The 114766-nt window shown below is 49.0% G+C and overlaps 2 protein-coding genes and 1 long non-coding RNA gene across 3 annotated transcripts in view; 1 reads left to right on the top strand and 2 right to left on the bottom strand.

The window, feature by feature from the left end:
- The window catches only part of LOC141147305 (glycerol-3-phosphate dehydrogenase 1-like protein), a gene marked incomplete in the record, with an annotated part of 54073 nt that extends 39268 nt beyond the window's left edge, over positions 1 to 14805 (top strand). Inside the window, 4 exon segments of the mRNA XM_073634513.1 lie at positions 4864 to 4976; positions 8411 to 8644; positions 8745 to 8851; positions 10308 to 14805. Coding sequence (XP_073490614.1) covers positions 4864 to 4976; positions 8411 to 8644; positions 8745 to 8851; positions 10308 to 10404 — 551 coding nt within the window.
- Positions 14806 to 18829: 4024 nt separating this feature from the next.
- On the bottom strand, positions 18830 to 22308 carry LOC141147304 (uncharacterized). The gene is made up of 2 exons (XR_012245044.1): positions 19384 to 22308; positions 18830 to 19288 (listed from the first exon to the last, which is right to left on the bottom strand). It is a non-coding gene; the product is annotated as an uncharacterized lncRNA (long non-coding RNA).
- Positions 22309 to 25959: 3651 nt separating this feature from the next.
- On the bottom strand, positions 25960 to 113028 carry LMLN (leishmanolysin like peptidase). The gene is made up of 17 exons (XM_073634512.1): positions 112851 to 113028; positions 88290 to 88387; positions 65472 to 65502; positions 54688 to 54770; positions 50727 to 50844; positions 47045 to 47223; positions 46142 to 46247; positions 45146 to 45240; positions 44953 to 45070; positions 36413 to 36520; positions 36245 to 36321; positions 34920 to 35030; positions 34702 to 34834; positions 30818 to 30977; positions 28439 to 28569; positions 28071 to 28281; positions 25960 to 27513 (listed from the first exon to the last, which is right to left on the bottom strand). Exons 1-17 carry the CDS (start codon positions 112968 to 112970, stop codon positions 27413 to 27415), a joined length of 1980 nt encoding a protein of 659 aa, XP_073490613.1. The 5' UTR covers positions 112971 to 113028; the 3' UTR covers positions 25960 to 27412.
- Between the last annotated feature and the right edge of the window lie 1738 nt (positions 113029 to 114766).

Below are 114766 nucleotides of genomic sequence, written 5' to 3'. Positions count from 1 at the left end.
ATGGCCAGGTATGTACCCCATGGCCATCCACATGTGCCCAATGTGCCTAATCTGTGCCAATCAGTGCCTACAAATGGGCACTGATTGGCACCAACATGTTTCAGGTCTGCCCAGCAATGCCACCAATCAGTTTATTCAGTGTCACCAATCAGTGTCATCAGTGCCACCTGTCAGTGCCCATCGGTGCCACCTGTCATTGCCCATCAGTGCCACCTATCAGTGCCACCCATAAGTACCCATCAGTGCCACCCATAAGTACCAATCAATGCCACCTACGAGTGCCCATCAGTGCCGCCTATGAGTGCCCATCGGTGCCACCTATGAGTGCCCATCGGTGCCGCATACCAGTGCCACCTATCAGTGCCACCTATCAGTGCCCATCAGTGCTGCCTATCAGTGCCCATCATCAGTGCCCATCATCAGTGCCCGTCAGTGCCATCTCATCAGTGCCACCTCATCGGTGCCCGTCAGTTCAGCCATATCAGTGCCTGTCACTGAAGAAGAAAACGTACTTATTTACAAAAAATTTTAACAGAAACAAAAAAGAACTTGTTTTTTTTCAAAATTTTCGGTCTTTTTTTATTTGTTGCGCAAAAAATAAAAACTGCAGAGGTGATCAAATACCACCAAAAGAAAACTCTATTTGTGGGAACAAAATGATAAAAAAATGAATTGGGTACAGTGATGGATGGCCGCGCAATTGTCATTCAAATTGCAACAGCGCTGAAAGCTGAAAATTGGCCTGGGCGGGAAGGTGTCCAAGTGCCCGGTATTGAAGTGGTTAAAGTCTATTGAACCAAAAAAAGAAAAAAAAAAGAAACGTTCGGCATTTAAAAAAGTCCATTTCCAAAAATGCATTGATGTGAACGTGTTTCATAGGAACCCATGTTACAAAAATTTCCTGCATTGGTGTGAATGAAGCCTAAATGTCCTGCTGGGCCTTGTGTTTGACATATAAATTGTGCCATAGAGGGAAATGAAGTGAATGTCACACAGAACAATCGATTATACAATCTGATTGATGTTTATGGCTCGACCTGCCACAGCTAAAGTGAAGGGGTGAGACGGAAGGAATAATGGGGGGGCTCCACCATGAACCGCCCCCTGCTGGGCGCACGGGGGACCCCTCGGGATTTGGTGCTTTTGGAATTTATCGCCTGAATATGATTTGTGGCGATTACATTTTTCCCGGGATGGTTGGAGCTCCGGCGCTGCAATAATGAGATTCATAGGAAAGAACGCGGCATGATATCAGATTGATGATGTATATTTGTGTTTATTACACGCTGCCTGCTGGGAGAACTTTCCATTTCTGCCATCAGGGGGCCCCCGGGGGCCCGATTACAGCTCTGGGTAGGACACGTTCCCTCCAAGGAGCACATTCACAATGAGTCTGTCTGTACGAACGTTCGCTGTAAAATCACTTCATTCCCCAGCTTGTTCCATGATACAGATTGCAGATCACTGACCTCTCCGCTACTTCAATCGGGCACACGGGATGCCAGAATAAAATGGCGCCAGCAGGCTGCATTCAGCTGTTATGCCTAGGCAGGTGGTCTTCTGTACAAGCTCCGCCCCTTGTGTCATGTGATCATTTCAGTAAAAAATAATTCTGGATTGTCTTTTTGGTCGTTTTATAGTTATTATGGCAACTTTGTAACTCTACAGACCGGCCAACAATGTAAAGAGAGACGGTTTCATGTCTGTGAGCAAGTGGAGGCTATTTTTTGGGGGGGGGCAGCAAACAGTCGATCGGCGAACAAACCCCTCCCCCCTTCTCCTGTCCGTCTGTCCGCCCCGCACTTACCCCCTCCAGGTCACGGGACCCACTTCCTGATTGGTTGGGAGGAGAATCAGGAGGGCAATAGTAAATATTATTGTGGGTGCGCCCCGAACCTCAGGCTCCAATCATGTACTTCTAGAAAAAAAAAAACACCCCATTGGAATCCATGCGTCTGGCACCCTGCATGGAGATTAGAGGCGGGGCGCATGGATTAGGGGGGGGGCGGTGCCCCTAATGGAGTGCCCACCGCTGTCTCTAAGGCCCCTTTCACAGGGGAGCCTCCCCATAATGGAATCCGCTTGCTGATCGATTGATCGCTCCATTGATCCCCACTGAGCAGACACAATCCCGCTCTCCTCTATGGGGAAATCGCATGGAAACGGACCGCCTGTCCCATTCCATCCGCTGGACAGATGGAAAATTGGACCACCATCCATCTGTTTTTGGCGGACAGGATTGGATGGGATGGTGAGCGGTGTCAGCAGACATCCCCCCCTCCATAGAGGAGACTAGAGGGTCCACCTGAAAAACTGACAACCTCTGTAAAAGGGGCCTTAACCCCTTCAGTACCGGGCACTCCCCCCCCTTCCTGCCCAGGACAATGTTCAGCGCTCTCACACTTTGAATGACAATGGCGCGGTCATGTAACACTGTACACATAGGACATTTTTATCATTTTTTCACACAAATAGGGATTTCTTTTGGTGGTATTTAATCACCTCTGGGGGGGGGGGGGGGTTATTTTTTACAAAAAAAAAAAAAAGAAAAGAGACAGAAAATTTTGAAAAAAAAAAAAGGTTTTCTTAGTTTCTGTCAGTAAATTTTGTAAATAAGTAATTTTTCTCCTTCACTAATGGGCACTGCTAGGTGGCACTGATAGGTGGTACGGATAGGCAGCACTGATGGGTACTGGTTGGTGTCACTAATGGTCACTGATTGGTGTCACTGATGGGCGCTGATTGGTGTCACTAATGGTCACTGATTGGTGTCACTGATGGGCGCTGATTGGTGTCACTAATGGGCACTGATTGGTGTCACTGATGGGCACTGATTGGTGTCACTAATGGGCACTGATTGGTGTCACTAATGGGCACTGATTGATGTCACTGATGAGCACTGATTGGTGTCACTGATGGGCACTGATTGGGGTCACTAATGGGCACTGATTGGTGTCACTGATGGGTACTGGTTGGTGTCACTAATGGTCACTGGTTGGTGTCACTAATGGTCACTGGTTGGTGTCACTAATGGGCACTGATTGGTGTCACTGATGGGCGCTGATTGATGTCACTGATGAGCACTGATTGGTGTCACTGATGGGCGCTGATTGGTGTCACTAATGGGCACTGATTGGGGTCACTAATGGGCACTGATTGGTGTCACTGATGGGCGCTGATTGGTGTCACTAATGGGCACTGATTGGTGTCACTGATGGGCGCTGATTGGTGTCACTGATGGGCACTGATTGGTGTCACCAATGGGCACTGATTGATGTCACTGATGAGCACTGATTGGTGTCACTTATGGGTACTGATTGGTGTCACTAATGGGCACTGATTGGTGTCACTGATGGGCGCTGATTGGTGTCACTGATGGGCACTGATTGGTGTCACTAATGGGCACTGATTGATGTCACTGATGAGCACTGATTGGTGTCACTGATGGGCACTGATTGGGGTCACTAATGGGCACTGATTGGTGTCACTGATGGGTACTGGTTGGTGTCACTAATGGTCACTGGTTGGTGTCACTAATGGGCACTGATTGGGGTCACTAATGGGCACTGATTGGTGTCACTGATGAGCACTGATTGGTGTCACTGATGGGCACTGATTGGGGTCACTAATGGGCACTGATTGGTGTCACTGATGGGTACTGGTTGGTGTCACTAATGGTCACTGGTTGGTGTCACTAATGGGCACTGATTGGGGTCACTAATGGGCACTGATTGGTGTCACTGATGGGCACTGATTGGTGTCACTGATGGGCACTGATTTGTGGCACTGCTGGGGCTTTACTGTAATCAGTGCCCGGATTGATCAATACCCCAATTATCTGTCCGGGTTCCCCTGCGAGAAGATTCCGCTGATCGGCTCTCCTCACCACAGACTCCGTCAGTGTGAGGCGATGAGAGCCGGTCACCGGGACTTCCACATTTACATGTGATTGGACACAGCCGGTCACATGATTAAAGAGCCGCGTCATCAGCTGGTCACAGAGATCGGCGTCACGCCGCGTCCCAGCAAGGCATGAAAGGAAGCCATCCTTTGTTTTGTCATGCGATCAGCTGTGATTGGTTACAGTGATCACATGGTACTGGTAACGGGCCGGGACAGTGGTCAGTCATCGGCAGTGTCGGCACAGATCGCGCTGCACAAGAGGGATGTTCTGGGAGGAGGTCATGTGACGTCCAGCCGGAGTGATGAAAGTCCCGCCCAGAACCTGACATTCCCTCTTCCTGATATGTGTCCGCTGTCCCATGTCCTGGTATGAAGAAGTCTCCTCTTCTCTTTGTATTGCTTCCTTTGTGTGAAAACCCTGGTGATCCTGCCAGTCCCTCTGCTTTCCTATTAAAAACTGACCACACTAAGCATGAGAGCACAGTGTGGTCGGTTCTCTGGCTGTGCTGGGAACTCAGCCAGCTCTCCTCCAAAGATCAGACTTGTCCTGATACACTCCGCTGCAGAGCCATTCACTGGGAAGTTCAATGTACTGCTGTTTCTCCTCCCCCAGCTCTCTGTACTCAGCTGTATAAGGAGCTTAGAGAGAATGTGATCAATTATAAAACAGGAGAAAAAAAAGGTTCTATAATTTTTTTTTATATCTACACATAAAAGTTTTGCTTTTCATTTCTATTTTAAACTGAACAGGTTGTTTTACAGGGTGAGGGGGTCACATATACTGTAAACTGTGGAGAGTCTTCTGACTTCTAACAAAATAAGAAAAGTGTCATCACAGTTTGTAGATGTTAACGATCGATTCCTCCTCTGACCCCGCCCCCCGGGGGCACCGGCCTATGAGCGCCATCATACAGGGCGGGGTGTCGAGGAGTAATGACCTTCCCCCCGATGTCTCTGCAGGGTGTAAGAATCCTCAACATGGACAGATCTTTAAAGAACTGATGCAGACGGCAAACTTCCGGATCCGGGTGGTGGAGGACTGCGACACGGTGGAGATCTGCGGAGCCCTGAAGGTGAAACTCCTCCGACAATCTGTCCTCTCCGCCTGTTGTATGTTGTCTCCTTTAAAGTGTGTGTCACCCCCAAAACCTTTTCTTCTTTGCATTGAATGGCGGGACGGTCAGAACCCCTGTCAGGTTTTTATCGCTATCCAGGACACAGAGAGAAATAGAAAGTTCTCACCCTCCCCCGCTCTACTAAAAGAAAAACATTATTACTTCTGTTGTTACAGTTCCTCCCTCACTTCCTGTTTGTTATAATGTTGTCAGAAAAACAGGAAGTAGGGGGAGGGGGGAGGGGGCGGAGTAAAAGTAAGACTGAGGTTCTTATCCTTCTCCCCATGGACTATAAAGCCGAAGTTTAATCTGCTTTTATTTTGCCTTCTCTGGTCCCCTCCCCCCCATTAACATTTTTAAATTTAGCCTTTCCATTTTCATGACATACCGGATACGTCTTCACTGGGTCTCTGTGCTTCTCTACTCCTCACACCTGATTGGAAGCAGTGGGCTGGCTCTTGGGATTCGTTATGAAAATTGATGGGCAGGTGTGTCTGGAGGAGTGGGCGTTCCTAGGCAGGCTGTATTTACATAGGTAACGCCCACATGCAGGGCCGCTGAAAGGGGGGTACCACCGACCCTACTGTAGGGGGCCTAAACAGTGGGGGGATGGGTGGGGCAGAACGGGGGGACAATGCTGCACTGTGTCTGTGTCTCTCTCTCCAGTAGCTGAAATACGATGAAGGACATAAGACTGAAGGGGGGGATGGAGGGAGGACATAAGACTGAAGGGGGGGATGGAGGGAAGACATAAGACTGAAGGGGGGCGATGGAGGGAGGATATAAGACTAAAGGGGGGGATGGAGGGAGGACATAAGACTGAAGGGGGGGATGGAGGGAAGACATAAGACTGAAGGGGGGCGATGGAGGGAGGATATAAGACTAAAGGGGGGGTCAGAGGGAGGACATGAGACTGAAGGGGAGGTTGGAGGGAGGACATAAGACTAAAGGGGGAGATGGAGGGAGGATATAAGACTGAAGGGGGGGTGGGGGGTGGAGGGAGGACATAAGACTGAAGGGGGGGATGGAGGGAGGACATAAGACTGAAGGGGGGGGGATGGAGGGAGGATATAAGACTAAAGGGGGGGTCAGAGGGAGGACATAAGACTGAAGGGGAGGTTGGAGGGAGGACATAAGACTAAAGGGGGAGATGGAGGGAGGATATAAGACTGAAGGGGGGGATGGAGGGAGGATATAAGACTGAAGGGGGGGATGGAGGGAGGATATAAGACTGAAGGGGGGGATGGAGGGAGGATATAAGACTGAAGGGGGAGATGGAGGGTGGTTATAAGACTGAAGGGGGGGTCGGAGGGAGGACATAAGACTGAAGGGGGGATGGAGGGAGGATATAAGACTGAAGGGGGGGGTGGAGGGAGGACATAAGACTGAAGGGGGGGATGGAGGGAGGACATAAGACTGAAGGGGAGGTTGGAGGGAGGACATAAGACTAAAGGGGGAGATGGAGGGAGGATATAAGACTGAAGGGGGGGATGGAGGGAGGACATAAGACTGAAGGGGAGATGGAGGGAGGATATAAGACTGAAGGGGGAGATGGAGGGAGGATATAAGACTGAAGGGGGAGATGGAGGGTGGTTATAAGACTGAAGGGGGGGTCGGAGGGAGGACATAAGACTGAAGGGGGGATGGAAGGAGGATATAAGACTGAAGGGGGGGGGTGGAGGGAGGACATAAGACTGAAGGGGGGGATGGAGGGAGGACATAAGACTGAAGGGGGGATGGAGGGAGGATATAAGACTGAAGGGGGGGATGGAGGGAAGACATAAGACTGAAGGGGGGGATGGAGGGAGGATATAAGACTAAAGGGGGGGTCAGAGGGAGGACATGAGACTGAAGGGGAGGTTGGAGGGAGGACATAAGACTAAAGGGGGAGATGGAGGGAGGATATAAGACTGAAGGAGGAGATGGAGGGAGGATATAAGACTAAAGGGGGAGATGGAGGGAGGATATAAGACTGAAGGGGGAGATGGAGGGAGGATATAAGACTGAAGGGGGAGATGGAGGGAGGATATAAGACTGAAGGGGGAGATGGAGGGAGGATATAAGACTGAAGGGGGAGATGGAGGGTGGTTATAAGACTGAAGGGGGGGTCGGAGGGAGGACATAAGACTGAAGGGGGGGGGGGGTGGAGGGAGGACATAAGACTGAAGGGGGGGATGGAGGGAGGACATAAGACTGAAGGGGAGGTTGGAGGGAGGACATAAGACTAAAGGGGGAGATGGAGGGAGGATATAAGACTGAAGGGGGGGATGGAGGGAGGATATAAGACTAAAGGGGGAGATGGAGGGAGGATATAAGACTGAAGGGGGAGATGGAGGGAGGATATAAGACTGAAGGGGGAGATGGAGGGAGGATATAAGACTGAAGGGGGGATGGAGGGAGGTAATAAGACTGAAGGGGGGGTCGGAGGGAGGATATAAGACTGAAGGGGGGATGGAGGGAGGACATAAGACTGAAGGGGGGATGGAGGGAGGACATAAGACTGAAGGGGGGGATGGAGGGAGGTTATAAGACTGAAGGGGAGGTCGGATATAAGACTGAAGGGGAGGTCGGAGGGAGGATATAAGACTGAAGGGAGGATATAAGACTGAAGGGAGGTCGGAGGGAGGATATAAGACTGAAGGGGGGATGGAGGGAGGACATAAGACTGAAGGGGGGGATGGAGGGAGGACATAAGACTGAAGGGGGAGATGAAGGGAGGTTATAAGACTGAAGGGGAGGTTGGAGGGAGGATATAAGACTGAAGGGGGGATGGAGGGAGGACATAAGACTGAAGGGGGAGATGAAGGGAGGTTATAAGACTGAAGGGGAGGTCGGAGGGAGGACATAAGACTGAAGGGGGGGGGGTGGAGGGAGGACATAAGACTGAAGGGGGGGATGGAGGGAGGTTATAAGACTGAAGGGGGAGATGGAGGGAGGATATAAGACTGAAGGGGAGGCTGGAGGGGGGACAGAAGACTGAAGGGGGGGCATAAGACTGAAAGGGGAGGCCAGAGGGAGGACATAAGACTAAAGGGGCGGTGGAGGGAGGATATAAGACTGAAGAGGGGATGGAGGGAGGACATAAGACTGAAGGGGGGGGGGTGGAGGGAGGTTATAAGACTGAAGGGGGGGGCCGAAGGGAGGACAGAAGAATGAAGGTGGGGCATAAGACTGAAAGGGGGGGGTGGAGGGAGGATATAAGGGGGTTGGGGGGGGATTTAAATGTTTATTATAAGACCAGTATAATTGCCCTTATTTTTGTGTTTTATTATAACTGACTATAAGTGGTTAGAGTTTGATGTATTTTACTTGGATTGATTAGAATACGTGTGTACTACATTATAGTGTATGTTGGTGATATGAGGATGGCGGTATATTTTCTCTCCTGTCAGAATATAGTCGCGGTAGGCGCTGGATTTTGTGACGGTCTGAACTTCGGGGATAACACGAAGGCCGCTGTCATCCGTCTCGGTCTGATGGAAATGGTGGCGTTCGCTCGTCTCTTCTGCACCGGCGCCGTCTCCACCAGCACCTTCCTGGAGAGCTGCGGCGTGGCCGACCTCATCACCACCTGTTATGGCGGAAGGAACCGCAGAGTGGCGGAAGCCTTTGTCAAGTCTGATAAAGTGAGTGCCGAGATTTCTGTGGAGGGTTTTGGGTGCCGTTTGCTGAATGTGGATGGTCTGTTGCGTCAGTGACGTAACGCGGCTTCTCATCTCATTTCAGTCCATCGAGGAGCTGGAGAGAGACATGCTGAATGGACAGAAGGTCCAGGGCCCGCTGGCCTCCGCCGACGTCTACAACATCCTGAAACAGAAGGGAGTGCTGGAAAAGTAAGAAAGATAATCAACAGATTTGTATCATCTGTGTTGTCCGTTCTCTGGGATCCTTAAAGTGACTTTTCACAGGAAGGCGGCCATTGCTGATCACTGAGAGTTCTGCCTGCTGGGCTGTCATATAGATCCGATGGCTTCACCCCGACCCAGAACAAAGAGATCAGGAGGTCTTAGTTCACTCTGATCTTTTATAAACATTGATCAGACAGGAGATACAAAGTAACATTGTTTATAAACATTGATCAGACGGGAGAGAGAGATACAAAGTAACATTGTTTATAAACATTGATCAGACCGGAGATAGAGAGATACAAAGTAACATTGTTTATAAACAATGATCAGACGAGAGATACAAAGTAACATTGTTTATAAACATTGATTAGACAGGAGATAGAGATACAAAGTAACATTGTTTAAAACATTGTATAGATGGGAGAGAGAGAGAGATACAAAGTAACATTGTTTATAAACATTGATCAGACGGGAGATAGAGATACAAAGTAACATTGTTTATAAACATTGATCAGACAGGAGATAGAGAGATACAAAGTAACATTGTTTATAAACAATGATCAGACGAGAGATACAAAGTAACATTGTTTATAAACATTGATTAGACAGGAGATAGAGATACAAAGTAACATTGTTTAAAACATTGTATAGATGGGAGAGAGAGAGAGATACAAAGTAACATTGTTTATAAACATTGATCAGACGGGAGATAGAGATACAAAGTAACATTGTTTATAAACATTGATCAGACAGGAGATAGAGAGATACAAAGTAACATTGTTTATAAACATTGATCAGACAGGAGATAGAGAGATACAAAGTAACATTGTTTATAAACATTGATCAGACAGGAGATAGAGAGATACAAAGTAACATTGTTTATAAACATTGATCAGACGAGAGATAGAGAGATACAAAGTAACATTGTTTATAAACATTGATCAGACGGGAGATAGAGAGATACAAAGTAACATTGTTTATAAACATTGATCAGACGGGAGATAGAGAGATACAAAGTAACATTGTTTATAAACATTGATCAGACGGGAGATAGAGAGATACAAAGTAACATTGTTTAAAACATTGTATAGACGGGAGAGAGAGAGATACAAAGTAACATTGTTTATAAACATTGATCAGACGGGAGAGAGAGAGATACAAAGTAACATTGTTTATAAACACTGATCAGACGGGAGATAGAGAGATACAAAGTAACATTGTTTATAAACATTGATCAGATGGGAGATAGAGAGATACAAAGTAACAAACATTGAGTTCCCCCCTTCCAGGAAATCCCACCAGATTTCAGGGAATTATGACATAATAGAAAAATAATTTTGTAACATTTGAAGGAATTCATAGAACGATCCTGTTCTCCCGCACCTGTCATAGTTCTATGACAGCGATGGTACTCACTATGACATCATGTCCCTGTCTGCAGGTTCCCTCTGTTTGTGGGCGTGTATCGCATCTGCTATGAAGGACGCCCCGTCCAGGAATTCATCTCCTGTCTGCAGAACCATCCAGAGCATTACTAGAGTGCGGCATTCTGGGTACAGCCCGAGATGGGACCACTATACGCACAAAGGGTTCTGGGTAATGCCTGAGGTACATGCACAAAGGATCATGGGTAATGCCTCGCCTCATTCCAGCTGGAGCACTTTATGTTTATGTTGCACTATTTCTGTGTCTGCACTGCTTTCTGTGTGATGGAGCCAAACTCCAGCCCTGAGAGTGACCCCAACACCCCATCCCTGACCCTCCTGGGGGTACGGTGACTGTAGAGAATAACTGCCAGTCCACAACAGCCAAACAGGTCAAAGATAAACTCTGATTGGCTGATGTGGGTTATTGCACTACTGCAAAATACTAACCAATTGTGGTCTATAAATGAGTACCAAAGTTGTATATGGGTCAGCAAAGAACAAAGTGGACTAACTCCATTTACTGACCCTTCTTATCAGTCGAGGAGGTTTCTGTGTGTCTCTGCCCCTCCCACAATGGTGAGATTTCCTGCAGTAGTTTGTGTCTCTGCCCCTCCCATAATGGGGAGATTTCCTGCAGTAGTTTGTGTCTCTGCCCCTCCCACAATGGGGAGATTTCCTGCAGTAGTTTGTGTCTCTGCCCCTCCCACAGTGGGGAGATTTCCTGCAGTAGTTTGTGTCTCTGCCCCTCCCACAATGGGGAGATTTCCTGCAGTAGTTTGTGTCTCTGCCCCTCCCACAATGGTGAGATTTCCTGCAGTAGTTTGTGTCTCTGCCCCTCCCACAGTGGGGAGATTTCCTGCAGTAGTTTGTGTCTCTGCCCCTCCCACAATGGGGAGATTTCCTGCAGTAGTTTGTGTCTCTGCCCCTCCCACAATGGGGAGATCACTAATCAGGGTGTGGCTCTTATTATATACAGTATATATATATATGTATATAGAATTATATCACATTTGCTGCCCTGAAGCGCTCAGTGGCATTGCACTCATTTCAAGAGGACTTTGTTTTAAAAAAAAAATTGTTCTGCCCCCCTCCCCCACTGTGGATAAACCACATGCCTGATAAAGGGGTCCTGCGTGTCCCCGAAACATCACACTGATTGTCATGTGATCACTTCAATAAATATCTCCACTATATGATTACATGGTGTGCTGTGACTTCTACTTTCTTCATATATATATATATATACAGAGTACACTTCCCACACATCTCGGATGATCATCTTCTTGTGATGTAACATTTGTATCTCACCTCTATTTGTAGCAAATAAAGGAGGAAACATTTCCTGTGATTTAGATAAATGAATGTGCTTTGAAAATAGATGTAAACATGACCCGCACACTGATCTTATTACTAAACCCAACTCAGACCCCCCATCATATGTGGATAAGTGGGGGGATGGGTCTCGGGTTTTCGTTGGAAGCAGCCGATTCGGATAAGATTTGGATCAGAACTAAAGTCATCCTCACAAATCATATCTGCCTTAGAGACAAATCACAAAGTCCTCCTCCTCCGGTCCCGGTCAGAATTGCGAAATACGCTCCAAATTATTCCTCATCCTGTCTTCGTGGGCGTGGTGATCTCTGATCACATCTTCATACTTGGTGGGATTGCCCGGTACCAAAACATTTCTGGAAAGATGTTTTTTTTTATGATTTCAACACTGTTTGAAATCCCCATCAATCCTGATCAATCCTGATCAATCGTGATCAATCGTGATCCTACAAGCACTCCCCTCTCTCCTCCCGCCAATTCAAACTCCTATTACAGATCATTACAGCCGCAAAACAAACTATTGCCAAAACTTGGAAATCCCCGTTATTATTAATTGCTGAAACTAAAAAATAGAGTCAAACAAACAATGATCTGAACCAGAGGCCATAACTGAAGATAAAATATCCAACATTGAGAATATATGGAATCTCTGGGCGACTCACTTTTTGCCTTACAATTTTGTTGCTTCCCTACTAAGACCGATCGATCTCCATTTATACTTCCATTCTCTGCATTCATGGAGAGTGTTTATTACCATGAACTCCCCCGAGGACCCCGACTACCTCTCATCTCTTTCTTCTCTGTCTGTTTTTTCTCCTACCTAAGGCCGGCCATACATACCTCGAATTTTGAAAGAATTTTCTTTCGAGAATCATATCTAAGAATTTTCGTTCGTATTTCGCACCATTAGTCGGGCTGCAGCAACAGCCGATTTTCGTGCGGCCATCGAATTCAAGTAATCGGACATGTTGGAAATTTTTTTGAAAAACAAACGATTTTCTAATCAATGATGGGAGAATCGTGCGAGAAATGAAATTGAAAAAGAAATGCGCATGAGTGCAAGAAGAGAAAATTCCCGGAAAAAGAAAAGAAGATTCCTGGCCACGAAAATTCTTTTCTGTAGCAACATGGAGGTGAAATTGAAGGCTTGGTTGGCCAAATTTCAAAATCAATGGTGGCGCCTTCAGATCGCAAAAAGCACAAATTTTCTGATTTTAAAAAAAAATTCTTTCGAAATTCTACCCATGTATGGCCAGCATGAGATCACTTTTTCTTTTATCTTCTTTCTCTCTTCTACTTTTTCCCCTATTCTCTCTCCTCTATCCTTTATTCTCTCTCTCTCTCCTCTATTCCCTCTCTCTCCTCTATTCCCTCTCTCCTCTATTCTCTCTCCTCTCTTCCCTCTCTCCTCTATTCTCTCTCTCCTCTATTCCCTCTCTCTCCTCTATTCTCTCTCCTCTCTTCCCTCTCTCCTCTATTCTCTCTCCTCTCTTCTCTCTCTCCTCTATTCTCTCTCCTCTCTTCCCTCTCTCCTCTATTCTCTCTCCTCTCTTCTCTCTCTCCTCTATTCCCTCTCTCCTCTATTCTCTCTCCTCTCTTCCCTCTCTCCTCTATTCTCTCTCTCCTCTATTCTCTTTCCTCTATTCCCTCTCTCCTCTATTCTCTCTCCTCTCTTCTCTCTCTCCTCTATTCCCTCTCTCCTCTATTCTCTTTCCTCTATTCCCTCTCTCTCCTCTATTCTCTCTCTCTCTCTCCCCTATTCTCTCTCTCTCTCCTCTATTTTCTCTCTCTCTCTCTCCCCTATTCTCTCTCTCTCTCCCCTATTCTCTCTCTCTCTCCCCTATTCTCTCTCTATTCCCTCTCCCCCCTCTATTCTCTCTCCTCTATTTTCTCTCTCTCTCTCCCCTATTCTCTCTCTCTCTCCCCTATTCTCTCTCTCTCTCCCCTATTCTCTCTCTCTCTCCCCTATTCTCTCTCTATTCCCTCTCCCCCCTCTATTCTCTCTCCTCTATTTTCTCTCTCCCCTATTCTCTCTCTCTCTCCTCTATTCTCTCTCTCTCTCCCCTATTCTCTCTCTATTCCCTCTCCCCCCTCTATTCTCTCTCTCCCCCCTCTATTCTCTCTCTCTCTCCTCTATTCTCTCTCTCTCTCCTCTATTTTCTCTCTCTCTCTCCTCTATTTTCTCTCTCTCTCTCCCCTATTCTCTCTCTCTCTCCCCTATTCTCTCTCTATTCCCTCTCCCCCCTCTATTCTCTCTCCTCTATTTTCTCTCTCCCCTATTCTCTCTCTCTCTCCTCTATTCTCTCTCTCTCTCCCCTATTCTCTCTCTATTCCCTCTCCCCCCTCTATTCTCTCTCTCTCTCCTCTATTTTCTCTCTCCTCTATTCTCTCTCTCCTCTATTTTCTCTCTCCTCTATTCTCTTTCCTCTATTCTCTCTCTCTCCCCTATTCTCTCTCTATTCCCTCCCCCCCCTCTATTCTCTCTCTCTCTCTCCTCTATTTTCTCTCTCCTCTATTCTCTTTCCTCTATTCTCTCTCTCTCCCCTATTCTCTCTCTCTATTCCCTCTCCCCCCCTCTATTCTCTCTCTCTCTCCTCTATTTTCTCTCTCCTCTATTCCCTCTCTCTCCCCTATTCTCTCTCTCTCTCCCCTATTCTCTCTCTATTCCCTCTCTCTCCTCTATTCTCTCTCTCTCTCCCCTATTCTCTCTCTATTCCCTCTCTCTCCTCTATTCTCTCTCTCTCTCCTTTCATTCCATTCAATTTACTCTTTATATAGTTCTGATAGCAGAACTTTTATCTCCTTGGTTATCATTATAACAATTAATTGTACATACTTCCAATATCTAGTATAAGATTTTAGATTCTATAATAAATCATTTCTTTTTTTTTATTTAAAAATTATACTCGATAATAATTAAGACCTTTTTTCTTTATTTTTTTATCTGAGGTCATCTTATAATAACCTGGTCTAAGTTGGTTTTATCCTCTTATACAATGTATGACGTAATCTTTTGAGTCTTTCGATCCATGATAAAATTGTCTTAGTTAAACTACTTTTAGTTTATGTTGGAACTACAACTAATTTTTATTACCATATATGTGATCTTCTCTTTTCCTGCCACCATATGTACTAATGTATCCTAATTGTGAAAATTCAATAAACATATTTGGTAAGAAACATCTCCTGTGATTTTTCGGTTGTGATTCTCGGCAGCAATCCCTTCTTTCCTGTTCTATCCACTTTATAAGAAATAAGAGATTTCACTGACCTCGGACTGTATTGATTGGATCACTCAGAATGCTTTTGTTTTCTGAACTTCAGGAAACAAACTATTGCCGGCCATACATGATTCGAATTTTCGAAAGAATTTTCTTTGGAAAATCGTATGAAAGAATTTTCGTACGAATTTCGCACCATTAAGTGGGGCTGCAACAACGGCCGATTTTCGTGCGGCCATCAAATTTGAGGAATCGGACATATTGGAAATTTTTTGAAAAACGAACGATTTTCTAATCAATGATGGGAGAATCGTGCGAGAAATGTAATAAGAAAAGAAAATTTACGGAGAAAAAAGAAGATTCCCGCCCACGAAAATTCTTTTCTGAAGCAACATGGAGGTGAAATTGAAGGCTTGGTCGGCCGAATTTCGAAAATCAATGGTGGCGCCATCGGATCACAAAACAAAACGAACTTTCTGATTTTGAAAAGAAAATTTGTTTGAAATTCGACCGTGTATGGCCTGCTTAACCACTTCACGACCGCTCACTGTATATATACATCATTTTTTTAAAGATGGATATCTCGGTAACGGCAGCAGCTGCTGCCACAACCGAAATATCCATCTTTACAGCGAGCGGTTCTGTACACGATAATGGTGGTTTCAGCGGCGGGTTCGCCGCGAGATCACCGTTATCGGCGGCGGGAGAGGTGCCACCCCCCCTCCCGCCGCTCTCCCGCACCCTCCGCCGCTTACCGGAGCCGTCGGTAGCGGCGGAGGAGATCGGGACCTGTCACCGCTGAGGTACTGAGACGAGTGAGGCCAAGATGGCCCCCACCGTCTCTATACCATGTGACGGCCGGAGCGACGTCATTACGACGGCTCCGCCCACTTCTCTTAAAGGCACAATTTTTTTTGTGTCTTTTTTTTAAACTACTTTTTTTTTTTTTTTTGTCTAAATATGAGATCTGAGGACTTTTTGACCCCAGATCTCATATTTAAGAGGACCTGTCATGCTTTTTTCTATTACAAGGGATGTTTACATTCCTTGTAATAGGAATAAAAGTGATCCAAATTTTTTTTTTTTTTAAAACAGTGAAAAAATAAATAAAATAAAGTAAAATAAATAATAAAAAAAAAAAAAAAAATGTAAAGCGCCCTGTCCCGCACAGAAGCGAACGCATACGTGAGTAGCGCCCGCATATGAAAATGGTGGTCAAACCACACATGTGAGGTATCACCGCGACCGGTATTGCGAGAGCAATAATTCTAGCCCTAGAACTCCTCTGTAACTCCAAATATGCAACCTGTAGAATTTTTTTAAACGTCGCCTATGGAGATTTTTAAGGGTAAAAGTTTGACGCTATTCCACAAGCGGGCGCAATTTTGAAGCGTGACATCTTGGGTATCAATTTACTTGGCATAACATTATCTTTCACAATATAAAAAAAAATTGGGCTAACTTTACTGTTGTCTTATTTTTTTATTCAAAAAAGTGATTTTTTTCCAAAAAAAGTGCGCTTATAAGACCGCTGCGCAAATACAGTGCAAAAAAAAGTATTGCAATGACCGCCATTTTATTCTCTAGGGTGTTAGAAAAAAACAATATATAATGTTTGGGGGTTCTAAGTAATTTTCTAGCAAAAAAACCTGTTTTAAACATGTAAACACCTAAAATCCAAAACGAGGCTGGTCTTTAAGTGGTTAAGACTTCTGATTGATACGGAGTTGGAAGCGGATTGGTTGCTATAGGAAACAAAACCTCCTTTTCAGCAGCCTTTTCACACATAAATCTCTAAGACCCCTTTCACACTGGAGGCGTTTTTCAGGCATTTTAGCTCTAGAAATAGCGCCTGTAAAGTGCCTGAAAACTGCCTCCCATTCCACCCCAGTGTGAACCCCGAGTGCCTTTACACCGGGGCGCTGCGCTTGCAGGACAGGAAAAAAAGTCCTTCAAGCAGCATGTTTGGGTCGGTGTATACAGCACTCCTCCGCCACCCCTGCCCATTGAAGTGAATAAAAAGCTCTTTGGAAGTGTCCCAACACGGGCACTTTTAACCCCCTTCTTGGGGGTTAAAAACGCCCCGCAAGCAGCAGAAAAGCACCACTAAAACTAGCGGCGCTTTACCGCTAACGCAGCCCACGCCCAAGTGTGAGAGTAACCTTACAGTCTCTCAGCTCTTCTTCTCAGATTGAGGTTTGGCAGTGGAAGACCGAACATATTCACATTTCAGGAAGCTCTGTATATACACGGTATCTCACAAAAGTAAGTACACCCCTCAGTCACATTCGTGAAAATCTTTTCTTCTCTCTTTTCATGTGACAACACTGAAGAAATGACACTTGTCTACAATGTAAAGTAGTGAGTGTACAGCTTGTATAACAGTGTAAATTTGCTGTCCCCTCAAAATAACTCAACACACAGCCATTAATGTCTAAACCACTGGCAACAAAAGTCAGTACACCCCTAAGTGAAAATCTCCAAATTGGGCCCAAAGTGTCAATATTTTGTGTGGCCACCATTATTTTCCAGCACTGCCTTAAGCCTCTTGGGCATGGAGGTCATCAGAGCTTCACAGGTTGTCACTGGAGTCCTCTTCCCCTCCTCCATGATGACATCACAGAGCTGGTGGATGTTAGAGACCTTGTGCTCCTCCACCTTCTGTTTGAGGATGTCCCACAGATGATCAATAGGGTTTAGGTCTGGAGACATGCTTGGCCAGTCCTTCACCTTTACCCTCAGCTTCTTTAGCAAGGCAGTGGTGGTCTTGGAGGTGTGTTTGGGGTCGTTATCATGTTGGAATACTGCCCTGCGGCCCAGTCTCTGAAGGGAGGGGATCATGCTCTGCTTCAGTATATCACAGTACATGTTGGCATTCATGGTCCCCTCAATGATCTGTAGCCCCCCAGTGCTGGCAGCACTCATGCAGCCCCAGACCATGACACTCCCACCACCATGCTTGACTGTAGACAAGACACACTTGTCTTTGTCCTCCTCACCTGGTTGCCGCCACACACGCTTGTCACCATCTGAACCAAATAAGTTTATCTTGGTCTCATCAGACCACAGGACATGGTTCCAGTAATCCATCTCCTTAGTCTGCTTGTCTTCAGTAAACTGTTTGTGGACTTTCTTGTGCATCATCTTTAGAAGAGGCTTCCTTCTGGGACGACAGCCATGCAGACCAATTTGATGCAGTGTGCGGCGTATGGTCTGAGCACTGACAGGCTGACCCCCCCATCCCTTCTACCTCTGCAGCAATGCTGGCAGCACTCATACGTCTATTTCCCAAAGACAACCTCTGGATATGACGCTGAGCACGTGACCTCAACTTCTTTGGTGGACCATGGCGAGGCCTGTTCTGAGTGGAACCTGTCCTGTTATACCGCTGTATGGTCTTGGCCACTGTGCTGCAGCTCAGTTTCAGGGTCTTGGCAATCTTCTTATAGCCTAGGCCATCTTTATGTAGAGCAACAATTCTTTTTTTCAAATCCTCAGAGAATTCTTTGCCATGAGGTGCCATGATGAACTTCCAGTGACCAGTATGAGAGAGTGAGAGCGATAACACCAAATTTAACACACCTGCTCCCCATTCACACCTGAGACCTTGTAACACTAACGAGTCACATGACACCGGGGAGGGAAAATGGCTAATTGGGCTCAATTTGGAGATTTTCACTTAGGGGTGTACTGACTTTTGTTGCCAGCGGTTTAGACATTATTGGCTGTGTGTTGAGTTATTTTGAGGGGACAGCAAATTTACACTGTTATACAAGCTGTACACTCACTACTTTACATTGTAGACAAGTGTCATTTCTTCAGTGTTGTCACATGAAAAGATAGAAGAAAAGATTTACAAAAGTGTGAGTGAGGGGTGTACTTACTTTTGTCAGACACTGTATATACATTACGGTCACACAAGTATATAAGCCCTTTTTTGTTAGTAATGTCACACAAGCCAAGGACAGAGAGGACACGCTGTGCACCATCATTACATCTTTATTGACACATTATTTCCACTTATTAGACAGATCTCAGCTTATGGTCATCATGGAATATCCATGTCCACCTATCCCTCCTGGTCTTGGCAGGAGTCGGCAAATCTTTTATGTTCATATAGCAGTCCAACTTCTAGAAAAATCAGCAGGACTTACACAGTGCATCACATGGACAGGACACAAAATGCAGCTTTTCACATTCTCTAAAGAGTTCCAGAGTTGTATTCAATTTGGCCATTAGAGTTTACAGGGGCTGCACCGTGTATATGGTGTGAGGAGCGATGTGTACAGGAAGCATGCCCTCCGCTGCCTGAAGATTACTGAAGAGGACCGCTTCTGAAGCAGCTGTGCTAAAAAAAAGGCAGGCAAGGGGCAAAGGACCAGTCACCAGCATTGCCTGCGGTCCCCCGCAGCAGAGGGCAAAGGACCAGTCACCAGCATTGCCTGCGGTCCCCCGCAGCAGAGGGCAAAGGACCAGTCACCAGCATTGCCTGCGGTCGCCCCGCAGCAGAGGGCAAAGGACCAGTCACCTGTATTGCCTGCGGTCTCCCTGCAGCAGAGGGAAAAGGACCGGTCACCAGTATTGCCTGCGGTCTCCTCACAGCTGATTTATTCCTCACAAGTAGAGCCCTGAAAAATGTACATTTCGTCTTTAGTTCTCCCTGAAATATGGCCGCTCTTTCCTGTGCCTAAGCACTCCTGATATCATTGTACTTCCTGTGCCTAGGCACTCCTGATATTGTACTTCCTGTGCCTAGGCACTCTTGATATCATTGTACTTCCTGTGCCTAGGCACCCCTGATATCATTGTACTTCCTGTGCCTAGGCACCCCTGAGAGATCAGAGCCCTTCCTGTGCTTAAGCAACCCTGTTCCATATCCTCATAGATGTATCTTTACAGTGTGAGATCATCTAAGGCAGTGGTCTCCGAACTGCGGCCCCGGGGCCAGATATGGCCTTTCACTTGCCTTCATCTGGCCCTTGGGGCACTATTCCACCAACTGACACTAATAATGGGGCACTATTCCACCAACTGACACCAATAATGGGGCACTATTCCACCCACTGACACCAATAATGGGGCACTATTCCTCTCATTAAAACCAATGAAGGGGCACTGTTGGGGCATTTTCTACTGACACTGGCCACAGTCCGGCCCCCTTAAAGCCTGAAGGACAGGATAGAGCGTTTGGAGACCCCGATCTAAGGCATTGCTGTCTCTGTCTTCATAGATTTGGTGATGTCACTACTGTGCTGATCACCGTTCTCCTTGCTGGAGGGGAAGACATACCTGAGGACCAGCAGTGTATGGATCTCCCTGCTGCGGTTTCATCCAGTCTGCGGATCTGTGCTTCCTCCATCTATATCGTTACCCCACCAGTCATCGGACATAAGGAAGCAAAGCCCTGCCTCTACCAAGATGGCCGCCTCCACACAAAGACACAGTGCAGGAGATATCAGGAGTGCCTAGGCACAGGAAATGAACTGTTACTGTATATTGCAGGGGATATTGAAGACAACAGGTACACTTTTCGGGGCACTGCTTCAGCACAATTAAAGTGATTGTAAAGGTTTCATTTTTTTTCATTAAAATAATAAACAGGTTATACTTACCTGCTCTGTGATAGTTTTGCACAGAGTGGCCCCCGATACTCCTCTTCTCAGGTCCCATGCCAGTGCTCCAGGCCCCTCCCTCCTGTTGGGTTCCCCTACAGTAAGCCAAGCCGTTGCTCTGTGTCTATTCACACAAGGAGCCGCGGTTCGGACCTGCCCCTCCGTCTCCCAATTGGTTCACTGGCATTGATTGACAGCAGTGGGAACCAATGGCACATCTGCTGTGTCTCAGCCAATTAGGAGTGCGAGTTCCCGGAGAGGCAAGGCTCTTGTGGACATCGCTGGAACGTGTCGGCTGTACGCTCGGCTCAGTGCCGGCTAAACGCGCGGCTCCTCGGCTCAGTGCCGGCCGTACACGCGGCTCCCCAGCTCAGTGCCGGACGTACACTCGGCTCCTCAGCTCGGTGCCAGCCGTACACTCGGCTCCTCAGCTTGGTGCCGGCCATACACTCGGCTCCTCAGCTCGGTGCCGGCCGTACACGCGGCTCCCCAGCTCAGTGCCGGACGTACACTCGGCTCCTCAGCTCGGTGCCGGCCGTACACTCGGCTCCTCAGCTCGGTGCCAGCTGTACACATCACTCTTCTTACAAACACATCAGATAAAACCCGCAGAGGACAGACTCTGCACACTGACAGACCTGTATATCAGGAGCTGCAGACTGACAGCAAAACACCAAAATACTACAATAACCAGAAACTGTCATCTGTGCGACATACAGGCGATTCTCTCCCAGCATGCACAGCAAACTCACTGCCACTCACTGCGTCAACTTCCACTCTGAACTGACATTCACATGTCACAGGCAGCCGAGAACATTCCACTCCTCACACCACCGGGAAAAACACAAGAAGTTCACCATACTCATTCCGATCACTACAGGAAGAGAGCTGGGAGTAGTGGGGGAGGTGCCTCGTGTTAAACTGGAGCTCCACCCAAAAGAGGAAGCTCCGCTTGTCTGTCCCCTCCCCCTCTCCGCTACCACATTTGGCACCTTTTGGGGGAGAGCGGGTACCTGGTTTTGATAGGGATACCCACTCCCACTTCTGGCTCAGTTCACGGCAGCCCCTCCTCCTTCCCCGTAGCCCCTCCTCCTTCCCCCGCAGCCCCTCCTCCTTACCCCCGCAGCCCCTCCTCCTTACCCCCGCAGCCCCACCTCATTATCCCCCGCAGCCCCTCCTCCTTACCCCCTGCAGCCCGTCCTCCTTCCCAGGTCCCAGAAGACTGTGGCCCATTCACAAAGCACAGCACGCTTGCTGGACAGGGAAGTGTCCTATTATTAGAAGTCAGCAGCTACAGGATTTGTACTGGATTTGTAGCTGCTGACTTCTAATTTTTTTTTGGGGGGGGGGGTCTGGAGTTCCTCCAGTGATCCAAAGTGATTCTAAAGTCTCCGTTTTTTTTTTATCAATAAAAATAACAAACATGTTATAATGTTGCAGTGGATTTGCACAGCGCAGCCCTGATACTCCTCTTCTGTGATCCTGGTCCCTCCCTCCTATCGAGTGCCCCCACAGCACGCAGCTTACTATGGGGACACCCGAGCCGAGTCACAGCTCCGTGTATCCATTCCGACACGAAGCCCAGACCCGGCCCTGCCCCCTCTCTCCCAATTGGCTAGCTGACTTTGAGGGGGGAAGGGGCACACAGAAGGCTTTTTATCTTAATGCATAGAATGTACCTTCTGCCTTTACAATTAACACTTCCTACCCCCCCCCTCGATAACACCGGTCAGATCACTGGACACATACAAAGCTCAGACAGACAACCAGCCCCAGCCGGTGACACCGCTCAACATGGCGGCACATTTGTGGTCTCCTGGCCGCATCCCCCCCATCGCCCCCCCCATCCATTGCCCCCCCCCCCCCCCCCCATCCATCGTCCCCCCATCGCAGGAGAAAAATGAGACTTCTCACCGGACAGAGTTCCACTCACTGTTTACTCCTTATAGAAGAATCCCAGGCATGAAATCTTTCTATATAGTTATATTGTTCCAACTAGGACTCATGTACCCCTGTATACACCACACCCGGCCAATGCCCTGGGAAGCTGGAAATCAGTATGGTGTAGTAATATTGGAATAGTGGTGGAGTAACATTGGAATAGTGGTGGAGTAGCAGTGTAGTAACATTGGAAGTGGTGTAGTAGTGTTGTAGTAACTTTGAAATAGTGTTGTAGTAACTTTGAAATAGTGGTGTAGTAGCGGTGTAGTAACATTGGAATAGTGGTGTAGTAGCATTGTAGTAACATTGGAATAGTGGTGTAGTAGCATTGTAGTAACATTGGAATAGTGGTGTAGTAGCGGTGTAGTAACATTGGAATAGTGGTGTAGTAACACTGGAATAGTGGTGTAGTAGCAGTGTAGTGACATTGAATAGGGAGTAAGTACAGCGCTGCTCCAATGGTGTTATAAAGGTAGTTACACACTAAGCGGCTAACACACCTCTAAAACAAAGATAGAAGTAAATCGTGTGGTGGTGGAATAGTGGTGTAGTAGCGGTGTAGTAACATTGGAATAGTGGTGTAGTAGCGGTGTAGTAACATTGGAATAGTGGTGTAGTAGCGGTGTAGTAACATTGGAATAGTGGTGTAGTAGCGGTGTAGTAACATTGGAATAGTGGTGTAGTAGCGGTGTAGTAACATTGGAATAGTGGTGTAGTAGCGGTGTAGTAACATTGGAATAGTGGTGGAGTAGCGGTGTAGTAACATTGGAATAGTGGTGTAGTAGCGGTGTAGTAACATTGGAATAGTGGTGGAGTAGCGGTGTAGTAACATTGGAATAGTGGTGTAGTAGCGGTGTAGTAACATTGGAATAGTGGTGTAGTAGCGGTGTAGTAACATTGGAATAGTGGTGTAGTAGCGGTGTAGTAACATGGTCTGGTATATACAGAATTGGTCTGGATGGAACAATGTATGTAAAAACATCTCATGCCTGGAATTCTTCTTGGATCTCCTCTAATCCTCTGGTTCACCCCCATGTCCCCGTCACTCGGAGATCTGAGAACAGTGGAGGGGGGTATTGTGTGGGTGGAGGGGTATTGTATTGGGGGAGGGGTATTGTATTGTCCATCTATAGGCAGATATTACCCTACAGCCCACCTCCCTCCAACCCTTCCTGGATATATTTTTTTGCCTTATGAAGTGACTTACAGTTGTGTACAAAAGTTTAGGAACCCCTGACAATTTCCATGATTGTCATATATAAATATTTGGGTGTTTGGATCGGCAGTTTCATTTTGATCTATCAAATAACTGAAGGACACAGTAATATTTCAGTAGTGAAATGAGGTTTATTAGATTAACAGAAAATGCGCAATAGGCATCAAAACCAAATTAGACCGGTGCATAAATTTGGGCACCCTTGTCATTTTGTTGATTTGAATACCTGTAACTACTTAGCACTGATTAGTAGGAACACACAATTGGTTTGGTGAGCTCATTAAGCCTTGAACTTCATAGACAGGAGCATCCAATCAGGAGAAAGGGTAATTAAGGTGGCCAATTGCAAGTTGTTGTTCTCTTTGACTCTCCTTTGAAGAGTGACAACATAGGGGCCTCAAAACAACTCTCAAATGACCTGAAAACAAAGATTGTTCTACATTATGGTTTAGGGGAAGGCTACAAAAAGTTATGGCAGAGATCTAAGCTGTCAGTGTCCACTGTGAGGAACATAGTGAGGAGATGGAAGACCACAGGCACAGTTCTTGTTAAGGCCAGAAGTGGCAGGCCACATAAAATATCGGAGAGGCGAAGGATGGTGAGAACGATCAAAACCAGCCCACAGACCACCTCCAAAGACCTACAACATCAACTTGCTGCAGAGGGCGTCACTGGGCGTCCTTCAACAGCTCAGCGCACTTTGCACGGGGAGAAGCTCTATGGGAGAGAGATGGGAAAGAAGCCTTTTCTGCACACGCCACAAACGGAGTCGCTTGAAGTCTGCAAACGCACATTTGGACAAGTCAGCTTCATTTTGGAATAAGGGGCTGTGGACGGATCGAGTTATTTGGTCATAACAAGGGGCATTATGTATAGCGGCAAAACAACACAGCATTCCAAGAAGAACACTTGCTACCCACAGTAAAATTTGGTGGAGGTTCCATCATGCTGTGGGGCTGTGTGGCCAGTGCCGGTACTGGGAATCCGGTTGAAGTTGGGGGTCACATGGATTCCACTCAATATCAGCAGATTCTTGAGAATAATGTTGAGGAATCACAAAGTTGAAGTTACGCCGGGGCTGGATATTTCAACAAGACAACGACCCAAAATACGGCTCTAAATCTACTCGGGCATTTATGTAGAGGAACAAGTCCAATGTTCTGGAATGGCCATCCCAGTCCCCAGACCTGAATATCATTGAACGTCTGTGGGGGGATTTGAAGCGGGCTGTCCATGATCGGCAACCATCAAACCTAACTGAACTGGAGATGTTTTGTAAGGAGGAATGGTCCAAAATACATAGGAAGTGTCTAGAGGCCGTTATTTCTGCTCTACTAAATATTGATGGGATTTTTCTGTTGGGGCGCCCAAATTTATGCACCGGTCTAATTTTGTTTTGATGCATATTGCGCATTTTCTGTTAATCCAATAAACCTCATTTCACTACTGAAATATTACTTATTAATTAGTCCTTCAGTTATTTGATAGATCAAAATGAAATTGCTGATCCAAACACCCAAATATTTATAAATGACAATCATGGAAATTGTCAGGGGTTCCTAAACTTTTGCATAGGACTGTATACTCACCTAAATCCATCATCTGGGCCCCTCACTGGTGCCGTTTCCTGAGGGGCTCCACTACTGGACAGCCAATAGGAAGAGGCCTGATCACACAGGCAGTGACATGGACACCTGATGAAGGACCCCACTTCATATAAACAATAGAGGAGGAAAGGCCGGGGACTGGAGTGTCATGTGACTGCCAATTTATGTAAACAAAGAAACAAAGCCAGCAGTTGATTGGAGGAGGGTTAGGGGTAGATGGGGGGCGGGTGAGGGGTAGATGGGGGGCGGGTGAGGGGTAGATGTGGGTCGGGTGAGGGGTAGGTGAGGGATAGATGGGGGGCGGGTGAGGGATAGATGGGGGGCGGGTGAGGGGTAGATGGGGGGTGGGTGAGGGATACATGGGGGGTGGGTGAGGGGTAGATGGGGGGGCGGGTGAGGGACAGATGGGGGGCGGGTGAGGGACAGATGGGGGGCGGGTGAGGGACAGATGGGGGGCGGGTGAGGGATAGATGGGGGGCGTGAGGGATAGATGGGGGGGCGGGTGAGGGGTAGATGGGGGCGGGTAAGGGGTAGATGGGGGGTGGGTGAGGGGTAGATGGGGGGGCGGGTGAGGGACAGATGGGGGGCAGGTGAAGGGTAGATGGGGGGCGGGTGAGGGACAGATGGGGGGGCGGGTGAGGGATAGATGGGGGGCAGGTGAAGGGTAGATGGGGGGCGTAAGGGATAGATGGGGGGGCGGGATAGATGGGGGGCGGGTGAGGGGTAGATGGGGGGTTGGTGAGGGGTAGATGGGGGGTGGGTGAGGGGTAGATGGGGGGTTGGTGAGGAGTAGATGGGGGATGGTCTTTTAGGGGGGAGATTTACTAAAACTGGAGCACACAGAATGTGGTGCAGGTGTACATAGTAACCAATCAGCTTCCAGGTTTTAGTACCCCGTTCACACTGGGCCGATTTGTCAAATCGCAGCCTATTGTGGGCAACGTTCCCAAAAGGCGATTTTGGGGGGTGATTTCAATAGACATCTGTGCAGGAACCCGCATAGACACACAGATGTCTCTCAAATGGAGTCGCACTAGAATGCCGCTGTGATACGGTGCGAGTTTCGCTCAATTGAAGAAGCTGAAGGTAGAATCCGATTGGCTCCCAGGTACAGCTGCACCAGATGCTCAGAGCTCCAGTTTTAGTAAATCTCCCCCTCGGGGGCAGGGCGATCTTCCACTGTCTGCACCACTCACACACTACAAATACTGAACAGAAATAAAACACTAACAGGTCACATACAGAGAATAAATAAATCACAATTCTCAGCTACAGAAACTTCTGTTGTCTCCGCAGTCATAAAATACGTCATAAAAATATCCACAAAGGAAGTCAGAGAACAAAAAAATGAATAAAGTCATCCGCACTATTCCAGGGACCGCCCCCTTTTGTAGAACAGGAAACGGGGCTCTTCTTAGGAAACGGGGCTTTTCTTAGACAGGAAACGGGGCTCTTCTTAGGAAACGGGGCTCTTCTTAGGAAACGGGGCTCTTCTTAGAGAGGGAATGGACAGGAAACTGGGCTCTTCTTAGACAGGAAATGGACAGGAAACGGGGATCTTCTTAGACAGGAAATGGACAGGAAACGGGGATCTTCTTAGACAGGAAATGGGGCTCTTCTTAGACAGGAAATGGACGGGAAACTGGGCTTTTCTTAGACAGGAAACAAGGCTCTTCTTAGGAAACGGGGCTCTTCTTAGACAGGAAATGGACAGGAAACGGCTTTTCTTAGACAGGAAACGGGACTCTTCTTAGGAAACGGGGCTCCCTGTACAGCGCACGTCAAATTTAAAAAGTGCTCAAAAATGAATAATACCGATTGAATAATGAAGAGAACCGCTTTGTAAATCTCCGGAGGGGGGTCATAGTGAAGGCCCCTCCTCGGCATCACTCTTCGCAGGAATATCACGCTGTGCAATGAGGAGGTCATGGAGAGGGTGGGGGATGGGGTACCACCACCTTCTATTGATTATAACCAAACATGGCCGTCCTCTCCTGAGCAATCCATCCACACGAGCAGCTCATAGAACAGTGAAGACGGCCGGATTCAGCACTTCCAGACCTCTCACTGAACTCCAGAAATTCAAGTAAAACTATAGAGACTGGCTATGGGGGGGGGGGAGGGGCTGGTGTCACCAGGACACAGTGAGACACTCTGATCCAGAGCAAAGGTACAGCAGCTTTATCTCCATCACTGGTGGACGCAGAGGAAGAACCCGGCCAGCAGGGGGAGTAAGTTCAGCAGTAGAAGCCACAAGGTGACCACCAGGTTGGAGGAGTGAGAGCAGAGATCTGAGGGAGAAGAGAGAGAGGTCAGGACTTTCCACTACAATGGGGGAGATTTACAGTCCAAAATCTGCTGCAGCTCTACATAGAAACCAATCAGCTTCCAGGTATTATTGTCAAAGCTTCATTGAAGAAGCTGAAGATAGAAGCTGATTGGCTGCCATGCAGAGCTGCACCCGATTCTGAGTGCTCCAGTTTTAGTAAATCTCTTTATTTCCTGTAGAAGATCTGTCTAGGATGGAAGGATACAAAGTGTCCTTCCGCATATTTTGGGGTTGACTTACTAAAGGCAAATAGACGGTGCACTCTGCAGGGGCAGTAGCTCCAGAGCTTAGAAAATGAGGGGAAGCTCTGCTGACTTCCATCATCCAATCATGTGAATACAAAAATATATATTTTTTAAAATTTTCCTTGCATGTGATTGGGTGTTCTTTGTAAAGTGAAGCTTCACCTCATTTACTAAGATCTGGAGGAATTGCACTTGCAGAGTGCTCAGTCTATTTGTCTTTAGTAAATGCCCCTCATTGTGTCTCCATCTTGCCGTGGGGGAGGGGGGGGGGTACCTAGAGGGGCCAGTCTGGTCCTGTTGTCTGGCGGTGGCTCTCGCTCGGGTGGGCACATGTCACAGAAGTCCGGGCAGGGTGGGCACACCAGATCCCCCTCATAATACCAGCCGTTGCTGTTGGCTCTGATGGTGAGTATCTGTCCAGAGCGGGTACAAAGGTACGGAGAGTCTTCCACCCACACCTGGAGACCTTCCGGGGAGCAGCTCACCTAAGGGGACAGACGGGAGGCGGGGTCAGTATGACATCACAGGGCGGAGCTCTCTGGAAGATCGGACGACTGATACGGGGGAGACCTCCAACTGATGACCAAGGTGGGCCACCAAAGCCCTTCCCCCACATAATACATGAAGGTTTCTCTACATCACCTGATAACAGCCGCTGCCCCAATCCGGGTAACTCATCCGCTTCATACATTGTTCCATGACAAACACCGAGCGCTGCTCCAGGCAAGCCGAGTCCGGTCCGTACCGCTCCGCCCCGTAATTCCGGGAGGTGGCTGGAGAAGGAAGACACACTGAGTGGTTACCTAACAAGTCTGTGTGACCCCCACACCCACCTCGCCCCACAGTGACCCCCACCTCGCCCCACAGTGACCCTCACACCCACCTCGCCCCACAGTGACCCCCACCTCGCCCCACAGTGACCCTCACACCCACCTCGCCCCACAGTGACACCCACACACCCACCTCGCCCCACAGTGACCCCCACACCCACCTCGCCCCACAGTGACCCTCACACCCACCTCGCCCCACAGTGACCCCCACACCCACCTCGCCCCACAGTGACCCCCACCTCGCCCCACAGTGACACCCACACACCCACCTCGCCCCACAGTGACCCTCACACCCACCTCGCCCCACAGTGACCCTCACACCCACCTCGCCCCACAGTGACCCCCACACACCCACCTCGCCCCACAGTGACCCCCAACTCGCCCCACAGTGACCCCCCCACACCCACCTCGCCCCACAGTGACCCCCACACACCCACCTCGCCCCACAGTGACCCCCACCTCGCCCCACAGTGACCCCCCCACACCCACCTCGCGCCACAGTGACCCCCACCTCACCCCACAGTGACCCTCACACCCACCTCGCCCCACAGTGACACCCACCTCGCCCCACAGTGACCCCCACACACCCACCTCGCCTCACAGTGACCCCCACCTCGCACTACAGTGACCCCCAACTCGCCCCACAGTGACCCCCACCTCGCTCCACAGTGACCCCCAACTCGCTCCACAGTGACCCTCACCTCGCCCCACAGTGACCCCCACACCCACCTCACCCCACAGTGACCCTCACCTCGCCCCACAGTGACCCCCACACCCACCTCGCCCCACAGCGACCCCCTCACACCCACCTCGCCCCACAGTGAACCCCACCTCGTCCCACAGTGACCCCCACACCCACCTCGCCCCACAGTGACCCCCCCACACCCACCTCGCCCCACAGCGACCCCCACCTCGCCCCACAGTGACCCCCACACCCACCTCGCCCCACAGTGACCTCCACACCCACCTCGCCCCACAGTGACCTCCACCTCGCCCCACAGTGACCTCCACCTCGCCCCACAGCGACCCCCTCACACCCACTTCGCCCCACAGTGACCCCCACACCCACCTCACCCCACAGTGACCCTCACCTCGCCCCACAGTGACCCCCACACCCACCTCGCCCCACAGCGACCCCCTCACACCCACCTCGCCCCACAGTGAACCCCACCTCGTCCCACAGTGACCCCCACACCCACCTCGCCCCACAGTGACCCCCCCACACCCACCTCGCCCCACAGCGACCCCCACCTCGCCCCACAGTGACCCCCACACCCACCTCGCCCCACAGTGACCTCCACACCCACCTCGCCCCACAGTGACCTCCACCTCGCCCCACAGTGACCTCCACCTCGCCCCACAGCGACCCCCTCACACCCACTTCGCCCCACAGTGACCCCCACACCCACCTCGCCCCACAGTGACCTCCACCTCACCCCATAGTGACCCCCACACCCACCTCGCCCCACAGTGACCCTCACCTCGCCCCACAGTGACCCCCCCACACCCACCTCGCCCCACAGCGACCCCCACCTCGCCCCACAGTGACCTCCACCTCACCCCACAGTGACCTCCACCTCACCCCACAGTGACCTCCACACCCACCTCGCCCCACAGTGACCTCCACACCCACCTCGCCCCACAGTGACCCTCACCTCGCCCCACAGTGACCCCCCCACACCCACCTCGCCCCACAGCGACCCCCACCTCGCCCCACAGTGACCTCCACCTCACCCCACAGTGACCTCCACCTCACCCCATAGTGACCCCCACACCCACCTCGCCCCACAGTGACCCTCACCTCGCCCCACAGTGACCCCCCCCACACCCACCTCGCCCCACAGCGACCCCCACCTCGCCCCACAGTGACCTCCACCTCACCCCACAGTGACCTCCACCTCACCCCACAGTGACCTCCACACCCACCTCGCCCCACAGTGACCTCCACCTCACCCCACAGTGACCCCCCACACCCACCTCGCCCCAGTGACTCCCACACCCACCTCACCCCACAGTGACCATCACACCCACCTCACCCCACAGTGCCCCCTTACACCCAGTGACCCCTCTTACACCCACCTTGCGCCACAATGACCCCGTCACACCAACCTCGCCCCACTTATACCCACCTCACCCCACAGAGGCCCCTCTTACACCCACCTCATCCCCACAGTGCCCCCCTTAAACCCACCTGGCTGATTCTGCGCCAATGTGCAGTCGGAGCTGCGCTGGTACTCTCCGCTCAGATGCCAACTGAACTCCTGTGTGAACGGGCAAAAGTCAGCGATCTCCACCGCACCTCCGTAATGGGAGAGATCCAGAGGAAGCACTCCGGGGATGTCATCAAAGTACTGACCACCGGAGACACAAGAGAGACAGAATATCAGATGGAGACACTCAATTCTACATGACAGGTGAAGGGATTTATCTGTCCGGAATGTCCTCCTTCCCTAGCGGGTCACCGACATCTGGGAAATACGAATCCTTTGTATATTGGGGGCTCCTCCTACCCTCCCCCTGTATAATGGGGGCTCCTCCTATCCCTCTCCTGTATATTGGGGGCTCCTCCTACCCTCCCCCTGTATATTGGGGGCTCCTCCTACCCTCCCCCTGTATAATGGGGGCTCCTCCTATCCCTCCCCTGTATATTGGGGGCTCCTCCTATCCCTCCCCTGTATAATGGGGGCTCCTCCTATCCCTCCCCTGTATATTGGGGGCTCCTCCTACCCTCCCCCTGTATATTGGGGGCTCCTCCTACCCCTCCCCCTGTATATTGGGGGCTCCTCCTACCCTCCCCCTGTATATTGGCGGGTCCTCCTATCCCTCTCCTGTATATTGGGGGGTCCTCCTACCCTCCCCCTGTATATTGGGGGCTCCTCCTACCCTCCCCCTGTATATTGGGGGGTCCTCCTACCCTCCCCCTGTATAATGGGGGCTCCTCCTATCCCTCCCCTGTATATTGGGGGCTCCTCCTACCCTCCCCCTGTATATTGGGGGCTCCTCCTACCCTCCCCTGTATAATGGGGGCTCCTCCTACCCTCCCCCTGTATATTGGCGGGTCCTCCTACCCTCCCCTGTATATTGGGGGGTCCTCCTACCCTCCCCCTGTATATTGGGGGCTCCTCCTACCCTCCCCCTGTATATTGGGGGGTCCTCCTACCCTCCCCCTGTATAATGGGGGCTCCTCCTATCCCTCCCCTGTATATTGGGGGCTCCTCCTATCCCTCCCCTGTATAATGGGGGCTCCTCCTATCCCTCTCCTGTATATTGGGGGCTCCTCCTACCCTCCCCCTGTATATTGGGGGGTCCTCCTACCCTCCCCCTGTATATTGGGGGCTCCTCCTACCCTCCCCCTGTATATTGGGGGGTCCTCCTACCCTCCCCCTGTATATTGGGGGCTCCTCCTACCCTCCCCCTGTATATTGGGGGGTCCTCCTACCCTCCCCCTGTATATTGGGGGGTCCTCCTACCCTCCCCCTGTATATTGGGGGCTCCTCCTACCCTCCCCCTGTATATTGGGGGCTCCTCCTACCCTCCCCCTGTATATTGGGGGCTCCTCCTACCCTCCCCCTGTATATTTGGGGCTCCTCCTACCCTCCCCCTGTATATTGGGGGCTCCTCCTATCCCTCCCCTGTATATTGGGGGCTCCTTCTACCCTCCCCCTGTATATTTGGGGCTCCTCCTACCCTCCCCCTGTATATTTGGGGCTCCTCCTATCCCTCCCCTGTATATTGGGGGCTCCTCCTATCTCTCCCCTGTATACTGGGGGCTCCTCCTACCCATCTCCTGTATAATGGGGGGTCCTCCTATCCCTCCCCTTGTATACTGGGGGCTCCTCCTACCCTCCCCTGTATATTAGGGGCTCCTCCTACACTCCCCTGTATATTGGGGGCTCCTCCTACCCTCCCCCTGTATATTGGCGGGTCCTCCTACCCTCCCCCTGTATATTGGGGGGTCCTCCTACCCTCCCCCTGTATATTGGGGGCTCCTCCTACCCTCCCCCTGTATATTGGGGGCTCCTCCTACCCTTCTCCTGTATCTTGGGGGCTCCTCCTACCCTCCCCCTGTATATTGGGGGCTCCTACTACCCTCCCCCTGTATATTTGGGGCTCCTCCTACCCTCCCCCTGTATATTTGGGGCTCCTCCTATCCCTCCCCTGTATATTAGGGGCTCCTCCTACACTCCCCTGTATATTTTGGGCTCCTCCTACCCTCCCCCTGTATAATGGGGGCTCCTCCTACCCTCCCTTGTATATTGGGGGCTCCTCCTACCCTCCCCTGTATATTGGGGGCTCCTCCTACCCTCCCCCTGTATATTAGGGGCTCCTCCTACCCTCTCCTGTATATTGGGGGCTCCTCCTACCCTTCTCCTGTATATTGGGGTCCCCTCCTACCCTCCCCTGTATATTGGGGGCTCCTCCTATCCCTCCCCCTGTATATTGGGGGCTCCTCATACCCTCCCCTGTATATTGGGGGCTCCTCCTACCCTCCCCTGTATATTGGGGGCTCCTCCTACCCTCCCCTGTATATTGGGGGCTCCTCCTACCCTCCCCTGTATATTGGGGGCTCCTCCTACCCTTCTCCTATATATTGGGGGCTCCTCCTACCCTCCCTTGTATATTGGGGGCTCCTCCTACCCTCCCCTGTATATTGGGGGCTCCTCCTACCCTTCACCTGTATATTGGGGGCTCCACCTATCCCTCCCCTGTATATTGGGGGTTCTTCCTATTCCTCCCTTGTATATTGGGGGCTCCGCCTACCCCTCCCCTGTATATTGGGGGCTCCTCCTATCCCTTACCTGTATATTGGGGGCTCCTCCTACCCTTCTCCTATATATTGGGGGCTCCTCCTACCCTCCCCTGTATATTGGGGGCTCCTCCTACCCTCCCCTGTATATTGGGGGCTCCTCCTACCCTTCTCCTGTATATTGGGGGCTCCACCTATCCCTCCCCTGTATATTGGGGGTTCTTCCTATCCCTCCCTTGTATATTGGGGGCTCCGCCTACCCCTCCCCTGTATATTGGGGGCTCCTCCTACCCTTCTCCTATATATTAGGGGGTCCTCCTACCCTCCCCTGTATATTGGTGGCTCCTCCTGCCCTTCTCCTGTATATTGGGGTCTCCTCCTACCCTCCCCTGTATATTGGGGGCTCCTCCTACCCTCCCCTGTATATTGGGGGCTCTGCCTATCCCTCTCCTTTATATTGGGGGCTCCGCCTATCCCTCCCCTGTATATTGGGGGCTCCTCCTACCCTCCCCTGTATATTGAGGGCTCTGCCTATCCCTCCCCTGTATATTGGAGGCTCCTTCTACCCTTCTCCTGTATATTGGGGGCTCCTCCTATCCCTTCTTCTGTATATTGGGGGCTCCTTCTGTCCTTCCCCTGTAAATTGGGGGCTCCTCATACCCTTCCCCTGTATATTGGGGGCTCCTTCTATCCCACCCCTGTACATTGGGGGCTCCTCCTATCCCTTCCCCTGTATACTGGTGGCTCGTCCTATCTCTTCCCCTGTATATTGGGGGCTCCTTCTGTCCTTCCCCTGTATATTGGGGGTTCTTCCTATCCCTCCCCTGTATATTGGGGGCTTCTTTCTTCTATCCCTCCCCTGTATATTGGGGGCTCCACCTATCCCTCCCCCTGTATATTGGGGGCTCCTCCTACCATTCCCCTGTATATTGGGGGTTCCTCCTATCCCTCCCTTGTATATTGGGGGCTTCTCCTATCCTCCTGTATATTGGGGGTTCCTCCTATCCTTCCCCTGTATATTGGGGGCTCCTTCTATCCCCCTGTATATTGGGGGCTCCTCCTATCCCTCCCCTGTATATTAGGGGCTCCTTCCTTCCTTCTCCTGTATTTTGGGTCTCCTCCTATCCCTCCCCTGTATATTGGGGGCTCCTCCTATCCCTCCCCTGTATATTGGGGGCTCCTCCTATCCCTCCCCTGTATATTGGGGGCTCCTCCTATCCCTCCCCTGCATATTGGGCACGCCACCCCACGCAGGTGTAGGACAGTATACAGTGGGATGGAGCAGTGCAGGGTGGGAGGACGATGCAGGTTCCTCCTCCACAGACTACCTGATACTCCTGGGGGAGTCGCTGGGGGAACCTCTGCAGGTTACAGATGGCCACAGCTCTCTGGTCTTGCCTGCAGGCCAGTTTTAAAGGGTTACTCCGGATTGTGTGGCAGAAGGGGCTGACACTGCGATTCCTGCAGAGAGAGTCCAATGAATGATCACCTGAGAGACACAGAGAGACTGCACAGCACAGACCACACTATGACATCACATCCCTACCGCCGGCTCTGCTGATCAATCCAGAACTTGCAGCTCTTCATGACGAAGTCGCAGCCCTTCCCCCGGCCCCAGTCCAGTCTCTGCGCCATGCTGTAGTTGGCTCTGTACCAGCTGGAACAGTAATCAGTCATATAACACACAGACATCTGTAGGGATCCTCGGCACCGAGAAATGTCAATGGGGGCGAGTGCAAATTTTGTATCTCCTTTTTATCTCCTCTTTTGCTTCATAAAAAAAAAAATTGTATACTTCAGCCCTATACAGGAAGTAATGTCATGACATCACTCTGGTCCTCCAAGGCCATAGAGGCAATCAGAGACAATCTGGTCTCTGTTAGCTTCTGTGACCAGTCGGTCGCACCTTCGGATCATTTCTCGGGTGCGCCGGTGAAAACAGTAAGCCCGAGAAACACCAATGAGCAGTGAGGGGTTGTTTGGGGGTTGTTCCCTCCTGCCACTTCTGAAATCCATCCAGTGGTTACTGAGCCGCTGGGAGCGCTTTCACAAGAAACAGAATCGTTGGCTGAAAAATAAAATATCGGGGCTATGGCTGACAGCGTCATCCATAACCCCGGTAAACCACTGGCAAGCCGCAACGTATATATATATATATATATATATATATATATATATATATATATATATATATATATATATATACACATACACATATTGTCAGGGCTGCTGTTAGAAACCACGGGGCCCCATACAGCCAATGTTTCAGTTATGAATGAACACAGTACCGATCACTCACTGTGTTCATTCAGGGGAAGGGCCGGTAAATATGCCATATTTACCTAACCCTTCCCCTACTCTCAATCTTGAAGGATACTCTTGCGTGCTTTCAGCTGCTGGCTGCAAAAAGCGGAGGGAAGCCAGCAGTGCTGCGGGGGCGGGGTTGTACACAGAAGGGCCTGGGCAGCAGGGAAAACGTATGGTGCACAGGGATGTTGATTGGTGTGGCGGGGAGGGGGGGGGGGGCAATTACTGCAACCAATGCTTTGTATGGCTCTCTCTGCAGCAGTTGAAAGCCAATGGGGGGAGAAGGAAGAGGAGGTAATTGCTCCCTCTGCTGCACCAATCACCCTCTCTGCCCACATCCGATTCACCCGCTGCCCGGGCCCCATACAGGAGGGCTGCTGGTACCCCCCTCTTATATACCCCCCCTGCATATTGCAGTCGACAAGCAGTTTTTAAACAAAAAATAAAAAAAAGTCTAAAATGATATTTACTTTAAGAATTTTATTCAGGATTTATATTCCTATAAGAAGAACGCACTTCCTTCAACCTCCATCTGAACAATGCTGATAATATAAAAGGCCTTACCCGGTATCCTCCATCAGCGCCAGAGTTATCCTGGAAAACACCCGGTTCTGGGTGTGGGAACCGGTCATGGCTTCATTCTGTGGGCAGGAAATGGGCGGGGTTAGTGAGGAGACAGCCTATCAGATGAGAAGAGATGATAAATATGAATGGGGAATGGTCATACGGTACCTCCAGCAGCCTCTTCTCCCAATGGTTCAGCTCCGTGCCCATCCCCCCCTGGTTCTCCAGCTCCATCCCTTCCAGGATCGGACAGTTAAAATGTCTGCGGACCTCGTCCTGTGCGCACACATCGAACGAAAGAGTGAGCACCCTACCCAATCATCACTGCTTCTATATAGAACAATAAATGTAACCACCATACCATGAAAAGAAATAGATTATTCTAGAAAGAATGTGAAAAACAGTCCAACCTTCAAAGTCTAACTCCATGTTTAATTAACAGTTCCCTCGGGCCAAGCTGACCCAAACTAATTATTTCCTGCACTAACAGGTGTGTATTCCAGGTGGCGCTCTATTACCTGATTGTAGCTACAGCGCCGTGTTCCGGAAGAGAGGCGGGACCTTCTCTGCTGCTCAGCCACTCACAGGAAGCTTTGTAGTCTTTGTAGTCTATGAATGAATCCTCTGATTGGAAGAGACGGATATCATGATGTCATCTGCCGCCTCTTCCAATCAGAGGAAGTTTTGCCATCATTCATAGATTACAAATCTTCCTGTGAGTGGCTGAGCAGTGCTTAGCTGGACCCCATTTTGTTCCCGGAGTGGGACCGGAAGTCCCCATCCCACAGCACTGTATAATGTAGAGTATGTAGCTGAGGCTTTATACAGTTCAAGTGGAAGTAAACCCTCCATATCCCCAGTGAAGTGACTGGCCTCAGGTGATACACAGAGATCAAACAAATCACCTGTTTATCTGCAGTCTTCTCTTCTCTATAACCTAAGTCCAGAATTTAGAAAGCTTGTCTGAGCTTTCAGAAAGCAGGGGAAGGGGTGCTGAAGTTATACTCTGCAGAGCTCAGTGAGAGCTGATTGTAGGGAACAGACCCCCCCCCCCCTTTACACAGCACACATGAGCAGAGCTGAAGCTGTCAATCACAGGCTGTGTGCTGGAGCTCCCCCCTGTCACCATTTAACTAACTTGGTGTCAGGAAAACTTGTCAGAAGTGACTCAAGCAGATAGCAGAGGAAGGAGGCAGCAGACAGAAATGACACTTAGTGCTCTAGACTGAGACAAGTACACACTATAGAGGAATATGCTTTGTTCAGATTTCATGTCTGAGGTTTAGAGATGGGCTTTAAAGCAGAAGGTGTGGCCGGTGGGAGGAGACATGCAAATCATTCCTTTTGCGCTGATAATCAGCACAGACCCCCCCTGTCAGAAGAGCGGCCCATCGGCTCTCCTCTACTCGCCTCTGACAGACGCGAGTGAGGAAAAGCCGATCAATGGCTCTTCCTGTTTACACGGTGACCAGCTGTGATTGGACACGGCTGATCACGTGGTAAAGAGTCTCCGTCGGAGTTGCGGTGTGTCAGACTGAAACGCCACAACGACGATCGCTGTGATGCGCGCCCCCGTCATATGACGTCCGGTCAGGGTAACACAACCACTTTGCCAACATCACTTTGCTATATGGCGGGCGGCCAGTGGTTAAAGAGGTTGTAAACCTCCAAAAAATAAACTTGGACGACAAAGACATAATGTGTGGGGGAGGTGCATCGCATACAGGCTCATTATGAAATACTTACCTTAGAACGATTCCCTGAATCAGCGCCGGCACACCACTGACAGGGCGACATTCTTCCCGGAGTTACTTCCGGGTTCACGGGGCTCTGGCGCTGCGATTGGCCGGAGCCGTGATGACGTCACTCCCGCGCGCATGCCACGGCACAGGCCCTGAAGAAACGGCACGAGCGGGCTCATTCCTTCAGCACGCATGCGCCGATGACGTAGACGGCAACGTATATATAGTAAATATCTCCTAAAGTCCTAAGCGGCGCACGTTTAGGAGATATTTACAGTACCTACAGGTAAGCCTTATTATAGACTTACCTGTAGGTACAATGAAAGACTTTACTTCCTCTTTAATGCAAAAAATACACAATATAATACCTATTTTTTTTTTTTAAATACAAAAGATGATGTTACGCCGAGTAAATAGATACCAAACATGTCACGTTTTAAAATTGCGCATGCCACTGCAATGGCGACAAACAATGTATATTTTACTATCCATAGGCGATGCTGTAAAAGCTTTTACAGGTCACCACTTTAGATTTACAGAGGGGGTCTGGTGCTGGAATTACTGCCCACAACGTTCGTGTCGATACCTCACATGTGTGGGATGATCACTGTTTGTGTGCGTGACCGATGTGCAGGTTTGCCTTTGCGCACTAGCACGGGGGTGGGGGTGGGGAGGGGGGAGGATGCACTTTAGATTTTTTTTTTTAAATTATGGATTTATTTTATTTTTACACTTTGCTTTATTTTTTTTGGATCACTTATCGCTGTCGCAGGGAATGTAAACATCCCATGTGACAGCAATAGGCATGTGACAGGTCCTCTTTATGGAGAGGTCTGGGGTCTATAAGACCCCCAAACCCCTCCTCTACCCTTAAAGCATTCTAAAACACCAAGATCGGCGTTTTTGAATACTTTCAGTTTTTTAAAAAATAGCGCCGTTGACATCCAGGTAAAAGGGAAGTGATGTCATCGCTTCCAAGTTACCATAGCGAAGAGTTGATCAAAGCCGATCCCGGCTTTGTTTGGGTGTCCGACTAGCTGGCAGACGTGACGGCTGGTAGCTCAAATCTGCCAGTGGGATGGGAGATCCTGGTAAAGCCATGGAGGGCAGCAGGAAGAGGAGGGGGGGGGGGGGGGGGGGGGGACGACATCCCATCCCGCTGCTTGTAATAGCAATCAAGGAGCTAGCCAGCTGTTAGGATTGCTTTTACTAGAGAGCCGACTGGCGGTCTAAAAAACGGTATTGGGATGATGCCTGACGCTTACATCATCCCGGTACAACCACTTGAAGTACAACGATGTACCAGGTATGTGGTTTGGCGGCAAGTCTTGGCCAGTTGGATGGTGGGACGGGAAGGTGAGAGGAGATCAGAGGGTCAGGATCCAAGCTGGAAAACTTGTGTACTAACCTGAAGGCAGGTTGGTGATATTCCACCATCATTACAATGAGATATGGGTTATATATGGGATATTACAATGAGATATGGGTTATATATTAGATCTGGGTTATATATGAGATCTGGGTTATATATGAGATATGGGTTATATATGGAATATTACAATGAGATATGGGTTAGATATGAGATATTACAATGAGATATGGGTTATATATGAGATATGGGTTATATATGGGATATTACAATGAGATATGGGTTATAGATGAGATATGGGTTATATATGGGATATTACAATGAGATATGGGTTATATATGAGATATGGGTTATATATGAGATATGGGTTATATATGGGATATTACAATGAGATATGGGTTATAGATGAGATATGGGTTATATATGGGATATTACAATGAGATATGGGTTATATATGAGATATGGGTTATATACGAGATATTACAATGAGATATGGGTTATATATGGGATATTACAATGAGATATGGGTTATATATGAGATATGGGTTATATACGAGATATTACAATGAGATATGGGTTATATATAAGATATGTAAGAGAATAGAAATAAACCGCGCTATAACCCAAGTGAACAATTAATCCTCAAAAAAGCTGCAATCTCGACAATAAACATCAATTGTAAAGTAAACATAAAAAATAAGAGAATTGCGCTAAAACATGTACAAAATTACATAAATGACCTAAGTGAAAAATATTTTGATGATATGTATAAACAGGGATAAATGTGGGTAACAACTGAATATAGTCCACCAAAATGTCCCATCAAGTGAAAATTAAATATAAAATAATAGTGACTCCAAATAGCCCGCAGATAATAAAAACTCCAAGTGATAGTTGATAAATGATCCGTGACTAAAAAGGAGGATCCACCACCGAGAGTAGAAGGGGTTGGTTCTTACCAGATGGCCATGACCCCCCACTACAGAGGATCACAGCAAGCAGGCAAACTTGTAAGACAAACAATGGAAGCTTCTACCGGCATCCACTAGAGGTCGTCACACCGTCAGCCAAACCCACAGAACTTGTGGCAGGGATACACCATAGAATACAAAAGGGGAGCTGACAGTGTAAAATCGTAGAGATTTATTTAAAATTGAGTACATAAAATGAACACTTACAAAACGTTTGAAGATAGAATAGCCTTAAGTCCGGTTCCTTGGCCACTCCTGGGTATGGTTCTTGGAAGAGAAGGGCTACTTGTACCAGTAGATACGGTAGAGTTCATCCTGGCTGTCTTAATCACTGCACTTGATTGACAGGCATGAGATGACTTCCCTTCCACGCATGCGCACGAGTCATCCTGGCATACAGGCGCTGCACCGCAATGTAAGTTGGGGTGCGCATGCGCAGCTCTGTGTACGTTCTGCCGAGGATTCTGAACAGGCAGGCAAGTGTATTTTAATTCTGCAATGAAGAGCCTTTTTGTTTGCAAATTTTTTTCAATTTTTTTTTTGCTTGAAGTCTGTAGCTTGTCAATAAGGGCTAGGTGTGTCCACCTGCTATCTGCTGTATTATGATTTGACAGAACTGTTGAATCATAATATTATTTTATATTTAATTTTCACTTGATGGGACATTTTGGTGGACTATATTCAGTTGTTACCCACATTTATCCCTGTTTATACATATCATCAAAATATTTTTCACTTAGGTCATTTTGTACATGTTTTAGCGCAATTCTCTTAATTTTATATATAAGATATGGGTTATATATGAGATATTACAATGAGATATGGGTTATATATGAGATATGGGTTATATATGAGATATGGGTTATAGATGGGATATTACAATGAGATATGGGTTATATATGAGATATGGGTTATATATGGGATATTACAATGAGATATGGGTTATATATATGGGATATTACAATGAGATATGGATTATATATATGGGATATTACAATGAGATATGGATTATATATATGGGATATTACAATGAGATATGGGTTATATATGAGATATTACAATGAGATATGGGTTATATATGAGATATGGGTTATATATGGGATATTACAATGAGATATGGATTATATATGGGATATTACAATGAGATATGGGTTATATATGGGATATTACAATGAGATATGGGTTATATATGAGATATGGGTTATATATGGGATATTACAATGAGATATGGATTATATATGGGATATTACAATGAGATATGGGTTATATATATGGGATATTACAATGAGATATGGGTTATATATGGGATATTACAATGAGATATGGGTTATATATGGGATATTACAATGAGATATGGATTATATATGGGATATTACAATGAGATATGGATTATATATATGGGATATTACAATGAGATATGGATTATATATATGGGATATTACAATGAGATATGGGTTATATATGAGATATGGGTTATATATGAGATATTACAATGAGATATGGGTTATATATGGGATATTACAATGAGATATTGGTTATATATGGGATATTACAATGAGATATTGGTTATATATGGGATATTACAATGAGATATTGGTTATATATGGGATATTACAATGAGATATGGGTTATATATGGGATATTACAATGAGATATGGATTATATATATGGGATATTACAATGAGATATGGGTTATATATGAGATATGGGTTATATATGAGATATGGGTTATATATGGGATATTACAATGAGATATTGGTTATATATGAGATATGGGTTATATATGGGATATTACAATGAGATATGGGTTATATATCAGATATGGGTTATATATGGGATATTACAATGAGATATGGGTTATATATATGGGATATTACAATGAGATATGGGTTATATATGGGATATTACAATGAGATATGGGTTATATATATGGGATATTACAATGAGATATGGGTTATATATGGGATATTACAATGAGATATGGGTTATATATGAGATATGAGTTATATATGGGATATTACAATGAGATATGGGTTATATATCAGATATGGGTTATATATGGGATATTACAATGAGATATAGGTTATATATGGGATATTACAATGAGATATGGATTATATATATGGGATATTACAATGAGATATGGATTATACACAGGATATTACAATGAGATATGGGTTATATATGAGATATGGGTTATATAGGGGATATTACAATGAGATATGGATTATATATATGGGATATTACAATGAGATATGGGTTATATATGAGATATTACAATGAGATATGGATTATAGATGAGATATTAGGGGATATTACAATGAGATGTGGGTTATATATGAGATATGGGTTATATATGGGATATTACAATGAGATATGGATTATATACGGGATATTACAATGAGATATGGATTATATATATGGGATATTACAATGAGATATGGGTTATATATGAGATATTACAATGAGATATGGATTATAGATGAGATATTAGGGGATATTACAATGAGATGTGGGTTATATATGGGATATTACAGTGAGATATGGGTTATATATGGGATATTACAGTGAGATATGGGTTATATATGAGATATTAGAATGAGATATGGGTTATATATATGGGATATTACAATGAGATATGGGTTATAGATGGGATATTACAATGAGATATGGGTTATATATATGGGATATTACAATGAGATATGGGTTATATATATGGGATATTACAATGAGATATGGATTATATATATATGGGATATTACAATGAGATATGGGTTATATATATGGGATATTACAATGAGATATGGGTTATAGATGGGATATTACAATGAGATATGGGTTATATATGAGATATGGGTTATATATGGGATATTACAATGAGATATGGATTATATATGGGATATTACAATGAGATATGGGTTATATATATGGGATATTACAATGAGATATGGGTTATATATGGGATATTACAATGAGATATGGGTTATATATGGGATATTACAATGAGATATGGATTATATATGGGATATTACAATGAGATATGGATTATATATATGGGATATTACAATGAGATATGGATTATATATATGGGATATTACAATGAGATATGGGTTATATATGAGATATGGGTTATATATGAGATATTACAATGAGATATTGGTTATATATGGGATATTACAATGAGATATTGGTTATATATGGGATATTACAATGAGATATTGGTTATATATGGGATATTACAATGAGATATGGGTTATATATGGGATATTACAATGAGATATTGGTTATATATGGGATATTACAATGAGATATTGGTTATATATGGGATATTACAATGAGATATTGGTTATATATGGGATATTACAATGAGATATGGGTTATATATGGGATATTACAATGAGATATGGATTATATATATGGGATATTACAATGAGATATGGGTTATATATGAGATATGGGTTATATATGAGATATGGGTTATATATGGGATATTACAATGAGATATTGGTTATATATGAGATATGGGTTATATATGGGATATTACAATGAGATATGGGTTATATATCAGATATGGGTTATATATGGGATATTACAATGAGATATGGGTTATATATATGGGATATTACAATGAGATATGGGTTATATATGGGATATTACAATGAGATATGGGTTATATATATGGGATATTACAATGAGATATGGGTTATATATGGGATATTACAATGAGATATGGGTTATATATGAGATATGGGTTATATATGGGATATTACAATGAGATATGGGTTATATATCATATATGGGATATTACAATGAGATATGGGTTATATATGGGATATTACAATGAGATATGGATTATATATGAGATATGGGTTATATAGGGGATATTACAATGAGATATGGATTATATATATGGGATATTACAATGAGATATGGATTATAGATGAGATATTAGGGGATATTACAATGAGATGTGGGTTATATATGGGATATTACAGTGAGATATGGGTTATATATGGGATATTACAGTGAGATATGGGTTATATATGAGATATTAGAATGAGATATGGGTTATATATATGGGATATTACAATGAGATATGGGTTATAGATGGGATATTACAATGAGATATGGGTTATATATATGGGATATTACAATGAGATATGGGTTATATATATGGGATATTACAATGAGATATGGATTATATATATATATGGGATATTACAATGAGATATGGGTTATATATATGGGATATTACAATGAGATATGGGTTATATATGGGATATTACAATAAGATATGGATTATATATATGGGATATTACAATGAGATATGGATTATATATATGGGATATTACAATGAGATATGGGTTATATATGGGATATTACAATAAGATATGGATTATATATATGGGATATTACAATGAGATATGGATTATATATATGGGATATTACAATGAGATATGGGTTATAGATGGGATATTACAATGAGATATGGGTTATATACGGGATATTACAATGAGATATGGATTATAAGTATAATAAAAGAACTCCTCAGTCCACCTGTACCTGGAGTACACCACAGGCGGTGTAATGTACACACATAGACATATATACACTACATAGACTCACAGTGACTCTGGGGGTGACCAGCAGAAACACTTTGTGTTGGAGCGTCTTGGAGCCGCTGACATCCCAGTTCCTGGTGACGGTGCGAACAACACGATCGCTCCACTGATAGACCCCCAGACTGCAGAGACAGAACACAGAGATGGGGTCCCTCCTGGACTGATATATGATGGCCGCTCACCTCTATGGATCTCACCTGTCATTGAAGAGCGGGAGCCCATTTATGTACCTCGGAGTCAGAGGATCGCCATTATCATCTCGATATAACGCAAAGAGGCCGGCGGAAAATCCCTGGGAGAGAAAACCATAAAATCACATACAAAAACCATGGAGGACGTATAAGAACAAATATAATAATCACAGCGAATATATATCTATACCAGGGAGTCTGGGCTCAGTATTACGCTACATACTGGAAGACGACCAGGAGGACCGGGCTGAGTATAATATTATATATCTATATCAGGAGGACCGGGCTGAGTATAATATTGTATATCTATATCAGGAGGACTGGGCTGAGTATAATATTATATATCTATATCAGGAGGACCGGGCTGAGTATAATATTGTATATCTATATCAGGAGGACCGGGCTGAGTATAATATTGTATATCTATATCAGGAGGACCGGGCTAAGTATAATATTATATATCTATACCAGGAGGACCGGGCTGAGTATAGTATTATATACCTATATCAGGAGAGGGTGATAGACAGGCGGTGATGGACGGGGGGGGAGCAGCGATGTACAGGGGCAGATGAAGAGGGGAGGGATGAGTAGGGGGTGATGGACAGGGGGATGGAACAGAAGGTGATGGACAGGGGATTGATGGACAGGGGAGGGTGGAGGACAGGGGAGGATGGAGGACAGGGGGGTGATGGAGGACAGGGGGTCGATGGACATGGGAGGGTGAAGGACAGGGGAGGGTGAAGGACAGGGGAGGGTGGAGGACAGGGGAGGGTGGAGGACAGGGGAGGGTGGAGGACAGGGGAGGGTGGAGGACAGGGGAGGGTGGAGGACAGGGGGGGGTGGAGGACAGGGGGGGGGGGGGGTGAAGGAAAGGGGATGATGGGGCAGAAGGTGATGAGCAGGGGGTTGATGGTCGGGGGATGGGGGAGGGGGGGTTGATGGACGGGGGGGAGGGGTTGATGGACGGGGGGGTGGGGGGATGGGCAGGGGGTGATGACTTACCAGGGCGTGAATAATTTCATGCTTCACTGTAGATAACATGCCAGCGAACTCCTGGGGCTGGGTGGAGATCATGTTTGGACAGAGGTTGGCATATCCCGCTATCGGTCTAATAGGGAAATACGAAGAAATGTGGAATTATAGTGAACACATAAATACTGGAGACACAGTGACATTAGTACAGAGTATTACTCAGTGGTGAGCAGGTCTGGGGAGACATGAAGATGAATGGCTCAGTGGAAGATAATGTTTTGCTGAGGGAGATTAGGACTGGTGCAAAGTCATCTATACTGCTGGTCCATGGACTGCCCTCAGTGTCTTCTGTATGGATGGTCCATGGACTGACCTCGGTGTGATTTGTATTGATGGTCCATGGACTGACCTTGGTGTGATTTGTATTGATGGTCCATGGACTGACCTCGGTGTGATTTGTATTGATGGTCCATGGACTGACCTCGGTGTGATTTGTATTGATGGTCCATGGACTGACCTTGTGTGATTTATATTGATGGTCCATGGACTGACCTCGGTGTGATTTCTATGGATGGTCCATGGACTGACCTCGGTGTGATTTGTATTGATGGTCCATGGACTGACCTTGTGTGATTTATATTGATGGTCCATGGACTGACCTCGGTGTGATTTCTATGGATGGTCCATGGACTGACCTCGGTGTGATTTGTATGGATGGTCCATGGACTGACCTTGGTGTGATTTGTATTGATGGTCCATGGACTGACCTCGGTGTGATTTGTATTGATGGTCCATGGACTGACCTCGGTGTGATTTCTATGGATGGTCCATGGACTGACCTCGGTGTGATTTGTATGGATGGTCCATGGACTGACCTCGGTGTGATTTGTATTGATGGTCCATGGACTGACGTGTGTCATGTGGTTCTCTTACCTGTCCATTTCGGCTTCCAGTTGGCAATACGCTGCGTAAGCGACAATATTTTCCTGGCTGCACCGTTCTGTGATGATGGCACTGACATAAAGGACAAAGTCTGTGTTCCTGATCCCTCCACTGTCCGGGGGCCCGGAGGGGCCACAATACTTCTCTGTGTTATTGCACAGCATACATTGCTAGAGGAGACGGCAGAGAGATTGCTGTGAGTCACGAGTCTCCCCACATTACACTCAGCACCCCGAGTCTCCCCACATTACACTCAGCACCCCGAGTCTCCCCACACATTACACTCAGCACCCCGAGTCTCCCCACATTACACTCAGCACCCCGAGTCTCCCCACATTACACTCAGCACCCCGAGTCTCCCCACATTACACTCAGCACCCCGAGTCTCCCCACACACTACACTCAGCACCCCGAGTCTCCCCACACACTACACTCAGCACCCCGAGTCTCCCCACACATTACACTCAGCACCCCGAGTCTCCCCACACACTACACTCAGCACCCCGAGTCTCCCCACACACTACACTCAGCACCCCGAGTCTCCCCACACATTACACTCAGGACCCCGAGTCTCCCCACACATTACACTCAGCACCCCGAGTCTCCCACACATTACACTCAGGACCCCGAGTCTCCCCACACATTACACTCAGCACCCCGAGTCTCCCCACACAGTACACTCAGCACCCCGAGTCTCCCCACATTACACTCAGCACCCCGAGTCTCCCCACACATTACACTCAGCACCCCGAGTCTCCCCACACATTACACTCAGCACCCCGAGTCTCCCCACACACTACACTCAGCACCCCGAGTCTCCCCACACATTACACTCAGCACCCCGAGTCTCCCCACACACTACACTCAGCACCCCGAGTCTCCCCACACATTACACTCAGCACCCCGAGTCTCCCACACATTACACTCAGCACCCCGAGTCTCCCCACACACTACACTCAGCACCCCGAGTCTCCCCACACACTACACTCAGCACCCCGAGTCTCCCCACACACTACACTCAGCACCCCGAGTCTCCCCACATTACACTCAGCACCCCGAGTCTCCCCACACACTACACTCAGCACCCCGAGTCTCCCCACACATTACACTCAGCACCCCGAGTCTCCCCACACATTACACTCAGCACCCCGAGTCTCCCCACACATTACACTCAGCACCCCGAGTCTCCCCACACACTACACTCAGCACCCCGAGTCTCCCCACACATTACACTCAGCACCCCGAGTCTCCCCACATTAAACTCAGCACCTCGAGTCTCCCCACACATTACACTCAGCACCCCGAGTCTCCCCACATTACACTCAGCACCCCGAGTCTCCCCACATTATACTCAGCACCCCGAGTCTCCCCACATTACACTCAGCACCCCGAGTCTCCCACACACTACACTCAGCACCCCGAGTCTCCCACACACTACACTCAGCACCCTGAGTCTCCCACACATTACACTCAGCACCCCGAGTCTCCCACACATTACACTCAGCACCCCGAGTCTCCCCCCACATTACACTCAGGACCCCGAGTCTCCCCACACATTACACTCAGCACCCCGAGTCTCCCCACACATTACACTCAGCACCCCGAGTCTCCCCACACATTATACTCAACACCCCGAGTCTCCCCACACATTACACTCAGCACCCCGAGTCTCCCCACATTACACTCAGCACCCCGAGTCTCCCCACACATTACACTCAGCACCCCGAGTCTCCCCACATTACACTCAGCACCCGAGTCTCCCCTCACATTACACTCAGCACCCCGAGTCTCCCCACATTACACTCAGCACCCCGAGTCTCCCCACATTACACTCAGGACCCCGAGTCTCCCCACACATTACACTCAGCACCCCGAGTCTCCCCACACACTACACTCAGCACCCCGAGTCTCCCCACACACTACACTCAGGACCCCGAGTCTCCCCACACATTACACTCAGCACCCCGAGTCTCCCCACACACTACACTCAGCACCCCGAGTCTCCCCACATTACACTCAGCACCCCGAATCTCCCCACACATTACACTCAGCACCCCGAGTCTCCCACACACTACACTCAGCACCCCGAGTCTCCCCACATTACACTCAGCACCCCGAATCTCCCCACACATTACACTCAGCACCTCGAGTCTCCCCACACACTACACTCAGCACCCCGAGTCTCCCCACATTACACTCAGCACCCCGAATCTCCCCACACATTACACTCAGCACCCCGAGTCTCCCACACACTACACTCAGCACCCCGAGTCTCCCCACATTACACTCAGCACCCCGAGTCTCCCCACACATTACACTCAGCACCTCGAGTCTCCCACACATTACACTCAGCACCCCGAGTCTCCCCACATTACACTCAGCACCCCGAGTCTCCCCACACATTACACTCAGCACCCCGAGTCTCCCCACATTACACTCAGCACCCCGAGTCTCCCACACATTACACTCAGCACCCCGAGTCTCCCCACACATTACACTCAGCACCCCGAGTCTCCCACACACTACACTCAGCACCCCGAGTCTCCCCACATTACACTCAGCACCCCGAGTCTCCCCACACATTACACTCAGCACCTCGAGTCTCCCACACATTACACTCAGCACCCCGAGTCTCCCCACACATTACACTCAGCACCCCGAGTCTCCCCACATTACACTCAGCACCAGGCTGTACCTCGGGGGATATGCCGGTCACATTTTCATCATGTGGTCTCCTGGAAAGGCGACACATCAGGCTGCCTCCTACCATCACACAGTGACAGCAAATAGCCATTCAGACACAGAGCCGTGGCCTGGGCCCGCCCCCTCTCTGTCATTAATGACTCACTAACTTTGACTGACAGCAGTGGGAGCCAATGGCGCTTTGCTGCTGTGTCTCAGCCAATGAGGAGGGAGAGTCTCGGCTATCATTGAGAGGGGGCTCAGGTAAGTATTAGGGGGGCTGCTGCACACAGAAGGTTTTTTTATCTTAATGCATAGAATACACCTTCTGCCTTTACAACCAGTTTAATACATTCTCTGCATTAAGTAAAAAACCTCCAGAGTGCGCAAGTGCGGGGCCACTTTATACCTACCTGAGCCTGATCTCGATCCAGCAATGTGCCCAAGAGCATCAGCTCTCTCTTCCCTCTCCCTTCTCATTGGCTCCTGCTTCTGTCAACCACAGACAGTAAGGAGGGAGAGGGGCCAGGCCAATCAATGGACACACACAGCGTGGCTCAGGAGTGAGCCCACATGAGTGCTTCAATAGCAAGCATCTTGCTATGAGGGCGCTCAGCAGGAGGGAGGGGCCAGGAGCGCCGGCGAGGGACCCGAGAAGAGGAGGATCAGGGCTGCTCTCTGCAAAACCATTACACTCAGCAGGTAAATATAACATGTTTGTAAAAAAAAAAATGTGGATATTAAATCTTTTTTTTTATTAAAAGAACAAAAATGTCATATTTACTTGCTCCAGGCAATGCTTTTGCTCAGAGCAGCCTCAGAACCTCCTCTTCTGGGGTCTCCTTCTGGCACTTCAGGCCCCTCCTCTTCTGTGAGTGCCCCCCACAGAAACCGCTTTCCATGGGGACACCCATGCGTGCTCCCGACCGCCCTGTCCGCGTCTATTGACACAGAGTGATCAGCTCTGAGAAGAGGAAGAGAAGAGACTCACCTGAAGATGTTCCTCCGGGACGATGACCGGGCCGCACCTTGTGTGCTGAGCGCAGGCGCCATGACAGTATCTGTGAGGATCCGACTTCTTCTTCAGGTATTGATTGTTTGCACATTGCCTTCAGTCAGCCGGGAGAGAACACAAAAGATCAGCAAATAAGACAAATGTAAAAACTGCCCCCCCCCCCCCCCCCGAGGGTTCTCAGGCCGACCTCATTCCTTAAAGTCAATCGGAATCGATCCATGCCATTGCTCTATCCTACCTGCTGTCCTTCCTCTCCCTATCCCATTGAACAGAACGTGTCCATAGAAGATGCTGTAAGCAAATCTCTAGATAGCAGCTGTGAAAACTCTGTGTGGAATTTCAGCTTACCATCAGAAGTCTGATCTGCAATGCCTGCGCCCGGGAAAGTCTGCCTGGATACAATGACATCAACTCAGCTTTCTTTCCTGATAGGCTGGTGGTGTCCCAAGGCTGCTGAGTCTGGTCAGTTTGTTAGCAAAAGCCCATTATTCTATTCCTTACTATGTTTAACCCCTTCAATACCGGGCACTTTCACCCCCGTCCTGCCCAGGACAATTTTCGGCTTTCAGTGCTGTCACACTTTGAATGACAATTGCGCGGTTAGGCATCACTGTAGCCAAAATACATTTTCGCAATAAGAGCTATTATTTTTTTTAAATCCTGACTCGATTTGCGAGCGTTGTGTCGCAAAAAGAGAAGGATTCAAGCCTCTGCAATGTACAGTACCGCATTTGGCCAGAGGTGCGGGGGCGCCAGTGACACTCAGAGCCACACGAAAACACTCCGTTCCCGAGTATCTCCGAGCCTCTCCGAGTGCATCCGAGCGGCTCCGAGTGTTTCGGAATGTCTGCGGCGCCCCCCCCTCACCTCTGGTTACATGCGGTACTGCATACACTAGCAGTGCCACTGGAACGGATTATCTGAGTTTCCATTATTTCTTATGGGGAAACTCGCTTTAATATACGAGTTCTTTGGATTACAAGCATTCTTCTGGAACGGATTGTGCTCGTAATCCAAGGTACCACTGTATTTAATCACCACTGGGGTTTTTATTTTTTTGCTAAACATCTAAAAAATACCGAAAAGTTTGAAGAAAATACAAAAAAAACAAAACTTTTTTCTTAGTTTCTGTTACACAATTTTGTAAATAAGTAATATTTTTTTCTTCACTGATGAGGTTGCACTGATGGGCACTAATGGGCACTGATAAGGCTGCACTGATAGGCAACGATGAGGCTGCACTGATGGGCACTAATGAGGCTGCACTGATAGGCAACGATGAGGCTGCACTGATGGGCACTAATGGGCACTGATAAGGCTGCACTGATGGGCACTAATGAAGCTGCACTGATGATCAGTGTAAACAATGTACTGACAGCCTTGCCAGTTATCGGCTCTCCTTTCCTTACACAGACACAGCGTGTGAGGAAAGAAACACTGATAACCGGCAAGTCTGTTTACATGTGACAAGCTGTGATTGGCCCTTTACTGAGATCTGTGATCAGCTTTGTCCAATGGACAGGGGGTACGTGGGAGGCGGGGTCCTGAGAGGACGTAGACTGACGCCCTCCCAGGACTGAAGAACGGCACTGTAGCCGTTTTTGGCAATAGCCCGGTTGGGAATTGGTTAAGCCTACTCCCACCCCCTCCTAACTACCCTGCGAAAGGAAGATGTCTACACTTACCTATTCTTATTGCACTTTGGTCCGGTCACATGATCAGCTGTTAGCCGCGGCTTCTGGGTAATGGAAGGACACCCGTCAATGAATGCCCCATAGTAAGCCTACGGGTGACGTCACGGCGTAAGCTCTGCAGCCGTTGTTGTTGGTCTCTCCTTTACACTGAAGGCGGCCGCTGGGGAGATCACATGACGTGACCAGAGCCCCCTCAGTACAGGTAAGTATAGAACTCTTTCCTTTACAGGGCGGATATAATAGGGTTTAGAAGGGGGGCGGGAACAGGCTTAAGCTTAGTTAGAATAGAATAGACTTTCACTTTAATTTGTAAACAAATACCGATACATTCTATGAGAGGAAATAAATGACAAACCTTCCCGTCATGTCCGAATCTGGAGCTCCGGCACTCTGATAGCGCCAACACTTGCCTGCCGCTTCCTGCCCATCCCAACTGACTGGTGAGGTTTCCCATCACAGTAATATATGGGAAGAAGGTGAACAGCAGGCGGGGTACCGGAGGAGCGGAGCCTGTCAGGGTGGCCAATCGTTTAGCCAGGAGGGTTTAGGATACTGCCGCAGGTATGTGAACCCCACAGAGACCAGCACAACCAGACCCCTGACCTCCAGACCCCCAACCTCCAGACCCCCGACCTCCAGACCCCATGACCTCTAGACCCCCTGACCTCCGGACCTCCAGACCCCTCTCCTCCAGACCCCCGACCTCCAGACCCCCTGACCTCCAGACCCCCAACCTCCAGACCCCCGACCTCCAGACCCCATGACCTCTAGACCCCCTGACCTCTAGACCCCCTGACCTCCGGACCTCCAGACCCCTCTCCTCCAGACCCCCGACCTCCAGACCCCTCTCCTCCAGACCCCATGACCTCTAGACCCCCTGACCTCCGGACCTCCAGACCCCTCTCCTCCAGACCCCCGACCTCCAGACCCCTGACCTCATGACCTCTAGACCCCCTGACCTCTAGACCCCTCTCCTCCAGATCCCCAACCTCCAGACCCCTGACCTCCAGACCCCCAACCTCCAGACCCCCGACCTCCAGACCCCATGACCTCTAGACCCCCTGACCTCTAGACCCCTCTCCTCCAGATCCCCAACCTCCAGACCCCTGACCTCCAGACCCCTGACCTCCAGACCCCCGACCTCCAGACCCCCGACCTCCAGACCCCATGACCTCTAGACCCCCTGACCTCCGGACCTCCAGACCCCCCGGCCTCCAGACCCCCAACCTCCAGACCCCCTCGACCTCCAGACCCCATGACCTCCAGACCCCCTGACCTCCAGACCCCCTGACCCCCCAACCTCCAGACCCACCGACCTCCAGTCCCCATGACCTCCAGACCCCCGACCTCCGGAACTCCAGACCCCTGGACCTCCAGACCCCCTGACCTCCAGACCCCCGGACCTCCAGACCCCCGGACCTCCAGACCCCCTGACCTCCCGACCCCCGGACTCCAGACCCCCGACCTCCAGACCCCCCGACCTCCAGACCCCATGACCTCCATGATGTGCAAACTTAGAGGATCCTATGCCTAGTAGTCTCTTGCTTGTCACTGCCGCTATCACCGCTCCTGTCAGCCTTGTAACAGAAGGAAGGCGCCCCCATCCCTATAGTAAACCATTGCGCCCGGGGCAGCCACCCCTCCTGCCCACCCCCTTGTCCCGGACCTGGATGTGTGGTATGAATTCAGGAGAAGGACGCATTAACCAGTTGTGTGCTGCGGCTCCATATTGGGGAAATCACATAGAAATGGCGGCAGGTTGGAGGATGGGCTCACCGCCTTCTGTTGGTATATCTATAAGAGATTGTACATTCAGATTGTACAGTGAGTGGTGAGCGAAAGATTCTCAGACTATTCATAGGAAAGGAGTGAGTGCAATCATGAATGGCCGGCCAGACACCGTTCAACTCTCTTCCTGCTGAACCGGCCGACATTCAAACCATTAATGGGCAGGCTGATTGTACTCAATTTGATCAATCGATCGGCCCGCCAGATTCACTTGTGATTATCGCTAGTAGCTGCTAAAACCGCTAGTGATAATCACAGTCTCTCCCAGCAGAGACGGCTCCCCTCCCCCCCGCTGAGAGAAGACAATCGCTCATCAGGAGGGATTCCCGTCAGCACTGTCTGTGTTAATGGGGGAATCGTGCAAATTTCGTTCCTGTAACCCGTGGTTGAAAGAAATTTGCACCATGTATGGCCTGACAGACAGATTGGGGAGGGCTGTACTGGGATGGACTCACCGGCCCAGTAGGATGGAGCTGCTGGGTCTTCGCACTTGGAATGTCTTCTGTAGATAGGAAATGGCTTGTGGGAAGAGCTTGTTCTGTGGAGAGAGAAAGTGATACCCATCTCAGGACCTCAAATCCTACCCGACCTCCAATGTGCCCGTCACAACCCCGCACCCCAAATTAAAGAACGTTCAATATACCCATCACAGGACCTCAAATCCTACCCGACCTCCAATGTGCCCGTCACAGCCCCGCACCCCATATTAAAGAACGTTCAATATACCCATCACAGGACCTCAAATCCTACCCGACCTCCAATGTGCCCGTCACAACCCCGCACCCCAAATTAAAGAACGTTCAATATACCCATCTCAGGACCTCAAATCCTACCCGACCTCCAATGTGCCCGTCACAGCCCCGCACCCCAAATTAAAGAACGTTCAATATACCCATCACAGGACCTCAAATCCTACCCGACCTCCAATGTGCCCGTCACAGCCCCGCACCCCAAATTAAAGAACGTTCAATATACCCATCTCAGGACCTCAAATCCTACCCGACCTCCAATGTGCCCGTCACAGCCCCGCACCCCAAATTAAAGAACGTTCAATATACCCATCACAGGACCTCAAATCCTACCCGACCTCCAATGTGCCCGTCACAACCCCGCACCCCAAATTAAAGAACGTTCAATATACCCATCACAGGACCTCAAATCCTACCCGACCTCCAATGTGCCCGTCACAACCCCGCACCCCAAATTAAAGAACGTTCAATATACCCATCACAGGACCTCAAATCCTACCCGACCTCCAATGTGCCCGTCACAGCCCCGCACCCCAAATTAAAGAACGTTCAATATACCCATCACAGGACCTCAAATCCTACCCGACCTCCAATGTGCCCGTCACAACCCCGCACCCCAAATTAAAGAACGTTCAATATACCCATCACAGGACCTCAAATCCTACCCGACCTCCAATGTGCCCGTCACAACCCCGCACCCCAAATTAAAGAACGTTCAATATACCCATCACAGGACCTCAAATCCTACCCGACCTCCAATGTGCCCATCACAGCCCTGCACCCCAAATTAAAGAACGTTCAATATACCCATCTCAGGACCTCAAATCCTACCCGACCTCCAATGTGCCCGTCACAACCCGCACCCCAAATTAAAGAACGTTCAATATACCCATCTCAGGACCTCAAATCCTACCCGACCTCCAATGTGCCCGTCACAACCCCGCACCCCAAATTAAAGAACGTTCAATATACCCATCACAGGACCTCAAATCCTACCCGACCTCCAATGTGCCCGTCACAACCCCGCACCCCAAATTAAAGAACGTTCAATATACCCATCTCAGGGCCTCAAATCCTACCCGACCTCCAATGTGCCCGTCACAACCCCGCACCCCAAATTAAAGAACGTTCAATATACCCATCACAGGACCTCAAATCCTACCCGACCTCCAATGTGCCCGTCACAACCCCGCACCCCAAATTAAAGAACGTTCAATATACCCATCACAGGAACTCAAATCCTACCCGACCTCCAATGTGCCCGTCACAACCCCGCACCCCAAATTAAAGAACGTTCAATATACCCATCACAGGAACTCAAATCCTACCCGACCTCCAATGTGCCCGTCACAGCCCCGCACCCCAAATTAGAGAACGTTCAATATACCCATCACAGGAACTCAAATCCTACCCGACCTCCAATGTGCCCGTCACAACCCCGCACCCCAAATTAAAGAACGTTCAATATACCCATCACAGGAACTCAAATCCTACCCGACCTCCAATGTGCCCGTCACAGCCCCGCACCCCAAATTAGAGAACGTTCAATATACCCATCACAGGAACTCAAATCCTACCCGACCTCCAATGTGCCCGTCACAACCCCGCACCCCAAATTAAAGAACGTTCAATATACCCATCACAGGAACTCAAATCCTACCCGACCTCCAATGTGCCCGTCACAGCCCCGCACCCCAAATTAGAGAACGTTCAATATACCCATCACAGGACCTCAAATCCTACCCGACCTCCAATGTGCCCGTCACAACCCCGCACCCCAAATTAAAGAACGTTCAATATACCCATCACAGGACCTCAAATCCTACCCGACCTCCAATGTGCCCGTCACAGCCCCTCACCCCAAATTAAAGAACGTTCAATATACCCATCACAGGAACTCAAATCCTACCCGACCTCCAATGTGCCCGTCACAGCCCCGCACCCCAAATTAAAGAACGTTCAATATACCCATCACAGGACCTCAAATCCTACCCGACCTCCAATGTGCCCGTCACAGCCCCGCACCCCAAATTAGAGAACGTTCAATATACCCATCACAGGACCTCAAATCCTACCCGACCTCCAATGTGCCCATCACAGCCCCGCACCCCATATTAAAGAACGTTCAATATACCCATCACAGGAACTCAAATCCTACCCGACCTCCAATGTGCCCGTCACAACCCCGCACCCCAAATTAAAGAACGTTCAATATACCCATCACAGGAACTCAAATCCTACCCGACCTCCAATGTGCCCGTCACAGCCCCGCACCCCAAATTAGAGAACGTTCAATATACCCATCACAGGAACTCAAATCCTACCCGACCTCCAATGTGCCCGTCACAACTCCGCACCCCAAATTAAAGAACGTTCAATATACCCATCACAGGACCTCAAATCCTACCCGACCTCCAATGTGCCCGTCACAGCCCCTCACCCCAAATTAAAGAACGTTCAATATACCCATCACAGGAACTCAAATCCTACCCGACCTCCAATGTGCCCGTCACAGCCCCGCACCCCAAATTAAAGAACGTTCAATATACCCATCTCAGGACCTCAAATCCTACCCGACCTCCAATGTGCCCGTCACAGCCCCGCACCCCAAATTAAAGAACGTTCAATATACCCATCTCAGGACCTCAAATCCTACCCGACCTCCAATGTGCCCGTCACAGCCCCGCACCCCAAATTAGAGAACGTTCAATATACCCATCACAGGGCCAGTACCCCAAATGGCTTCATATAATGGAAGCATGTAATGCCAATTGCAGGGGTGGTACCCCAAATCCCAATGGCTTTATATAATGGGAGCATCTGATTCCCATCGCAGGGCTGGTACCCCAAAATCCAACCTATCTTTATTTAAAGAAAGTGCTGTATACCCATCACACACGTGGCTTTTTAACCACTTGACCCCCCCCCCCTCCCCCACGCCTTTATCTGACATTTGTTTACATTTACAAATCTGTATTGTTTGCTAGAAACATTTCTTAGAACCCCCCAAACATTATATATTTTTAAAGCATATTGCATAGAGCAGTGGTCTCCAAACTGCGGCCCTGGGGCCGGGTGCGGCACTTTGCTTGCCTTTATCCGGCTCTTGAGGAATTCTTCTTGCCACTGACACCAACAATGAGGCCCTATTCCCCCCCCCCCACTGACACCAACAATGAGGCCCTACCCCCCCCCCCCCCACTGACACCAACAATAAAGGCCCTATCCCCCTCCACTGACACCAACAATGAGGCCCTACCCCCCCCCCCACTGACACCAACAATGAGGCCCTACCCCCCCCCCCACTGACACCAACAATGAGGCCCTATTCCCCCCCCCCCCACTGACACCAACAATGAGGCCCTATTCCCCCCCCCACTGACACCAACAATGAGGCCCTATCCCCCCTCCACTGACACCAACAATGAGGCCCTACCCCCCCCCCCCACTGACACCAACAATGAGGCCCTACCCCCCCCCCCCACTGACACCAACAATGAGGCCCTATTCCCCCCCCCACTGACACCAACAATGAGGCCCTATTCCCCCCCCCCACTGACACCAACAATGAGGCCCTACCCCCCCCCACTGACACCAACAATGAGGCCCTATTCCCCCCCCCACTGACACCAACAATGAGGCCCTATCCCCCCTCCACTGACACCAACAATGAGGCCCTACCCCCCCCCCCCACTGACACCAACAATGAGGCCCTATCCCCCCCCCCCCCACTGACACCAACAATGAGGCCCTATTCCCCCCCCCACTGACACCAACAATGAGGCCCTATTCCCCCCCCCCACTGACACCAACAATGAGGCCCTATTCCCCCCCCCCACTGACACCAACAATGAGGCCCTATTCCCCCCCCCCCCCCACTGACACCAACAATGAGGCCCTATTCCCCCCCCCCCACTGACACCAACAATGAGGCCCTATTCCCCCCCCACTGACACCAACAATGAGGCCCTATTCCCCCCCCCCCCACTGACACCAACAATGAGGCCCTATTCCCCCCCCCCACTGACACCAACAATGAGGCCCTATTCCCCCCCCCACTGACACCAACAATGAGGCCCTATTCCCCCCCCCCCACTGACACCAACAATGAGGCCCTATTCCCCCCCCCACTGACACCAACAATGAGGCCCTATTCCCCCCCCCACTGACACCAACAATGAGGCCCTATTCCCCCCCCCACTGACACCAACAATGAGGCCCTACCCCCCCCCCCACTGACACCAACAATGAGGCCCTATTCCCCCCCCACTGACACCAACAATGAGGCCCTATTCCCCCCTCCACTGACACCAACAATGAGGCCCTACCCCCCCCCCCACTGACACCAACAATGAGGCCCTATTCCCCCCCCCACTGACACCAACAATGAGGCCCTATTCCCCCCCCCACTGACACCAACAATGAGGCCCTATTCCCCCCCCCACTGACACGAACAATGAGGCCCTATTCCCCCCCCCCCCACTGACACCAACAATGAGGCCCTATTCCCGCCCCCCCCCCACTGACACCAACAATGAGGCCCTATTCCCCCCCCCCCCACTGACACCAACAATGAGGCCCTATTCCCCCCCCACTGACACCAACAATGAGGCCCTATTCCCCCCCCCCCCCCCCACTGACACCAACAATGAGGCCCTATTCCCCCCCCCCCACTGACACCAACAATGAGGCCCTATTTCCCCCCCCCCCACTGACACCAACAATGAGGCCCTATTCCCCCCCCCCCCCACTGACACCAACAATGAGGCCCTATCCCCCCCCCACTGACACCAACAATGAGGCCCTATTCCCCCCCCCACTGACACCAACAATGAGGCCCTATCCCCCCCCACTGACACCAACAATGAGGCCCTATTCCCCCCCCCACTGACACCAACAATGAGGCCCTATCCCCCCCCCCCCACACACTGACACCAACAATGAGGCCCTATCCCCCCCCCCACTGACACCAACAACGAGGCCCTATTCCCCCCCCACTGACACCAACAATGAGGCCCTCTTCCCCCCTCCCACTGACACCAACAATGAGGCCCTATTCCCCCCCCCCACTGACACCAACAATGAGGCCCTATTCCCCCCCCTCCACTGACAACAACAATGAGGCCCTATCCCCCCCCCCCACTGACACCAACAATGAGGCCCTATTCCCCCCCCCACTGACACCAACAATGAGGCCCTATTTCCCCCCCCCCCCCACTGACACCAACAATGAGGCCCTATTCCCCCCCCCCCACACTGACACCAACAATGAGGCCCTATTCTCCCCCCCCCCACTGACACCAACAATGAGGCCCTATTCCCCCCCCCCACTGACACCAACAATGAGGCCCTATCCCCCCCCCCCCCACTGACACCAACAATGAGGCCCTATCCCCCCCCCCCACTGACACCAACAATGAGGCCCTATTCCCCCCCCTCAACTGACAACAACAATGAGGCCCTATTCCCCCCCCCCCACTGACACCAACAATGAGGCCCTATTCCCCCCCCCCCACACTGACACCAACAATGAGGCCCTATTCTCCCCCCCCACTGACACCAACAATGAGGCCCTATTCCCCCCCCTCCACTGACACCAACAATGAGGCCCTATCCCCCCCCCACTGACACCAACAATGAGGCCCTATTCCCCCCCCCCCCACTGACACCAACAATGAGGCCCTATTCCCCCCCCCACTGACACCAACAATGAGGCCCTATTCCCCCCCCACTGACACCAACAATGAGGCCCTATTCCCCCCCGACTGACACCAACAATGAGGCCCTATCCCCCCCCCCCCCCACTGACACCAACAATGAGGCCCTATTCCCCCCCCCACTGACACCAACAATGAGGCCCTATCCCCCCCCCACTGACACCAACAATGAGGCCCCACTCTCCCCCCCCCCCCCACTGACACCATCAATGAGGTCCTACCCCCCCCACTGACACCAACAATGAGGCCCTATCCCCCCCACTGACACCAACAATGAGGCCCTATTTCCCCCCACTGACACCAACAATGAGGCCCTATTCCCCCCCCACTGACACCAACAATGAGGCCCTACCCCCCCCCCACTGACACCAACAATGAGGCCCTATCCCCCCTCCCCACTGACACCAACAATGAGGTCCTACCCCCCCCCCACTGACACCAACAATGAGGGCCTATTCCCCCCCCCCCACTGACACCAACAATGAGGCCCTATCCCCCCCCCCCACTGACACCAACAATGAGGCCCTATTCCCCCCCCCTGACACCAACAATGAGGCCCTATCCCCCCCCCACCCCCCCCACTGACACCAACAATGAGGTCCTACCCCCCCCCCCCACTGACACCAACAATGAGGCCCTATCTCCCCCCACTGACACCAACAATGAGGCCCTATCCCCCCCCCCCTGACACCAACAACGAGGCCCTATCCCCCCCCACTGACACCAACAATGAGGCCCTATCCCCCCCCCCCACTGACACCAACAATGAGGCCCTATCCCCCCCACTGACACCAACAATGAGGCCCTATTCCCCCCTCCTGACACCAACAATGAGGCCCTATCCCCCCCCACTGACACCAACAATGAGGCCCTATTCCCCCCCCCACTGACACCAACAATGAGGCCCTATCCCCCCCCCCAACTGACACCAACAATGAGGCCCTATTCCCCCCCCTGACACCAACAATGAGGCCCTATCCCCCCCCACTGACACCAACAATGAGGCCCTATTCCCCCCCCCCCCACTGACACCAACAATGAGGCCCTATCCCCCCCCCCCCAACTGACACCAACAATGAGGCCCTATCTCCCCCCACTGACACCAACAATGATCCCCCCCCCCCCTGACACCAACAACGAGGCCCTATCCCCCCCCACTGACACCAACAATGAGGCCCTATCCCCCCCCCCCACTGACACCAACAATGAGGCCCTATCCCCCCCACTGACACCAACAATGAGGCCCTATTCCCCCCTCCTGACACCAACAATGAGGCCCTATCCCCCCCCACTGACACCAACAATGAGGCCCTATTCCCCCCCCCACTGACACCAACAATGAGGCCCTATCCCCCCCCCAACTGACACCAACAATGAGGCCCTATTCCCCCCCCTGACACCAACAATGAGGCCCTATCCCCCCCCACTGACACCAACAATGAGGCCCTATTCCCCCCCCCCCACTGACACCAACAATGAGGCCCTATCCCCCCCCCCCCAACTGACACCAACTATGAGGCCCTATCCCCCCCCCCACTGACACCAACAATGAGACCCTATTCCCCCCCTTGACACCAACAATGAGGCCCTATCCCCCCCCACTGACACCAACAATAAGGGCCCCATTCCCCCCCCCCACTGACACCAACAATGAGGCCCTATCCCCCCCCCACTGACACCAACAATGAGGCCCTATCCCCCCACTGACACCAACAATGAGGCCCTATTCCCCCCTCCCACTGACACCAACAATGAGGCCCTATCCCCCCCCCCCCACCAACAATGAGGCCCTATCCCCCCCCCCACCAACAATGAGGCCATATCCCCCCCCCCCCCCTGACACCAACAATGAGGCCCTATCCCCCCCCCACCAACAATGAGGCCCTATTCTCCCCCACTGACACCAACAATGAGGCCCTATTCCCCCCCTGACACCAACAATGAGGCCCTATCCCCCCCCCCCACCAACAATGAGGCCCTATTCCCCCCCCACTGACACCAACAATGAGGCCCTATCCCCCCCCCCCCCCACTGACACCAACAATGAGGCCCTATCCCCCCTCCACTGACACCAACAATGAGGCCCTATCCCCCCCCCCTGACACCAACAATGAGGCCCTATCCCCCCCCCCCACTGACACCAACAATGAGGCCCTATTCCCCCCCACTGACACCAACAATGAGGCCCTATCCCCCCCCACTGACACCAACAATGAGGCCCTATTCCCCTCCCCCCACTGACACCAACAATGAGGCCCTATTCCCCCCCACTGACACCAACAATGAGGCCCTATCCCCCCCCACTGACACCAACAATGAGGCCCTATCCCCCCCCCCCACTGACACCAACAATGAGGCCCTATCCCCCCCCCACACTGACAACTATTTCTCCCCCTAATACCATGGATCAGGCATTGTTTACTCCCATTGGGCACAGTACAGCCCCCCTAAAGTCTGAAGCACCGTAAATTGGCCCTTTCTTTAGAAAGTTTGGAGACCCCTGGCATAGAGAATAATATGGTGGGTGTTTCATTTTTTTATGTCACACGGTTTTTGCGCAGTGGTTTTTCAATTATTTTGAATTATAATGTAAAAAAACCCCACACAATACATAACCCAATTTTTTGTAAAATATAAAAGATGATGTTACGCCAAGTAAATAGATACCAAACATGTCACGCTTTAAAACTGCGCATGCCCGTGCAATGGCAACAAACGACATACATTTTACTGTCTATAGGCAACGCTTTAAAAGGCCTTTACAGGTCACCACTTTAGATGTACAGAGGAGGTCTGGTATTAGAAATACTGTCCATGATCTGATGTTAGTGCCAATACCTCACATTTGTGGGACTAGATTTATGGTAGATTTATAGATGGTACAGGAGGTATAGATGTATGGGAGGTACAGAGGTATAGATGTATGGATGGTACGGGAGGTATAGATGTATGGGGGGTATAGATATATAGATGGTACGGGAGGTATAGATGTATGGGGGGTATAGATATATAGATGGTACGGGAAGTATAGATGTATGGGGGGTATAGATTTATAGATGGTACGGGAGGTATAGATGTATGGGGGGTATAGATGTATGGATGGTACGGGAGGTATAGACGTATGGGGGGTATAGATATATAGATGGTATGGGAAGTACAGATGTATGGGGGGGTATAGATTTATGGATTGTACAGTAAGTATAGATGTATGGGGGGTATAGATTTATGGATTGTACAGTAAGTATAGATGTATGGGGGGTATAGATTTATGGATGGTACGGGAAGTATAGATGTATGGGGGGTATAGATGTATGGATGGTACGGGAGGTATAGATGTATGGGGGGTGTAGATTTATGGATGGTACAGAGGTATTGATGTATGGGGGGTATAGATTTATGGATGGTACGGGAAGTATAGATGTATGGGGGGTATAGATTTATGGATGGTACGGGAGGTATAGATGTATGGGGGGTGTAGATTTATGGATGGTACGGGAGGTATAGATGTATGGGGGGTGTAGATTTATGGATGGTACAGAGGTATAGATGTATGGGGGGTATAGATTTATGGATGGTACGGGAAGTATAGATGTATGGGGGGTATAGATTTATGGATGGTACGGGAGGTATAGATTTATGGATAGTACAGGAGGTATAGATGTATGGGGGGGTATAGATTTATGGATGGTACGGAGGGTATAGATGTATGGGGGGTGTAGATTTATGGATGGTACAGAGGTATAGATTTATGGATGGTACGGGAAGTATAGATGTATGGGGGGTATAGATTTATGGATGGTACGGGAGGTATAGATTTATGGATAGTACGGGAGGTATAGATGTATGGGGGGGTATAGATTTATGGATGGTACAGGATGTATAGATGTATGGGGGGTATAGATTTATGGATGGTACGGGAGGTATAGATGTATGGGGGGGTATAGATTTATGGATGGTACGGGAAGTATAGATGTATGGGGGATATAGATTTATGGATGGTACGGAGGGTATAGATGTATGGATGGTACAGAGGTATAGATTTATGGATGGTACAGGAAGTATAGATGTATGGGGGGTATAGATTTATGTATGGTACGGGAGGTATAGATGTATGGGGGGTATAGATTTATGGATGGTACGGGAGGTATAGATGTATGGGGGGGTATAGATTTATGGATGGTACAGGAAGTATAGATGTATGGGGGGTATAGATTTATGGATGGTACAGGAAGTATAGATGTATGGGGGGTATAGATTTATGGATGGTACGGGAGGTATAGATGTATGGGGGGGTATAGATTTATGGATGGTACGGGAAGTATAGATGTATGGGGGGGTATAGATTTATGGATGGTACGGGAGGTATAGATGTATGGGGGGTATAGATTTATGGATGGTACGGGAAGTATAGATGTATGGGGGGGTATAGATTTATGGATGGTACGGGAGGTATAGATGTATGGGGGGTGTAGATTTATGGATGGTACAGAGGTATAGATTTATGGATGGTACAGGAAGTATAGATGTATGGGGGGTATAGATTTATGGATGGTACGGGAGGTATAGATGTATGGGGGTATAGATTTATGGATGGTACGGGAGGTATAGATGTATGGGGGGTATAGATTTATGGATGGTACGGGAGGTATAGGAGTACCTCCCAGAGAACTGGAAGTCTGCAGGATCCTGGCATTGCACCCCCCGGGCAGTGTTATGGTTTATTACATAATAGATTTATTCTTCATCTGGAGGAGAATATACATCACATCTTACCTTCACCAGTCTCTTCTTCACCAGCACCAGACTACAAAACACAAAGAGGAAACCATTAGAGGAAATGACATCACAGCTGACACACACATACTGACCATATAACCTGAGCTATCAGTGTGGTCACCTACCGCCATCTACCTGTACAGAGACCGCACACCACCTCCGACTCCCTGATAGTGTGTGAGTATGTGGGGGAGGGGACAGAGTGCAAGCTCCTCTGGTACAGAGACTGATGTGACTGGCTCAGTGTTGTTTTGGAGTGTATTATAGTGCATCTAGCCATTGCACTAAATGAAATTTCAGTGCAATGCAATTTTACTCCTCCAGGTAACATTCTTCCACTAACAATGGAGGATTTGCACTCGGCTTTAAAAAGTCTCAGGACCCCTCAACCACTTTAAGACCCCCCACATTACATTTATGTCATTATTTTGACATTAAATACCGTTTTTAAGGGATCACTTTTACAGAAGTTGCCCCCTCTCTCTTCCCGGTCATCTCTGGGCTTACCGGACCTGTCGTTTAGCCCGGAGCCGATCCAATCTGTTGCTGGGCAGGAAGCCGAGTGAGGGCAAGAAAGCCCCCACTCATCTCTATGCCCTTTTAACCCCCCATCAATACCAGCCTGGTATCCACAAATCTGTGCCAAGCAGGGTGGCTAAAAATCGATGATAAAAAAATACATTTAAAAAAAAACTATTATTCAATTTAAACCAGATTTTTTTTTTTATTTAAATCAGATTTTTTTCAAATTTATTAAAAAAAAATGCTTTTGGCGTAAAAATCTATCTAAGGATAGTTTTCTATTTAAGATACATAATTTTAAGATTCAGCATAAATCGCACAAAATAGGAAACATAAGGGGAATACAAAGACACTGAATTTCAAAAGAGTCAACTTCCCTAAGCTACGATCGTTGCTAGAAGATATAAATTGGGATAAAATATTAGGAACAAAGAACACGGAGGAGAGATGGGTTTGCTTTAGGAGCATATTAAATAAGGGAATTAGCCAATGCATCCCAAAGGGTAATACATTTAAAAGTGATAATAAAAGTCCTGGGTGGCTTAACGCCAACGTAAAAATGCATATAAAAGCAAAGGAGAAGGCCTTAAAAAAAAAAAAGGCTGAGGAAACATCATCAGCATTCCAACTGTACAAAGAATGCAATAAGAAATGTAAGGGTGTAGTCAAGGAGGCTAAGTTAGAACACGAAAGGCACATAGCATAGGAGAGTAAGAAAAATCCCAAGAAATTCTTTAAGTACGTAAAAAGTAAAAAGGGAGGACAGACCATATTGGCCCCATAAAGAATGAGGAAGGACATCTGGTTACAAAGGATGGGGAGATGGCGAAGGTATTGAATTTATTCTTCTCCTCAGTCTTCACGAGTGAATCGGGGGGCTTCAGTAACCAAAACTGCAGTGTTTATCCTCAAGACACAACACAGGAAGCACCTCCATGGTTAACAGAGGACAGAATTCAAATTAGACTTGGGAAATTTAACATTAATAAATCACCGGGACTAGATGGCTTGCATCCGAGGGTACTTAGGGAACTCAGTCAAGTGATTGCCAGACCGTTGTTCCTAATTTTTACTGACAGTCTACTGACTGGAATGGTACCAGCTGATTGGAGAAAAGCCAATGTAGCACCAATATTTAAAAAAGGGCCCAAAATACATCCCTGGGAATTACAGACCAGTTAGCCTAACATCAATAGTATGTAAACTCTTGGAGGGGATGATAAGGGACTATATACAAGATTTTAGTAATAAGAATGATATCATTAGCAGTAATCAGCATGGATTCATGAAGAATCGTTCTTGCCAAACCAATCTATTAACCTTCTATGAGGAGGTGAGTTGCCATCTAGATAAAGGAAGGCTCGTAGACGTGGTGTATCTGGATTTTGCAAAAGCATTTGACACAGTTCCCCATAAACGTTTACTGTACAAAATAAGGTCCGTTGGCATGGACCATAGGGTGAGTACATGGATTGAAAACTGGCTACAAGGGCGAGTTCAGAGGGTGGTGATAAATGGGGAGTACTCAGAATGGTCAGGGGTGGGTAGTGGGGTCCCCCAGGGTTCTGTGCTGGGACCAATCCTGTTTAATTTGTTCATAAACGATCTGGAGGATGGGATAAACAGTTCAATCTCTGTGTTTTCACACAATACTAAGCTAAGCGGGGCAATCATTTCTCCGCGGGATGTGGAAACCTTACAAGAAGATCTGAACAAATTAATGGGGTGGGCATGAAATGGACCTTAGTTATGTACCATGAGGCTGTATATTCTGCAATATTTAAATTTTTGGTAAACTCATTCAACGAATCCAAGCTCTGCAAGCTGAGATAGCACGCAATGCATTGATATAGTCACACAATGTCACAGTAACCATGAGATAAAACAAAGTTTAGGAATATTCCTCTATGTACACTACAAACTGTATGATTAAATCTGTTCTGATATCGCCGTTTTACTAACCTGACAGCTTATTATTCTAAATATGTAAGAAGTGGTCCCCCAAAGAAGGATTGGGATTTTAAGGGCAACTGGATAACGGCACACAACCAAGTAATGATTTATAACAAATTGTCATTTACTAAATATTATAAAAAGCCAATATCTGCATCGAAATTGCAATTTGACTATTTAAGAACAACATCAGAATATACAAAAAATACACTTGGTACAAATAAGTATTGTCTCCTAGATGGAAAATATTATTATATTACACGTTACATATCGCCGCACACAGCGGAGTGAGAGCGATAATTCTAACACCAGACCTCCTCCATAACACTAAACTGATACCTATAGGGGGCTTCTGAACATCCCCTATAGAAAATATAGGGTACTAAAAAGGAGAAGTCCAGCTTGAGCTGGTTTGGCTGGGCTTCTCCTCCGTTTTGTACTCCTGTGACCCATTTTCAGCAGAGAGTGTTCTGAAGTCCGCTCTCTGCTGACGTCACTGGAATCAGTCGAGGTACAGCGTCATCCCGACAATAAAGTCTGGATCCACCAGGTGCCTGGACTGACACCCGCCTCAGCCTTTCAGCGAGCCGCTCCCCGCCCCTCCACAGCTCAGTGCTCCAGTGAGCGTAGGGGGCAGCAGAGCGGGGAGAGATGCTGATTGACAGTCAGCAGCTCTCTGCTCGGGGAGCTGAGAGAACTGAGACAATCGGCGATGTTCGATCGCTCGGTTCTCAGTGCAGAGGCGCAGGGGGACAGATGCAGCATCCACCGAGGTAAGTATGATTCTACAATAAGCCCCAAACCCATACTTCTCTTTGAAGTTTGACGCCATTTCACGGGCGCACAAAAATGTAACGTTTGGCATGTTGGGTATCTATTTACTCGGTGCAACCTCGTCTTGTATATTTTACCAAAAATTTGGTTAATTTATTGCATTTGTTTGCCCTAAAATTCACGTTACTATTTTTTTTTACTGAAATTTTGCGTTTCCCAGACCTTTGTGGCAATATCGTGTGACATAAAAAAAAAAAAAAAATCGGAACTACCGCTATTTTGTTCTCTAGGGTGTCTGCTTTCAAAAAATATATAATATTTGGGGGTTTTGTGTTATCTTCAGGCCTAAAATGATTTTTTAAAGATGTGTGCAGAGGCGGAGCAAACAGCAGTTCAGAGGAGGAGCAAACAGCGGTTCAGAGGAGGAGCAAACAGCGGTTCAGAGGAGGAGCAAACAGCAGTTCAGAGGAGGAGCAAACAGCGGTTCAGAGGAGGAGCAAACAGCAGGTCAGAGGAGGAGCAAAAAGCGGGTCAGAGGAGGAGCAAACAGTGGGTCAGAGGCAAACAGCGGGTGAGAGGAGGAGCAAACAGCAGGTCAGAGGAGGAGCAAAAAGCGGGTCAGAGGAGGAGCAAACAGTGGGTCAGAGGAGGAGCAAACAGTGGGTCAGAGGAGGAGCAAACAGTGGGTCAGAGGAGGAGCAAACAGCGAGTCAGAGGAGGAGCAAACAGTGGGTCAGAGGAGGAGCCAACAGCGGGTCAGAGGCAAACACGGGTCAGAGGATGAGCAAACAGCAGGTCAGAGGAGGAGCAAACAGTGGGTCAGAGGCAAACAGCGGGTGAGAGGAGGAGCAAACAGCAGGTCAGAGGAGGAGCAAACAGTGGGTCAGAGGCAAACAGCGGGTGAGAGGAGGAGCAAACAGCAGGTCAGAGGAGGAGCAAAAAGCGGGTCAGAGGAGGAGCAAACAGTGGGTCAGAGGAGGAGCAAACAGTGGGTCAGAGGAGGAGCAAACAGTGGGTCAGAGGAGGAGCAAACAGCGGGTCAGAGGAGGAGCCAACAGTGGGTCAGAGGAGGAGCAAACAGCGAGTCAGAGGAGGAGCAAACAGTGGGTCAGAGGAGGAGCCAACAGCGGGTCAGAGGCAAACACGGGTCAGAGGAGGAGCAAACAGCAGGTCAGAGGAGGAGCAAACAGTGGGTCAGAGGCAAACAGCGGGTGAGAGGAGGAGCAAACAGCAGGTCAGAGGAGGAGCAAACAGTGGGTCAGAGGCAAACAGCGGGTGAGAGGAGGAGCAAACAGCAGGTCAGAGGAGGAGCAAAAAGCGGGTCAGAGGAGGAGCAAACAGTGGGTCAGAGGAGGAGCAAACAGTGAGTCAGAGGAGGAGCAAACAGTGGGTCAGAGGAGGAGCCAACAGCGGGTCAGAGGCAAACACGGGTCAGAGGAGGAGCAAACAGCAGGTCAGAGGAGGAGCAAACAGTGGGTCAGAGGCAAACAGCGGGTGAGAGGAGGAGCAAACAGCAGGTCAGAGGAGGAGCAAACAGTGGGTCAGAGGCAAACAGCGGGTGAGAGGAGGAGCAAACAGCAGGTCAGAGGAGGAGCAAAAAGCGAGTCAGAGGAGGAGCAAACAGTGGGTCAGAGGAGGAGCAAACAGCAGGTCAGAGGAGGAGCAAACAGTGGGTCAGAGGCAAACAGCGGTTCAGAGGCAAACAGTGGGTCAGAGGAGGAGCCAACAGCGGGTCAGAGGCAAACACGGGTCAGAGGAGGAGCAAACAGCGGGTCAGAGGAGGAGCAAACAGCGGGTCAGAGGAGGAGCAAACAGCGGGTCAGAGAAGGAGCAAACAGCGGGTCAGAGGAGCAAACAGCAGGTCAAAGGCAAATAGCGGGTCAGAGGAGGAGCAAACAGCGGGTCAAAGGCAAATAGCGGGTCAGAGGAGGAGCAAACAGCGGGTCAGAGGAGGAGCCAACAGCGGGTCAGAGGCAAACAGCGGGTCAGAGGAGGAGCCAACAGCGGGTCAGAGGCAAACAGCGGGTCAGAGGAGGAGCCAACAGCGGGTCAGAGGAGGAGCCAACAGTGGGTCAGAGGAGGAGCCAACAGCGGGTCAGAGGAGGAGCAAACAGCGGGTCAGAGGAGGAGCAAACAGCGGGTCAGAGGAGGAGCAAACAGTGGGTCAGAGGCAAACAGCGGTTCAGAGGCAAACAGCGGGTCAGAGGAGGAGCAAACAGTGGGTCAGAGGAGGAGCAAACAGCGGGTCAGAGGAGGAGCAAACAGCGGGTCAGAGGAGGAGCAAACAGAGGGTCAGAGGAGGAGCCAACAGCGGGTCAGAGGAGGAGCCAACAGCGGGTCAGAGGAGGAGCCAACAGCGGGTCAGAGGCAAACACGGGTCAGAGAAGGAGCAAACAGCGGGTCAGAGGAGCAAACAGCGGGTCAAAGGCAAACAGCGGGTCAGAGGAGGAGCAAACAGTGGGTCAGAGGAGGAGCAAACAGCGGGTCAGAGGAGGAGCAAACAGCGGGTCAGAGGAGGAGCAAACAGCGGGTCAGAGGAGGAGCAAACAGAGGGTCAGAGGAGGAGCCAACAGCGGGTCAGAGGAGGAGCCAACAGCGGGTCAGAGGAGGAGCCAACAGCGGGTCAGAGGAGGAGCCAACAGCGGGTCAGAGGAGGAGCAAACAGCGGGTCAGAGGAGGAGCAAACAGCGGGTCAGAGGAGGAGCCAACAGCGGGTCAGAGGAGGAGCCAACAGCGGGTCAGAGGAGGAGCAAACAGAGGGTCAGAGGAGGAGCCAACAGCGGGTCAGAGGAGGAGCAAACAGAGGGTCAGAGGAGGAGCAAACAGAGGGTCAGAGGAGGAGCAAACAGCGGGTCAGAGGAGGAGCAAACAGAGGGTCAGAGGAGGAGCCAACAGCGGGTCAGAGGAGGAGCAAACAGAGGGTCAGAGGAGGAGCAAACAGGGGGTCAGAGGAGGAGCCAACAGCGGGTCAGAGGAGGAGCAAACAGCGGGTCAGAGGAGGAGCAAACAGAGGGTCAGAGGAGGAGCCAACAGCGGGTCAGAGGAGGAGCCAACAGCGGGTCAGAGGAGGAGCCAACAGCGGGTCAGAGGAGGAGCCAACAGCGGGTCAGAGGAGGAGCCAACAGCGGGTCAGAGGCAAACACGGGTCAGAGAAGGAGCAAACAGCGGGTCAGAGGAGCAAACAGCGGGTCAAAGGCAAACAGCGGGTCAGAGGAGGAGCAAACAGCGGGTCAGAGGAGGAGCAAACAGCGGGTCAGAGGAGGAGCAAACAGAGGGTCAGAGGAGGAGCCAACAGCGGGTCAGAGGAGGAGCCAACAGCGGGTCAGAGGAGGAGCCAACAGCGGGTCAGAGGCAAACACGGGTCAGAGGAGGAGCAAACAGCAGGTCAGAGGCAAACACGGGTCAGAGGAGGAGCAAACAGAGGGTCAGAGGAGGAGCCAACAGCGGGTCAGAGGCAAACACGGGTCAGAGGAGGAGCCAACAGCGGGTCAGAGGAGGAGCCAACAGCGGGTCAGAGGAGGAGCCAACAGTGGGTCAGAGGCAAACACGGGTCAGAGGAGGAGCAAACAGAGGGTCAGAGGAGGAGCCAACAGCGGGTCAGAGGCAAACACGGGTCAGAGGAGGAGCCAACAGCGGGTCAGAGGAGGAGCCAACAGCGGGTCAGAGGAGGAGCCAACAGTGGGTCAGAGGAGGCGGCGGGTCAGAGATGACAGTTGCTCTCTAAAATGTATGATTTAAATCAAATCCCCCCCCGAGACAAGAAATGAGCCGTCACCTCGGGGTGCCGACCTTCCCAGATGGAGTCATTTTGGGGTGCTCCCCCCTCCCCCCTATTTTCATTTTTACCAGAAAGTCAGGGAAACAAATTTCTTCTAAATCTGAGAATAAATCATAGACAGCGATCTGCTATTTCTTCACCAAACACATTCAGAAGATGACATTGTGCATTAAATCCATGGAGATTATTGATTTCCAATATTTTATAATATTATTATATCCCCCATAAGAAAGCCCCATCTGTCTATATAAAATAATATAAAATCCATTGTATGGCAGAGTGATTGTTAGTCCAACTATCAGAGCCGTGTATGGTGAGGAATGGTCTGCTAATGGAGGAGGATATATACCAGAAATAGGGGACCCCCCCAATAACTGATGTTTGTAAATTCACCCCCCTATGTCTGTGAATTCACCCCCTCCCCCAATTAATGATGTTTGTGAATTCAACCCCCCCCCCCCCAATAATATGAGGTTTGTTTAAACTAACAAAGAATCCATTGTATGGCAGAGTTATTGTCAGTGCAACTATCAGAGCCGTGTATGGTGAGGAATGGAGGAGGATATATACTATACAGTGGCGTAGCGTGAGCTGTCAGCACCCGGGGCAAGGCAAGTAATTTGCGTCCCCCAACCTGTGGGCTTTTAGCACCCAAGAATGGGGGCCCAGGTTCCTCCACTCACAGCCTGAGCCTCTGATTGGCCGCCTGCAGTCTTTTATTATTGGTTAGATCTGAGATATCTCTTTGGTTACAGTAGTCAAAGAGATATCTTCTCAGTATCAGCCAATAATAAAAGGCTGCGGGCAGCCAATCAGAGGTCTAGGTTGTACAAAACGAGGAGCACCTATATACAGCAGAGCAGACAGCCAATAATAACCCAGATGTAAGGATTGTGCATATTATTTAGCGCTAGACATACTACAGGAGACAGTCAGAAACTGCAAAGATTCTACAGATGATCAGAGACTGCAGACATAATACAGGAGATGATCAGAGACTGCAGACATAATACAGGAGATGATCAGAGACTGCAGACATAATACAGGAGATGATCAGAGACTGCAGACATAGTACAGGAGATGGTCAGAGACTGCAGACATAGTACAGGAGATGGTCAGAGACTGCAGACATAATACAGGAGATGATCAGAGACTGCAGACATAGTACAAGGGATGGTCAGAGACTGCGGACATCCTATAGGCAGGGCATTTTTTCTCAGAGAATAGGTGCAGAAACTTAACCACACCACCACCCCCTAAGAGTGGGAGAGTCTTAATGGAGCATTGTTAAATACTACTTGTGCATTCTGCACAGAGTGCAGAGTTCAGGAGTGTACTGCGTACAGAGTACAAAGATCAGGAGTGTGCTATATACAAAGTGCAAAGATCAAGATAATGCTATGTACCAAGTACAAAAATCAGGAGTACCCTGTGTACAGTGTGTAAAGTTTAGGAGAGAGCGCTAGGTACAGAGTTCAGAGTACAATTCATACAGAGTGAAGAACTCAGGAGTGTACTGCATATACCATGCAGAATTCAGTAGTGAGCTACGTACAGAGTGCAAAGCTTAGGAGTGTGCTAAATACAAAGAGAAAAGATTACGATTCTACTACGCACTGAGTGCAAAGATCAGGACTGTCCTATGTACTGAGTACAGGGCTCAGGAGTGCACTACATACAGAGTAATGAGCTCAAAAGTGCAATGAGTTCAGGAGTGCGCTACGCAGAGTGAGCAGAGTTCAGGAGTGCGCTACGCAGAGTGAGCAGAGTTCAGGAGTGCGCTACGCAGAGTGAGCAGAGTTCAGGAGTGCGCTACGCAGAGTGAGCAGAGTTCAGGAGTGCGCTACGCAGAGTGAGCAGAGTTCAGGAGTGCGCTACGCAGAGTGAGCAGAGTTCAGGAGTGCGCTACACAGAGTGAGCTGAGTTCAGGAGTGCGCTACGCAGAGTGAGTAGAGTTCAGGAGTGAGCTACGCAGAGTTCAGGAGTGCACTACGCAGAATGAGCAGAGTTCAGGAGTGCGCTACGCAGAATGAGCAGAGTTCAGGAGTGCGCTACGCAGAGTGAGCAGAGTTCAGGAGTGCGCTACGCAGAGTGAGCAGAGTTCAGGAGTGCGCTACGCAGAGTGAGCAGAGTTCAGGAGTGCGCTACGCAGAGTGAGCAGAGTTCAGGAGTGCGCTACGCAGAGTGAGCAGAGTTCAGGAGTGCGCTCCGCAGAGTGAGCAGAGTTCAGGAGTGCGCTACGCAGATTGAGCAGAGTTCAGGAGTGCGCTACGCAGAGTGAGCAGAGTTCAGGAGTGCGCTACGCAGGGTGAGCAGAGTTCAGGAGTGAGCTACGCAGAGTGAGCAGAGTTCAGGAGTGCGCTACGCAGAGTGAGCAGAGTTCAGGAGTGCGCTACGCAGAGTGAGCAGAGTTCAGGAGTGCGCTACGCAGAGTGAGCAGAGTTCAGGAGTGCGCTACGCAGAGTGAGCAGAGTTCAGGAGTGCGCTACGCAGAGTGAGCAGAGTTCAGGAGTGCGCTACACAGAGTGAGCTGAGTTCAGGAGTGCGCTACGCAGAGTGAGTAGAGTTCAGGAGTGAGCTACGCAGAGTTCAGGAGTGCACTACGCAGAATGAGCAGAGTTCAGGAGTGCGCTACGCAGAATGAGCAGAGTTCAGGAGTGCGCTACGCAGAGTGAGCAGAGTTCAGGAGTGCGCTACGCAGAGTGAGCAGAGTTCAGGAGTGCGCTACGCAGAGTGAGCAGAGTTCAGGAGTGCGCTACGCAGAGTGAGCAGAGTTCAGGAGTGCGCTACGCAGAGTGAGCAGAGTTCAGGAGTGCGCTCCGCAGAGTGAGCAGAGTTCAGGAGTGCGCTACGCAGATTGAGCAGAGTTCAGGAGTGCGCTACGCAGAGTGAGCAGAGTTCAGGAGTGCGCTACGCAGGGTGAGCAGAGTTCAGGAGTGAGCTACGCAGAGTGAGCAGAGTTCAGGAGTGCGCTACGCAGAGTGAGCAGAGTTCAGGAGTGCGCTACACAGAGTGAGCAGAGTTCAGGAGTGCGCTATGCAGAGTGAGCAGAGTTCAGGAGTGCGCTATGCAGAGTGAGCAGAGTTCAGGAGTGCGCTATGCAGAGTGAGCAGAGTTCAGGAGTGCGCTACGCAGAGTGAGCAGAGTTCAGGAGTGCGCTACGCAGAGTGAGCAGAGTTCAGGAGTGCGCTACGCAGAGTGAGCAGAGTTCAGGAGTGCGCTACGCAGAGTGAGCAGAGTTCAGGAGTGCGCTACGCAGAGTGAGCAGAGTTCAGGAGTGCGCTACGCAGAGTGAGCAGAGTTCAGGAGTGCGCTACGCAGAGTGAGCAGAGTTCAGGAGTGCGCTACGCAGAGTGAACAGAGTTCAGGAGTGCGCTACGCAGAGTGAGTAGAGTTCAGGAGTGAGCTACGCAGAGTTCAGGAGTGCGCTACGCAGAGTGAGCAGAGTTCAGGAGTGCGCTACGCAGAGTGAGCAGAGTTCAGGAGTGCGCTACGCAGAGTGAGCAGAGTTCAGGAGTGCGCTACGCAGAGTGAGCAGAGTTCAGGAGTGCGCTACGCAGAGTTCAGGAGTGCGCTACGCAGAGTGAGCAGAGTTCAGGAGTGCACTACGCAGAGTTCAGGAGTGCGCTACGCAGAGTGAGCAGAGTTCAGGAGTGCGCTACGCAGAGTGAGCAGAGTTCAGGAGTGCACTACGCAGAGTTCAGGAGTGCGCTACGCAGAGTGAGCAGAGTTCAGGAGTGCGCTACGCAGAGTGAGCAGAGTTCAGGAGTGCGCTACGCAGAGTGAGCAGAGTTCAGGAGTGCACTACGCAGAGTTCAGGAGTGCGCTACGCAGAGTGAGCAGAGTTCAGGAGTGCACTACGCAGAGTTCAGGAGTGCGCTACGCAGAGTGAGCAGAGTTCAGGAGTGCACTACGCAGAGTTCAGGAGTGCGCTACGCAGAGTGAGCAGAGTTCAGGAGTGCGCTACGCAGAGTTCAGGAGTGCGCTACGCAGAGTGAGCAGAGTTCAGGAGTGCGCTACGCAGAGTGAGCAGAGTTCAGGAGTGCGCTACGCAGAGTGAGCAGAGTTCAGGAGTGCGCTGCGTAGAGAATGCACTGCAGAGTTCATGAGTGTGCTACGTACAGATTGCAGGGTTCAGAAATGCATGTCTCACAGGACAGTTTACAACTCCCCTTCCAGTACAGAGCTCTCCTCCCACCCCCAAATCCTCTCTTCCCCACCTACAAAGTATCAGAGAGAGGGGCTACTACAGCTTACAGTAGGAGTGCAATGTTGTTAGGTGGGGAGAGGGGGCATTAGTGCAATGAGGGGGTATAGGCAATGATATCGGTGCTAAGTTAATAGGGCATTGGTGCTAAATCGGGGGGGGGGGGGGCAATGTGCTAATTTCTAACTTGGGGGAGAGTTGGAACATTGGTGCTAAGTGGGGGAGGGGGGCATTGGTGCTAAGTGGGGGGATGTTTGGGATAAGTGGGGAGACAGGGGTTACTTGGGATAAGTGGGGGATATTGGGGATACATGGGAGGAGAGGAGAGGAGAAACATTTGGGATACGTGGGAGGACAGGAGGGACATTGGGGATAAGTGGGGGGAGAGGAGGGGGGATAAGTGGGAGGACAGGAGGGACATTGGGGATAAGTGGGGGGAGAGGAGGGGCATTGGGGATAAGTGGGGGGAGAGGAGGGGCATTGGGGATAAGTGGGGGGAGAGGAGGGGCATTGGGCATAAGTGGGAGGGGAGGGGGGACAGTTAGGATAAGTGAGGATAAGTGGGATAATGGGGATAAGTGGGGGACAGAAGGGATATTGGGGGACAGGAGGAACATTGGAGGGACATTGGGAGGGACATTGAGGATAAGTGGGAGGAGGGGAGGGACACTGAGGGGACAGGAGGGACATTGAGGATAAGTGGGGGACAGGAGGAACATGGGAGGGGGGACATGAGGGACATTGGGGATAAGTGGGGGACAGGAGGAACATGGTGGGTGGGATGGGAGGGACATTGGGGGGACAGGAGGGACATTAGGGATAAGTGGGGGGAGAGGAGGGGCATTGGGGATAAGTGGGGGGCGAGGAGGGACATTGAGGATAAGTGGGGGCCAGGAGGAACATTGGGGGGGGACAGGAGGGATATTGGGGATAAATGGGGGGACATTGGGGATAAGTGGGGGACAGGAGGGACATTGGGGATAAGTGGGGGACAGGAGGGACATTGGGGATAAGTGGGGGGTCAGGAGGGACATGAGGGGGTCAGGAGGGACATGGGAGGGATAAGTGGGGGACAGGAGGAACATGGGGGGGGACAGGAGGGACATGGGGAGGACGGGAGGGACATTGGGAAAAAGTGGGGGACAGGAGGGACATTGGGGGGAGGGACATTGAGGATAAGTGGGGGGACAGGAGGGACATTGAGGATAAGGGGGGGACAGGAGGAACATGGGGGGGGACAGGAGGGACATAGGGAAGACGGGAGGGACATTGGGGATAAGTGGGGGACAGGAGGGACATTGGGGGGGAGGGACATTGAGGATAAGTGGGGGGACAGGAGGGACATTGAGGATAAGTGGGGGACAGGAGGAACATGGGGGGGGACATTGGGGATGTGGGGGACAGGAGGAACATGGGGTGGGGGTTGGGAGGGACATTGGGGGGACAGGAGGGACATTCATCAGAGCAAAACTGAATCGTTCCCATTCATGCGAATCGATCCGAAGTACAATATCCAATACTTCATATGGATCATACTACATGGCAGTACGGAACGGGTACGACCTCAGAGCAAGAAGGAATGGTCTATCTTCATTCAGATCATTCATCAGAGCAAAACTGAATCGTTCCCATTCATGCGAATTCATCCGAAGTACAATATCCAATACTTCATATGGATCATACTACATGGCAGTATGGAACGGACCATCTTCAGTCTGATCATTCCATACTGCAATAGTGAACAATCCATCTTCATGTACTCATGAGTGGACTGCCCACAATCTGGAAGGCTATCCAGAGAGAGGTGCAAACTCAAACTCCACCCCCTTAGAGGCAGGACATGTGGAGGAGGAGTGGGCTATGGGGGGGGGGGAGGCTCCGTTCACAGGGGACCTATGAATTGGTGCCCCATGGCTAGGAAGGAGGCGGGCACTCTCTCGAGACAAGTGGCACCAAGAAGCACTTTCCTGAGACAAAGGTCGGTAAGAGCAATGTAGAAGGATTGGGGGGTCCTCTGCATTCCTCTTGCCGATCTTTGTCTCAGGAAAGTGCTTCTTGGTGCCACTTGTCTCATGAGAGTGCCGACCTCCTTCCTAGCCATGTTGTTGGACAGTTGCAGGGGTGGAGGAGGCGCCCGTCTGACCTCATAGCTGGGCTTAGGAAGCTCCTAGCATCATGGGACAGTGCCCGCCTCCTTCCTAGCCATGTTGTTGGACAGTTGCAGGGGTGGAGGAGGCGCCCGTCTGACCTCATAGCTGGGCTTAGGAAGCTCCTAGCATCATGGGACAACGAGAGAGGGCAGGAGGGGCGACTGCCCCAGGCGCAGTTATTATGTGAGGTGGAGGGGGCCACTTGTTTTGTTGACACACAGTGCTCTTACATCTTGGGGGGGCGCAGTTTGGCATCTTCACCCTGGGCGCTGGAGATTGAGATCACACCTCTCTCTGGACGGTCCTCAGAAATGTGGCCAGTCCATGCGTGCGCAGTACATGCGCCGACGTCACATATGAAATTGCAAAAATCGAGGTCTTACTAGATTGTCCCAAAATGGGAACCCTAAATGTCCGACTTCGTGTTTCTGGATGGGGCCCCCTTGATGTTGTGGCCCCGTCTCTATATTCTGAGCATTCTACAGAGAGATGAACTACATGGACTTGTCTCTTTGTTCAGCAACACTAAATATGTAACGGGGCGCCCTACATTGATGATCCAGGGACCATCCGATCGCCTTAGGGGGTCAGGAAGGAATTTTTTTCCCCTTTGGGGGTTTTTGTTTGCCTTCCTCTGGATCATCGGAGTGTCTAGGGATCTGAAATGGCCCCACCCCTGAGGAGTCAGGCTGGATTCACACCTGAGCATCGTGCGATGCGATGCGATGCGAGTGCACGTTTTTGGTGCGGATCCATTGTGAATTGAACCACACATAATGTAAGGCTCGATTCGCACTGCACTGAACTTTCATATCTTTTGTACAGGAATCTGGTGCGATTCGGCAGATCGCATCAGTGTGAACCCAGCCTTAAGGCTCCATTCACATCTCTGTGTATGGCGGCGACAATCGCGGTAATAGAATCGCGGGACGCCCCTACCCCAAAAAAAGCTCCTGTATTTCTTTTGGGTGAAGGGCGTCCTGCAATTCTGTTTGCGTGTTTTTACGACAAATCGGGGGGAAAATCAATGCCTTTGAGGTGCAATTAAAATCAATGGGCAACACACCGGGGTTATGGCATCTAGCCGCAGCAACACCCCCACCCCCGCGGTATTTACCGCCAAAGTCATAACGGGCGGCGATCTTCAAGCCGATCCCGGTGTGTCAACAAGAAGCAAAATGTCACAAATAGAAAGCCGTCCCTGATCGATAAAAAGATTGCTTATATCAGTGATCATCAGTGCAAAAAATAAATCCCTGACCATCCCCCACATCGTATAGTGGTGACAATGAGAGACAATGATGGGAAAAAAAATAGTAACAAAAGAAAGAAATGTTAAAAGAAGACAAAGAAATGTTTAGAAACTAAATTAAAAAAAAATGTATTATTATTTTCTTGACATCCTGTCACCAGTCAGTGCCCCTAATTCATATCACACCAGACACAAGATGGCGCTGTACTGCGCTGGTCACACTATGGAAAAAAAAATGATTAATTTCTTTTATTCCCCCAAAAATTGTGAGAAAAAAATAATAACGTCGAAAAACCCGCCGTGCCTCCTACTAAACACCTCGGACTGTCTACTTTCCACATAGGGGTCACTGGGGGGTATTTGTTCTGTCCTGGCATTTTAGGGGCATCAAGAAATGAGATCGGCCGTCAGTACATCACGATTGATCGATTATCAGATATATAACCCATTAACCAGTTGCCGACCGCCTCACGACGATATACGTTGGCAGAATGGCACGGGCAGGCAAAGTAACATACAGGTACGTTACTTGCCTCTCACGGGCGGGGGGACCAATCGGACCCCCCCCCCCCCCCGTGCCCGAGGCGGTCGGTATTTCTCCCCCAGCGATAGGAGGTGAGGGGGAGGCCATCCATTCCTGGCCACCCCCTCGCGATCGCTCCCGGCCAATGAAATCATTCCTCTGCCTCTGTAATGTAAACAGAGGCAGAGGAAGTGATGTCATCTCTCCTCGAGCCGATCCTTTCGTTCCGGCGCCGAGCAGAGAAGACATCAAGTAAGTGCACCAAACACTACACTAACAGTAGAACACACTAGGCACACTTTTCACCCCCCATCACCCCCCTGTTAGGGAGGTAAATATTTAGGTTCGCCGTCAGCTTTTTATAGCGTCAGGGACCCCCATATACTACCGAATAAAGGTTTTAACCCCCTGATTGCCCCCTAGTTAACCCTTTCACCACTGATCACCGTATAACTGTTATGGGTGACGCTGGTTAGTTAGTTAGTTTAATATAGTGTCAGGGCACCTGCCGTTTATTACCTAATAAAGGTTTAACCCCCTGATCGCCCGGCGGTGATATAAGTTAGGTTTTTAGGGTCAGATAGGGTCTGCATCGCCCCAGGCAGCGCCAGGTTAGCGCCGATACCGCTAACACCCACGCACGCAGCATACACCTCCCTTATAGGGCGTACACACGGTCGGACTTTGTTCGGACATTCCGACAACAAAATCCTAGGATTTTTTCCGACGGATGTTGGCTCAAACTTGTCTTGTATACACACAGTCACACAAAGTTGTCGGAAAATCCGATCGTTCTGAACGCGGTGACGTAAAACACGTACGTCGGGACTATAAACGGGGCAGTGGCCAATAGCTTTCATCTCTTAATTTATTCTGAGCATGCGTGGCACTTTGTCCGTCGGATTTGTGTACACACGATCGGAATTTCCGACAACGGATTTTGTTGTCGGAAAATTTTATCTCCTGCTCTCCAACTTTGTGTGTCAGAAAATCCGATGGAAAATGTCCGATGGAGCCCACACACGGTCGGAATTTCCGACAACACGCTCCGATCGGACATTTTCCATCGGAAAATCCGACCATGTGTACGGGGCATTAGTAGTATAGTATCTGAACAGATCGATATCTGATCTATACTAGCGTCCCCAGCAGTTTAGGGTTCCCAAAAACGCAGTGTTAGCGGGATCAGCCCAGATACCTGCTAGCACCTGCGTTTTGCCCCTCGGCCCAGCCCAGCCCACCCAAGTGCAGTATCGATCGATCACTGTCACTTACAAAACACTAAACACATAACTGCAGCGTTCACAGAGTCAGGCCTGACCCCTGCGATCGCTAACAGTTTTGTTGGTAGCGTTTTGATACAGTCGCTAACAGTCAGGAGCTTTTTTTCCTGTGAGTCTCACTAGTGTACCCCTAAATTTAGAGCCCAAAATGGCAAATCGAAGGTACACTAGTGAAGAGGCCTACACGTTTCTGAGCATGACAGATAGTGAAGAGGAAGTCACTCATCTGTCAGATTCAGGCTCAGAATACGATCCTGTAGAGGACAGCGGCTCCATGACAGATAGCTCTGATGACGGAGTTGTGGTCCCTGCTAAGGTCAGGCGTACCAGACCCCGAACTTCTTCTTCTGTCCTTGAAGTGCAAGAACCGCAGGGCTCTCGTATGGAGCAGAGCAGTACTAGCGCCACTACTCCTTCTGGTGAACTGGCAAGCACCAGCGGCCTAGTACACCCTGGTCATATATCCAGCACTGCAGTAACACTTGGTGACGTGGTGAGTCCCATAAGTGCAGTTCAAGCTGGTGAGGTGGCAAGCACAAGTAGCGTCCCGCTGCCACCAAGAAGACGAACACAGGCCCGTCATGCCCATAGTGCCCTTCCTGCTGCATTCGCCAATCCTAATTGGGAAACCACCACTTCTGCAGCACCCGTACTTCCCCCATTCACTGGCCAACCCGGAATTCAGGTGGAAACAGTTATTTTACGCCACTGGATTTTTATTCGCTGTTTTTCACCGAAGATCTCTATAGATCTATTGTGGACCAAAGCAATTTGTACGCTGGTCAACACATCGCCGCTAATCCCCAGTCCTCCCTTGCCAGAGATTGGAGACCAATTACGGTCTCCGAATTTAAGATCTTTCTGGGCCTTTCCCTCAACATGGGCATAAATAAAAAGGGTAAGTTGCGGTCATATTGGTCCACTGACCCAGTTTACCGTATGCCCGTGTTCTCTGCTTCCATGGCCAGGGCACAATACGAGCAGATTTTGCGGTTCATGCACTTCAGTGACAATGAACTCTGTCGTCCTCGTGGAGACCCTGGATACGATCGGCTCTACAAAATTCGGCCCCTCGTAAACCACTTCAACCAACGTTTTGCAGACTTGTTTACCCCCCATCAAGTTGTCTGCGTTGATGAGTCCCTGATTACATTTTCTGTCCGCTTGTCATATAAACAGTACCTTCCCAGCAAGCGTGCCAGATACGGGGTCAAGATGTATAAGCTCTGTGACAGGGCCACAGGCTATACATGTAGATTTATGGTTTACGAGGGCAAAGATAGTCACGTAGAGCCGACAAACTGCCCTGACTACATAGGAAGCGCTGGCAAGATAGTGTGGGACTTGGTGTCACCCTTATTTGGAAATGGGTACCATTTATATGTGGACAATTATTATACGAGCGTGCCACTTTTTAGTCACCTTTTTGATCATCAGATTGGAGCATGTGGGACCGTGCGACCTAATCGCCGGGGCTTTCCCCAGCGGCTTGTAGATTCCTGTCTTAGGCTGGGGGAGAGAGCCTGCTTGCAGTGTAATAATTTGCTCACTATGAAGTGGAGGGACAATAAGAATGTTTTCGTTCTCACCTCCCTTCATGCAGACACGACGGTCCAAATTACTACGGCGACTGGTGTTGTGGAGAAACCCCTCTGTGTCCACGAATATAACCTTAATATGGGAGGGGTGGACCTCAACGACCAGTTGTTGGCGCCGTACCTAGTTGCCCGTAAGGCCAGATGCTGGTACAAAAAAGTGTCTGTTTATTTATTTCAATTGGCTTTGCTGAATGCTCATGTGCTATACAGAGCTTCAGGACAGACTGGATCCTTCCTTAAATTCCAGGAAGAGATCGTCAGAGCCCTTCTGTTTCCAGACGGTGCTCCACCTCACCTTCCCCTACCAAATGCAGTCGGCTGCATGAGAGGCATTTTCCTTATGTCCTCCAGAGTACCCCTACCCAACGAGCCCCCCAAAAAAGATGTCGTGTCTGCAGCAAGCGCGGATTTAGGCGTGACACCCGGTATTGTTGTCCCTCCTGTCCTGACAATCCTGGTCTTTGCATTGGTGAATGTTTTGAACACTACCATTCACTAGTTGAGTTTTAGCGTAGGGTACAGCACTGCACAGACTAGGACACACTTTCACAGGGTCTCCCAAGATGCCATCGCATTTTGAGAGACCCAAACCTGGAACCAGTTACAAAAGTTAAAGTTACTAAAAAAAGTGTAAAAAAAAATAAAAATAAAAAACACAAAAAAATATAAAATAAAAAAAACAAAAATAGTTGTCGTTCTATTGTTCTCTCCCTCTCTATTCCTTCTCTCTATTGTTCTGCTCTTTTTTACTGTATTCTATTCTGCAATGTTTTATTGTTATTATGTTTTATCATGTTTGCTTTTCAGGTATGCAATTTTTTTATACTTTACTGTTTACTGTGTTTTATTGGTAACCACTTTTTTGTCTTCAGGTACGCCATTCAGCTGCAGCGCGGATTTATTTATCTTGACAGCAACAGCGTTTGCTCCCACGATATATAAAGCCATGACTCCAGCCCTGTAGGAGGTGATTTCACCACCACAGTTACATACTTCAGCATATATGCCGAAGCGTGGGGGCAGCAGTGGGTGGAGGAGCGATTTGCTCCTGCCTTTTGCAGGAGGATGCCCCCATGCTTCGGCATATATAAACGGTGCATGTATGCCCATTATTAGAAGTGGGTGGATGAAGGGAGGTATTCTAATGGTGGGCATACCCACCGATCAATCTCTTCATTCAGCCCACATGAAAAAGATTACAATATATGCCCAACAAGGACCAGCAACGTACTGGTATGTTGCTGGACTTTGAGTGGTTATACCAGAATGATGCCTGCAGGTTTAGGTATCATGTTGGTATCATTCTTTTCAGCCAGCGGTCGGCTTTCATGTAAAAGCAATCCTAGTAGCTAATTAGCCTCTAGACTGCTTTTACAAACAGTGAGAGGGAATGCCCCTAAACCCCCCACCCCCCCCACACCGTCTTCCGTGTTTTTCTCTGGCTCTCCTGTCCCAACAGGGAACCTGAGAATGCAGCCGGTGATTCAGCCAGCTGACCATAGAGCTGATCAGAGACCAGAGTGGCTCCAAACATCTCTATGGCCTAAGAAACCGGAAGCTACGAGCATTTCATGACTTAGATTTCACCGGATGTAAACAGCGCCATTGGGAAATTGGGAAAGCATTTTATCGAACCGATCTTGGTGTGGTCAGATGCTTTGAGGGCAGAGGAGAGATCTAGGGTCTAATAGACCCCAGTTTTTTCAAAAAAAGAGTACCTGTCACTACCTATTGCTATCATAGGGGATATTTACATTCCCTGAGATAACAATAAAAATGATTTAAAAAAAATAAAAATGAAAGGAACAGTTTAAAAAAAAGATAAAAAAGCAAAAAAAAATAAAGAAAAAAAAAAAGCACCCCTGTCCCCCCCTGCTCTCGCGCTAAGGTGAACGCAAGCGTTGGTCTGGCGTCAAATGTAAACAGCAATTGCACCATGCATGTGAGGTGTCACCGCGAAGGTCAGATCGAGGGCAGTAATTTTAGCAGTAGACCTCCTCTGTAAATCTAAAGTGGTAACCTGTAAAGGCTTTTAAAGGCTTTTAAAAATGTATTTAGTTTGTCGCCACTGCACGTTTGTGCGCAATTTTAAAGCATGTCATGTTTGGTATCCATGTACTCGGCCTAAGATCATCTTTTTTTTTTCATCAAACATTTGGGCAATATAGTGTGTTTTAGTGCATTAAAATTAAAAAAAGTGTGTTTTTTCCCCAAAAAATGCGTTTGAAAAATCGCTGCGCAAATACTGTGTGAAAAAAAAAATGAAACACCCACCATTTTAATCTGTAGGGCATTTGCTTAAAAAAAATATATAATGTTTGGGGGTTCAAAGTAATTTTCTTGCAACAAAAAAAAAAAAAATTTTCATGTAAACAATAAGTGTCAGAAAGGGCTTTGTCTTCAAGTGGTTAGAAGAGTGGGTGATGTGTGACATAAGCTTCTAAATGTTGTGCATAAAATGCCAGGACAGTTCAAAACCCCCCCAAATGACCCCATTTTGGAAAGTAGACACCCCAAGCTATTTGCTGAGAGGCATGTCGAGTCCATGGAATATTTTATATTGTGACACAAGTTGCGGGAAAAAGACAACATTTTTTTTTTTTTTTGCACAAAGTTGTCACTAAATGATATATTGCTCAAACATGCCATGGGAATATGTGAAATTACACCCCAAAATACATTTAGCTGCTTCTCCTGAGTACGGGGATACCACATGTGTGAGACTTTTTGGGAGCCTAGCCGCGTACGGGACCCCGAAAACCAATCACTGCCTTCAGGCTTTCTAAGTGCGTACATTTTTTATTTCACTCTTCGCTGCCTATCACAGTTTCGGAGGCCATGGAATGCCCAGATGGCACAAACCCCCCCCCAAATACCCCATTTTGGAAAGTAGACACCCCAAGCTATTTGCTGAGCGGTATAGTGAGTATTTTGCAGACCTCACTTTTTGTCACAAAGTTTTGAAAATTGAAAAAAGAAAAAAAATTTTTTTTTTCTTGTCTTTCTTCATTTTCAAAAACAAATGAGAGCTGCAAAATACTCGCCATGCCTCTCAGCAATTTCCTTGGGGTGTCTACTTTCCAAAATGGGGTCATTTGTGGGGGTTTTGTACTGCCCTGCCATTTTAGTACCTCAAGAAATGACATAGGCAGTCATAAACTAAAAGCTGTGCAAATTCCAGAAAATGTACCCTAGTTTGTAGGCGCTATAACTTTTGCGCAAACCAATAAATATACGCTTATTGACATTTTTTCTACCAAAGACATGTGTCCGAATACATTTTGGCCTAAATGTATGACTAAAATTGAGTTTATTGGATTTTTTGTATAACAAAAAGTAGAAAATATCATTTTTTTTCCAAAATTTTCGGTCTTTTTCCGTTTATAGCGCAAAAAATAAAAACGGCAGAGGTGATCAAATACCATCAAAAGAAAGCTCTATTTGTGGGAAGAAAAGGACGCAAATTTCGGTACAGCATTGCATGACCGCGCAATTAGCAGTTAAAGCGACGCAGTGCCAAATTGTAAAAAGTGCTCTGGTCAGGAAGGGGGTAAATCCTTCCGGGGCTGAAGTGGTTAACTTTCCTACATGCTAAATAATGCACACTGATTTGGGGGACTTTCACCAAAGAAATGGGGCCGGAAACATTTTGGCCGAAATTGATGAAGAAATGTCATTTTATTGGATATTTTATACAGCGGTGTAAGCTCCCGTGGTCAGTGTACAGCGCTATGGTATAGGTGAGAGCCATGCAAGGTGACAGAAAGTGGGGGATACACTCACTGGTCTATACAGGAAGTGAGGGATACACTCACTGGTCTATACAGGAAGTGAGGGATACACTCACTGGTCTATACAGGAAGTGAGGGATACACTCACTGGTCTATACAGGAAGTGGGGGATACGCTCACTGGTCTATACAGGAAGTGGGGGATACACTCACTGGTCTATACAGGAAGTGGGGGATACGCTCACTGGTCTATACAAGAAGTGAGGGATACACTCACTGGTCTATACAGGAAGTGAGGGATACACTCACTGGTCTATACAGGAAGTGAGGGATACACTTACTGGTCTATACAGGAAGTGGGGGATACGCTCACTGGTCTATACAGGAAGTGAGGGATACACTTACTGGTCTATTCAGGAAGTGGGGGATACGCTCACTGGTCTATACAGGAAGTGAGGGATACACTTACTGGTCTATACAGGAAGTGAGGGATACACTCACTGGTCTATACAGGAAGTGGGGGATACGCTCACTGGTCTATACAGGAAGTGGGGGATACGTTCACTGGTCTATACAGGAAGTGAGGGATACACTTACTGGTCTATACAGGAAGTGGGGGATATGCTCACTGGTCTATACAAGAAGTGAGGGATACACTCACTGGTCTATACAGGAAGTGGGGGATACACTCACTGGTCTATACAAGAAGTGAGGGATACACTCACTGGTCTATACAGGAAGTGAGGGATACACTCACTGGTCTATACAAGAAGTGAGGGATACACTCACTGGTCTATACAGGAAGTGAGGGATACACTCACTGGTCTATACAGGAAGTGAGGGATACACTTACTGGTCTATACAGGAAGTGGGGGATACGCTTACTGGTCTATACAGGAAGTGAGGGATACACTTACTGGTCTATACAGGAAGTGAGGGATACACTTACTGGTCTATACAGGAAGTGAGGGATACACTTACTGGTCTATACAGGAAGTGGGGGATACGCTTACTGGTCTATACAGGAAGTGAGGGATACACTTACTGGTCTATACTGGTGTCATACTGAATCATCACTCGGAGTTGCTGGTCGGCGTGTCTCTTCCACAGGTGGCGGCTCTTCTGCTGGACTTGGTAGATGATCTATTAGAGAAAATGAGAGATGTGAGGAGACACAGAGATCATCCATCTATACACAGGGCACTGTACCCAATGAGGAGGATGATAAGAATGGGAAAGATAATTGGCATAGGGATGATGCTGATGATAAGGATGAGGATAGGGATGATGATGATATTGATAAGGATGGGGATGATAGGAACGAAGCTGATAAGGATGGGGATCCCTAGGGATGAGGATGATGATGATAGGGATAGTGATGATAGAGATGGGGATGATGATTGGGATGGGGATGATGATTGGGATGGGAAAGATAATTGGCATAGGGATGATGCTGATGATAAGGATGAGGATAGGGATGATGATAGGGATGATGATGATATTGATAAGGATGGGGATGGGGGTGATAGGAATGAAGCTGATAAGGATGGGGATCCCTAGGGATGATGATGATAGGGATGATGATAGAGATGGGGATGATGATAGGGATGGGGTTGATGATAGGGATGGGGTTGATGATAGGGATGATGATAGGGATGGGGTTGATGATAGTGATAGGGTTGATGATTTGCTACTGAAACATCTCCACCCAAAAACTGACACACTGCTATCTGCTTTTCATTTGTCTATTTAATAATAGCTGGTATGTTATTTTTGCTTAACCGTCTGTAGACCTGTCCACATTACAATGCTTTATTATCTCCCTCGTCTTACCCAGAATTATTGCCCGTTAACTTCAGTGCCCTTTTGCTAGTCTATTTCTGAAGTAAGAATTTTGCCCTGTTAACCAGCCAACCTTTATTACCTCCTGATTGATAACTGAAAATGCACCCACCACCCATCCCTATCAGTATAAATATAAGCTTCTTTTGGGAGAAGCATTTGCAACTGGGGCTCATTCCTAAAGTGGGGCTATTTCTATAAGTGGGAGCACTTCTGACTCTGCACTTCAGCAAATGAACACAAGAAAATTCTTTGAAAAACACCACACAGACATCAGGTGACCTTGTTTACCCCTTCAGATCTTTCTCCTTGCATTCTCTACCACTCCTTTTGACAGCTCTGTCCTCTATCCTAAAACTATCTCTCCTTCACCCCTCTTCTCCTCCCCACAGCATATATATATATATATATATATATATATATATATATATATATATATATATATATATATATATATATATATATATATATATATATATATATATATATATATATATATATATATATCCCCCTCACTTCTGTCCTCTCCTTATTACTGCACCCACCAACCCCTGCTAATTCTAAATCCACACACGCTAAAAATCTCCAGGACCCTGGGCCATGTCCCTTCATATAAATCCCACTCCCATATTACCTCCCTCACCCTCCTGCTTCTCTGGAGATATATCCCCAAACCCCGGGCCTCCATTATTTAACTGTACCCCATGCACCCATCACCCTGCACCCTCTGGCAGCAGCCGCAATCAACACAATTTAATTCCCATTTCCATTCTTCCCAAGACCAGCCCCCATTTCTCTTGTGCCCTTTGGAACTCCCGCTCTGTCTGCAACAAACTCACCTCTCTCCATGACTTCTTTATTGCCAACTCATTTAACCTACTCGCCATTACTGGAACCTGGCTCCACGAATCCGACACTGCGTCTTCTGCTGCCCTATCCCATGGTGGTCTTCTCTGGACTCACTCCCTCAGATCCAGTGCATGTAAGGGAGGAGGTGTCGGAATCCTTCTAGCCCCACATAGCACCTTCCAGGTACTTCACCCACCTCCCTCTCTGTCACTCTCCTCTTTCGAAGCAGACTGCATTCGTCTCTTCTCCCCAGTTTCTCTAAGGATAGTTGTGATCTACAGGCCTCCTGGACCAACTTTTCTTGATGACTTCTCTGCCTGGCTACCCTATTTTCTTCTGAAATTCCCACAATCATTCTCGGGGACTTCAACATCCCTATTAATACTAACACTCCTGCCCCTTCCAAACTTCTCAGCCTAACCTCCTCCTTTGACCTGAAGCAATGGATACACGCTCCTACTCACTCCGAAGGCAATACCCTTGACCTCGTTTTCTCTCACCTTTGCACTCCATGCAACCTCTCTAAGACCCCTTTCACACTGGGGCGGTTTGCAGGTGGTATTGCGCTAAAAATACCGCCTGCAAACCGCCCCTAAACAGCCTCCGCTGTTTGTTCAGTGTGAAAGCCCGAGGGCTTTCACACTGAAGCGGTGCACTGACAGGACGGTGAAAAAAGTCCTGCAAACCGCTTCTTTGGAGCGGTGAAGGAGCGGTGTATTCACCGCTCCTGCGCATTGAAATCAATGGGACAGCGCGGCAATACCGCGGCTATAGCCACGCTGTACGAGGGATTTTAACCCTTTTTCGGCCACCAGCGGGGGTTAAAACCGCACCGCTAGCGGCCGAATACAGCTGCAAGAACGACGGTACAGCAGCGCTAAAAATAGCGCTGTTGTACCACCGACGCCCCCACCGCCCCAGTGTGAAAGGGGCCTTACTATCCATTCCCTCTCTCTGATCGCCACCTTATTAGTTTCACTCTCTCCCTTTCCTTCACCTCCTCTCCCTCCAACCGCCTAAAAGTTACCCTCAGAAACCTACGTCATCTCAACCCTTCTCTTCTCTACTCTGCTATCAACAACCTCTACGACAAAAACTCACCCCTACCCTGCACCAACCTAGCCACTTCTGTCTACAACGCTTCACTTCTAGCCTCACTGGACTCACTGGCCCCCCTCACTACACACAGAATCAGGCCCCGACCCCTTCAACCTTGGCAAACAGATGATACTAGAAGTCTGAAAAAACATAGTGGTGCTCACGAGCGCCTGTGGCGTAAGACCAAGTCTAAGAGAGATTTCAACCTATATAAACCTGCCCTCCAAAAAATACAATTCCAGCCTCCTCTCTGCCAAGCAGACCTATTTTATCACCCTCATTAGCAACTTATCATCCCGTCCCTGTCAACTCTTCTCTACCTTCAACTCTCTACTTCGTCCTCCACCGCCTCCACCCGCCAACTCACTTCAAACAGAAGATTGATACAATTTTTGAGGAGATCTCTACTGTTCCGATACCCTCCAGGCTTTACACTTCATGCCCACAATCATTACTTCCCTCTTTCAACCCCACCAGTATAGACGAGATTGCTAAACTACTTGGTAATGTCCACCTTACCACCTGCCCTCTGGATCCTGTTCCCTCACAAATGCTACGTTCACCCTCTGGCTCTATTCTACACTCTCTAACCCACATCTTCAATCTCTCCCTCTCTTCTAGCATCTTCCTCAACTCTCTAAATCATGCACTTGTCAGACCCATACTTAATCACTTGCCAACCGCCTAACGCAGGTATACTGCGGCAGAATGGCACGGGCAGGCAAAATCATGTACCCCCCCAGTGCCCGAGGCGGTCGGCTTCGTTAGGGGAGCGATCCAGGCTGAGGGGGAGACCACTCATTCGTGGCCACCCCCTCGCGATCGCTCCCCACGAATGAGATTCTTCCTCTGCTGCTGTATAGTAAACAGCGGCAGGGGAAGTGATGTCATCGCTCCTCGGCTCGGTATTTTCCGTTTAGGCACCGAGGTGAGAAGACATCGATGTGAGTGCACCAACACAACACATCACAGTAGAACATGCCAGGCACACATTACACCAGTTTTTTTTTTCTGATTACTGCATTGGTGTCAGTTTGTGACAGTTAGTGTGGTAGGGCAGTTAGTATTAGCCCCCTTTAAGTCTAGGGTACCCCCCTAACCCCCCCAATAAAGTTTTAACCCCGTGATCACCCCCGTCGCCAGTGTCACTAAGCGATCGTTTTTCTGATCGCTGTATTAGTGTCACTGGTGTCGCTAGTTAGTGAGGTAAGTATATAGGTTCGCCGTCAGCGTTTTATAGCGTCAGGGATCCCCATATACTACCTAATAAATGTTTTAACCTCCTGATTGCCCCCTAGTTAACCCTTTCACCACTGATCACTGTATAACTGTTACGGTTAGTTCGTTTATTTTTTATAGTGTCAGGGCACCCGCCGTTTATTACCGAATAAAGGTTTAGCCCCCTGATCGCCCAGCGGTGATATGCGTCGCCCCAGGCAGCGTCAGATTAGCGCCAGTACCGCTAACACTCACGCACGCAGCATACGCCTCCCTTAGTGGTATAGTATCTGAACGGATCAATATCTGATCCGATCAGATCTATACTAGCGTCCCCAGCAGTTTAGGGTTCCCAAAAACGCAGTGTTAGCGGGATCAGCCCAGGTACCTGCTAGCACCTGTGTTTTGCCCCTCCGCCCGGCCCAGCCCAGCCCACCCAAGTGCAGTATCGATCGATCACTGTCACTTACAAAACACTAAACGCATAACTGCAGCGTTCGCAGAGTCAGGCCTGATCCCTGCGATCGCTAACAGTTTTCTTGGTAGCGTTTTGGTGAACTGGCAAGCACCAGCGGCCTAGTACACCCCGATCGTAGTCAAACCAGCACTGCAGTAACACTTGGTGACGTGGCGAGTCCCATAAGTGCAGTTCAAGCTGGTGAGGTGGCAAGCACAAGTAGTGTCCCGCTACCACCAAGAAGAAGACAAACACAGGCCCGTCGTGCCCATAGTGCCCTTCCTGCTGCATTTGCCAATCCTAATTGGGAACCCACCGCTTCTGCAGCGCCCGTACTTCCCCCATTCACATCCCCAACCAAATGCAGTCGGCTGCATGAGAGGCATTTTCTTTATGTCCTCCCGAGTACTCCTACCCAACGAACTCCCCCAAAAAAGATGTTGTGTCTGCAGCAAGCGCAGATATAGGCATCACACCCGCTATTATTGTCCCTCCTGTCCTGACAATCCTGGTCTTTGCATTGGTGAATGTTTTGAACGCTACCATACACTAGTTGAGTATTAGCGTAGGGTACAGCATTGCACAGACTAGGCACACTTTCACAGGGTCTCCCAAGATGCCATCGCATTTTGAGAGACCCGAACCTGGAACCGGTTACAGTTATAAGTTAGTTACAAAAAAAAAGTGTAAAAAAAAAAAAATATATAAAATAAAAAAAAAAAAAAAATAGTTGTCATTTTATTGTTCTCTCTCTCTCTATTGTTCTGCTGTTTTTTACTGTATTCTATTCTGCAATGTTTTATTGTTACATTTTTTATACTTTACCGTTTACTGTGTTTTATTGTTAACCATTTTTTTGTCTTCAGGTACGCCATTCAGCTACAGAGTGGATTTATTTATCGTGACAGCAACAGCGTTTGCTCCCATAATATATAAAAGCCGTGACTCCAGCAGAGGTGATATATGCCGAAGCGTGGGGGCAGCAGTGGGTGGAGGAGCGATTTGCTCCTGCCTTTTGCGGGAGGATGCCCCCATGCTTCGGCATATATAAACGGTGCATGTATGCCCATCATTAGAAGTGGGTGGATGAAGGGAGGTATTCTAATGGTGGGCATACCCACCGATCAATAGCTTTTTTTCTTTCAGCCCACAGGCTGCATGAAAAAAAAGTTTACAATATATGCCCAACAAGGACCAGCAACGTACTGGTATGTTGCTGGACTTTGAGTGGTTATACCAGAATGATGCCTGCAGGTTTAGGTATCATCTTGGTATCTTTCTTTTCAGCCAGCGGTCGGCTTTCATGTAAAAGCAATCCTAGCGGCTAATTAGGCTCTAGACTGCTTTTACAAGCAGTGGGAGGGAATGTCCCCCCCTCCCACCGTCTACCATGTTTTTCTCTGGCTCTCCTGTCCCAACAGGGAACCTGAGAGTGCAGACGGTGATTCATCCAGCTGACCATAGAGCCCCATTGGGAAATTGGGAAAGCATTTTTTGACACCGATCTTGGTGTGGTCAGATGCTTTGAGGGCAGAGGAGAGATCTAGTGTCTAATAGACCCCATTTTTTTCAAAAAAGAGTACCTGTCACTTAGGGTTGTCCCGATACCGATACTAGTATCAGTATCTGCACCGATACCGAGCATTTGCCCAAGTACTTGTACTCTGGCAAATGCTCCCGATGCTTCCCCCGATACCTTGACAGTCAGCAGTGATCGGCGCGTGGGGGAGTTACAAGCTTCTCCCCCCCACGGCTTTCAGCTGCTTTAGTGACATACAGCGGTGATCGGTCCTTGTAACGCGATCACCGCTGACTGTCACCTCATCCTCCTCCAGTCCCCCTCCGTTGTCCCCCTCCGTTGCTCTGTCCTCCTCCGCTGTCCTCCTCCGTTGCTCTGTCCCCCTCCGCTGTCCTCCTCCGTTGCTCTGTCCTCCTCCGTTGCTCTGTCCCCCTCCGCTGTCCTCCTCCGTTGCTCTGTCCCCCTCCGCTGTCATCCTCCGTTGCTCTGTCCACCTCCGTTGCTCTGTCCCCCTCCGCTGTCCCCATCCGTTCCGGCGTTCCGCTGTCCCCCTCTCCTTTTCTGGCCCCTCCGTTGTGTTGTCCCTCTCCGCTGTGTGAATGGACAGTCAGCTGACTCTGTCCATTCACATAACTGAAACATTGTAATCACGATGTGTCACTTTATGAATGGAGAGGAGCCGCTGTCTTCTCTCCATTCATTCTCAGTACAACTGAGGCTGCAGAGAAAGGGACTGGGGAATCTCTATCCTCTGTCTCTTTCTCTGTCTCAAAGGGGAGATATCAGAGGTCTGTTAAGACCCCTAATATCTCACTAAAGCCCCCCAACAGGGCTGATTAAAAAAAAAAAAACACACATATTGCAATAAAGAATAAAAAAAATATTATTGTAAAAAATAATAAATGTAAATAAAAAAAAAAAAATAGGGGATATTTACATTCCCTGACTTAACAATAAAAATGATTAAAAAAAAAATGAAAGGAACAGTTTAAAAATAAGATAAAAAAGCAAAAAAAAACAAAAAAAAACAAAAACACCCCTGTCCCCCCCTGCTCTCGCACAAAGACGAACGCAAGCGTCGGTCTGGTGTCAAATGTAAACAACAATTGCACCATGCATGTGAGGTATCACCGCGAAGGTCAGATCGAGGGCAGTAATTTTAGCAGTAGACCTCCTCTGTAAATCTAAAGTGGTAACCTGTAAAGGCTTTTAAAAATGTATTTAGTTGGGGCGTGGCCTGAAGCGGCATGGGATAGGACGCACGGCAGCGGAACTCCGCCGACAGTCTATCCTGGAGAGCAAATCCTAAGATTCCAGTCGAATATCGAGACCCCAAACGCTCCTAATTACCTCATACTCCTCCCGGGATCATGTCACCGCCGAAGAAGCCGGCCGCAACGACCTCCAAGCTGGAGCAGTACCTCCGACAGGAGAAGGAGAAAGATTCCCCTGGGCAAGATGGCGGCGGCACGAGGGGAGAGGAGGCCGTTGTGAATGCTGACACAGCGAAGGTACTTGAGGCTATAACTATGTGCCAGGAAGCGGTGGCTTCATGTCAATCATCTCTTACAGCCAGGATTGAAGAGGTAAAGGTGGATATCTCCTTAGTGAGACAGGACTTCCAAAAATTAAGGGACAGAGTTACTGAGGCTGAGACCCGGACTTGGCATAGTGGAGGACTCCCTCCCCCCCCTTCAGCAATCCACAGATGCCATACAATTGCAGGTCAACCAAATCCTACAAAAGCAGGATGATTTAGAGAACAGAATCAGAAGATGTAATCTTAGATTCATAGGTCTCCCCGAGGGAGCGGAGGGGGGTGATTCAACTACATTTCTTGAATCATTGTTATGTGACACCTATGGCAGAGAGGCCTTCTCCCCCACATTTGTTGTGGAGAGGGCGCATCATATGTCAGGCAGACCACCTCCAACTGGAGCGCCCCCACGCACTTTTATAGCCAAATTTCTTAATTTCAAAGACCGGGATGCCATACTTCGCCTTAGCAGAGAAAAGGGTAATATCCCCTTCGGTAACAAAATGATCGCTGTATTCCCGGACTTTTCGGTGGAAGTTCAGCGCAAGCGCAAAACATTTATGGAAGCCAAACGTAGACTCCGCATCAAACATATAAAATATGCGATGTTATTCCCAGCTCGCCTACGCGTGGAGGGAGATGACCGCGCTTACTTCTTTGATGATCCAGAGGCTGTCATTTCATGGTTGGAACAGAGAGAGGAACGTAGATAAGTAACCAAGTCCTTACCATGTACCTCAAAACCAATATGCCTTCTTAATGCACCGGCTGTGCACCCTGGAATGTTACTATATTAGAGAAAAGGGTGATATGCCCTGCGTATAAACAATGCTTTCTGATACTGTTATTCATGAAAGGGAGGTAGCCTATGACTGGGGCAGTGTGCGTGCTTGTCTGACTATTGCAACTGTACTTTGCACCTTCATACGTATCTATATAAAAGGAAAGAAGCAACGGCCTGCATACAGACATTGCTCACTGATGCTGTTGCTCCGGCAGTGTAAAAGGAAGCTATTTACCAGGAACTATATTTGGAACAGTTCGCACAATCACTAAAACAAAACACTGTGTCCTGTGCTCTTAAATATTCCCAAAAAAGAGAAGCTGTACCTAGACACTGATACCTGAGACTGTTGCCTCTGAAGATATGACGAGTTGCAATATACCAGCAACTATGCCTGGAACATTCCATGCGATTTCTTTAGTGAAATGCTACCTACACATCTGAAAGAGACCTCCCCCCTTTTTTTTTTTTCTTCCCCCCCCCCCCTTTTTTTTTTTTCTTATTGCACAGTTTGACATATCGATATTAATATTTGGGGTATGGTTGGGGGGGGGGCAGTAGGAGTGGGGGAAACAGACCTTTAATTTTTTATAAGTATGGGTCATATATGCTCTTATTATTTGTTTTCTGAAAATGTTTGCTAAATAGTTCTCTCGGCGGAGGGAAGCATTATGCCAGGGAGCTCACAGAAATTGTGAGCATAGCCCTACTCAGTGCTACGTTATGCAGCGCAAAGCCGCCCCACTAGTAATAGGTCCCAGCCTGGGAGGTCATGTTTGGTTTATTGCTATAATAACTGCGGCCGCAGTTACCATTATAAGGTCTGCTATATGACTATCAAACGTTCATTTCAATATTTATGCAGTTGTTGCAGCTCTCCTCTCAGGCTGGACAGAGTTTACGCCATGTTGGCAGTTTGGGGAAATAGCCCGCATCAGTTGGGGACAATGCAGGGCGGGGAGGGGGGATTTGTGGTTCCTAAGGTTACAAGGCAAAGTCTTTTACTATATACAAACTGATCCCTCTAAGGGACAATGGGTAATAACCATGCTTTTATTGACAGTCATGTATTGGAGATGGTGTCGATCACCAACCAATCCTTGGGGAGATTTGAATACTGGGACCGCTTCCCATAAACACCACACCTCATGGCTGCATTGAAACTTGTAGTATGGAATGTGCGAGGGATTAGGGATCCAATAAAAAGGTCAGCGGTTTTTGCTCAACTTAAAAAACAAAGAGCTGATGTGGTGGTACTGGTGGAGACACATGCAGAAGGTTCGGTACAGAGGGCACTTAAGCGTCCATGGATGGGATGGGTGTACCACTCAGTGCACACCACACACTCTAGAGGAGTATCGATACTAGTCTCTAAAACTACACATTTTGAGTTCCAAGGTTCCGAAGTCGACCCAGAGGGTAGATATGTTTTTCTGAGAGCCAAAATACAAGGTGACCCCATATTGTTACTGGCAATCTATGTACCACCCCCATTTCAGTTTTCCGTTCTGACCAAGGGCTTTGATTACATGACCATATACCCTAATACTCCTGCTATTTGGCTAGGTGATTTTAATAATGTGTTGGATCCAAAACTTGACAGGTTAGACGGATCCCTTTCTACAACTACGCCCCAACACCCAACAAGATTTGCAAGGATACTTGAGATCTTTAACCTAGTCGACACATGGCGGTATAAATATCCTACAACAAGGGCCTACTCATGCTTTTCCACTTCACACAACTCTATGTCCCGTATAGATCTTATCCTTATATCCAAAATACTACTCCCTAGGTTGCTAGAAGCGGGATTCCACCCTAGATCACTTTCTGACCACTGCCCGTATTGGGTTACGCTATCCCTTTCACACATAAGACCTCCAAATTCATGGAGACTGAACCCTTTCTGGCTAACTTTATTTCCAGAAGATGATGACATTACAACTGAATGGGACCAATTTTTCGCGATTAATGGAGACTCTACATCACCACAAATTGTTTGGGAAACATTTAAAAAACATGCGCGCATGATACTTATCATGCGTATAAATAAATTGAAACGCACTACTGAAATAACTACTGATATCACTATTAAACATTTACAGGAAGCAGAGGGAGCCTTTATCGTTGATCCCACCGCAGACAAAGCCAATAATCTTAAACTTTGTTCCAGAGCACTAGACCAATTACACTATGAAAAGTCTAAACGCAAACTCTTCTTCCATAAGCAAAAGTCATTTGAATATGGAGAAAGGGCCGGGAAACTACTTGCGTATATGGTACACTGCGAAGAGAGACCCCCGGTAGTGATCTCCCTTCGCTCGCATGATGGAACTTTGATAACGGAACCTACAGCAGTGGCATCCCTATTCAAAGAATTCTTTGCTGCCCTATACACTACCACAGTTTCAGATGATGACACCTTGATAGAATCTTTTTTAGCTGAACTACCAATCCCTAAATTAATAGAAGAGCAAACAAAAGAGCTAGAAGCCCCTCTCACGGGAGATGAAATATCTAGGGCAATTGCTGCATTTCCCAACGCAAAGGCCCCGGGCTCGGATGGTTTGCCTGTGGAATTCTATTCCACATACTCGGACCAGCTGATCCCTAGACTTCTAGCATTATACAACTCCATTTTTGAAAACTCAGTCCTCCCAGCATCCATGAGGGAAGCTACTATTATTTTAATTCCCAAACCGGGAAAAGATCCCCACCTTCCGGAATCTTATCGTCCCATCTCCCTGTTCCAGGTAGATGTTAAGATTCTCGCCAAAATTCTTGCTATCCGCCTAAACACAGTCATCTTGTCACTGGTTCATGAGGACCAAGCTGGATTCATGCCAGGAAGAAACACGTCCTTCAATCTCCGGAGGCTGTTTATTAATCTCCAGACGAAACATGATAATGTTAGGTCCAGAATAGTTGTTGCCTTGGACACAGCCAAGGCCTTCGACTCAGTCGAATGGAGGTATCTATGGATCTGTCTGGATAGGCTTGGGCTAGGTCCCAGATTCATAAAATGGATTCAGCTTCTGTATCAGGATCCAGTGGCGAGAGTTCTGGCAAACGGATGGCCATCGGACCAATTCCCCCTATCTAGGGGTACGAGACAGGGGTGCCCACTGTCACCATTGCTATATGCACTGGCGGCAGAACCTCTTGCAATAGCTATACGGGAACATCCAGGAATAGTGGGCCTACAGAGGGGGGAGATAGTAGAAAAAATAAGCACATATGCTGACGATACTTTGCTGTATCTCGATGACTCCAAAGATTCCCTACCAACAGTCCTGGCCCTTATAGAACGTTTCGGCACCTTCTCTGGACTCAGGATTAACTGGGATAAATCCCAAATACTGCCACTAGACAGCTTCCCACCACCTAAAGATAGGGCTCTACTTCCCCTACAGAGAGTAAACACCATAAAGTATTTGGGAATACGTACCACCCGAATCCCATCAGACTACATACAGCTCAATATCACACCATTACAGGAAATGTTTAGACAAAAGACGCAGGCATGGGCCCGTCTCCCTCTCGGAGTGATGGGCCGAATAAATTTAATAAAAATGGTCCTCTTGCCAAAGGTTCTGTATATGCTCTGGCACTCACCTGTGTATTTGGTACTAAAACATTTCAAAATACTTGAGACTCTCATCAAACCATTCGTCTGGGGCAACAATAGGCACAAACTCCCTTGGTACAAACTAAAACATCCAACAGATCCTGCCGGAATGGCGCTACCTGATTTTAAAGCATACTATTTAGCGGCCCAGCTTTCACAGATTTTCCATATTGATAAAGTAGACAGGAATAGGTTTCTACACTCTCTCTGTCCAACATGGACTAGACAGACCCTAGACTCCCTAGTAGCAATAACGGGTAAAGGTAGAGACGAGGGCCAAAAAAAAAGATAACAAATCACTTTTATACCAATATAGAAAGGTGTGGGAGATGGCATCTGACAAATTGAGTATTATGTCACCCCATAGTTGCACTCACCTTTGGCATAATATGTCCCTACCAGAATTCAACCTTCTACATGACAACACAGTATGGAGCTCAAGGGGAATAGTTTACCTGGCTCAGATCACTCAAAACGGAAAACTGAAGTCTTTTAACCCTTTCATGACTAAGCCTATTTTTGAAATTTGGTGTTTACAAGTTAAAATCCATATTTTTTGCTAGAAAATTACTTAGAACCCCCAAACATTATATATATTTTTTTTAGCAGAGAATCTAGAGAATAAAATGACGATTGTTGCAATATTTTTTATCACACGGTATTTGTGCAGCGGTGTTTTAAACGCAAATTTTTGGAAAAGTGACACTTTCATGAATTTTAAAAAATCCAAACAGTAAAGTTACCTCAATATTTTTGTATAATGTGAAAGATGATGTTACGCCGAGTAAATAGATACCAAACATGTCACCCTTTATAATTGCACGCACTCGTGGAATGGCGACGAACTACGGTACCTTTGAATTTCCATAGGCGACGCTTTAAAATTTTTTTACGGTTACCAGGTTTGAGCTACAGAGGAGGTCTAGGGCTAGAATTATTGCTCTCGCTCTGACGATCGCGGCGATACCTCACATGTGTGGTTTGAACACCGTTTACATATGTGGGCGCGACTTCCGTATGCGTTTTCTTCGCTGCGCGAGCTCGCGGGGACAGGGGCACTTTAAAAAAATTTTTTTTTTTTTTTTTTTATTTATTTTTGTACTTTATAAATTGTGTTTACTTTTTTTTTTACTTTTATTGCTGTCACAAGCAATGTAAACATCCCTTGTGACAGTAATATGTGGTGACAGGTACTCTTTATGGAGGGATGGGGGGTCTAAAAGACCCCCCATCCCTCCTTTACACTTCAAAGTATTCAGATCGCCGAAAACGGCGATTCTGAATACTGTGTACTTTTTTAAATTCGGCGCCATTGGCAGCCGAGTAAACGGGAAGTGACGTCATGACGTCGCTTCCGCGTTTACAGCAAGAAGGCTGGAACGAAGCCGCTCACAGCTTCGTTCCAGCCCGCCCCCCAGCCGCCGAAGGCAGCGGAACGGACACCGGGCCTCCCGATCGCACGGGAGGCCCGGTAACAGCGGCGGGAGGCGGCGGGAGGGGGGGGGGGGGATGTCCCCTCCCGCTTCTCCGGTATAACAACCGAGCGGCTTTTAGCCGCATCGGTTGTTATACTCGGGTAGCCGATCGCCCGCTGAAAACAACGGTACCGGGATGATGCCTGCAGCTGCGGGCATCATCCCGGTATAACCCCGGAAAGCCGAGTACGCATATGTGCGTACGGTCGGCGGGAAGGGGTTAATAGTTTAAAAACGGAATTTGCATTGCCAGAGCAAATGTTTTACCGATATATACAATTACGACATGCATTTCGTGCGCAGTTCCCCCTAGACGATCTAAACTTGAACGATAACCCCCTACTGGCAGCAGTAAAATGCCCGGACCCAAAGAAGCTGATTTCGCAATTTTACAGCATGCTGACACTTCCTCAGGCAACTTCATCTGCATACACCACACTTAAGACCAGGTGGGAGGGAGAGATGGGCCCTATAGACGATTCTGAGTGGAGTGATGCACTTGACACTTGTAAACTAGTGTCACCTAAATTATCAGACCGCTTAACGCAAATTTTTATAACACATAGAGCATACCTCACACCCCTTAGAGTTTCTAAATATAAAAGCAACCAATCTACTAACTGCTTAATGTGTGGTCAGGCAGTGGGTACCTATTTTCACCTATTATGGCAATGCCCAAGGATTCAAGCCTTCTGGATGCAGGTGATACAGTTCCTGCATGATAAAATGGGCTCCAGCCAAAACCGTGCCTCCTGGGAATTTTTCCAGATCCAGATCTTGATAAATTCACTAAAACATTTTTGCACGAAACTCTTTTCTATGCTCGCAAAATAATAGCCAGATTCTGGATGAGGCCTAACCCGCCGGAATTTGTGCAATGGCTAACAGAAATCAAAAAAGCTCTACCATACAAGAAATGAATGTACTCCAATAGGGGGTGTCCATCTAAATATGATAAGATATGGGATAGGTGGCTAAAAGCCCCCGAAACATGTTTATAATCAAAGCTCCAGACGTGATAGACTAGACTAACCCCTTCAGTAATGGAACCCAAATGTCTATTGCTTAGCCTCACCTCCTATAATCCGATCACTCAAAGGTTATAATAAGGGTTAATAATGCTAGTTTTCTTGTCATACCTTGCAAGATACGTAGAGTTGAATGGATGTATATGTTAACAATAACAGGGTACTAGACCAATATTCATATAAGTAAAGAGAGCAAATGTACATATATAATTGATAACCTGGTTCATTTATTTGGATGACTGTCAAAACCACCGATTATATGTAATCTCCTTCTTTTTGTTCAATAAAAGATTTTGCCGTAAAAAAAAAAAAAAAAATGTATTTAGTTTGTCGCCACTGCACGTTTGTGCGCAATTTTAAAGCATGTCATGTTTGGTATCCATGTACTCGGCCTAAGATCATCTTTTTTATTTCATCAAACATTTGGGCAATATAGTGTGTTTTAGTGCATTAAAATTTAAAAAAGTGTGTTTTTTCCCCAAAAAATGCGTTTGAAAAATCGCTGCGCAAATACTGTGTGAAAAAAAAAATGAAACACCCACCATTTTAATCTGTAGGGCATTTGCTTTAAAAAAATATATAATGTTTGGGGGTTCAAAGTAATTTTCTTGCAAAAAAAAAATAATTTTTTCATGTAAACAAAAAGTGTCAGAAAGGGCTTTGTCTTCAAGTGGTTAGAAGAGTGGGTGATGTGTGACATAAGCTTCTAAATGTTGTGCATAAAATGCCAGGACAGTTCAAACCCCCCCCAAATGACCCCATTTTGGAAAGTAGACACCCCAAGCTATTTGCTGAGAGGCATGTTGAGTCCATGGAATATTTTATATTGCGACACAAGTTGCGGGAAAAAGACAATTTTTTTTTTTTTTTTGCACAAAGTTGTCACTAAATGATATATTGCTCAAACATGCCATGGGCATATGTGGAATTGCACCCCAAAATACATTCAGCTGCTTCTCCTGAGTACGGGGATACCACATGTGTGGGACTTTTTGGGAGCCTAGCCGCGTACGGGGCCCCGAAAACCAAGCACCGCCTTCAGGCTTTCTAAGGGTATAAATTTTTGATTTCACTCTTCACTGCCTATCACAGTTTTGAAGGCCATAAAATGCCCAGATGGCACAAACCCCCCCAAATGACCCCATTTTGGAAAGTAGACACCCCAAGCTATTTGCTGAGAGGTATAGTGAGTATTTTGCAGACCTCACTTTTTGTCACAAAGTTTTCAAAAACAAATGAGAGCTGCAAAACACTCACCATGCCTCTCAGCAAATAGCTTGGGGTGTCTACTTTCCAAAATGGGGTCATTTGGGGGGGTTTTGTGCCACCTGGGCATTCCATGGCCTCCGAAACTGTGCTAGGTAGTGAAGAGTGAAATCAAAAATTTACACCCTTAGAAATCCTGAAGGCAGTGATTGGTTTTCGGGGTCCCGTACGCGGCTAGGCTCCCAAAAAGTCTCACACATGTGGTATCCTCGTACTCAGAAGAAGCAGCTGAATGTATTTTGGGGTGCAATTCCACATATGCCCATGGCCTGTGTGAGCAATATATCATTTAGAGACAATTTTTTTTTTTTTTTTCGTCATTCAATCACTTGGGACAAAAAAAATCAATATTCAATGGGCTCAACATGCCTCTCAGCAATTTCCTTGGGGTGTCTACTTTCCAAAATGGGGTCATTTGGGGGGTTTGTACTGCCCTGCCATTTTAGCACCTCAAGAAATGACATAGGCAGTCATAAATTAAAAGCTGTGTAAATTCCAGAAAATGTACCCTAGTTTGTAGACGCTATAACTTTTGCACAAACCAATAAATATACGCTTATTGACATTTTTTTTACCAAAGACATGTGGCCGAATACATTTTGGCCTAAATGTATGACTAAAATTGAGTTTATTGGATTTTTTTAATAACAAAAAGTAGAAAATATCGTTTTTTTTCAAAATTTTCGGTCTTTTTCCGTTTATAGCGCAAAAAATAAAAACCGCAGAGGTGATCAAATACCATCAAAAGAAAGTTCTATTTGTGGGAAGAAAAGGACGCAAATTTCGTTTGGGTACAGCATTGCATGACCGCGCAATTAGCAGTTAAAGCGATGCAGTGCCAAATTGTAAAAAGTGCTCTGGTCAGGAAGGGGGGAAATCTTTCCGGGGCTGAAGTGGTTAAAAAGCCCCTCACTGGACCCATCCAGTCTTAACAACCTACTCCCCATCTCCTTGCTCCCCTTCTTATCCAAACTCCTCGAACGTCTGGTCTACAACTGACTGAGCGTCCACCTCGCTGATAGAGCTGCACGATTAATCGCCAAGAATCATTATCGCGATCCCCCCCCCCCCCCGGCGATCTTGATAAAAGTGTTTCACGATTTTTGCTATGTAAAGAATTCTCTCTGCTCTTCTGAAGCCCTCAAAAGAAAGGGAGAGAAAATCCGGGCAGTCTGCCAAGAATCAAAACATTCTTTATCAGTTGAACTTAAGTCTAAACATTGTAACAATTTGTCAATAGAATAGACTTCCTGTGTAAGTGAAAAAATTTTAAACCGCTTAAAAAAAATAAATAAAAGTCAGCAGCTACAAATACTGCAGCTGCAGACTTTTAATAATCGGATATTTACCTGTCCCGGGGTCCAGCGATGCGGGGGAGCGAAGCCCCGCTCATCTCCCCCTCCGCTCGGCGGCGCCGGCTTTGTAACTGTGGGCGCCCGGCTGATTGCGCATGCATGAGCGGCGCCGTGCGCCATAATTGGCCAGGCAGTCATCTGAGACCTGTGATGTGTCCCAGATGATTGACAAGAGGGAGGGGGCAGAGCTGATCTCCCTTCCTGCGCCGAGGGGAAGTGACGTCAAGAGCCCAGGCGCTGAAGGAGGCAGATTACGAGGGACCCCCTAGCAACAGGCATTTAGAGGTGAGTAAAAAAAAAAAAAAAATTTTCTCCAAATGTTTGTTTTTTTTTTTTTCACATAAATTACATTTTTTTTTTTTTTTTTTTGGGTGGAACTCCACTTTAATCCGCTTAAACACTAAACCTTTTCTGACATTTGTTGGTTTCAAGTTAAAATCATTTTTTTTTGCTAGAAAATTACTTAGAAGCCCCAAACATTATATATATATTTTAGCAGAGACCCTAGAGAATAAAATGGCGATTGTTGCAATATTTTATGTCACACTGTATTTGCGCAGCGGTCTTTCAAATGCAATTTTTTTGGAAAAAATTACTGTAGCCTCCCTGGCGGTTTTCCCGAGTGTGGCTCGGGGGGTTAAAATTCAGCACCATTAGCGGTAACCCCGAGCCACACTCGGGATTACATTGCAGGATCCTGGTGCCTCCTTACTTACCTTGTCCCCGGGATCCTGCGATGTCCCCCGCAGTGTCCGCGGGCTGTGTCCTCCTCCGAAGCCTCTCTGTGCCAGGCTCCGTTCCCTGCGAGTGTCGCGACGCACGGGGGCAGAGCCTGGCGGCAAATTAAAAAAAAAAGTAAAAATCATAACACATACAGTACTGTAATCTTACAGATTACAGAACTGTATGAAATGATTTCACATCCCCTTTGTCCCCAGCGCTTTGTCCTATGCCCTGCATGCAGTTTTATATGATATACACTGTTCTTTCTGGCTGGAAACTGGAGATTGTCCATAGCAACAGGCATTTAGAGACGGCACAGTGGTGTAGTGGGTAGCACTCTCGCCTAGCTGTAAGAAGGGTCGCTGGTTCGAATCCCAACCATGACACTACCTGCCTGGAGTTTTCATGTTCTCCCTGTGCCTGCGTGGGTTTCCTCCGGGTACTCCGGTTTCCTCCCACACTCCAAAGACATGCTGGTAGGTTAATTGGATCCTGTCTAAATTGTCCCTAGTATATGTATGAATGTGAGTTAGGGACCTTAGATTGTAAGCTCCTTGAGAGTAGGGACTGATGTGAATGTACAATGTATATGTAAAGCGCTGCGTAAATTGATGGCGCTATATAAGTACCTGAAATAAATAGCAACCAAAAAGTGTCCCTTTACGTCAAAAATGGCTTTAGACCAGCTAGAAAACAGCGATAGTAAATTAGAACACTTGCAGAATTGAGCGATAGTGAATTGTGGGGAAATTTATTTTATTACTATTTATTTTTATTTTTTTTTATTATTTATTTTTCTTTATTATATTATAATTTATGTTTTTGTGTTTCAAACTTTATCATACCCGGGATATCTACTAGACTCTTGGTGGACAGATTTAAGTGTGTTATTATTAAGATTTACAGACCTACAATATAAAATGCCAAATTTTCATGCAAAATAATTTGTACTGCTTTCAGCACCTAAAATCCGAAATAATCATACCGCCAGGGAGGTTAATGAATTAAAAAAACAAAAAAAAACTAACCAGTAAAGTTAGCCCATTTTTCTGTATAATGTGAAAAATTTTATGTCATGAGAATTGAGATCTTTTTATTCTAAGCAAAAAAATTGTGATTCTCATTTTGGTCAGAATCGTGCCGCTCTACTCGCTGATAATAACCTTCTCGATCGCCTTCAGTCCGGATTTCATCCTCAACACTCCACAGAAACCGCTCTCCTAAAACTAACAAACGATCTACTAATGGCCAAAACCAATCGACATTGTTCTGTCCTCTACTCCTGGACCTCTCTGCTGCCTTCGATACGGCTGACCCACCCCCACCCCCACCCCCACCCCCTCCTCCTCCCCCTCCCCCTCAAACTCCACCCCTTTGGTCTCAATGACTTATCACTAATTTACTATCAGATCTATCAGTCTGGATGTCACATCACTTCCTCAAATTCAATCTATCCCAAACCGAACTAATAATTCCCCCCCCCCCCTCCCCCGTATGCCCCTTTCCCTCCCCCTGATCTATCGGTCAAAATCGATAGCACAACTATCAGCCCATCCCCCACATGCCAAGGTTCTAGGTATCGTCCTGGACTCTGAACTCTCCTTTAACCGGTTCCCGACCGGCGCACGCCGATGTACGTCGGCAGAATGGCACGGCTGGGCAAATGGCCGTACCCGTACATCCCTTTAAATTTGACGCCATGCCATTGCGTGCGCCCCGGCCGGGAGCTCCGTGAGTCGGGTTGCAGGTCCCGCGGACTCGATCGCTGCGGGGATACTCGTGATCGCCTCACAGAGAGGATGAACGGGGAGATGCTGATGTAAACAGGCATCTCCCTGTTCTGCCTAGTGACAGTGTCACTGATCTCTGCTCCCTGTGATCGGGAGCAGAGATCAGTGATGTGTCACACGTAGCCCCTCCCCCCCCACAGTTAGTAACACTCCCCCAGGACACACTTAATCCTTCCCCGCCCCCTAGTGGTTAACCTCTTCACTGCCTAGTGACAGTGTCACTGATCTCTGCTCCCTGTGATTGGGAGCAGAGATCAGTGATGTGTCACACATAGCCACGCCTCCCCACAGTTAGTAACACTCCCCCAGGACACACTTAATCCTTCCCCGCCCCCTAGTGGTTAACCTCTTCACTGCCTAGTGACAGTGTCACTGATCTCTGCTCCCTGTGATCGGGAGCAGAGATCAATGACATGTTACACATAGCCACGCCCCCCACAGTTAGAAACACTCCCCAGGACACACTTAACCCCGCCCCTAGTGGTTAACCCCTTCACTGCCAGTGTCATTTACACAGGAATCAGTGCATTTGTATAGCACTGATTGCTGTATAAATGACAATGGTCCCAAAAATGTGTCAAAATTGTCCGATCTGTCCGCCATAATGTCGCAGTCCCAATAAAAAACGCAGATCGCCGCCATTACTAGTAAAAAAAAAATTAATAAAAATGCCATAAAACTATCCCCTATTTTGTAGACACTATAACTTTTGCGCAAAACAATAAATGAACGCTTATTGCGATTTTTCTTTTTACCAAAAATATGTAGAAGAATACATATCGGCCTAAACTGAGGGAAAAAAATGTTTTTTTTAAATATTTTTTGGGGATATTTATTATAGCAAAAAGTAAAAAATAATGCGTTTTTTTTTCAAAATCGTCGCTCTTATTTTGTTTATAGCGCAAAAAATAAAAACCGCAGAGGTGATCAAATACCACCAAAAGAAAGCTCTATTTGTGGGGAAAAAAGGACGTCAATTTTGTTTGGGAGCCACGTCGCACGACCGCGCAATTGTCAGTTAACCACTTCTGGACCGCTCACTGTATATATACGTCATTTTTTTAAAGATGGATATCTCGGTAACGGCAGCAGTTGCTGCCACAACCGAGGTATCCATCTTTAGGGCCGGCGGTTCTGTACACGATAATGGTGGTCTCTGCAGCGGGTTCGCCGCGAGATCACCGTTATCGGCGGCGGGAGAGGTGCCACCCCCCCTCCCGCCGCTCTCCCGCACCCTCCGCCGCTTACCGGAGCCGTCGGTAGCGGCGTGGGGGTTTGGGTCCTTTCCCTTCTTAGGTATGGAGACGAGTGAGGCTAAGATGGCCCCCACCCGTCTTCATACCATGTGACGGCCGGAGCGACGTCATTACGTCAGCTCCGCCCACTTCTCTTAAAGGCACAATTTTTTTTGTGTCAGTTTTTTAAACGACTTTTTTTTTTTTTTTTTTGCATTTTAGTCTAAATATGAGATCTGAGGACTTGTTGACCCCAGATCTCATATTTAAGAGGACCTGTCATGCTTTTTTCTATTACAAGAGATGTTTACATTCCTTGTAATAGGAATAAAAGTGATCCAAATTTTTTTTTTTTAAAAAAACAGTGAAAAAATAAATAAAATAAAGTAAAATAAATAATAAAAAAAAAAAAAATTTTAAGGCGCCCCATCACGACGAGCTCGCGCGCAGAAGCGAACGCATACGTGAGTAGCGCCCGCATATGAAAACGGTGGTCAAACCACACATGTGAGGTATCGCCGCGACCGGTAGAGCGAGAGCAATAATTCTCGCCCTAGACCTCCTCTGTAACTCAAAACATGCAACCTGTAGAATTTTTTAAACGTCGCCTATGGAGATTTTTAACGGTAAAAGTTTGACGCCATTCCACAAGCGGGCGCAATTTTGAAGCGTGACATGTTGGGTATCAATTTACTTGGCGTAACATTATATTTCACAATATAAAAAAAAAATTGGGCTAACTTTACTGTTGTCTTATTTTTTTAATCAAAAAAGTGAATTTTTTCCAAAAAAAGTGCGCTTAGAAGACCGCTGCACAAATACGGTGCAAAAAAAAGTATTACAATGACCGCCATTTTCTTCTCTAGGGTGTTAGAAAAAAAAAACAATATATAATGTTTGGGGGTTCTAAGTAATTTTCTAGCAAAAAAAACTGTTTTAAACTTGTAAACACCTAAAATCCAAAACGAGGCGAGTCCTTAAGTGGTTAAAGCGACGCCGTGCCGAATCGCAAAAAAAAGTGCTCTGGTCAGGAAGGGGGGTAAATTCTTCCGGAGCTGAAGTGGTTAAGCCCCACATGTTGGGTTTAACAGATCCTAACGTTTGATATGCACATAGGTGTTATACATGACACACCTTCTTTATGCACAATATAGCGCTACACTTTTCTATTCTTAAGCCCCACATCCAATCACTGTCCAAATGCTGCCGCCTCAACCTCCACAACATCTCCAAAATACGCCCCTTTCTAACCAATGACACAGCAAAGCTCATTCACTCGCTGGTCATCTCTCACCTCGACTACTGCAACTCCCTCCTCATTGGCTTACCTCTACATAGGCTCCTCCCCCCTCTTCAATACATCATGAATGCTGCTGCCAGACTCATCCACCTTACCAACCGCTCCGTGTCCTCCACCCCTCTCTGCTACTCCTCTCCTCCAATCCCTCCACTGACCTCCAATCACCCAACAAATAAAATTCAAAACACTAATAACATACAAAGCCGTCCACAACTCCATCACCGACCTAATCTCCGAATATCACCCAAACCCTCCTCTCCGCTCCTCCCCAGACCTCCTCCTCTCCGCTCCTCCCCAGACCTCCTCCTCTCCGCTCCTCCCCAGACCTCCTCCTCTCCGCTCCTCCCCAGACCTCCTCCTCTCCGCTCCTCCCCAGACCTCCTCCTCTCCACTCCTCTCCAGACCTCCTCCTCTCCGCTCCTCCCCAGACTTCCCCCCTCTCCGCTCCTCCCCAGACCTCCTCCTCTCCGCTCCTCCCCAGACCTCCTCCTCTCCGCTCCTCCCCAGACCTCCCCCTCTCCGCTCCTCCCCAGACCTCCTCCTCTCCGCTCCTCCCCAGACCTCCCCCTCTCCGCTCCTCCCCAGACCTCCTCCTCTCCGCTCCTCTCCAGACCTCCTCCTCTCCGCTCCTCCCCAGACCTCCTCCTCTCCGCTCCTCTCCAGACCTCCTCCTCTCCGCTCCTCCCCAGACCTCCTCCTCTCCGCTCCTCTCCAGACCTCCTCCTCTCCGCTCCTCCCCAGACCTCCTCCTCTCCGCTCCTCTCCAGACCTCCTCCTCTCCGCTCCTCCCCAGACCTCCTCCTCTCCGCTCCTCTCCAGACCTCCTCCTCTCCAGACCTCCTCCTCTCCGCTCCTCCCCAGACCTCCTCCTCTCCGCTCCTCTCCAGACCTCCTCCTCTCCAGACCTCCTCCTCTCCGCTCCTCCCCAGACCTCCTCCTCTCCTCTCCTCCCCAGACCTCCCCCCTCTCCGCTCCTCCCCAGACCTCCTCCTCTCCTCTCCTCCCCAGACCTCCTCCTCTCCTCCCCAGACCTCCCCCTCTCCGCTCCTCCCCAGACCTCCCCCTCTCCGCTCCTCCCCAGACCTCCCCCTCTCCGCTCCTCCCCAGACCTCCCCCTCTCCGCTCCTCCCCAGACCTCCTCCTCTCCTCTCCTCCCCAAACCTCCTCCTCTCCGCTCCTCTCCAGACCTCCTCCTCTCCTCTCCTCCCCAGACCTCCCCCCTCTCCGCTCCTCCCCAGACCTCCTCCTCTCCTCTCCTCCCCAGACCTCCCCCCTCTCCGCTCCTCCCCAGACCTCCTCCTCTCCGCTCCTCCCCAGACCTCCTCCTCTCCGCTCCTCCCCAGACCTCCCCCTCTCCGCTCCTCCCCAGACCTCCCCCTCTCCGCTCCTCCCCAGACCTCCTCCTCTCCTCTCCTCCCCAAACCTCCTCCTCTCCGCTCCTCTCCAGACCTCCTCCTCTCCTCTCCTCCCCAGACCTCCCCCCTCTCCGCTCCTCCCCAGACCTCCTCCTCTCCTCTCCTCCCCAGACCTCCCCCCTCTCCGCTCCTCCCCAGACCTCCTCCTCTCCGCTCCTCCCCAGACCTTCTCCTCTCCGCTCCTCCCCAGACCTCCTCCTCTCCTCTCCTCTCCTCCCCAGACCTCCCCCCTCTCCGCTCCTCCCCAGACCTCCTCCTCTCCGCTCCTCCCCAGACCTTCTCCTCTCCGCTCCTCCCCAGACCTCCTCCTCTCCGCTCCTTCCCAGACCTCCTCCTCTCCGCTCCTCTCCAGACCTCCTCCTCTCCGCTCCTCCCCAGACCTCCTCCTCTCCTCTCCTCCCCAGACCTCCCCCCTCTCCGCTCCTCCCCAGACCTCCTCCTCTCCTCTCCTCCCCAAACCTCCTCCTCTCCACTCCTCCCCCTCTCTAGATCCCTCGTCTCCTTCTCCCATCTACAGGACTTCTCCAGAGCCTCTCCCATCCTCTGGAACTCCTTACCCCAATCTGTCCACTTATCTCCTACTCTGTCCACATTTAGGTGATCCCGGAAAACTCTTCTCTTCAGGGAGGACGATCCTACCTCCACCTAACAAACGAATCTTCTACTTCCTTCACCACTTCATCCCTCACAGCCCCTCCCTCTTAGATTGTCAGCTCTCAGGACCAGGGCTCCTCTATCCCTCGTGTATTGAATTGTACTGTTGGTGTATTCTCTCCCTTTATATTGTATACGCTGCGCAAACGGCTGGTGCGATAAAAATCCTGTATAATAATAATATAAATCCTGTATATATAATAATGATGATGAGGATTATAGGGATGGGGTTGATGATGAGAATGATGATGATGAAGATGAGGAGGACACTTCCAGGTGATGGGGGTGTATTGCGCTGTGTGTGACGTATGTACAGCCGGTATATATATATATATATATATGTATAGAGGAGAGGTCAGTGTAGGGGGGGGGAGGGGGGTGAATACAGGTGAGGAGGTTGTCACATAATGTCAGTGTGGCCCCTCCCCCTCACCTCCTCCGGTCCCGGGGCTCGGTGTCGGCAGTTGACAGCGGTGGTCGGTGATTGGCAGGTCAGGACGAGCAGGGCCCCCACAGTGAGCAGAGACCCCCCGAACCGAGCCGCCATCTTCATCCATCCGTCACCCCGGCAACGTGACGTCACTCCTCTGAGCCCAGCAGCCGCTTCCGTACCACGTGACAGGTTACCCCGGCAACGGTTTTGGGACCCGCTCTAAATCCCGCCCCTTCCGCCATATTACCGGAGTCCGGATCGCTACGTACAGAGCTCCGCCCCCTCCGCAGGAGACCCCCCAACTTCCTCCCGACCCGCAGGAGACCCCCCCAACTTCCTCCCGACCCGCAGGAGACCCCCCAACTTCCTCCCGACCCGCAGGAGACCCCCCAACTTCCTCCCGACCCGTAGGAGACCCCCCAACTTCCTCCCGACCCGCAGGAGACCCCCCAACTTCCTCCCGACCCGCAGGAGACCCCCCAACTTCCTCCCGACCCGCAGGTGACCCCCCAACTTCCTCCCGACCCACAGGAGACCCCCCAACTTCCTCCCGACCCGCAGGTGACCCCCGACTTCCTCCCGACCCGCAGGAGACCCCCCAACTTCCTCAGACCCGCAGGTGACCCCCGACTTCCTCCAGACCCGCAGGTGACCCCCGACTTCCTCCCGACCCGCAGGTGACCCCCCAACTTCCTCCCGACCCGCAGGAGACCCCCGACTTCCTCCCGACCCGCAGGAGACCCCCCAACTTCCTCCAGACCCGCAGGTGACCCCCGACTTCCTCCAGACCCGCAGGTGACCCCCAACTTCCTCCAGACCCGCAGGTGACCCCCGACTTCCTCCAGACCCGCAGGTGACCCCCGACTTCCACCAGACCCGCAGGTGACCCCTGACTTCCTCCAGACCCGCAGGTGACCCCCGACTTCCTCCCGACCCGCAGGAGACCCCTCAACTTCCTCCTGACCCGCAGGAGACCCCCCAACTTCCTCCCGACCCGCAGGTGACCCCCGGCTTCCTCCCGACCCGCAGGAGTCCCCCCAACTTCCTCCCAACCCGTAGGAGACCCCCCAACTTCCTCCAGATCGGCAGGTGGTCCCCGACTTCCTCCCGACCCGCAGGAGTCCCCCCAACTTCCTCCCGACCCGTAGGAGACCCCCCAACTTCCTCCAGACCGGCAGGTGGTCCCCGACTTCCTCCCGACCCGCAGGAGACCCCCCAACTTCCTCCCGACCCGCAGGTGACCCCCGACTTCTTCCCGACCCACAGGTGACCCCCGACTTCCTCCAGACCCGCAGGTGACCCCCGACTTCCTCCCGACCCGCAGGTGACCCCCGACTTCCTCCAGACCCGCAGGTGACCCCCGACTTCCTCCCGACCCGCAGGTGACCCCCGACTTCTTCCCGACCCGCAGGAGACCCCCGACTTCCTCCCGACCCGCAGGTGACCCCCGACTTCCTCCAGACCCGCAGGTGACCCCCGACTTCCTCCCAACCCGCAGGTGACCCCCGACTTCCTCCCGACCCGCAGGAGACCCCCGACTTCCTCCCGACCCGCAGGTGACCCCCGACTTCCTCCAGACCCGCAGGTGACCCCCGACTTCCTCCAGACCCGCAGGTGACCCCCGACTTCCTCCAGACCCGCAGGTGACCCCCGACTTCCTCCTGACCCGCAGGAGACCCCCCAACTTCCTCCCGACCCGCAGGTGACCCCCGGCTTCCTCCCGACCCGCAGGAGTCCCCCCAACTTCCTCCCGACCCGTAGGAGACCCCCCAACTTCCTCCAGACCGGCAGGTGGTCCCCGACTTCCTCCCGACCCGCAGGAGTCCCCCCAACTTCCTCCCGACCCGTAGGAGACCCCCCAACTTCCTCCTGACCCGCAGGAGACCCCCCAACTTCCTCCCGACCCGCAGGTTACC

This window comes from Aquarana catesbeiana, linkage group LG06, assembly GCF_042186555.1.
Source record: "Aquarana catesbeiana isolate 2022-GZ linkage group LG06, ASM4218655v1, whole genome shotgun sequence".
In the NCBI taxonomy this organism is placed as follows: Eukaryota; Metazoa; Chordata; class Amphibia; order Anura; family Ranidae; genus Aquarana; species Aquarana catesbeiana.
Note: the sequence above shows the minus strand (reverse complement) of the source record. Positions and strands in the feature narration are given on the sequence as shown.

Bases quoted from the DNA above. Each gene is read 5' to 3' on its own strand.
- LMLN (XM_073634512.1), bottom strand. From the start codon at position 112,970: ATGAAGATGGCGGCTCGGTTCGGGGGGTCTCTGCTCACTGTGGGGGCC. The intron at 35,031-36,244 runs GTAAGGCCTTTT...TTACTGTTCCAG, and splicing joins GCGCTGATGGAGGATACCGG to CTGGTACAGAGCCAACTACA. The intron at 34,835-34,919 runs GTAGGGATGTGA...CTCTCTCTGCAG, and splicing joins ATTGATCAGCAGAGCCGGCG to GAATCGCAGTGTCAGCCCCT.